The 121,187-nt window shown below is 43.9% G+C and overlaps 1 protein-coding gene across 3 annotated transcripts; it reads right to left on the bottom strand.

Annotated features, from left to right (window-relative positions):
• Positions 1 to 18,752: 18,752 nt before the first annotated feature.
• LOC142742872 (CYFIP-related Rac1 interactor A-like) lies at positions 18,753 to 79,271 on the bottom strand. Of its 3 annotated transcripts, XM_075853056.1 has the most exons (12): positions 79,155 to 79,271; positions 69,305 to 69,362; positions 68,548 to 68,628; positions 28,023 to 28,144; positions 27,353 to 27,458; positions 26,643 to 26,779; positions 25,633 to 25,710; positions 25,442 to 25,558; positions 25,137 to 25,216; positions 23,303 to 23,429; positions 20,029 to 20,099; positions 18,753 to 19,939 (listed from the first exon to the last, which is right to left on the bottom strand). In XM_075853056.1, exons 3-12 carry the CDS (start codon positions 68,615 to 68,617, stop codon positions 19,876 to 19,878), a joined length of 972 nt encoding a protein of 323 aa, XP_075709171.1. In that variant the 5' UTR covers positions 68,618 to 68,628; positions 69,305 to 69,362; positions 79,155 to 79,271; the 3' UTR covers positions 18,753 to 19,875. The 3 variants fall into 3 exon arrangements, with proteins under 3 accessions (XP_075709171.1, XP_075709172.1, XP_075709170.1); XM_075853057.1 differs by lacking the exons at positions 69,305 to 69,362; positions 79,155 to 79,271 and adding an exon at positions 68,796 to 68,847; XM_075853055.1 differs by lacking the exons at positions 69,305 to 69,362; positions 79,155 to 79,271 and adding an exon at positions 34,132 to 34,211 and having other exon boundaries at positions 68,548 to 68,629.
• Positions 79,272 to 121,187: the final 41,916 nt, after the last annotated feature.

Raw genomic sequence — 121,187 nt, 5'->3', positions numbered from 1 at the left:
CCCCCCCCTTGCAGATCTCGCCACCACCCCCCCCCTTGCAGATCTCGCCACCACCCCCCCCCTTGCAGATCTCGCCACCACCCCCCCCCCTTGCAGATCTCGCCACCACCCCCCCCCTTGCAGATCTCGCCACCACCCCCCCCCCTTGCAGATCTCGCCACCACCCCCCCCCCTTGCAGATCTCGCCACCACCCCCCCCCTTGCAGATCTCGCCACCACCCCCCCCCTTGCAGATCTCGCCACCACCCCCCCCCTTGCAGATCTCGCCACCACCCCCCCCCTTGCAGATCTCGCCACCACCCCCCCATGCAGATCTCGCCACCACCCCCCCCTTGCAGATCGCGCCATCTCCCCCCTCTTGTAGATCGCGCCATCTCCCCCCTCTTGTAGATAGCGCCACTGTATCGCCCACGATGGGGTGGTGGGGTGGGTGGGAGTGCGATCTACATGTGGGGGTGCAATCTACAAGGGAAGGGAGGGGGTGGTGCTGCAATCTACAAGGAGGGGGTGGTACTGTGATCTACAAGTGGGGGTGGTGCTGCGATCTACAAGGGGGTGGGGGTGCTATCTGCAATGGTGTGGCACTATATGGGGGTGGCCCCGTTGCACTATATGGGGGTGGCCCCGTTGCACTATCTACATGGGCACTGTGGTGTTTTCAGGGGATTGGGACAAAAAAAACCTTGACAAAGGAGATCCATTTGGAGACACTGATGCAAAATGGACATGAACATGAAAAACTGACCATTGATCAGTTTGTAATGGCCATTTTTTTTAATTTATTTTTTTACTGTTGTGTGACTGCAGCCTAAATGACTGATGCCAGGAGTCCTGTTCACATGTACCCTGTTTGGGCCGGGAAATCCGGCGGGGACACGGATCGTTTTTCACGGTCGTGTGAATCGGGCCTTAATGCCATTTATTTAACACCCCATGGTGGGGCCAGTACTGCACAGGGTCCTGCTCAGACTTCAGACACACTAATTTAATCTCGCCCTAGAGTGCCCGCTTGGCGCTATCTAGCTGGCCCTGTTGCAATTTACCCTGCTCTCGCCTGCAATATCAAAAACCGGCTGAGAAGGTGACGGGCAGAGAGGGATGTTCGTGCACGCGGCGCATCATTTATTATAGATTCTGGTAACCTGTTCCCTGCCGGGAAATACAGAAGTTATAATCAATCAGATATACATGTTTCCAATAGTATTCCTGTTAAAGTATTTGCAGAGGTTAAAAGTTGTGAAGTTACGTACAATTATTCTAGCAATATATGTTAACATTTTATTTCTATAAAGAAAATAATTTATTAAATGATCTCTTGGTATTTTTTTGCAGTTTATTTAACCGTAATAAGGAAATCGAGATTCAAATAGAAAATCGGCCATAGGGTTGAAAAAAAAAAATTCTAGTTTTAATTTTTTGGCAAAATCGCCCAGCCCTAGTCAAACTATAAAGGAAGAAGTAGGGAGTGGCTGCAGTGTTTTCTGGCGCCAGTACTGAGGGGCTTGACAGGGGGAGGCAATGTTTTAGCTCATAATCTGAGTAATTTCCCATATATAGTGACGAAAACGTATACGTTTTACACACGCAAACATAGGGTTTAAGATTACATACGTCGCCATTCACTTCAATACTAAGAAACGTATAACCGTGAAAACCATCCGTCACGCCCGTTTTTAAAACCATGATCTATGGGTGTATTCACATGGCAGTTTTTTTAACGGCCCTCGAATAATGCCCTATTTTTGGCCGTTTTCACAGATACAGCGGAAGAACACAAAACGTATGCACAAACGACAATATTAAGGCATCTGGCCTGACCATAGAAATCAATGTGCACGCTGTGGTACACGTTTTGACACTGCTTTTTCATGTCAAAATGCGCATGTCAGACGTACAGTAAAAACAAGATGTGAATTTAACCTAAATTCCACTTAGATTTATTACGACTGGTGTTTTATACACCGGTCTTCATAACCAATTCACTGGTTTAAAATGCGAGACATTTATGTGAGAAAACTGGCAGAGGTCAGGGCTGGTGGTAGACAATACATGTAGTCAGGGACGAATCCGGTGAATAACTGGGTATACATGACAAACATGCACCTTAGAAACTAACTGGAACGAACTGAACCTTTTGCACAGGCCCAAAACAAGAAGGGAATAAAACCCAAGGTACCTTGGCATTGGCTGGCAAAATCAGCAATTGGTGCTACTGGCCCTTTAAGAGTCAGAAGTTTGTGTATGAGCCGCAGCAGGGCGGCGTGATGGGGGTGGGCCAGAAATGGTAGCATTTGTGTCCAGAGGGAGTCTGCGGCAGCCAAAAGAAGAGGAGCAGCGGCCAGGAGTGGAGCAATGGTTTACCGGGAACGCAACGCCTGGGAGCTTGTGATAAGCGGCATGATGCAATCCAGCTTACGTACTAGCTCCTGATTTTTGTGTTTTTTTAATGTATTATGTGAGGTTTTTTTTTTTTAAAAGTACAATTTACCTGTTTTGTTTAACACTTTTATTACCTGGTTTGTTTTGGGCCCTGATGCACAGAGCAAAATGTCACATTTATTTTTCACTTGAATGGGGCAGTGGTTCAATTCCTTGCAAGGCTGCTACAAATGTAACCGTATGAACAGGAAGAAGAATAATGTAAACTGTGAAGAGCCCCTTCAAACAGCTGATTGATGGGGGTGCCAACAGTCAGACCGTCACCAATCTAATTTTGATGGCCTATCCTGAGGATAGGCCATAATTTTTTTTTTAAAACCTGGGTAGTCCCTTTAACAATAATCCTTCAAAATTCTGTTAGTTTGGTTAATTATTTTTGAGCATGTAAAAAATTTCTAAACAGTTAAAGAGGCTCTGTCACCAGATTATAAGTGGCCTATATTGTACATGATGTGATCGGTGCTGTAATGTAGATTACCGCAGTGTTTTTTATTTAGGAAAACGATCATTTTTGACTGAGTTATGACCTATATTAGCTTTATGCTAATGAGTTTCTCAATGGACAACTGGGCGTGTTTTACTATATGACCAAGTGGGCGTTGTACAGAGGAGTGGTATGACGCTGACCAATCAGCGTCATACACTTCTCTCCATTTATTGACACTGCAGATAGTGATATAGCTATATCACTAATTGCAGTCACATAAACCCACTATAATGCTACTCCTGTGTCATGTCAATGAATATACATTACCTCCAGCCAGGATGTCTCTGTGATTTACAGCACAGCAGGCGTAGTCTCGCAAGATTACGCTGTAAACTGTCATTCTCTCTGTGCTGTTCTGTAAATCACACAGACGCTACAGAAGTAGTCAGGAGAATGAATACACACCACGTCCTGGCTGGAGGTAATGTATATTCATTGTCATGACACATGAGTAGCGTTATAGTATGTTTATGTGACTGCAAATAGCGATATAGCTATATCGCTATGTGCTGTGTAAATGAATGGAGAGAAGTGTATGATGCTGATTGGTCAGCGTCATACACTCCTCTGTACAACGCCCACTTGGTCATATAGTAAAGCACGCCCAGTTGTCCATTGAGAATCTCATTAGCATAAAGCTAATATAGGTCATAACTCAGTCAAAAATGATAATTTTTCTAAATAAAAAAGACTGCTGTAATCTACATTACAGCGCCGATCACATCATGTACAAGATAGGCCACTAATGTGGTGACAGAGCCTCTTTAAAGGGGATGGCCAGGAAAAAATTTTTTCCCTAAAAACTGCCCCCCAGCCTTGGTTTGCCTTCCCTAAAACTCCCTACTAACCTCCTAACCAGTTTCTGTTTGAGCTTATTAGTCAGATGCTGCTCTTTCTGTTTGTTTTCATTCCTTGCTCCTGGTCCTGTCTTGTATTCCATGATCCCTTGCTGCATCTGAAAAGACAGTTTACATTCCCCCCTTCCTCCACAGCATCTCCGCTATTGCCATGCCCCTCTATGTTCACAGGTCATTCCCTGCTCTAATTACAGGCAGCCAGCTCCCTACACGCACGCACGATGGGAGTTATACACAGGCCACAGCATCTATTTATATGACCCCCATCATCCATGTTTTTATGTAACTCCGTGTGAGCAATGAGAGAAGAGGTGGTATGTACGAGGAGAGTCGCGGCGACCAGGGAACTCCAGAGATATCCTTTGTAGATACTACCACACACACACTCGTACATAATGCCACAGTGCCCGCTGTAGATAATGCCACACCCCACTAGATAATGCCAAAGTGCCCTATGTAGATACTGCCTCACACCCACCCATAGATAATGCTAGTCTCCTCTGTAGATAATGCCACACTCCACTTCTAGATAGTGCCACCCCCCCCCCCCAGTAGATGGCTCCATTGGGGCTCCTTCTAAGGGTGGAATCCCCAGCCAGAGCGTTGTCCATAGACAGTGAAGTCAGCGATGCTCCTGGACCGGAATGTGATGTACGGGGCAACCCCAGAGCCGGAGTCCCGGGCAGAGTGCTAGTATAGGCTCTGCTCTGTAACTCTGGGGAAGCCACTGACAGCACTGTCCATATATGAACAGTGATGTCAGGGGATTCCAGAGTACCGGAGCAGAGCCTACACTTGTGCTCTGCCCGGGACTCCAACTCTGGGGAAGCCCCTGACATCACTGCCCTCCTATGTATTGTCCACACCCCTCCTCTTTCGGAGTTCCCTCACTGCATGGCTGCCACGTCTCTCCTCGTACACCCCCCCCCCCTTCTTCTCTCATCGTCCACACTGCGGCCAGGCAGCGAGGGAACTCCGAGAGAGAAGAAAGTGGGGGGCGTGTCCTTTTGAGAGTCGATGCCCCGTGTCTTTGCTCAGCCAGCACTTCGGCTGAAAAGGGGCACGGCGCTTCATCAACTACAGGCAGTGGGACCAGAGGCGGAGCTCTGAAGAGCTCATGAACTATCCACCCGGCCCACTGCCTGTAAACATAATAAAGACACGGAAAGTCACAGAAAATAAAAAGTTTACTTTGGATGTGGTCACGTGACCGCTAATTAGATGTAAGTAGCCGTTCCAAAATAAAAATACATTATATTAGAAAGTTAATTGTACATGTCAACTTATGTTAAAATAGAAATACAATTTATTCCTGGCCAACCCCTTTAATGCAATATTATTGTTAAATACCTTGATTTAAAGCTACACTTTTTAATAACATATTCATTGCTTGTTTCAAATCCATTGTGGTGGTGAATGGAGGCTAAATGATGAAAATTGTGTCACTGTCCAATAACTTCTAGACCCGATTACGGTTTGTTTTTTTTACAACTGCTAACTGTATGCTTTTGATCGTGTGGATAAGAAGCTCACTAGACATGATTTAAAATGGTATATTACACAGCGCCTGCAAAAACCTATTCTTTCTCATAAATGTTATGTTTCATGGTATAAAAACATTGCAGTACAATGCTTTTGTGCCACTGAAAGACTTTGATCAAAGTAAAAATTATTGTGACAAATTTCTCTATATTGATAAATTAAATAAAAAGGAAATAGAGCACACAATTATTCACTCCTGTTACTATGACAAAGCGAAATCATTTTTGGAACAGCCAGTTGGCTGTTCATATTATTAACGCTGCGTTTTGGCAGATGCATGTACGTTACTGTGTACGTTACTGTGAATAGGAGGTTTTAAAAATCCTGTTTGTACATGTAGGTGGGAACCATGTGTTTCTCAGGACATGTGACCATCGGGACCCCTACCAATCACTGCAGATGAGCCCCAGACACTTGATATGATGCCGAGAGTGACTGAGCAAAACAGCTTTTTTTTTTTTTTTTTTTTAAAATGGGATTTGTGGTGTTCCTGTGGTCAGACCCTCATAATCAGACCTGCCATAGTCTTGCGATAATGAACCAAAATACACATCAAAGCTTTGCAAAAACGACTTGAAGAGCAAAGAGTGTCTTCACCTGATCCCGTCCCTATTAACTGCTAATGGAGGCACTTCATGAACCATAAACACAAACCATCTCTAAAGTTACAATTTACTAATAAAGGAACACTAAACCTATAAATGAATGATAAAACTACACAGGAGGTAAACTTGCTCACAGTTAATTTCAGGAACATGCAGAAGATCCTGCAGATTGACAGTCTTGTAGAAGTCCTACAAATACTGGTTAATTTCCTGATGATCTGTTGCATTTTCGGCTGGGGAACCGCAAAGGGGGTGGGTTTATCAAAGAGAGTTAGGCTTGACGTGTAAATGTGGTTAAAAAAAAAAATTCTATATATAAATTGTACAAGCGATGTTAAGAATCTTTCTAATAAATCTTATTACAGAAAAATGCCTCTCTTTACTGCTGGGACCACACAATTTACTAGAATGGGGATCCCAGTCCGTTCCCATCCGAACGACCTCAGTGAGGGTGAACTTTATTGAGCAGTGGCTAAGCGTGGACGTGGCCACACACTATTACTCTATGTATGGAATGCACAGAGGGAGCTCAGTCTACTGTTTCCTGTACCTTCCATAGTTGTATAAAGAGGTAGTGATGAGTGCTAATGGCTTGATTATTCCTTTAAATGTTTTGGAGTGGCTAATCCAGAACTCGGGCATAAATACAATTGAGACTGGCTGTGCTTTCAAATAGACGTTCAAGCACACCCATACACATTAGGGGGAAAACGAGTGCAGTGCAGCACAGATCATTGTACTCATCAGTACAAGATAAGTAACTCAACATATGAACAAAGTTCATAACCATTTTATTTATTTGTGTTTATATATCAACAACTCATTTGCTGGGATTTAATCCATGATTCAATGATCCAAAGAATGTTCCTTGAATTGATCCTATGACTTGTGGGGTAGTCATGACATAGGATACAGAAGCAGCACAGTGAACCAGAACATCTGCTGCAATGTGATAAATATTGCTGTATGTCACGGGTTTTCTACTGCTACCGGGCCACAGTTCTAGTTGTCCTTAAAGAGAACCATACATGTGCAGCATGTAATGGGCAGGGCTGTACAAACCCTGGGGCACTTTACATATTTTTCCTATCTTCCTCCGTTATTTAAATATCGGTGCCGTTATATTTGCCTCCCGATATTTAAATAACCCCCTGAGGTGTCAATGGGGCGTGTAATTGGCAAGGGGGCGTGTAACATCGCTGTGAAACTGTCCAATCAGCTACGGACCGCGTCACAGCAAGAGCTGGGGACTGGAGAGCATATGCGCGCGCACGCACGCGCAGCTTGGAGCTGTGCGAGCATGAAGGCACACGCTCTCACTCTTCAGCTCTCGGCAGATGAGGATGACAAGACTTTTCTGCCGAGAGTAGGTAAGTGAGAGCTTCGTGTGCGCGCACACGCTCTCCTCTCCGGCTCTTGCTGTGACACTATCTGTAGCTGATTGGACAGTGTCACAGTGATATTACACACCCCTTTGCCAATTACACGCCCTATTGACCACTCGGGGTTATTTAAATATTGGGCGCCAAATATAACGGCACCGATATCTAAATAACGGAGGAAGATAGGGAAAAAATGTAAAGTGCCCCAGGGTTTGTGCAGCCCTGCCCGTTACATGCTGCACTCAGCTGCACATGTATGGGGAGGTGAAACGTTCTCTTTAAGACCTGAACAAGGAATTTATGTCTGTAAGCTTAGATTCTCTTTATTCATTCCTTTCCATGCATTAACTGGTGCAGTCATGTCGGTGTTCCTCCATGCTGCGCTGCCTGTTTAACCTGTATCTGATAGCTTACCACCTGTCTGCAGGGCTTTGGCTTTTTTTTTTTTTTGCAGTACGTTTTCCTTAACTGTAATGCTCTTCAGCGTCTTCCTTCTATGTGCCTTCCCCACCCTCATTACTCATAGTAAACTCCCGCCACATTGCGCTCCACATTTCTTGGCGGCAAAGTCTTTGTTTTGTACGCGGGGAAAGTTTGACACTCCCTGTAGCCTGGCAGTTAGCCCAAGGTGAGGACAAAGAGTGTATCCTTTGTACAGAATTACACCTAAACTGAAACAGTGATGGGATATTGACATACAAGTCAGTGGTGACTATACAGGACTAAATGCTGAAATATGTATGCTTTTATCTGAACGTCTACATGTTCTGAATTGAAAATGTATAGATTAATAAGATTTAACTTTTTCATCTGCTGATAAGTCTACTAGAATTTATTGTATATTTGTATCTCTTTTCTGGTTGTTTTGTTTTGACATCACAATTTATCATTTAATGTTTTTTGATGGCTGTGTTCACATCACGGTCTGTGTTCCGCTGAGGGGTTCCGTCTGAGGTTTCCGTCGGGTTAACCCCTCAGCGGAAAGGCAAACGGAAACCTCAGCTTACGTTTCCCTCACCATTGAACTCAATGGTGACGGATAGCTCAGACGGAACCCCTTAATGGAAGGGCAATGGTAATGTGAACACGCCCTTTGTCATACATTTTAAATTATCCAGTATTGGCCAGCTATGTCCTTTTGGTTGAAGCTGTCCATTCCAGTTGGACTGCTAGAGATGAAATTTGCCATGTAGCCTTATGAGTACCAGCAATGCCAATTGTTGCCATATAAGAAATAGCGCTAGACTATACGAAGCAGCACAGCGCTCACCCGGGCACTTCTGCCGCTTCTTTTTAGCGTTCGGTGGGGGTCTCAATGCTCGGAGCACCACCGATCAAAACTTCAGACACGTCACTGATCTGTAAAAAGTTTTTTGAAGGTTTAGTTACCCTTTTAAGTGCAGTTATCCTTTAATAAGGCATGCGCTTGAGCTTAGGCTGGGATGACAATTTTTCCTCATTATATAAGACGATTATCTAATCCGAGACATCCCAATATTCACATTATAACCCACCTAATTGTCTGTGTTGTCGGCTGCCTTACACCACAGGGTCAAAATAATTTAGCACTGACCACTAATGCTGTAATGTTCCCTAATATTGGCCCACAAGCATTTCTAGGTACTTGGTGCCTGCTGTAGAGATGACGATGACTACTACTTAAGCATTATCATTTCTATATCTGCCATTATCTATAATGCTACTAAATATGACTCGTGAACTTTAGTTAGTGGCTGTCCGTGTTGTTGAGGATCCTGTTGCTGTTACTGGGGGTTCTGTTGCTTTTATTTAGTACGTTGTGGCTGTTATGGTGGTCCGTTAGGAATCGCTGTTACGGGAGCACTGTGGTTGTCGCTATTGTTAAAGAACTTTGCCGCTTCAGAAAAATGACTGCAAATTTTAGCACACTCTCTCGAAAAGGTTCACCACCCCTGGTCTCTGATGTATGATGAAATGTGTAATACAAACCAAAATAGTTTGCTTTTTTTATTATCTACTTATTTCTCCCACTTTCTTCGTACATTTTCCTTACAGCTAAGAAAACATTGGATGTGCATGTTGTTAGACTGGTATACAAGGAAAACAGTATTTGCAGGTTTCACTTTCCAGATTCTGCATTTCCAGATATATTTTGTCATAGGACCATAACATTTGGTAACTTGTCTGGGATTAGTAAAAAGTCGCTTGAATGGGCCTGAGTTGTGAAACCAGATTCACTATATGGCCAAAAGGATGTGGACACCCCTCCTAATAATTGAGTTTAGGTCTTTCAGCTACACACATTGCAAACTGGTGCATAAAATCATGCAATCTCCGTAGATAAACATTTGTACTAAACAGTTTAGTGACTTTAAATATGGCAATATCATAGGATGCCACCTTTTCCACACGTCAGTTTGTGAAAAACTAAGCGCTATATTGTGAAGTGAAAGTATCTAGGAGTAATAACTGAGCTGAGCCATGAAACGGTAGACCATGCAGACTTAGAGCGGGGCCAACGAGTGCTCAAGCGAGTGGCATGTACAAATCATATATTCTCTGTTGCATCACTCACTTCAGGATTACAAACTGCCTCTGGTAGTGACATCAGCAAAAGAACTGCGCATCGGGAGCTTAGTTTGACGGGTTTGGTGTGGAAGAACTTGAGTGGCCTACACGAGCCCTGAACTTAACTCCATCAAACACCTTTGGGATGAATTAGAATGCTTATTGTGAGCTTGATCTTCTTGTCCAGAATCCGTGTCAGACTTCACAACAAGCTCTTATAGGTGTGATGGTCAGGTATCCACATACACTATATGGACAAATGTTTTGGGACACATCTCTTAAAGAGTCTCTGTCACCACATTATGAGTGGCCTATATTGTACATTATGTGATTGGCGCTGTAATGTAGATTACTGCAGTGTTTTTTATTTAGAAAAACGATCATTTTTGACGGAGTTATGACCTATATTAGATTTATGCTAATGAGTTTCTCAATGGACAACTGGGCTTGTTTTACTTTTTGACCAAGTGGGCGTTGTACAGAGGAGTGTATGACGCTGCCCAATCAGCATCATACACTTTTCCCTATTGATTTATACAGCACGTAGCGATATAGCTATATCGCTATGTAGAGCCACATAAACACACTATAACGTTACTGCAGTGTCATGACAATGAATATACATTACCTCCAGCCAGGACGTGATGTGTATTCAGAATCCTGTCCCTCCACTCCTATCTTCCTCAGTTATTTAGATATCGGTGCCGTTATATTTGGCACCCGATATTTAAATAACCCCCTGAACTGTCAATGGGGCATGTAACGGCAATGGGGCGTGTAACATCGCTGTGACACTGTCCAATCAGCTACGGACTGTGTAACAGCAAGAGCTGGAGAGAGGAGAGCATGTGCGCGCACACTCTCACGCTTTAGCTCTCGGCAGACCAGCTGAACAAGACCGTGTGATCTCTCGCGACAGATCACAGTCTTCTCTGCCGAGAGCTGAAGAGTGAGTGAGAGCGCATGTGCACACAGCTCCGATGCTGCTGCCAAAGATACTCCCACCGCCATGGAACAGAAGAAGAAGGGTTTTCACCTTCTTCTCCTCGCCTCTTCCGTGGTGGCGGCGGAGCAGCGTGTGCGCGCATACGCTCTCCTCTCTCCAGCTCTTGCTGTGAAACTGTCCATAGCAGATTGGACAGTGTCACAGCGATAGTAACATACCCCCTTGCCAATTACACTCCCCATTGACAGTTCAGGGGTTTATTTAAATATCGGGCGCCAAATATAACGGCATCGATATCTAAATAACGGAGAAAGATAGGAAAAAAATGTAAAGTGCCCCAGGGTTTGTACAGCCCTGCCCATTACATGCTGCACATGTAGGGGCAGGCGAAAGGTTCTCTTTAAATGCATTTTAAAAGGGTTTGTTTAAGGCAGACTAGACCTCCTTCCGGAGTGTAGGGCAAAAAAAGCGGTGTGTATTACTTCTAGCATCTTCTGAGATTCAATCCGAATGAACTGGAAAGTACTGAAAATATGGCTGTTTGAATGAGTCCTAAGATTTATTGGTATAACTACTGCCACTAAATAAAAGAAACCTCATTGAATGGAATAAACAGAGACTATGATCAGTTGCTTTTAGGTTTTAGGGTGTTGGGATGACTCCTATTATCTTTGTATCATTTTTTATTTTTGCAATTTCACAATAGTTACTTTATAACTCTTGTTCTTTACTGCACCCTCTGGATTTCATAAATGTAACCAGGTACATGTTTGTCTTGTGGGAAATACATTTGAGGAGCTGTTTGTGGATTGTTGCTAAATAATTATATGTAATGGTTGCTCTGTATAATAATATATTATGGAGGGTGTGGTATTGTGTTTTCAAATGAAAAATTGGGCTCAAAGCTTTCTGGATTACTAAAGAATTAGGCTCTGTTTACACCAGCGGCACCTGACGGATCCCATTTACTAACCATAGGGTCCATCATGTCCTGCTGTGGTGTCTGTGTTGACGGGAACAATAGCGCCCTATTTTTTACGGAGGCCCCCAACGCAGATGTGAACAGAGCCTTATATACTTTTAAATTGAGGAGCAAAAATTAGCACTGCTCATGACCTGCCTAAGTAGAGTCGTGTGTTAACCTTATACCATACTATCCCCCCACCCCCACTTTAGTAAAGACACCTGACACCGAGGTTGGATGTGAAATGGCCACAGCAGCCGTTTATTAATTTCACAGTTTCATAAAAACAATTTAAATCCGAAACATTCGGATAACTAGTTAGGAATCCACCAGAGAATTCCTCTTAATAATTCACATGACCCAACATGGGTCATAACATTAACCCGAGCAGAGGAAGTCCTTGAAGCCCCCTCAGATAGTCCTTTTTAAAGAACACACCGAATTAGCCATCTGCAAACCACCAATTACCTCCAGCCGTAAACCAGCTCGGAAGCACCGTTCACCTCTGCAGATGGCTCCAACCACTAGAAGTCCACTTCAAGGGGATAACACCCGATGAAGCCCTCAAGTGATATACCGACCACTAGAAGTCCACTTCAAGGGGATAACACCCGATGAAGCCCTCAAGTGATATACCGACCACTAGAAGTCCACTTCAAAGGGATAACACCCGATGAAGCCTTCAAGTGATATACCTTCTACCAGAAGACCACTTCAAAGGGATACCACCCGATGAAGTCTTCAACCATGTACCTTTTTTGGGGGACGCATACCCCCGATGCGACCCCCCCACCATTTTGTACTGACTGGCCTCAAGGACTCCCCCCGCCAGCTGCCATGACAACAGAACCTACTCCGGAAAAAGAAAAACATGTTAAATAAGCACACAAATAAAAAACCAACGCTCATAGACGGACGTACATAAGACCTAAAGAGTAACAAACCAAGGGCGGGAGGGTGGGAGCTTACTGTTTCTGTGTTACTCCTCCCGCTGCTTCCGGCTCAATGCCGAGAAACAGCGGGAAGCTCAGCAACTGCCCCCCGTCCCCCTTAACTCCTCCCCGTCCCCCCTCCAACTCCCTCCAACTCTCCCTCACCTAATTAACCCTTTCCCTACTAGGACGGTCATGTCGGCTTCCCTTAATCCCTGCAGGCTGCGTCCAGCCTCTTCTTGACCTGCCTAAGTAGAGTCGTGTGTTAACCTTATACCATACTATCCCCCCACCCCCACTTTAGTAAAGACACCTGACACCGAGGTTGGATGTGAAATGGCCACAGCAGCCGTTTATTAATTTCACAGTTTCATAAAAACAATTTAAATCCGAAACATTCGGATAACTAGTTAGGAATCCACCAGAGAATTCCTCTTAATAATTCACATGACCCAACATGGGTCATAACATTAACCCGAGCAGAGGAAGTCCTTGAAGCCCCCTCAGATAGTCCTTTTTAAAGAACACACCGAATTAGCCATCTGCAAACCACCAATTACCTCCAGCCGTAAACCAGCTCGGAAGCACCGTTCACCTCTGCAGATGGCTCCAACCACTAGAAGTCCACTTCAAGGGGATAACACCCGATGAAGCCCTCAAGTGATATACCGACCACTAGAAGTCCACTTCAAGGGGATAACACCCGATGAAGCCCTCAAGTGATATACCGACCACTAGAAGTCCACTTCAAAGGGATAACACCCGATGAAGCCTTCAAGTGATATACCTTCTACCAGAAGACCACTTCAAAGGGATACCACCCGATGAAGTCTTCAACCATGTACCTTTTTTGGGGGACGCATACCCCCGATGCGACCCCCCCACCATTTTGTACTGACTGGCCTCAAGGACTCCCCCCGCCACAGCGAAACAGGCCTTGACCACCTTAAGCCTGTGAGTTCCTCCACACCACCACCGCCCTTTCTATGCCTTCTGCTATCGCCAAGCTCCAAAGATCAATGCCAACCTCGGTCAGATGAACCCCATCACTCCTCCAGAAATTCCCCACTCCTGACTCCAAATCCCTATGCCTCACGCAAATGCCCCCGTTTTTTGCCACAAAACGGGACACCGCCCGATTAACTTTAATGCGAGCCTTATTGACTCTCTCCACAGATCTAGCTACCCGCCAATGCTTTCTTGGGACTATGTCCGACCACACTATCACCAACTTGGGATAAGATACCCACAAACCCAACATATCACGTTTGATATCCCGCACCAACTCACGAAAGGGGCGGACTCCTAAGTCATTCCCACCCACGTGCAACACTAAGACCTCCGGAACCCTATCAAGCCGAGCATATGTCTGGAATTCCGCCAACACCCTGCTCCATGACATACCTCTAAAACCCAGCCAATGCACAACCGCATCCTGTCGCGGAATGCGCAACTGGCGACCATTCGGGCGGACGTCCGCCCTCAAAGCCCCCCAGTGCACGTAAGAATGACCCATCAACCACACCAAACACGGAGGCGAATCTGAAACGGAAAAAACAATTAAGCACCACCATATGACATTTGTAAAGCGTTAACAGCAAAATTCATAACATATGGGGGCGGACATAGGAATTAAACCTGTTGGACTCCCAACGACCAATACGCCTCACCCCCTCATCATCCAACCCCCAGCGCCCCGCTTCTGTTGCTGCGCCAATCCTGAAGGAATGAGATGAATATGAGCCTGCCGCGACACCAACCGCCGTCAAACATTTTTTAAATACAGCTCCAAACTGAAACCTGGACAAAAACTACCCGTCCACATGACGTAACAAAGGCAAATCTGGAGACCCCCTGTTTGGCGTAAAAAACCCCGCATGCACTCTACTGGGCACATAACCGACCCCGGGGCGCAACCCCTTCAAAGCCTGCGATACCAGAAATTCCTTCGATACATCCTGAAAGCCCCGCAACTTAAACCCAAACGCCACCGCAGATATGAACCGGTTCACCTTCGCTACTGAAAACCCCGCCTCCCAGGCGTCCCCTAACCAGTACAAAAGTGCCACCAACCTGTCTCTATCCGTATTGACGTCACCCAACTCTCTTACCCCCTCCTCCCACTGCCTCCAACAAGCAGCATAAGCACTCCATGTCGTGCGCGCCAAAGACCTTTGTAACAGTTGTTCTACGGGACCGATACCAGCTCCCAAAGATGCCCCGGACAAGCCAAACCGAGACGTTCCGCTCCCGGTGCCAATTGCCGAAACCGGTCCCACTGCGAGCGAGAAAGAGCATCAGCGATACAATTCCGTACACCCGGGACATGCACCGCCACCACCCACGCGTTCAACGACAAACACACCAACACTAAATGTCGCAACAATTGAACTACCGGAGGAGAGGACGCCGTGATGTTATTAATGGCAAGCACCACCCCCATGTTGTCGCAGTAAAAACGGACCTTCTTATCCCTGAGCCTGTCCCCCCAAATGGTAGCCGCCACCACGATGGGAAACAGCTCGAGCAGGGCCAGATTCCGCGTGAGTCCACTGGACACCCAGCTAGCCGGCCATTGACCTGCGCACCACGGACCTCCCCCGTAAGCTCCAAAACCACCCGCCCCAGCCGCATCCGTGAAAATATTCAAATCACTCGTATCCTGCGCTGGGGCCATCCATAGCGAGCGACCATTGTACTGGCCCAAGAAGTCATCCCAAACCTGAAGATCAGCTCGGTGCTCCTCCTTGAGCCGCACAAAATGATGCGGCGCACGCACTCCCGCCGTTGCCGCCGCCAACCTCCTACCAAACACCCTCCCCATCGGCATAATTCGGCAGGCGAAATTCAACTTCCCCAGCAGCGACTGAAGCTCCCTCAGCGCCATTTTCTTCATTCTACAAGCCCGTCGAACCTCCAGCCTCAACGCACCCAACTTATCCGCCGGGAGACGACACTACATTGCCACCGAGTCTATTTCGATGCCCAAAAAACAAATCGTCGCTACCGGGCCCTCCGTTTTTTCCGGCGCCAAAGGAATCCCAAACTCCCTCGCCACCTTCTGTAGAGCATGAAGCAAATTACCGCAAACCGGCGAACCCCCCGGGCCAACGCACAAAAAATCATCCAAGTAATGGATCAACGAATCGACCCCGGATACTCCCCTCGTTACCCACTCCACGAAGCTACTAAACGCCTCGAAGTATGCACAAGAAAGGGAACACCCCATCGGAAGGCACCGATCCACGTAAAAAGCCCCATTCCAAAAACAACCCAACAGCCGTTGGCTTTCTGGATGGACCGGCAACAACCTGAACGCCGCCTCGATGTCAGTTTTTGCCAGCAGCGCCCCCAGGACCCGCAGCCCGCACTAACCCCACCGCCTTATCGAATGAGGTATAAACTACGGAACACAACTCGTGATCAATCCCGTCATTTACCGACGAACCCTTGGGATCCGATAAATGTTGAATCAAACGAAATTTTTTCGGGCTCGCGTTTAAGGACAATACCCAAAGGGGACACAACTAAATCTTTTACCGGCGACTCAACAAACGGCCCCGACATGCGGCCCAACGAAACTTCTTTTAACAACTTTTCCGACACGACTTTTGCATGCAAGCAAGCCGATTTTAAATTCCTCCGCGTAACCGGAACCTCATAAGGAGGCGGAGGAATAACAAAACCAACACGAAACCCTTCATAAAGCAACTTAGCCGCCGCCCTATCCGGATACTCATTTAGATAAGGGGCCATCTTTTCCACCCTCACCGGCGACACCCCCTTGACCAGCCGCGTGCTGGTTACCTGACCTCTTTTTTTTTTGCAGACATTTTTCCGCCCCGTGTGATGCACCATTACACTCGGAACACACGTGCTTGAACTTGCACGTGGCCCCGAACTTGCACTGACCTTCATTAAATTGCCAGCAAAACCCCGCCTTTCCCCCGCCGCTTTGTCCAACCTGACTAGACTGGCCTCCCTGGCCGGCGCTCCCGGGAAAGGACTGCCTAACCGGGGCCGTAACCCGTAACCAGAGAGCAATATCCTTCTGGTCCCACCGAATCGCCGGCCGAACCGCCTTCCGCTGACGGAATTGCTCATCGTATCGCAGCCACGCTTGCCCCCCATACGCCCTATGAGCCTCCCCAATAGCATCAAAATAACAAAAACAACGCCGAACAATTTTCCGCCGCCTTTTCCCCTATCACACTAGCCAATATGGCGAACGCCTGCGACCAATTAACGAACGTCTGCGGGATAAGCCTATACCGCCGCCGTTCCTCCTCGTCCTTTTTACTCTCATCCCGCTTGCTCTTATCCAAATGAAATTTAGCGAGCGGCAAGAGAGAAAAAATTTCAACATACTCGTCCTTCCAGATCCGCTCGCGCACCTCCTGCTTTAAATGCGCCCCCAACGGACCTTCAAAACAAACGTACACCTCCCCCCGAGCACGATCATCAATACGCACTCGATCGCCGTCCTTCTGCGCCTCGGTCTGTACCGACACCGCGACCGCCTCTCTAACCGCCGCCACCGGACGCGCCTGTAACGATCCCACGTCCCTGGGGCCTTCCCAAACTACCGCAGGGGACACTTCCGCTACTACCGGCGCCGCGGCCCTATCCAGGCGCCCCACCAGCTCCCGTAAGCAACCCACTAAGTCTGCCAAACCCGCTCCGTCGCGTCCGCCCACGCCACTACCGGCCCCCGATGCAGTGCTAGCAGCCCCCCCCGCCGACACCCGACATAAAAATCGCTGGATAAGACAATGATGGAGTTATACACTCACCGGGCTGCACAGGCGCTGTGTTCCCGTCAGCCGGACCATCCTGACCTCGACGATACACGTCCAGTTCACCTTCCTCCAATTCTTCTCTCGCCGACGACTGTCCATCCCAACGACATCTTCGGAACGGGGATGAGGACGCGCTGACCGATGGGCCGGCAACCTGCCGCCCGACCGCCGGGACCCAGACTTCCGACCGGACCTGTTGCCTCGACGTCGCTGCAGATCTAGGCGTCCGTCTAGACGATCCTGACGAAGCCTGCCCCCTGGCCGGAACATCACCATGCGGGGCGGCCGTACCTTGTACTCCACATCTTCCATCTGATGGGGGAGGGGTGACAGGGAGCCCAGCCTGCGACTCCCTGCTTACCGCCGGACCCCGTCGCGGCCTGGGATTCCTGCCAGGACGCAGGGCCTGGGAAGGGGCGGTCCTCCCAGCTGCCTGGCCTGCAGCGTCCGGGATCGGGCTCCCTCTGCGACGCCGTGTCCGCGGGACTGCCTCCGGGCTGAGGCGCTCTGGAGGTCGGGACCGCCGAGAGGGACGGGTCGACCCGGCCTGCGTCGCCGTCACCCCTGGCAACGCTCTCTGCCCGCCCAGCGCAGGAGCGGTTGTTGCCGACTCCCCCCCGCCGCCATAGCCATGCTCGTGAGGGGGCCGGGGGAGGGGAGCCTGTCCTTTGCAACAGACCCCGAACGCCGTGCCCGACGTGGCGAAACGGCGTCCGGGATCCTCGTTATGGCAGCCACGGTCTCCTCTAGCCATCCGGGACCGTGGTGCACAGCAGCGGCACGCAGCCGCTCCAACATTAAGGCCTCTGTCACTAAAAGCACGGGCAACGGGGGAGCTTACTGTTTCTGTGTTACTCCTCCCGCTGCTTCCGGCTCAATGCCGAGAAACAGCGGGAAGCTCAGCAACTGCCCCCCGTCCCCCTTAACTCCTCCCCGTCCCCCCTCCAACTCCCTCCAACTCTCCCTCACCTAATTAACCCTTTCCCTACTAGGACGGTCATGTCGGCTTCCCTTAATCCCTGCAGGCTGCGTCCAGCCTCTTCTGTACCGGGAATCCTCTAATGCAGATTTAGTCTGAATGAATATTTTAATTTTTTTCTCTTGTAGACCGAAGTGCAGTATATTTAAGCAGACGCTGTTCATTCACAAGTATAATGCAATCTATATTTTAATATCTTTGGACCATGCTGCCCCCTACTGGTGTTTGGGTTAATGTACTCACTGTTAGCTATAAAAAAAAAAGAGCAGAGGATTTCAGCAGACACCACCAACCAGAACAGGGCATTTTATTGATTCAGATTTTTGAAAGGAATCACTGGAGACCAGAAGCTATAATGTCTTATGACACACAGAGTCCAGCTGGAGTCCTTATAGAGTGTCCCTGTGCATGTGTTCTTTGTACTCTTACAAATGTTACATCTCGGCACGTGTAACACTAAATGACATGACTGATATATACAGTATCCACACACACACAGGCACATATATATATATATGTATATCAGGCTGGGTGATGGCATAATCCACTATTCTACCTGATAATGGAGATTTGTGCATATTTGTGTTTTTGGTTGAAATTGATCCACGTTTATAGACGAGCCCGGTCACCAACTGGCATATTGTATACAACACGGTAAACTCTGGACACAGTGTGCTTGTAGGTATATATACAACTCTTCATACAGTGCTATGTATAATAAAGTGTGCCCAGCACTTGCACATTTTATATTTGTGTCTGCTCATTGTCACCATATTGTACCTTCCTGTCAGAGGGACCTGTTCTAGAATATTGTCTTGGCTTGAGTTGGATCAAGATGTTGAAAACGGGAATCATCACATCCAGAGTTGTATCATTACGTAGGAATCTAAAGGACAATAAAGAACAACCACAGAACTCTGTGCTGTATGGAGGACTATAGAGTATAATATCTGCAAAGTAGTTACAAGGCTGTGGACACCAATAATAAATGTGGGTTTCCTTCAATAGGACAGTTATTCACCAATAAAAAAAAAATATATATATATCTGTATAGCCCTTTCGCATACACAGCAAGGGGTAATGCATGGAGATTGTATACACTGTAAAGCTATAGTACAGAAATATTTGCAGATGTCTTTATAGAACAATAATGGACAATTAGACCTGTAGGGACAAGGATGGCTCTAGTATTCTGCAGTAAAGTTATGAATAGACCAGACTGAAGTGAAGCAGTGGCCGCGGCCCTTACAGGGATCATTGATGTTCACAGCCTCACTACACAGTATTTTCCAGCAGAATTAAGTTTAGATGGACGGTCAAGGCATCCACTTCATTAGGAAAAGACCCCATCTTCTCTCTCACACAGTGTTGGTGCATGGGGCACACATGCAATGGCTCATTGTAGAAGAGCTCTGATCTGCTTAGATGTGGTGTCATCATGGAGGTGACGGGTTGTATATCTAAGACACAAAATATAAGCGTTGTTATCGAACAGATCCTCTATATTTGCCCCATCCAAGCTCGTATCGTACAACACGCTGTTACGTACCTGAGAGCATTCAGTAGACCTTCTGTGCTTGTTGACGGCTGATCTTTTAGCACCTTGATACAGCCTTTCATCTACAAACAAGGCAGATGATTATGTAGATAAGAGTTTTATATTAAAGGCATAACTAAATTGTAGGAACATATTTATATGGTTGTATTTATGGTCCTTGTTCCACATGTTTAGTTTTTTTGTTTTGTTTTTACAACAATGGGATTAGATACCAATAGTGGGTAAAAGGGAAACCTCTCCCGAGGGATACAATGGACCTTAGAAATGGCTTTGTTTACAAGCCCTGTCATTTATTTCCTATATGACCTTAAAACACTTTGTCCCAGATGGGCAATTGCCACGGCCCTAAACCTGAAACGCCACTTTTTGAATGACTATAGTGCTGATGTTGTTCTTCCCCAATTTCTTTGCTGTCGGTTGCACAGTCCACCAGGAACTGATAAAAATAGTATTTGTGAAAGAAATATACTACAAAATGCCTTTTGATGCTGCACTATATGGGCAAAACATGTCTAAAAGTGAAGCTTTACATAAAAAAATTTTTTTTAAAAAAAGACACTGAAAAAAAGCACAGCTTTCACTGGAATTGTGTTCCTACCATGGAAGACCATTAAGTTATCGGTGATTATTTGTCATTGCGAAATCTGTATCTGTTTATACTGGGACATTACAAACTCCAGCAATGAATCAAATAGAAATGTGAATATATATATATGCATCAAAGCGGCACTGGCGTCAAGATCAATGACTGTATATGGGCCCTATTTGATCTAAACCCCTCTCAGGAAAATTTGGAATCTACAGTGCCATTGTTGGGGTAGTACTAAATTGATCTCGTTCAATATACAAAGCAGACTACTTGTTTCTAGGATAAGCAATCTCATTAAGGCTATGTTCACACAGAGTATTTTGCAGGAGGAATATCTGCCTCAAAATTCAGTTTGGAAGTTTGAGGCAGATTTTCCTCTCCCTGCACGCCGATTTTCGCGGCGTTTTTCGCCCGCGGCCATTGAGCGCCGCGGGCATAAAACACAGCGAAATACGCTTTCTCTGCCTCCCATTGAAGTCAATGGGAGGTCAGAGGCAGAAACGCCCGAAGATAGGGCATGTCGCTTCTTTTTCCCGCAAGGCAGTTTTACTGCTCGCGGGAAAAAGACGCCGACGCCTCCCATTGAAATCAATGGGAGGCATTTTCGGGCCGTTTTTGACGAGTTTTGCGACGCAGTTTCCGCGTCAAAAAACTCGTCAAAATACTCCGTGTGAACATAGCCTAAAGGGTATATTCACACGCCACAGATTTCTTGCAGAAATGTGTAACCTTCACAAATAGGCCGTTCTGATTTTGCATGTATTTTTTTTCCCAAAACCAGAATCTAAACAGAAGAAATATATAAAGGAAGGCTTTATAAGTATGCTCTCCTGCTTCCAATTCTTGTTTTGGCTTAAAAAGTGCATTCAAATATGCATTGTGTGAACAAGACCATATAGTGTCATAGAATAGAAAAGATAATTTATGATACCACTGTGACATAATATAAAGGTGCTATTGCAAGTCTGAAGAAAATAAGTACATTTTATAAATCTGATTCACGTGGGCATGGTAATTTAAGATTCTGGGGAAACCCCAATAAGTCCTGTGGTAGTAGGATTTGGATTGTAGCTGTTCCTCAAGCTAAAAAAACACTGTGTTGATAAGACTTCTATCTCTGAACCCATGACTGATCAGAAACCAGTAGGAGGCGACTCCTTTCCGGTCATGTGAGAGTGGTCAGTAAACACAGCAAACAGCATCTTTATCTAGTTCTCAAGTAACAGCTTAGTTAACTCCAACCTGCCACCACTGCAATGATTGAATGGTAAGAAATAGCAGTATCAGTCACATGTGCTCCAGTAAATTCATTCAATAGATCCCCTTACTTATGTATGTTTTTTTTTTTGTTAGTTACAAGGACATTTGGTATTATAAGAACTAGTGCTTTATATAGTCATAAGTCATAAACTTTTCCAACATAAATAATAATTAAACTTCTCACAAATATAATTTATATGCATTGCTGCACATGCATTTTCTTGTAAGATAGATGATTAAGTATAACAACTTGATCAGAAATGACCAAGAAAAACGTAGAACTTGACCTAATCCAGTAATGAATGATGGAAGAAATGGCAGAGCCAGATGGAGCCAATCGTTTTAGTAATATACGCATCACTGCAGTAAACGTATAGGCTCTGTGTACATTCAAGACAAATTTGAAGATAAATCAGAGGGCTGAAAAACATACCATGTCATTTCTCAAAACGTATTTTCTTTTGTGTGGAAAAGGGCTGTGTAATTTTGAAATTTGTGCAATGAGCAAGATGCCACCGCAGATCTAACGCAGCGTAAGGCCTTTACGGTGGCACACACAGCTCTGTATGGGACTGTGTGCCGCTATATGTACAGTTATTCTCCCCTAGAGCATTGATCCTAGGGGAGAAAAGCTCTTTAAATATGGCATCCATTAGAGCATACCACGAAAAAACGATACGCATCCGTGTGAAATCAGAGTCATACACCGGTCTAGGGAAGGCACCATGCACTACTTTTAGAAATCTACTGTATGATTGCTGGGTACAAAATGGAGCCACAATATGGCCGTGAACATGAGGCCTTAAAGGGAACCTGTCACCAGCATTTCACCTATTGAACTTTACTTGTCCCTCACTGGCTGCTGCTATAAAAAGTTCATTGCCGTTATCCCCGCTCCTAAACTCCTCCTCCGACTGCAAATAACGGTCTGCAAACGTTTCGCGCCTTTTATCGTAATAATCCGGTGTCCCTTTGTGCGCACACACCAGAAGAGGACATCAATGCACAAGCGTGGGATGTTGTGTGCTGGGGGAAGGCGAGGAGCTGTCAATCAAAAGTAAGAAGGTGAGGTAAACTCGGAAAGACTTGAGGAATAAACTCTTTTCAAAACGAAGATTTGACTCTTTTCAAACGAAGATTTGACTCTTTGTGCTCATTAGCATACGGTGTGGGAACACTAAAAAACTGAATACTAAAGCTACAGAGCCGACTAAGAAGACAATTATAGGTTATAGAGAAATGATTTTTCACCCACTTCCACCAGGTATAGTCGGTTTAATAGGTGAAATGCTGGTGACAGGTTCCCTTTAAGGTAAGTACTGCCTAACTTTTTCACTTAAAATTTTAAATTAAGATGGAGTGTACATTTCTACAACCCCTTCTAAGTGAACTACTTAATGGATTTCACATACTTACATCAATTTTAGAGGTTTTTGCAAATGCTCCAACAGGGTGCACATGATCATACAGAATGATAACACCAACCATCACACGCATACAGAACAGAAGTGTTTCATTACTGGTAAATCGGCTGCGGTACCCTCTGGTGAAGGAAAACAAATATATAAAAAATATTAATAGCCAGTGTCATTGTGGATCATTCCAAATGTAAATTTTGACATATTTAAATATTCAGTACATTTTTGAACATCCATAAAATGCTAAAATGAAACAGTTATTGTGTAATTGGTGATGTGTAGTCTGGCAGCTAAACATCCACTGCAGGAGAAAATTAGTATTACATAATCGAGCGTGGAAGCCAGTGGCTCAGTTGCAGTGGCTCTCCACTCTAGTTAATAGGGTGGGGGGACCCTGCTTGACAATGTCTTTGTGCCATAATAAGGAATGTGGAAAGAGATTTTCCTGATGGGGCAGCCCCTTTAATGTGTATTCACAAGATCTCTGTATTCCATCATTACTTAAAGGTCTACTAAAAGTGGAGCAGCTGGCCATAACAACCAACTTAAATTTTTGCTGTGCAGAAAAAGAAGAGAACATAGATTCTATTTCATTTCCTCACCATTCTTATCTACAAAGTTACAGAACTTTTCATTATAAAATAATTTCGATTTATTAACATAACTACTAAAGGGATTTTGACAGACTAAATTTGTATATCTTCTATTAAATGGATAGTTACTATTGTATGACTAGTATAACTATATGGTAATTCTTATGCTATGATGGACCACCAATATTATTAAATGGTCATGTTGCATCTCGTTAGAGTAATCATCATTGATCCCTCTGAGTTCTTTTCTCAATAATAGAAGATGTCCATCAAATTTACCGCTGACCGGAGAAAACTGCACGACACACAAGATGGAGTACAAGAAGTCTGTGAGGCGGCAAACTGAGCCTTTATTTATACCGTCACACATTTAATGAATAAACATCAACCAATCCGATAATGACAACTGTAGAATACATACGTCCAATGTTACTTCTACATATGGTAATGCTTTCCTTCTTATCTACAAATACATCTGGAATATCTCCTGATGTTATCTACATCCTGTCTCTATGTGATGAGGGATGTTATTCATCTCAATAAAATCTTTCATACAGAATTTTAAGATGGGGGGATGTATTCTTAAAATTGAAAACCTTTACATATCTCTCTAATGGTTAAATGCAGCTATTTTCATAACAAATATACATTTTATACATATCAGGGTATGTTCACACGAGGGCGTCCGTAACATCTGAAATTACGGGGATGTTTCAGCCTGAAAACATCCCCGTAATTTCAGCCGTAACGGCATGTGCAGGCGCTTGAACGCCGCGTCAATTACGGACGTAATTGGCGCTGCTATTCATTGGAGTCAATGAATAACGGCTCCAATTACGGCCAAAGAAGTGACAGGTCACTTCTTTGACGCGGGCGTCTATTTACGCGCCGTCATTTGACAGCGGCGCGTAAATTACGCCTCGTGTGAACAGACAAACGTCTGCCCATTGCTTTCAATGGGCAGATGTTTGTCAGCGCTATTGAGGCGCTATTTTCGGACGTAATTCGGGGCAAAAACGCCCGAATTACGTCCGTAAATAGGCCGTGTGAACATACCCTCACTCTCACAATCTTTATAGGGGATGTATATCCTGGGCAAAGACACCGTCATGTTTGTTAGTCTTCTCTAATTCAGGGCTTGGTTGACAATGACTGTAAGTATTTGGAGTGACCACGCTTTACATGTGTGTGACTATTGGCTTTTGTAGCAGTGATTACAGGTCCTATATAAGTACTTACGGAGTTTCCAGCATGACTCTGCACACACCTGCCATTGTGCTCAGGCAGTCTGTTGTGTCCTCAATTGGCAAAGATTTGTTCTACAGAGAATTGCAATAAGTATAAGTGTCATCAGTTAATGTGTCCAGGGCATCACACAGGCTCCACTACGATTACCGGCGGTATATCAGCCGGTATGTACATTATTCCTCGTAAACCTCTATATCTACCACATCGTGCTCGTCCGTTTGCAAATATGCACCATAGTCCTTAAGCTACCACAATACAAAACAAATAGTCATTGCTTTTCCACTCATCATGCTCACCTCAGAGACAAACTTAGTGGTTGCATTGCTCAAAGTTTTCAGCATAGGAGTGGCATCCGCGTAAAACAGGGACATGCGATTGGCCATCTCATTGTTTACATCACAGTCAGAGTCCACCTGAGAGACAAAAAAATACCTTAGAACTAATAATTTACTTGAGTTGAACTGATCAGAAACAACACAGACATTACCTGGAAATTGTTCAGCCGGTTGCGACTCACAGTCCTTCTATAGTAACTAAAGTCATTTTGTATTGCAGGATTTGTCATCTAAGGGGAAAGAACAGGTACATTATATGTCCAGCTACTAAATGTAATATACTGCAAGTTGTAAACAGAAAAGATTATGAAAGAGTAATAATTGAGAACCTTGGCAAAAAAAATAAAATAAGCTATCGATACTTAACTATTAAAAATGAATGACCCGTATAGGAAATCATTTAATGGAATATACTCTATATAACATATAATTGTGTGATTACACTGATTACAGTAGTAACCTAGGGGATACAATATTGGGATTAAGGTACCTACAGGGGGCTAGTGATAAATAATGTTTAGAGAGGACCTGCCCGCTCTCCTGACAGGTCATTCCTCTGTTATTCTTTTAAAAATGTATGAAAGAATTGACAAATGGGCATTACCATTCTCCTTGTCAATAAGGTGGGTGCCTACACAGTCTTACACTTTCTGCACTGATTGGACAGTGTCACCAGAGTGTGTAGGGACACACCCCATTGACAAGGGAAATGGTAAAACCCAGTTGTCAATTTACTCATACATTTCCAGGAAGAAAAACAGAGGTACAATATAACAGGGTTCTTAGAAACAGAATAATTATTTCATGGGGAATACAAATATTTACTAAAACAGGCATGTCAGGAGAGGGGACAGGTCGTCTTTAAATATATACCTTTTACATCAAACTTATAAGTACCATTTTCTACCAAGAGATGATCAAAATTTGAAACCCATTTCTTGTATGGATACCTTGAATATCACAGTACCAGGGGGGGAACAAAGTAGATCTGTGATCTTGCAATTTGTTCCAATTTAGTATTTGATATGTAACAAGTTTTTACATCATGCATCAGTTTTTACATTACAACTTCTACTACATTATGATATTAGTAAACAAACCTTACAATAAAAAATAGTCAAAAAAAAAATAAAAAATGTTTCATTGTGGTTGGTGCTCATACCTTGAGCTCATCAAAGCTGAGGGTGAAGTGCAGGATTTCCGCAAACTGCTTGGCCAGGGCTTGCTCTCTCTCCAGGTGCTGTGTTGGAGCATATGGGGGTGATGTAAGCGCTTCCAGGAGGCTGTGCAGCGCATTTTCTATGAGAAAAACGTTCTAATGTTTTAGAATGTTAGTGAGTTAAGGTGAAGATACAATACACTACTGTAATACTACACTGACTGTACTACTAATAGCGGATTGGGGAGTATATACGTTTTTCTATCCATTGCAATGATTTCAGTGATAGATTACAATTGCTATGGGTTGCATCACAAAATTTATATTGCTGTAAATAGAACACCAGTAAATTAAATATCAATAAATCTGCTGCCAAAATTTTTTAGGATGTAACATAGTACATAAAAAAGTACAATTATACTTTGTCAGAGTTTTCTAACGCATTATCTGGTTAAACTACAGTCCGCAGAAGAAGGGGGCATGAATGGAATGGAGTACGATGTGGGATCTGATTAAACACAGGATTTGTTTGTAGTCTGTAACCATGGAGACTCATAGGTTTGCATATGAGCTGTAGATACAAAATTGTCACATATTATTAATGATTGCAATAAAAAAAACTGTTGCACATACCCTTTGATGCAGTATTGTCAATAACGTGTAACAAACTTAGCCAGAATAGATAGTACTTATGTATTTAGAAAAAAAATTACCAAGCCGTAGCGAAAATTCATAGAAGCGCTTTAGTTTAGCTACAAGAGGACAGACAGCTCTCCATGCTTCCTCCTGCAGGTGAACATCTGATGGGTTCTGGATGGCCTAGCAGAGGAAGATGACAGGAGTGAGGTGTTGATACTTTATCCATATGACTGCTATATTATCTATATTAATGCGTAAATTAAGATGAAATAGTCATAATAATTTAAACACAACTTAATATATGGAGAGCACAGACCTTATTCTGAGTGCAATGGGAGCCCAATTTTATGGCTAATACATGATAACATGCCATGCAAAGGTAGACTGGACAACGTCTCCTTTTCATTTGTACCACTTTTAATAAATTAACGCTGCTATATTTTTAATAAACCAGTAAAATATATGTCAGTTCAGATATTGAATGAACCATGTACTGTTGTATTAAAGAATTTGCTCCATCTCTCAAAGCACAAGAAAGAAGGCGACAACGCTTCCCGTCCTATTTGTAATTATGCACCAAATAAACTGTAATTAGCAACAACCACCATAATTAAATGATTGCGGATGGGTCATTTGCACAGCACAAGGGTATTCTTGATTAAATGTAATAATTGCCACCTTAGCATTATTTCCAGCCACCTATACAGAAGAAAATTATAGTTTTGAGCAGAATTGAATGCTCACCTGTCGTATTTCCTGCCCAGCTCCCCGGTATGACTGCAGCTCAGCCAAGATACCCTGGGCTTCTTCCAGGACAGAGTTGACTTGATTCCACACTACAGTCTCTGCCTCCGTAGGCTGAGCATCTGCAGGCAGCAAGACAGTGAAGACTGTTGTTAATACATGTTGAGGGTTTATATCAGTCATAAGAGCTTAGGTACAGACCAGTAAAAAGTATGTTTTTGTGAATATATAAGACAGAACAATTACACTAAATCACCCTGGCAAATATCAATATATTACTCCAAACCATCGTTTAATCCTTAAACATAGGATTATTTACCAGATAGTCAAACCACTCTTCATGTGCCTCCAACAGGCCGGGTTATGATCCCTCAGCCTTCAATGAAGGTCCCCAATTCTCCTACAGTGACATTATTGTGATGTGACCTGTTAGAAGAGTACTGGGAAGCTAGTGTATATCTTCACATCACATCGGAGGGATCATTTCAAGTGGTCCGCCTAACCTATTCCCTAGACTGGTTCGCTCTACCAGTATTCCCATCGGTAGAGGGAACATTGGCTTATTCTCCTCCAATCAAACTGAATAATAGTTAGCTCCGGCATTTAACCCCTTACTGCCACATCTATAACTTTTTTAATTTTTTGCTATACTATATAATGTACTGGGAAACAAAATAAAAATGGTTGGAATCAGCTCATGACCCCGCTCTTTACTCCCCCTTCCCGGCCATGACGTACAGTTACATCAAGTGTCGGGAAGGGGGTTAAACAATGCAATGTGATATCACCTTCTCTGTTGAGATTCTCATGCTATTACACACAGTAGAATCCAGACAATATTATAGACACTATAAAGTGCAAAATCCAGGTTTAATTGTACTTACAAAACAAGTTGTATAGAATCGCATATCAATCAGTTTTTAAAATCCACATGGAGATTTGTTCTGGCTTCTTCTGGATATTAAACTTTTGATTTCTTCAATAGTTTGATATGCGATTGTATACTACTTGGTTTGTGAGTACGGTTAAATCTGGATTTTACACTTTATGGTATGTGTAATTTGCTGTACTTTGTCCTCCTTATTCTATTTAATAGCATTCAAATCTTAACGGCGAAGGTGATATCGCATTACATCATCTGAACAGCGGAGCTAACTATTATTTATACTTGGGGATACTGGTAGAGTGCACCAAATATTCATATTTATTTATTTTGGTTGCTGCAGGTTCACTAGTTGTGTGTTGGGACAGATTATTTATTTTAAGGTATACTGTATGTCTATACAGTTGCATACGTCTACAAAAACCTAAACCATGCTGTATACATTTTTTTTTCTTCATACAGTTGTATTGAAAAGCATAGTTGATACAGTTGAGAGAACTGTATACCGATGTATGCAAGCCAAATCTATGCCAAAAGCTAACTCTTTTGACATACCTTTGTCATGTTAAGTGTATACGTTGGGAGATTTTCCTGGCATACACGACGAATGTTCACCAGTTAGTGTAGTCTATGATGTAAGTCTATAATGCAGCATAGGTAATAATATTTGTTATTCTATGTTTTTAGAATTTCCTAATGATATATAAAATATCTTGTGATGCTAAGGCCGTATGGACAATGTTCATTTTTTTCATAGTAACACTTGATTATACTTTATTTTGCAACGGTAGCCCCATGACATCTCACACATATTAAAGGAGATATTTCAGTGTTGTATAAAAGGCTCTATTTTTCCTGAAAAATGTTGAAGGATATTTAACAGCACTGCATTTTTAGTGTTTGATGCATGTAACCTTCTCTGTTCCACTGTGCCCATGACAACACTTCCTGTTCAAATTCAGCCTTTTTGTAGGGACACTGTGTGTATCCAAATCATCATCACCATGATCATCATCACATAACTGTTTACATTAAAAAAAACACCTTTTCAAGGCAAATAAGGTATGGACATGGCTGTAGATGGTGATTTGAATACATCCCTATGATAATGTTGAACTGCTAAATGATAGGGAACACTAAAGCAGGGGAGCTGCAGAGAAAATATCTTGTATCACTAATAATATGGCAAAGAAGTAAAAACTTTCATAGAGAGCGGTGTTGCAGTTCCCTGCACAGCAGGTGGATGGGGGCTCTGCTGTGCAGGAAAAACAACAAATGGCTCCCGGGATCCAGTGGTCGGACCCGGACTGATCTTAAAGTTATGGCATACCCTTGCGATTTAAAGTTGAGAATACCCTTCTAATTTACCAATGCAGAATATTTTCTCTTTCCATGTTACTATGGTTAAGGGCATGGTATGAGTTTAGTGAACTATGAAAACATGAATGGATGTGATCTGGCCTAAAGCTGGCCATAGACATAACACATATCATTATCGTTAACAATATACGTTACATCTATGGTGCGAAGACTATAGGTTCCAACCAAAATCTGTTACATCAGTTGGAAAAATTATTGTTTATACTACAATGTTGTTCTCGGTTGTTAGTGGTAAGCATTACAATAGTAGTATATTATTTACTATCGTCTGAGAAAAAAAGGCATGTGGGGCAATGTTGTTTATAATAAACTTTCTGATTAAAAAAAGAAATCGCAAAGCTTGTAGCATATTTGGCAAATCTTTACGCCTATGGCCAGCTTTAGTAGCATGAAATTATTGATAAAAATGACTTCACAGGGTCAATCAACATTGGGAAAAACAAAATGGTAAAATTTGTACTTTATTGGCACCTGCAGTAACTTTCAGCTTTACATATCATCTGGTGGAATCTTAAAAATACAGTTTTGTAGATGTGTGAGAAAAGATTAGTAACACTTGCAAGTCCCACTCCTAGATGGAATCCCCGACGTCACTGTCTATATATGGACAGTGATGTCAGTGGCTATTCCTGGAGCGGAATCCCCTGCCGGAGAGTTGCCAACGCTATGGCCGGGGATTCCGCTCTTAGAGGGAATCCCTGACATCACTGTCCATATATGGACAGTGATGTCAGTGGCTCCTCTTGTAGTGGAATCCCCTGCCAGAGCGTTGCCGATGCTATGGCCGAGGATTCCACTTCTAGAGGGAATCCCTGACATCACTGTCCATATATGGACGGAGACATTAGTAACTCCTCTGTAGCGAAATTCCCGGCCAGAGCGTTGCCGACACTATGGCCCGGGGATTCCACTCCTAGAGGGAATCCCTGACGTCACTGTCCATATATGGACAGCGACGTTAATGGCTCCTCCTGTAGGGAAATCCCCGGCCAGAGCATTGCCGGCGCTATGGCCTGGGGATTCCACTCCTAGAGGGAATCCCTGACGTCACTGTCTTTATATGGACAGTGATGTCAGTGGCTATTTCTGTAGCGGAATCCCCTGCCAGAGCGTTGCCGGAGATTCCGGGGATTGGCACTATGTAGGCACTGGCACTAGGGGCAGCTAAGTGGGCATACTGTAAGAGGGTAGCTATGGTGCATTATACTGTACGGGGCCAGCTATAGGGGCATTATACTGTATGGTGAAGCTGTGGCGGCATTATAGTTTATGGTGGCAGCTTAGGGGGAATTAAAGTGTATGGTTGTAGCTATGGGGGCATTATAGTCTATGGTGGTAGCTATGGGGCCATTAAATTGTATGGGAGAATCTATAGGGGCATTATACTGTATGTGGCAACTGTGGGGCATTATACAGTATAACGCCGCATAGCTGCCCCCATACAGTATAAGAGCAACTATGGAGGAATTATGCTCTACGGGTCAGCTATGGGTACATCTATGGGACATTATACTCTATGGGGGCATCTGTGTGGGCATTATACTGTATGAGGGCATCTGTATGGCCTTTTACTGTATGGTGCATCTATGCGAGAATTATACTGTATGGGGGCAGCTATTTGGCATTATACTGTGTGAGAGGCACAATGGGAGCATGATACTGTGAGGGCTGAAGCGGTTGTGTATGGGCGGGGATTGAGCGGGATTAGAGGCGTGGCTTAAAAAGGCAAACATTTGGTTGTCCCTCTTTTCGATAGTTGAAAGTTGGGAGGTTTGACAATATACCTATCCGTATGAAAGTCTGTAACAATTTTGATGGCAAAACAAATTTCTGTGACATACTTTACTGAACTAAAGGGTGTTTATAGGGACATATAAGACCTTATAGCTGTACAATTACAGATAGCTTTGGGTTTAGGTAAATCTGTCTGAACGAGTAAGACTGAAATTGAGCTTTATGAAAGCTGACAAGCCAATGAATGTGCAAGATCAGATTTTTATTGGCAGGTCGCGAGTTTTGGTTGAGAAAAAGCATGCTTGCACAAGGTAAAGGCAACAATGCTGGCATCACAAGTTGCAACTTTAACAGGCAATATTAGGCAACTTGCCTTAACTCGCTGCTTGGGCAGCTTTAGTCTCAATGCACACGATGCTTATTACGTGCGGTTTTGCTGTCCGTTTTTGTGTGCGGCAAATCCGCAGCATAATACAATACCAGCAAAGTAAATGAGATTTCAGAAAATCTCATGTACAGGCTGCAGTTTTTTTCAACACGTAAATTGACCTGTGGTTCGTATATTAAAATCTGCAGAATGTCAATTTATCTTGCGTTTCCGCTTGCGAATCGTATGTGCCTAGTTCTAAGGAAAAACGCAGCATGAAAAAGCACCGATTTATGCATCAAAATGTAAAAAACGCATTGAATTACGCGTGATTAGGTGTGGTTTTTACCTGTGAATTTCCTGCTTTTTTATGCGGTTTTGATGTATATTTTCCACATCAAAATACGCAACATGTGCATGCAGCTTAGGGGTTTATAGAGGACTATAGGCCATCAATATTTGATTGGTGGGGGTCTGAAAGGTCAGACCTTCACCGATCAGCACAATTAATGACCTGCGGCGCCCCTGAGAGTGCCTCTTCTCATTCATTTTTTACATAGGCACAGCAGTGTTTTCTGTATGAGCGGCTGTGCGTGGTACTGTAACGCGTCCCATTTACTTGTGCCTATGTAAACAATCAAGAGAGAAGCGGTGCTCGCAGGAGCACTATGGGCTTTTCATTGGGCTCATCAGTTGGAGTCCTGGACGTCAGACCTCCACTCATTAAACATTGATGCGGATTGTGAAAACCACAACATGCCCTTTATGTTGCCGTTTTTTTCCCAGATTTGTTCTATTGCATTTTCTTAATGCAGTGGGATTTGCTGTGGACCATAAAGCCATATCTGCGGCGAAAATTTTATGCCATGTGTGAATGTGGCCAAAATTAATTAGATGACGTTTACTTGTCCTGTATATGCTAAGTATAGGTAGAGTATGCAAAGGGGCCATAATTCTACTCACAGAGTTGGAAATTCCTATATTTTCACAATACTTTTAAGGCCTTGTTCACATCTGTGTTGGGGTACCATTCAAGAATTCTGTCAGACCTTTCCTTTAGGGGAACCCATGAGCAGAAACCAAACGGAAACCATAGCTTTTCATTTGCATTACTATTGAAATCAATGGTAATGCAAACGGAAAGCTGTTTCAATGGTAATGCTTCCGTTGCTAATGGTTTTCCGCTTGTCTCCGTTCCGTAAGGCTTCCGTTTTTTCCCGGCAGAATCAATAGCGCATTTGACTATGCTATTGATTCCGTCAAAACAACAGAAACCTTACGGAACAGAGGCAAACAGAAACCATTAGCAACGGAAGCATTACCATTGAAATCAATGGTAATGCAGACGAAAAGCTATGGTTTCTGTTTGGTTTCCGTTCATGGGTTCCCCTGTCAGAAAGGTCTGACGGAACCAATGAACAGAACCCCAACACAGATGTGAACGAAGCCTAAGTTGTTTATGTACCGTTTTACTAATCTTCTGTAAAAGTATAATAAACTGAGAAAAAAAACTTACAATTGCATGTTAAAAATGAGAATGTACAGGAGTGCCATTTGTCACACCTCTCCAGTTCTTTTTAACGCATGTTATCTTGTAACATGGGCAGTATATAGAAATAATGAAACCTTGAAAAATGAATCATCACAATAGAAAATGCAGTGCTTCAGGATGACATTAAATAAAACCAACATAAAACTAAAATGATAAAATTAAAAAAAACATGGAAAAATTAAAATGATCTCACGTTCAAAGTCAAGGAAAAAAGTGGGACACTGTTCTAGGTCGTTATAAGACAAGACTTTAAGAAGGTTCCCCATCTGACACCTGGAAAAAAAGACAAAAAGGAGGGTATGATGGAGGGAAACAGTGTGATAAGCAGGGGAAAGTGTGCCCTTTAATGGCTACTCCAGGATTTGGAAATTGGGGGCATTTGTTTCAGAATGAAAAGGGCTTAACATTGTAATTTGCAATGCAATGGACTCTGACACTTTCCAAGAAACAAATGCCCCAACATTTCAAGACCCAAAGAACGCCTTTATCCATCTACAGAGATTTTACAAAATATTCTCATTATCTTTAATAACACTCCTCTTACATATGATATATCGCAACTATTGATATACATGTATTAATTTACAGAACTAAGCATAGTATAATGTTAAGTCTGGGATCAAGGGGTCCCTTCAAAATAGCTATCTGGCAGGGGTGCCGGGAGTCAGATACCCACTGCTCAGATATTGATGGGCTATCTTGAGGAAAGGCCATGAATTTTCTCCCTCCGGAAAACCCCTTTAATGCAAGTCTAAACAAGTCTTTTAAGGCTATGTTCACATCTGTGTTGCTATTTCCATTTTTCTGCTCTGTCACAGGAACAGAAAAATGTAAATAATGGAAGTGATGGACCCATCACATGATGAACAACAAATGATAGACAAAGATAAGCATCACTGGACAAACAAATGGGTTGGGTGAACGGCTCTTGGGTCGCAGTCCAATGACCCTTCAATGTACAAAGAAATAGAGAATGAGGCAGCACTACCAAATAAGTGAAATAGTGATCCTGTTTACTTCCTCATGCAACGTGTGAGCCATGCTTGAGACAGGCCCACACTGAGCTGAAACGTTGCATGTGGAATTAAACAGGATCACTATTTCACTCATTTGGTAGTGCTGCCTCATTCTCTATTTCTTTGTATGTGATGGACAACAATGGCGCCCAAAGAAACCTATTGATTTTAATGGGGTCTGTTGGGATTTCGGCATAGTTTCTGTCATTTTACCTTACAAAATAGCCCTGCGTGCTGTACTATTTTGTCTGGGACTTTTGGCGGAAACTGCGACAGAGGCTTCTAATGGAGCCTCCAATGCTGATGTGATTGAAGCCTAAGGAAGGAACACTAAACACAATAAATAGTACACTAAACATAGACAAATCCCAGCAACTTTTTCCTTAATAGGCTATTTTCATTTGATCCTATTTTGTATTATTGCAATCAAAACTGAGAAATGTATGAATAATTCTTCTATGTGTTCCAGTAGATCAGCCGTTTCATTGCTTCTTTTCATAATCCTGTGACTGTCTGTAAGACAATTGGCTGCAGCAGGACACCTACCTCGCTGCTCAGTCTGAGGGAGGGCACACAGAGCCTTAAAGGGAACCTGTCACCAGCATTTCACCTATTGAACTTTACATATCCCTCACTGGCTGCTGCTATCAAAAGTTAATTGCCGTTATCCCCTGTCCTAAACGCCTCCTCCGACTGTAAATAATGGTCTGCAAACATTTCGCGCCTTTTATCGTAATAATCCGGTGTCCCGTTGTACGTACATACTAGAATAGGACATCAATGCGCAAGCTCAGGATTTTGTGTGCTGGGGGAAGGCGAGGAGCTGTCAATCAAATGTAAGGAGGCGGGGTAAACCCGGAAAGGCTTGAGGAATGAAGATCTGACTCTTTTCAAATGAAGATTTGACTCTTTTCTGCTCAGTAGCACACGGTTTGGGAACACTAAAAAGCTGAATACTAAAGCTACAGAGCCGACTAAGAAGATAATTATAGGTTATATAGAAATGATTTTTTCACCCACTACCACCAGGTATTGCTGGTTTAATAGGTGAAATGCTGGTGACAGGTTCCCTTTAATAGGTGAAATGCTAGTGACAGGTTCCCTTTAAAGACCTTCCACTTGGCTAAGCCATGCCCATCGTCTGTCTGACAGCCAGAAATGGAAGAGGAAGTTAGCACCTTTGTTCTCTGCAGTATTTCTGCAAAACTGTTAGCTTCAGGATAACGCAGAAAATACTGCAGACTGACAAACACTGTGGGCCGTTTACTTTTCTCATTCATTTCTAGGTTTAGAGTCCCTTTAAGATTTTGAAGTCTTTACTGAAATGTTTTATGTCTCATAACCAGCATAATGTTTTTTGTCCATCAATCGTACCATAAACTGCAAGTTGTTGTCATTTGGCCAAAAAATACAACACAGCAGATAAAAAATTAGTTCATTGATCAGTCATATGCACGAAAAATTAGGGCTAATTAATGGCAGACAATTGTGGGAAACAGTCTAAATCTTCTATTTCAGCTAACATTTGTCCATATGTATGGCCAGTTTAAGCTATGTATGAGAAAGGAAAGGGGATGTAAACAGAAATATTTAAAATTGGACATGGGATTACTCTGAACCCCATGTAAAATCGTCAGTATAAACATGTATAGAAAATCAACAATTCTGCTGAGCAGGAGTGGCACAAATGTGACAATCATGCTGTCCAACATGCAGCCATCAGAAAACAGCCTATGTCTATATGTGAGTTTAGATGGAGAAGCCATATCAGGATCTCACTATAACCTCCAATACACTTATGATCTTGTTCACATTGTCAGGATTTGAAGCCAAAGCTCTAGTCTGTACTCGTTGAGCTGTCTGAAATGCTGGACATCTCCACTGCTGAATCTAGTGTCTAGGTTCTCCTGATATTCCTTCCCTTGATTACCTGATTAGTCTCACCCTTTTGGCTTCCTATATTCCTGGACCTTGCACTTCCTTCTTGCCCGAATATTGGGCTTCCTGTCTCTAGTCTAGTTCATTACTTCCTCTCTACAAACTGCTGCTTATTTGTGTACCAAACTTGTATTGGTTCCTGATCATATCTATGCCTCACATTACAAACTGTTGCTACTTATTGGGTACTGAACTTGGATTGTTTTCTGACCACGTCTCTAGCTGTTGCTGCTTATTGGGTTTCAAACTTGGATTGTTTCTTGAAAATGTCTCTGCCTCACGCTAAACCCTGTTGCCTCATATATGTGTACCGAACCTGGACTGTTACTTGACTACCCTTTCTATTATCACGATTAGCTCTGACCACTTTAGAGAAAAAAGAGAATATTGTTCTCAAATCATCCGATAAAGGTGGGAACATTGTGGTCATGAGCAGGGATGGCTATAAGAAGATGTGTGAGGACATTTTATTTAACCATGACTGCTATACCATTTTAAAGGATAACCCCACGGCATTATTCAAGAAAGAGTTGCTGAGCATTTTGAGTGATGCAAAGAGCAGATCTTTGATTAGTGCAGGGGAATTTGGGTTTTTATACCCACAATTTCCTGTTATGGCGTGTTTCTATAGCCTGCCCAAAATCCACAAAGGTTATCCTCCTTTACGTGGCAGACCTATTGTTTCAGGCATAAATAATTTAACTCAAAATGTGAGCACGTATGTTGACCAAGTGTTGCGTCCCTTTGTTTTGAGTCTCACATCATATGTGCGTGACACAATGGATGTCCTGAAACAGATTGATGGCATTTCCCTGGAGAAAGATACAATTTTGGCGAGTCTGGATGTCGAGGCGTTGTATTCATCCATACCGCACAAATGTGGCTATAAAGCGGTCGAGTACTATTTGGGATCTAGAGGTACCCAGTTTGTAGCTCATAACCAGTTTGTCATGCAGTTATTACAGTTTGTTCTTGAAAGAAATATATTTATTTTTGAAGACAAAATTTTCCATCAGAAATGTGGTACTGCAATGGGGAGTCCTGCTGCTCCCACCTATGCAAATTTATTTCTTGGCTGGTGGGAGGAGACAATTGTCTTTGGGGACAAATTTGTCAATTGGACTTCATCTGTTGGATTATGGATTAGATATATTGATGACGTGTTGATCCTCTGGAACTCTACAGCGGATGAGTTCCATAATTTTGTAGCAGCCCTCAACAAGAATGATGTAGGACTTAAATTCACATGTGAGATCAGTGAGAAAGAATTGTCTTTTTTAGATTTGAAAATCACAAAAACATCAGATGGCACAATCCACACTAAGGTACATAGGAAAGAAACAGCAACAAATAGTTTCCTGCAATGGAATAGCTGTCATCCCCATTCCCTCAAAAGTGGCATACCAAAAGGCCAATTTATGAGAGTACGTAGGAATTGTAGTTCTATGGGTGATTTTGAGTTCCAGGCCAAGGAGCTCAAAACAAGATTGAAGGACAGAGGTTTCCCCGAGAGGGTTATCAGGAAGGCCTATGAGGGAGCAAGGGATGCTGATAGGCAATGTCTTCTGGTCCCTAAAAAACGGAAAGAAGAACAGGTCACAAGACTCATAGGTACCTATGATTCCAAACAAAATGATATTATGCAGATACTGAATAGGTATTGGCGTATTCTCAGTTCTGATACAGATCTGGTAGATCAAATCACACAGGGGCCGTCTGTCACCTATCGGAGAGGGAAAAATATAAGGGACAGAGTCATGCACAGCTGTTTTGACCCCATTTCACCTAGGGGCACGTGGCTGGACAGACAAATACCAGGCACCTTTAGGTGTGGTAGTTGTAAAGCCTGTGATTTCATTTTTAAAGGTAATAGCTTCACTAGCGTCACCACACAGAAACAATACACTATTCGGGATTATGTCAATTGCAAGACTGCGGGAGTGGTCTACCTAATCACATGTCCATGCCCCCTTAACTATGTGGGAAAAACAGCACGACAATTTCGTCGCCGTATTAGGGAGCATGTTGGAGATATTGTCCATGATAGGGACACCCCAATATCTAAGCATGTGCATGCCAAACACCAAGGCCAGGCAGCATGTTTAAGGTTTCAAGCTATTGAACTTGTTAGACCCCCCAAAAGAGGAGGTGATTGGGATAACCTGATTTTACGCAAAGAAGCACAATGGATCCACAGACTGGAATGCATACATCCAGCAGGTTTAAATGAGCAGACTAATTATACATGTTTTATTTAACACTCCGTATGGACGACCTATCTCCCTTGGGTTGCCCATGGGGTGGGTGAGTTCATTTTTGCCTAACACATGTAGTTTTGAGATGGCCCTATTGGTCTGCCGTTTTTTAACGGCGATCGTCTCTCGGTCCCCCATGTCATGAGGGATCGTATTTCCTTCCACCCCACATGTGATTAATTACATTTTTTAGTTGCTTTGTGAGGTAGCCTACTTGCGGTGTTTAACTGTCCCGCGAGATTTACTTACAATCCATTATCGTGTAGCGCTTACCTTCTCCTATTTTGGCAGTCTGGGCGAATTGTCCCTGACTTCTACTGCGCCTGCGCGTGCGGCTTGATGCGGCCGATGATGACCCCTGGTTGTCAGCTGACGGCGGGGGGTCACATGGGCAGGTGTCACTAATCGTGAGGGTGTGGGGATTGGTCAGTTCATGTTTGCCGCTAGAATACGAGGGGTGGAGTTTAGCGTTTATAGTAACGTAGCGCCTGCAATGAAGTATGCCGTTGACATCAATACGTGCATCTTTGCCGTGACGCACAGCAGAATATCTGCTGTTAAAGGATTCTATCGCTGGTGTGAAGGCCAGAGTTACCATTATACGGACCCCTGAGGATGAGTACCTGAAACGCGTAGGGTCGTTGTACTGTTTATGGAATGTTTGCATTGGGGATAGTCATATCGTGTTACACCCAGCACTAGGAGACCCGATCTATTCGGACGCCTGTGCTTTATTTTGGGATTGTACTACTGATGTGCCCTGGATATATGCTGTTTCCAGACATAATATTGTTATAAACACCGAGTTAGATGTATCACAATGACTCAGTGTTTTTTGTTTAATACGTTTTTTAACAATCACGGTGGGGCTTATGTCACAGTGGTGTGTTACCCCTGTTTTTAACTAGTTACTAATTAAAAGGTATTTTTTACTTTATTGTTACTTCAGTGAACTATATAATTTACTCATATTGTGGGAGCACAATTAGATTTCTATCAAACTAGACAGTGAAATTACATTTAATCCATACAGTTAATAATTTCAGTTTATCTAGGTATGGCAGCCTTTGCACTTTCTGAATTAAATACAGATGGGTGGATGAGTGAGGCCAAAAGCGTCTTTTCAGAGTGTGAACTGACGTATACAGTTCAGGGTGCATCTCTCAAATCCACCTTTAAAAATCTTAATAGACTGCACAAAGATTATACTAGAAGTTGGTGGGAGATCCAGAGTCTGGAAAACTATCTAAAGAATAAGATAGTTCCCAGAGGTCTCAGGGTCCCCATTGTCCCAGCATTAAGATTAAAAACCGCTAATATTAAAGAAAGGTGGGAACAGGAGATTACAGGGAGCTCACTTAGGCTGATGCAGATCTTGGTAGAGGAAGAAAAAGTCCAGTTTGACTTTATTAGTGTTGAGCTTAAAAAAGAGATTGAGGCAGCCAAGTCCTTGGTAGATACCCCAGGTTTTGAAAAAAAGGACAAAATCCTCCAACAAACTTTGGAAAGGTTTACTAATCATCTTAAGGAACGAAAACACTTCCAATTCCAGAGAGACCTACAGGAATTTAGGGAGAAAAAAGCGTATGATTTTGTCACTACACAACAACAGCAATATCAACAGACCAATAGGGGGCCGAGGGAATCTGACCCTTCCACATCAGAGAGTGAAACTACAGACTCTGAAAGAGTGGGCCCATTCTTTGGCGGTAGTGGTGGGAAACACAAATTTAGGGGAGGAGCAAGAAGTAGAAATAGAGGCCGTGGGAGAGCCTCTTCTAATAGTGGCAATAATTTTTTAGCCAACAATCCTCCCATTTCCCGCTATATGCTGAGGGGTCAAAAGGATTAGTGAAGGGGAATAACATGGATAGGCTTCAAATCATTAACCTTTCTGAATATAATTTGAGTGCATCAGAGATTACACTATTAGAAAAGGGACTTTCCTTTGTCCCTACAGTTAAATTTGACTCATTTTCGTGGATAAAAGATCTCAATTTATTTGCTCGCAAACTTAAATGGATAAAATTTTTTAAACACCATAATAGAAAAAAATGCATGGAATTAGGCCTAGAGGAGTCTGATATGGAAGGTCTTTCGGCCCTTGAGGGGCTATTAGAGGAATCTGGACGCACTCCAGGTATAGGTCCCTTCACCAACCTTAAAATGAAGAGTAGGAAATTGCCACCTATAGGAGACTTTACCAATGTGGATTTATTTGTGGATATGGTGGGAGATGAGATCAAAAGTCTCAGTCAGGATAGCAGGGGAATGGATAATAATTTGTCTTGGTCTGAACGATTAGCTCTGACCACTTTAGAGAAAAAAGAGAATATTGTTCTCAAATCATCCGATAAAGGTGGGAACATTGTGGTCATGAGCAGGGATGGCTATAAGAAGATGTGTGAGGACATTTTATTTAACCATGACTGCTATACCATTTTAAAGGATAACCCCACGGCATTATTCAAGAAAGAGTTGCTGAGCATTTTGAGTGATGCAAAGAGCAGATCTTTGATTAGTGCAGGGGAATTTGGGTTTTTATACCCACAATTTCCTGTTATGGCGTGTTTCTATAGCCTGCCCAAAATCCACAAAGGTTATCCTCCTTTACGTGGCAGACCTATTGTTTCAGGCATAAATAATTTAACTCAAAATGTGAGCACGTATGTTGACCAAGTGTTGCGTCCCTTTGTTTTGAGTCTCACATCATATGTGCGTGACACAATGGATGTCCTGAAACAGATTGATGGCATTTCCCTGGAGAAAGATACAATTTTGGCGAGTCTGGATGTCGAGGCGTTGTATTCATCCATACCGCACAAATGTGGCTATAAAGCGGTCGAGTACTATTTGGGATCTAGAGGTACCCAGTTTGTAGCTCATAACCAGTTTGTCATGCAGTTATTACAGTTTGTTCTTGAAAGAAATATATTTATTTTTGAAGACAAAATTTTCCATCAGAAATGTGGTACTGCAATGGGGAGTCCTGCTGCTCCCACCTATGCAAATTTATTTCTTGGCTGGTGGGAGGAGACAATTGTCTTTGGGGACAAATTTGTCAATTGGACTTCATCTGTTGGATTATGGATTAGATATATTGATGACGTGTTGATCCTCTGGAACTCTACAGCGGATGAGTTCCATAATTTTGTAGCAGCCCTCAACAAGAATGATGTAGGACTTAAATTCACATGTGAGATCAGTGAGAAAGAATTGTCTTTTTTAGATTTGAAAATCACAAAAACATCAGATGGCACAATCCACACTAAGGTACATAGGAAAGAAACAGCAACAAATAGTTTCCTGCAATGGAATAGCTGTCATCCCCATTCCCTCAAAAGTGGCATACCAAAAGGCCAATTTATGAGAGTACGTAGGAATTGTAGTTCTATGGGTGATTTTGAGTTCCAGGCCAAGGAGCTCAAAACAAGATTGAAGGACAGAGGTTTCCCCGAGAGGGTTATCAGGAAGGCCTATGAGGGAGCAAGGGATGCTGATAGGCAATGTCTTCTGGTCCCTAAAAAACGGAAAGAAGAACAGGTCACAAGACTCATAGGTACCTATGATTCCAAACAAAATGATATTATGCAGATACTGAATAGGTATTGGCGTATTCTCAGTTCTGATACAGATCTGGTAGATCAAATCACACAGAGGCCGTCTGTCACCTATCGGAGAGGGAAAAATATAAGGGACAGAGTCATGCACAGCTGTTTTGACCCCATTTCACCTAGGGGCACGTGGCTGGACAGACAAATACCAGGCACCTTTAGGTGTGGTAGTTGTAAAGCCTGTGATTTCATTTTTAAAGGTAATAGCTTCACTAGCGTCACCACACAGAAACAATACACTATTCGGGATTATGTCAATTGCAAGACTGCGGGAGTGGTCTACCTAATCACATGTCCATGCCCCCTTAACTATGTGGGAAAAACAGCACGACAATTTCGTCGCCGTATTAGGGAGCATGTTGGAGATATTGTCCATGATAGGGACACCCCAATATCTAAGCATGTGCATGCCAAACACCAAGGCCAGGCAGCATGTTTAAGGTTTCAAGCTATTGAACTTGTTAGACCCCCCAAAAGAGGAGGTGATTGGGATAACCTGATTTTACGCAAAGAAGCACAATGGATCCACAGACTGGAATGCATACATCCAGCAGGTTTAAATGAGCAGACTAATTATACATGTTTTATTTAACACTCCGTATGGACGACCTATCTCCCTTGGGTTGCCCAGGGGGTGGGTGAGTTCATTTTTGCCTAACACATGTAGTTTTGAGATGGCCCTATTGGTCTGCCGTTTTTTAACGGCGATCGTCTCTCGGTCCCCCATGTCATGAGGGATCGTATTTCCTTCCACCCCACATGTGATTAATTACATTTTTTAGTTGCTTTGTGAGGTAGCCTACTTGCGGTGTTTAACTGTCCCGCGAGATTTACTTACAATCCATTATCGTGTAGCGCTTACCTTCTCCTATTTTGGCAGTCTGGGCGAATTGTCCCTGACTTCTACTGCGCCTGCGCGTGCGGCTTGATGCGGCCGATGATGACCCCTGGTTGTCAGCTGACGGCGGGGGGTCACATGGGCAGGTGTCACTAATCGTGAGGGTGTGGGGATTGGTCAGTTCATGTTTGCCGCTAGAATACGAGGGGTGGAGTTTAGCGTTTATAGTAACGTAGCGCCTGCAATGAAGTATGCCGTTGACATCAATACGTGCATCTTTGCCGTGACGCACAGCAGAATATCTGCTGTTAAAGGATTCTATCGCTGGTGTGAAGGCCAGAGTTACCATTATACGGACCCCTGAGGATGAGTACCTGAAACGCGTAGGGTCGTTGTACTGTTTATGGAATGTTTGCATTGGGGATAGTCATATCGTGTTACACCCAGCACTAGGAGACCCGATCTATTCGGACGCCTGTGCTTTATTTTGGGATTGTACTACTGATGTGCCCTGGATATATGCTGTTTCCAGACATAATATTGTTATAAACACCGAGTTAGATGTATCACAATGACTCAGTGTTTTTTGTTTAATACGTTTTTTAACAATCACGGTGGGGCTTATGTCACAGTGGTGTGTTACCCCTGTTTTTAACTAGTTACTAATTAAAAGGTATTTTTTACTTTATTGTTACTTCAGTGAACTATATAATTTACTCATATTGTGGGAGCACAATTAGATTTCTATCAAACTAGACAGTGAAATTACATTTAATCCATACAGTTAATAATTTCAGTTTATCTAGGTATGGCAGCCTTTGCACTTTCTGAATTAAATACAGATGGGTGGATGAGTGAGGCCAAAAGCGTCTTTTCAGAGTGTGAACTGACGTATACAGTTCAGGGTGCATCTCTCAAATCCACCTTTAAAAATCTTAATAGACTGCACAAAGATTATACTAGAAGTTGGTGGGAGATCCAGAGTCTGGAAAACTATCTAAAGAATAAGATAGTTCCCAGAGGTCTCAGGGTCCCCATTGTCCCAGCATTAAGATTAAAAACCGCTAATATTAAAGAAAGGTGGGAACAGGAGATTACAGGGAGCTCACTTAGGCTGATGCAGATCTTGGTAGAGGAAGAAAAAGTCCAGTTTGACTTTATTAGTGTTGAGCTTAAAAAAGAGATTGAGGCAGCCAAGTCCTTGGTAGATACCCCAGGTTTTGAAAAAAAGGACAAAATCCTCCAACAAACTTTGGAAAGGTTTACTAATCATCTTAAGGAACGAAAACACTTCCAATTCCAGAGAGACCTACAGGAATTTAGGGAGAAAAAAGCGTATGATTTTGTCACTACACAACAACAGCAATATCAACAGACCAATAGGGGGCCGAGGGAATCTGACCCTTCCACATCAGAGAGTGAAACTACAGACTCTGAAAGAGTGGGCCCATTCTTTGGCGGTAGTGGTGGGAAACACAAATTTAGGGGAGGAGCAAGAAGTAGAAATAGAGGCCGTGGGAGAGCCTCTTCTAATAGTGGCAATAATTTTTTAGCCAACAATCCTCCCATTTCCCGCTATATGCTGAGGGGTCAAAAGGATTAGTGAAGGGGAATAACATGGATAGGCTTCAAATCATTAACCTTTCTGAATATAATTTGAGTGCATCAGAGATTACACTATTAGAAAAGGGACTTTCCTTTGTCCCTACAGTTAAATTTGACTCATTTTCGTGGATAAAAGATCTCAATTTATTTGCTCGCAAACTTAAATGGATAAAATTTTTTAAACACCATAATAGAAAAAAATGCATGGAATTAGGCCTAGAGGAGTCTGATATGGAAGGTCTTTCGGCCCTTGAGGGGCTATTAGAGGAATCTGGACGCACTCCAGGTATAGGTCCCTTCACCAACCTTAAAATGAAGAGTAGGAAATTGCCACCTATAGGAGACTTTACCAATGTGGATTTATTTGTGGATATGGTGGGAGATGAGATCAAAAGTCTCAGTCAGGATAGCAGGGGAATGGATAATAATTTGTCTTGGTCTGAACGATTAGCTCTGACCACTTTAGAGAAAAAAGAGAATATTGTTCTCAAATCATCCGATAAAGGTGGGAACATTGTGGTCATGAGCAGGGATGGCTATAAGAAGATGTGTGAGGACATTTTATTTAACCATGACTGCTATACCATTTTAAAGGATAACCCCACGGCATTATTCAAGAAAGAGTTGCTGAGCATTTTGAGTGATGCAAAGAGCAGATCTTTGATTAGTGCAGGGGAATTTGGGTTTTTATACCCACAATTTCCTGTTATGGCGTGTTTCTATAGCCTGCCCAAAATCCACAAAGGTTATCCTCCTTTACGTGGCAGACCTATTGTTTCAGGCATAAATAATTTAACTCAAAATGTGAGCACGTATGTTGACCAAGTGTTGCGTCCCTTTGTTTTGAGTCTCACATCATATGTGCGTGACACAATGGATGTCCTGAAACAGATTGATGGCATTTCCCTGGAGAAAGATACAATTTTGGCGAGTCTGGATGTCGAGGCGTTGTATTCATCCATACCGCACAAATGTGGCTATAAAGCGGTCGAGTACTATTTGGGATCTAGAGGTACCCAGTTTGTAGCTCATAACCAGTTTGTCATGCAGTTATTACAGTTTGTTCTTGAAAGAAATATATTTATTTTTGAAGACAAAATTTTCCATCAGAAATGTGGTACTGCAATGGGGAGTCCTGCTGCTCCCACCTATGCAAATTTATTTCTTGGCTGGTGGGAGGAGACAATTGTCTTTGGGGACAAATTTGTCAATTGGACTTCATCTGTTGGATTATGGATTAGATATATTGATGACGTGTTGATCCTCTGGAACTCTACAGCGGATGAGTTCCATAATTTTGTAGCAGCCCTCAACAAGAATGATGTAGGACTTAAATTCACATGTGAGATCAGTGAGAAAGAATTGTCTTTTTTAGATTTGAAAATCACAAAAACATCAGATGGCACAATCCACACTAAGGTACATAGGAAAGAAACAGCAACAAATAGTTTCCTGCAATGGAATAGCTGTCATCCCCATTCCCTCAAAAGTGGCATACCAAAAGGCCAATTTATGAGAGTACGTAGGAATTGTAGTTCTATGGGTGATTTTGAGTTCCAGGCCAAGGAGCTCAAAACAAGATTGAAGGACAGAGGTTTCCCCGAGAGGGTTATCAGGAAGGCCTATGAGGGAGCAAGGGATGCTGATAGGCAATGTCTTCTGGTCCCTAAAAAACGGAAAGAAGAACAGGTCACAAGACTCATAGGTACCTATGATTCCAAACAAAATGATATTATGCAGATACTGAATAGGTATTGGCGTATTCTCAGTTCTGATACAGATCTGGTAGATCAAATCACACAGAGGCCGTCTGTCACCTATCGGAGAGGGAAAAATATAAGGGACAGAGTCATGCACAGCTGTTTTGACCCCATTTCACCTAGGGGCACGTGGCTGGACAGACAAATACCAGGCACCTTTAGGTGTGGTAGTTGTAAAGCCTGTGATTTCATTTTTAAAGGTAATAGCTTCACTAGCGTCACCACACAGAAACAATACACTATTCGGGATTATGTCAATTGCAAGACTGCGGGAGTGGTCTACCTAATCACATGTCCATGCCCCCTTAACTATGTGGGAAAAACAGCACGACAATTTCGTCGCCGTATTAGGGAGCATGTTGGAGATATTGTCCATGATAGGGACACCCCAATATCTAAGCATGTGCATGCCAAACACCAAGGCCAGGCAGCATGTTTAAGGTTTCAAGCTATTGAACTTGTTAGACCCCCCAAAAGAGGAGGTGATTGGGATAACCTGATTTTACGCAAAGAAGCACAATGGATCCACAGACTGGAATGCATACATCCAGCAGGTTTAAATGAGCAGACTAATTATACATGTTTTATTTAACACTCCGTATGGACGACCTATCTCCCTTGGGTTGCCCAGGGGGTGGGTGAGTTCATTTTTGCCTAACACATGTAGTTTTGAGATGGCCCTATTGGTCTGCCGTTTTTTAACGGCGATCGTCTCTCGGTCCCCCATGTCATGAGGGATCGTATTTCCTTCCACCCCACATGTGATTAATTACATTTTTTAGTTGCTTTGTGAGGTAGCCTACTTGCGGTGTTTAACTGTCCCGCGAGATTTACTTACAATCCATTATCGTGTAGCGCTTACCTTCTCCTATTTTGGCAGTCTGGGCGAATTGTCCCTGACTTCTACTGCGCCTGCGCGTGCGGCTTGATGCGGCCGATGATGACCCCTGGTTGTCAGCTGACGGCGGGGGATCACATGGGCAGGTGTCACTAATCGTGAGGGTGTGGGGATTGGTCAGTTCATGTTTGCCGCTAGAATACGAGGGGTGGAGTTTAGCGTTTATAGTAACGTAGCGCCTGCAATGAAGTATGCCGTTGACATCAATACGTGCATCTTTGCCGAGACGCACAGCAGAATATCTGCTGTTAAAGGATTCTATCGCTGGTGTGAAGGCCAGAGTTACCATTATACGGACCCCTGAGGATGAGTACCTGAAACGCGTAGGGTCGTTGTACTGTTTATGGAATGTTTGCATTGGGGATAGTCATATCGTGTTACACCCAGCACTAGGAGACCCGATCTATTCGGACGCCTGTGCTTTATTTTGGGATTGTACTACTGATGTGCCCTGGATATATGCTGTTTCCAGACATAATATTGTTATAAACACCGAGTTAGATGTATCACAATGACTCAGTGTTTTTTGTTTAATACGTTTTTTAACAATCACGGTGGGGCTTATGTCACAGTGGTGTGTTACCCCTGTTTTTAACTAGTTACTAATTAAAAGGTATTTTTTACTTTATTGTTACTTCAGTGAACTATATAATTTACTCATATTGTGGGAGCACAATTAGATTTCTATCAAACTAGACAGTGAAATTACATTTAATCCATACAGTTAATAATTTCAGTTTATCTAGGTATGGCAGCCTTTGCACTTTCTGAATTAAATACAGATGGGTGGATGAGTGAGGCCAAAAGCGTCTTTTCAGAGTGTGAACTGACGTATACAGTTCAGGGTGCATCTCTCAAATCCACCTTTAAAAATCTTAATAGACTGCACAAAGATTATACTAGAAGTTGGTGGGAGATCCAGAGTCTGGAAAACTATCTAAAGAATAAGATAGTTCCCAGAGGTCTCAGGGTCCCCATTGTCCCAGCATTAAGATTAAAAACCGCTAATATTAAAGAAAGGTGGGAACAGGAGATTACAGGGAGCTCACTTAGGCTGATGCAGATCTTGGTAGAGGAAGAAAAAGTCCAGTTTGACTTTATTAGTGTTGAGCTTAAAAAAGAGATTGAGGCAGCCAAGTCCTTGGTAGATACCCCAGGTTTTGAAAAAAAGGACAAAATCCTCCAACAAACTTTGGAAAGGTTTACTAATCATCTTAAGGAACGAAAACACTTCCAATTCCAGAGAGACCTACAGGAATTTAGGGAGAAAAAAGCGTATGATTTTGTCACTACACAACAACAGCAATATCAACAGACCAATAGGGGGCCGAGGGAATCTGACCCTTCCACATCAGAGAGTGAAACTACAGACTCTGAAAGAGTGGGCCCATTCTTTGGCGGTAGTGGTGGGAAACACAAATTTAGGGGAGGAGCAAGAAGTAGAAATAGAGGCCGTGGGAGAGCCTCTTCTAATAGTGGCAATAATTTTTTAGCCAACAATCCTCCCATTTCCCGCTATATGCTGAGGGGTCAAAAGGATTAGTGAAGGGGAATAACATGGATAGGCTTCAAATCATTAACCTTTCTGAATATAATTTGAGTGCATCAGAGATTACACTATTAGAAAAGGGACTTTCCTTTGTCCCTACAGTTAAATTTGACTCATTTTCGTGGATAAAAGATCTCAATTTATTTGCTCGCAAACTTAAATGGATAAAATTTTTTAAACACCATAATAGAAAAAAATGCATGGAATTAGGCCTAGAGGAGTCTGATATGGAAGGTCTTTCGGCCCTTGAGGGGCTATTAGAGGAATCTGGACGCACTCCAGGTATAGGTCCCTTCACCAACCTTAAAATGAAGAGTAGGAAATTGCCACCTATAGGAGACTTTACCAATGTGGATTTATTTGTGGATATGGTGGGAGATGAGATCAAAAGTCTCAGTCAGGATAGCAGGGGAATGGATAATAATTTGTCTTGGTCTGAACGATTAGCTCTGACCACTTTAGAGAAAAAAGAGAATATTGTTCTCAAATCATCCGATAAAGGTGGGAACATTGTGGTCATGAGCAGGGATGGCTATAAGAAGATGTGTGAGGACATTTTATTTAACCATGACTGCTATACCATTTTAAAGGATAACCCCACGACATTATTCAAGAAAGAGTTGCTGAGCATTTTGAGTGATGCAAAGAGCAGATCTTTGATTAGTGCAGGGGAATTTGGGTTTTTATACCCACAATTTCCTGTTATGGCGTGTTTCTATAGCCTGCCCAAAATCCACAAAGGTTATCCTCCTTTACGTGGCAGACCTATTGTTTCAGGCATAAATAATTTAACTCAAAATGTGAGCACGTATGTTGACCAAGTGTTGCGTCCCTTTGTTTTGAGTCTCACATCATATGTGCGTGACACAATGGATGTCCTGAAACAGATTGATGGCATTTCCCTGGAGAAAGATACAATTTTGGCGAGTCTGGATGTCGAGGCGTTGTATTCATCCATACCGCACAAATGTGGCTATAAAGCGGTCGAGTACTATTTGGGATCTAGAGGTACCCAGTTTGTAGCTCATAACCAGTTTGTCATGCAGTTATTACAGTTTGTTCTTGAAAGAAATATATTTATTTTTGAAGACAAAATTTTCCATCAGAAATGTGGTACTGCAATGGGGAGTCCTGCTGCTCCCACCTATGCAAATTTATTTCTTGGCTGGTGGGAGGAGACAATTGTCTTTGGGGACAAATTTGTCAATTGGACTTCATCTGTTGGATTATGGATTAGATATATTGATGACGTGTTGATCCTCTGGAACTCTACAGCGGATGAGTTCCATAATTTTGTAGCAGCCCTCAACAAGAATGATGTAGGACTTAAATTCACATGTGAGATCAGTGAGAAAGAATTGTCTTTTTTAGATTTGAAAATCACAAAAACATCAGATGGCACAATCCACACTAAGGTACATAGGAAAGAAACAGCAACAAATAGTTTCCTGCAATGGAATAGCTGTCATCCCCATTCCCTCAAAAGTGGCATACCAAAAGGCCAATTTATGAGAGTACGTAGGAATTGTAGTTCTATGGGTGATTTTGAGTTCCAGGCCAAGGAGCTCAAAACAAGATTGAAGGACAGAGGTTTCCCCGAGAGGGTTATCAGGAAGGCCTATGAGGGAGCAAGGGATGCTGATAGGCAATGTCTTCTGGTCCCTAAAAAACGGAAAGAAGAACAGGTCACAAGACTCATAGGTACCTATGATTCCAAACAAAATGATATTATGCAGATACTGAATAGGTATTGGCGTATTCTCAGTTCTGATACAGATCTGGTAGATCAAATCACACAGAGGCCGTCTGTCACCTATCGGAGAGGGAAAAATATAAGGGACAGAGTCATGCACAGCTGTTTTGACCCCATTTCACCTAGGGGCACGTGGCTGGACAGACAAATACCAGGCACCTTTAGGTGTGGTAGTTGTAAAGCCTGTGATTTCATTTTTAAAGGTAATAGCTTCACTAGCGTCACCACACAGAAACAATACACTATTCGGGATTATGTCAATTGCAAGACTGCGGGAGTGGTCTACCTAATCACATGTCCATGCCCCCTTAACTATGTGGGAAAAACAGCACGACAATTTCGTCGCCGTATTAGGGAGCATGTTGGAGATATTGTCCATGATAGGGACACCCCAATATCTAAGCATGTGCATGCCAAACACCAAGGCCAGGCAGCATGTTTAAGGTTTCAAGCTATTGAACTTGTTAGACCCCCCAAAAGAGGAGGTGATTGGGATAACCTGATTTTACGCAAAGAAGCACAATGGATCCACAGACTGGAATGCATACATCCAGCAGGTTTAAATGAGCAGACTAATTATACATGTTTTATTTAACACTCCGTATGGACGACCTATCTCCCTTGGGTTGCCCAGGGGGTGGGTGAGTTCATTTTTGCCTAACACATGTAGTTTTGAGATGGCCCTATTGGTCTGCCGTTTTTTAACGGCGATCGTCTCTCGGTCCCCCATGTCATGAGGGATCGTATTTCCTTCCACCCCACATGTGATTAATTACATTTTTTAGTTGCTTTGTGAGGTAGCCTACTTGCGGTGTTTAACTGTCCCGCGAGATTTACTTACAATCCATTATCGTGTAGCGCTTACCTTCTCCTATTTTGGCAGTCTGGGCGAATTGTCCCTGACTTCTACTGCGCCTGCGCGTGCGGCTTGATGCGGCCGATGATGACCCCTGGTTGTCAGCTGACGGCGGGGGATCACATGGGCAGGTGTCACTAATCGTGAGGGTGTGGGGATTGGTCAGTTCATGTTTGCCGCTAGAATACGAGGGGTGGAGTTTAGCGTTTATAGTAACGTAGCGCCTGCAATGAAGTATGCCGTTGACATCAATACGTGCATCTTTGCCGAGACGCACAGCAGAATATCTGCTGTTAAAGGATTCTATCGCTGGTGTGAAGGCCAGAGTTACCATTATACGGACCCCTGAGGATGAGTACCTGAAACGCGTAGGGTCGTTGTACTGTTTATGGAATGTTTGCATTGGGGATAGTCATATCGTGTTACACCCAGCACTAGGAGACCCGATCTATTCGGACGCCTGTGCTTTATTTTGGGATTGTACTACTGATGTGCCCTGGATATATGCTGTTTCCAGACATAATATTGTTATAAACACCGAGTTAGATGTATCACAATGACTCAGTGTTTTTTGTTTAATACGTTTTTTAACAATCACGGTGGGGCTTATGTCACAGTGGTGTGTTACCCCTGTTTTTAACTAGTTACTAATTAAAAGGTATTTTTTACTTTATTGTTACTTCAGTGAACTATATAATTTACTCATATTGTGGGAGCACAATTAGATTTCTATCAAACTAGACAGTGAAATTACATTTAATCCATACAGTTAATAATTTCAGTTTATCTAGGTATGGCAGCCTTTGCACTTTCTGAATTAAATACAGATGGGTGGATGAGTGAGGCCAAAAGCGTCTTTTCAGAGTGTGAACTGACGTATACAGTTCAGGGTGCATCTCTCAAATCCACCTTTAAAAATCTTAATAGACTGCACAAAGATTATACTAGAAGTTGGTGGGAGATCCAGAGTCTGGAAAACTATCTAAAGAATAAGATAGTTCCCAGAGGTCTCAGGGTCCCCATTGTCCCAGCATTAAGATTAAAAACCGCTAATATTAAAGAAAGGTGGGAACAGGAGATTACAGGGAGCTCACTTAGGCTGATGCAGATCTTGGTAGAGGAAGAAAAAGTCCAGTTTGACTTTATTAGTGTTGAGCTTAAAAAAGAGATTGAGGCAGCCAAGTCCTTGGTAGATACCCCAGGTTTTGAAAAAAAGGACAAAATCCTCCAACAAACTTTGGAAAGGTTTACTAATCATCTTAAGGAACGAAAACACTTCCAATTCCAGAGAGACCTACAGGAATTTAGGGAGAAAAAAGCGTATGATTTTGTCACTACACAACAACAGCAATATCAACAGACCAATAGGGGGCCGAGGGAATCTGACCCTTCCACATCAGAGAGTGAAACTACAGACTCTGAAAGAGTGGGCCCATTCTTTGGCGGTAGTGGTGGGAAACACAAATTTAGGGGAGGAGCAAGAAGTAGAAATAGAGGCCGTGGGAGAGCCTCTTCTAATAGTGGCAATAATTTTTTAGCCAACAATCCTCCCATTTCCCGCTATATGCTGAGGGGTCAAAAGGATTAGTGAAGGGGAATAACATGGATAGGCTTCAAATCATTAACCTTTCTGAATATAATTTGAGTGCATCAGAGATTACACTATTAGAAAAGGGACTTTCCTTTGTCCCTACAGTTAAATTTGACTCATTTTCGTGGATAAAAGATCTCAATTTATTTGCTCGCAAACTTAAATGGATAAAATTTTTTAAACACCATAATAGAAAAAAATGCATGGAATTAGGCCTAGAGGAGTCTGATATGGAAGGTCTTTCGGCCCTTGAGGGGCTATTAGAGGAATCTGGACGCACTCCAGGTATAGGTCCCTTCACCAACCTTAAAATGAAGAGTAGGAAATTGCCACCTATAGGAGACTTTACCAATGTGGATTTATTTGTGGATATGGTGGGAGATGAGATCAAAAGTCTCAGTCAGGATAGCAGGGGAATGGATAATAATTTGTCTTGGTCTGAACGATTAGCTCTGACCACTTTAGAGAAAAAAGAGAATATTGTTCTCAAATCATCCGATAAAGGTGGGAACATTGTGGTCATGAGCAGGGATGGCTATAAGAAGATGTGTGAGGACATTTTATTTAACCATGACTGCTATACCATTTTAAAGGATAACCCCACGACATTATTCAAGAAAGAGTTGCTGAGCATTTTGAGTGATGCAAAGAGCAGATCTTTGATTAGTGCAGGGGAATTTGGGTTTTTATACCCACAATTTCCTGTTATGGCGTGTTTCTATAGCCTGCCCAAAATCCACAAAGGTTATCCTCCTTTACGTGGCAGACCTATTGTTTCAGGCATAAATAATTTAACTCAAAATGTGAGCACGTATGTTGACCAAGTGTTGCGTCCCTTTGTTTTGAGTCTCACATCATATGTGCGTGACACAATGGATGTCCTGAAACAGATTGATGGCATTTCCCTGGAGAAAGATACAATTTTGGCGAGTCTGGATGTCGAGGCGTTGTATTCATCCATACCGCACAAATGTGGCTATAAAGCGGTCGAGTACTATTTGGGATCTAGAGGTACCCAGTTTGTAGCTCATAACCAGTTTGTCATGCAGTTATTACAGTTTGTTCTTGAAAGAAATATATTTATTTTTGAAGACAAAATTTTCCATCAGAAATGTGGTACTGCAATGGGGAGTCCTGCTGCTCCCACCTATGCAAATTTATTTCTTGGCTGGTGGGAGGAGACAATTGTCTTTGGGGACAAATTTGTCAATTGGACTTCATCTGTTGGATTATGGATTAGATATATTGATGACGTGTTGATCCTCTGGAACTCTACAGCGGATGAGTTCCATAATTTTGTAGCAGCCCTCAACAAGAATGATGTAGGACTTAAATTCACATGTGAGATCAGTGAGAAAGAATTGTCTTTTTTAGATTTGAAAATCACAAAAACATCAGATGGCACAATCCACACTAAGGTACATAGGAAAGAAACAGCAACAAATAGTTTCCTGCAATGGAATAGCTGTCATCCCCATTCCCTCAAAAGTGGCATACCAAAAGGCCAATTTATGAGAGTACGTAGGAATTGTAGTTCTATGGGTGATTTTGAGTTCCAGGCCAAGGAGCTCAAAACAAGATTGAAGGACAGAGGTTTCCCCGAGAGGGTTATCAGGAAGGCCTATGAGGGAGCAAGGGATGCTGATAGGCAATGTCTTCTGGTCCCTAAAAAACGGAAAGAAGAACAGGTCACAAGACTCATAGGTACCTATGATTCCAAACAAAATGATATTATGCAGATACTGAATAGGTATTGGCGTATTCTCAGTTCTGATACAGATCTGGTAGATCAAATCACACAGAGGCCGTCTGTCACCTATCGGAGAGGGAAAAATATAAGGGACAGAGTCATGCACAGCTGTTTTGACCCCATTTCACCTAGGGGCACGTGGCTGGACAGACAAATACCAGGCACCTTTAGGTGTGGTAGTTGTAAAGCCTGTGATTTCATTTTTAAAGGTAATAGCTTCACTAGCGTCACCACACAGAAACAATACACTATTCGGGATTATGTCAATTGCAAGACTGCGGGAGTGGTCTACCTAATCACATGTCCATGCCCCCTTAACTATGTGGGAAAAACAGCACGACAATTTCGTCGCCGTATTAGGGAGCATGTTGGAGATATTGTCCATGATAGGGACACCCCAATATCTAAGCATGTGCATGCCAAACACCAAGGCCAGGCAGCATGTTTAAGGTTTCAAGCTATTGAACTTGTTAGACCCCCCAAAAGAGGAGGTGATTGGGATAACCTGATTTTACGCAAAGAAGCACAATGGATCCACAGACTGGAATGCATACATCCAGCAGGTTTAAATGAGCAGACTAATTATACATGTTTTATTTAACACTCCGTATGGACGACCTATCTCCCTTGGGTTGCCCAGGGGGTGGGTGAGTTCATTTTTGCCTAACACATGTAGTTTTGAGATGGCCCTATTGGTCTGCCGTTTTTTAACGGCGATCGTCTCTCGGTCCCCCATGTCATGAGGGATCGTATTTCCTTCCACCCCACATGTGATTAATTACATTTTTTAGTTGCTTTGTGAGGTAGCCTACTTGCGGTGTTTAACTGTCCCGCGAGATTTACTTACAATCCATTATCGTGTAGCGCTTACCTTCTCCTATTTTGGCAGTCTGGGCGAATTGTCCCTGACTTCTACTGCGCCTGCGCGTGCGGCTTGATGCGGCCGATGATGACCCCTGGTTGTCAGCTGACGGCGGGGGGTCACATGGGCAGGTGTCACTAATCGTGAGGGTGTGGGGATTGGTCAGTTCATGTTTGCCGCTAGAATACGAGGGGTGGAGTTTAGCGTTTATAGTAACGTAGCGCCTGCAATGAAGTATGCCGTTGACATCAATACGTGCATCTTTGCCGTGACGCACAGCAGAATATCTGCTGTTAAAGGATTCTATCGCTGGTGTGAAGGCCAGAGTTACCATTATACGGACCCCTGAGGATGAGTACCTGAAACGCGTAGGGTCGTTGTACTGTTTATGGAATGTTTGCATTGGGGATAGTCATATCGTGTTACACCCAGCACTAGGAGACCCGATCTATTCGGACGCCTGTGCTTTATTTTGGGATTGTACTACTGATGTGCCCTGGATATATGCTGTTTCCAGACATAATATTGTTATAAACACCGAGTTAGATGTATCACAATGACTCAGTGTTTTTTGTTTAATACGTTTTTTAACAATCACGGTGGGGCTTATGTCACAGTGGTGTGTTACCCCTGTTTTTAACTAGTTACTAATTAAAAGGTATTTTTTACTTTATTGTTACTTCAGTGAACTATATAATTTACTCATATTGTGGGAGCACAATTAGATTTCTATCAAACTAGACAGTGAAATTACCTTTCTATTATCACCCTCCTGCCTGATTGTTTAAGACACTGGACTCCAAATCGACTACAGATCTTGACACACACAGTGCACTTTAATAATTTTTTTTTTTTAACCAAAGCCAATAGTCGGTTTTAAGCAGAAGAAAACTGCAGCCTTCTGCTTCTCTTTTTTTGGTCATCATCTAATTTTGGTTGGAAAAAAACATACAAAACTATAGACAATGGTACCCTGTGAAGAAGATGTTAAGAAGAAAATAAGCACCGACAAGTACTGTACTGCTTAGGGCAGCTGCATTTTGATTGAAGAAGCAAGGTAGGGACTTCCAGTTTTCTATTAAAAATAGGGTATTTACAGTTCCTGGGATTGAAGGATTGTCATATGGATGAGATGCCCTCTACATGGCCGTCTTCTGTAATTAGCACTAGAATCTAGCTCATTTAAGTCAAGTGGCTTTATAGGGTATACTTCACCCCTGTGAGGTTGAACTCTAATGAAGTTTGCACCAGGTGTAATAGAGAACGAGGAACTTTTCTACACCTGGTCTGAAATTGCCCAATGATTAATCTATATTGGACTGAGATCTGCCAATTTCTAAATACTGAATTGGGCTTTCTGGGGATGTGTTCTGTAGAGGTAAGCCTCTTGGAGTTGGTGTGCAATCTTATCCCTACTGTTTATGGTAAAATGCTATATCATTTACTAAGAAAATCCATTCTCCTCAATTTGAAACTACTTAAAGCACCGCCCCCATCTAATTGGGCAAAATTAGTTAATGTAGACCTTCCCCTTTATAAACTAACCTACGTCTAAAGGGGCAATGTTGACCGTTTCTCAACATTTGGGACCTGTGGCTCTGTGCGCAATCTGCCATAGCGGATATAGAAGCTTAATTACTCACATATGACTGATGGATGGAAGTATGAATGTGCACTGGAAGGGCAACGGTTTGACAACTACTTTTGATTGAAGTTTTGTACTGTCCATTGATATTGCAATTGTTATTTGATACCCTGATTTCATATTTATCTATTATCCTGATCCTACAATGAATTATGAATGGTGATGGATGTACAGTATGTCACTGTTTTTGTTGTTAACTCTTAAAAAATGAAAAAATAAAACCTTTTAAAAGACCAGGAAGGCCATAAAGATCTTTCTTGACTGCCAACAGCTTACTGCATCCTAACATAACACTTCTTTACTACTCACTACCCCTTTAAGCTGATGACAAGACTAGCTTCTGCTTCCTTTTATCTAGCAAGAAAGGTTCTTAATGATATGATGATCCCACCAATTTAGGAAAGGTTTATGGCTTTGAGAGAGGTCTACTAATATGTGTTATGAATTTATTTTTATTGACATATCAAAATCTAGGAGATTGCAAAACTGCAAACCGTGAGCTTAGGCCAGAGCAGTAGCTATAAATATTGCATGCTATAAGCTCAAAAAAATAGAAGCAGGGCTTAGAGAATTGAAATAATATGAAGAAGAGCTCATTTATTAAAAGAGAATCAGTATATTTCAAAATTGATGGCAAATTGTTAGGATCGATGGGAGATTGGTGGGGGTTCCACAAATCATGAGAACTAAGGGGTTGTGGTGCTCCGAGTGTGCCATGGTCCCTTTGGAGTTTTACCAGACAAAGCACAATTCTTTTCTGTGTGCCGTGTCTGGTGTTGCAGCTCAGCCCCTTTCGTTTTCATAATTGGTGGGGATCCCAGTGGCCAGACCCTAAACAATCACACGTTAATGGCATATCCTAGGGGAAATGACATCAATGTCTAAAGGTACATAAGCCAGGTAACTAGGTTGTTTCAACTGTGAACCTGCCGGCAGGATGAACGCTAATGCAAATGAATCAACCGTACAGCCTCACATGGCTCCAGGTTATCCCTCTACTAAATTCAGCCCTCTAAATCCAGACTGAAGTGAAAAAACTGTGCTAGACTACACATACTTCAACTAGATAGTTAAGAAATAAATAATTGTTTATTGGTTGCCGAGTTTCAATTCATGTTTTGTTTCTGAATAAATAATTTCCAGAATTAATATAGCTCCAATATATTCCTTTGTTCTGTAAATAAAATTTAAAATAAATCACATCAGTCCCTGTCTCTAGTGGGCAGAGGCATAGAGGCTGGCTAGGCGGCTGCAATAGGGTCTAAGGAGCAGGCCGTGGCTCAGGTTGGCGACCTCCTAGTTGCCAATGTTTGCAAACAAAGGGGAAAAATTAGTCAAAAGTTCATGCTGCCCATTTTTCCTAGAAGCGATTGGGTGGGGGCAAGCAAGCTTCAGATGAAATGCTTGCTATGATGCCCTCTCTATTCTATGCACGACATTGCAAGTGGGGCTCACAATCTAATTTCCCTACCTCTGACTCACGCATACGTTAAGACCTATTTTAAAGGAAGCCAATCAAACTACTAGTATATTTTTTGAGCGTGGGAGGAAATCAGAGTACTTAGAGGAAACCCACAAAAGCACGCGACTACGTGTCTATGTTGCACTGATTTAAACTCAGGACTTTTTTAAAGTCCTTTTGCTGCAGGACTGTCTTGTGTTAGCTGAAGATGGGTACTGCCAAGAGTGTGTTTTCTGTTTTGCTACCATCTGAGCTTGCTACAGCTGTTAATAGTTCTACAGTAGAGGTTCTATATTCTATAACTCTATACCTGAAAATGTATGGCTGAATTATACTGCCTGCCACTAGAATGCAACCCCGAGAACTAAGCATATTACTGGGCAAGTCAAAGAAGAAACAAGATTAGTATATAAGTATGCTTGATCCTAGTCACTGCTTCCAAGGGGCGTGTACAGAATTCAGAGAGCCTCACAGCAAAACTCCCTCAAGAAAAAAACATGTTATAGCAACTAAAACTGACTATACTCTCTATTGTTGTGTCTCTCTCCCTTTTTCTTAGACAGGGCTAGCCTCAGGCGCATCACCTGCCCTTGCTGAGGAAGGGGCACCTTATAGCAGTTTTATTTAGACATTGTTATTAGATTACGTTATGTATGTTATTTGCTCATTGTATGTTGGTATTATTTGAGCACTGTATGGTGTAATTTACATTGCATTGTGTGGCATTGCTACTAAGGCATTATACCGTATATTATTGTTGCGTGTATGGTGGTGGTAGTACTGTATTAGCATTGTTATCTAGTATATTGAGTATTAAAGTGTAATTTCACTAATATATGGCACTGTTATTTGGGCACCATTAGGGTTGCACAATGCATCGAAATATCGATACTATTTCGATGCCCCGCACCCTCAAACGGTTCAATACCGTTAATTCATGTATTTTGATACTAAGCAGGGCGGTCGCACAGCTTAGTATTGTAACACATGAATGTAGTGAGAGTGGGGCTGCGGCTATGTAATGCAGCCATTGCCCCCCTCCTGACAATTGTGCGCGCACGGTCAGCATGATGTGATGTGGTCGGCGATGCACTAATGAGCGCCGGCCCTGAAGACAGAGAATATGGCGGACGCACTGCAAAACACCCCCATGTTCTGTCTTCAGGGCCGGCGCCGCCGCTCATTAGTACAGCGCCAGCTACATCACCTCATGATGCCCGCGCGCACACCTGTTGACAGGAGCTGGGCAATGTCTGTATTACACAGCTGCAGCCCCACTCTAACGGTCGCAGCCCCGCTTTAATATATCCGCCACCATACCTTTGAATGCTGCAATCAAAGCTGATGGCAGCATTCAAGGAGAAAATGAGAAGGGGGGTGCCCATGGAATCCCTGTGACACGATCGAGGGAAATACCATATATGGGCAGACAGCCCAGGGTCCATTGAAGACCCCCAGGGCTGTCTGACCATATTTCCTGTTGTTAGGGCATACTTGGGTATGTCCTAACAACTGCCTGTGTACTATCAGTACACAGGCTACTCTACTGGTATATAGATATATGCCAGTACAGTCAAGTTTAAAAATAGAAAAGTAGAAAAAATAAATAAAAAACACATTCAGTATCGTCGCCACCGTTATAACCTGCACAACAAATTTAAGTGTCATTTATGATGTGTACGCTGTAAAAAATGTAAATAAAAACGACTTTCTTTCACTTATAAATATGAGTCACGAGGTATTATGAATTTTAAACTTCCACGTGCCTAACATTAATAGTAATTAACCCCATCATGTACCTCACACATTAACCCACTGTTGTCCATTATGACTGAGAGAAACTGTCCTATCTATCTATCTATCTATCTATCTATCTATCTATCTATCTATCTATCTATCTATCTATCTATCTATCTATCTATCTATCTATCTATCTATCTATCTATCTATCTATCCATCTATCTATCCATCTATCTAAAGGTGTCTGTGGTCAATAGAAGTGAATTGGTCCGTAATTGCGGACCGTAGTTACAGTCCAGAGGGCCTTAGGCTGGGGTTACACAGCGACTTTGGCCACGACACTGGTCGCATGCACAAAGATCACTATGGAATCAGCTTTGGAAAATTTGCTCTCCAAAAGCCAGATTGCGAACATTGCATTCATCGTAAGCTCTGCCTTGCGCCCAGCGCGTAAGAAATGCGCACACATATTTGGTATCGTTGAAGTCAGCTGAAGTTGCCAAATATGTATTCAAGTGTGTTTACCCAAAAAACATTACCTAAAATTACATATTCACATTTATTTATTTTTTATTTCCATTTTTCCTTTTACATTTATTAAAAAGTAAAATATATCTATTATTTTTTTACACATTATAGAAGCCCAACATGTTCTGAGAAAAAAAACAACAAATACATATAGTTTGGAAGAGTAATAGAAGAACAATTTTCTTTTAAATTGGCACATGGCAAAAACTCTCCTATTTTCGGTGCGTATGGTGCACTGAAAATTTGCTACAAATTACAACATAACTCATGTGAATACGGTTTACCTTTTTTTGAAAGATGGAATAGCGTAGTGGACTATACTATTCCATCCTGAGGGATCCCGCAAAAAAACGTACACCGCTACTGACAATACTATATGGACAGTATTCCCAATTCCGATGTCCCCAGGCAGAGCATCACAATCGCTCTGCCCTTGGACTTTGGCCCTGGGGAAGCTCCTGACACTATTGTCCAAATATGGTCATCAGGAATAGCACGGGAGTACCCGGGCATAGCTCTACTAGAAGCTCTGCCTGGGGACTCTAGCCCTGGGAAAGCTACTAACGTCACTGTCCATTTATGGACAGTGACTTCAAGAGTATCCCCAGTGCCATTCCACGGGCGACGTATCCCACTGAATGCCATACAGTGGGATACGTTTTGGCTGAATTGAACAAAATCCAGGGCGTTAACCGGTCATGTGCCTGACCCATGGTTTTGTTCACTGTTAACGCGCATAACGTACAAACGTGAGCGCACAACTTTTCGTTGCCCAACCCTCAGTAATGGAGGGGGGCCCAGAAATTGGTGATCAGTTAGGGTCCAACAACCAGCACCCCCGCCGATGGGGGGGTCATAAAAGCGCTGCTTCTTCTTCATTTCTGCTTGCCCACTGTGAATCGCTGTCACACATATATCGGCGGTTCACAGTATTACAGTCTGGCACAATAGAGGAAAGTTGGCACCACTGTTTGTTTCCACAGTATGGACCAGGTATGTAAATGCAAATGGAGTCAGGGTTTCTTGGTCAAACAAACTTCGGGTGGTGCTCAGCATGAAAAGAGACAGTCTTGCAATATCATGTAGGTGAGAAAAATGAAAATGCGGCACTCACCCGTTTGTATTTCTTCTGAACTTTAATATAACATCTTGGCAAAGATAAAAAGCATTACAGGGAGGACAGCAAGTTGTTTGGTTACAGCCTGTTTTGCGCTAGAGACAGCGCTTCTTCTTCAAGAAGCGCTGTCTCTGGCGCGAAACAGGCTGTAACGTACAACTTGCTGTCCTCCCTGTAATGCTGTCTCTAGCGCGAAACAGGCTGTAACCTACAACTTGCTGTCCTCCTTGTAATGCTTTTTATCTTTGCCAAGATGTTATATTAAAGTTCAGAAGAAATACAAACGGGTGAGTGCCGCATTTTCATTTTTCTCACCTACATGATATTACAGTCTGTTCACTTGAAGGCTGTAGTACTGTGAACTCCCACTACAAGTGTGTCAACGATTCACAGTGTGGGCAGTAAAGGAAATGAAGGGGAGGCAGTGCTCGTAAGAGTTCTGCAGCCCCTTTAAAACAGCTGATCGACAGGGTGCCGGGCGTCGGACCCCGATCGATCACATATTAGTGGCCTATCCAGAGGATAGGCCATCGCATTTTTTAGGATAGGAAAACCCCTTTAATGACTGTGTGAAGGGGAAGCAGCAAAAGCAATACAGTGCTGAGCCGTCTCTCACCATGGGCTCCCTAGCGCTAGCCTGGTCAGCCTCCATAGTAGGTACACAGCTGCTGCTTCCTGCAATCTAAACAGTTGGTTAATACATAGTTACAATTTTTTCCGGAAAATCTCAAAGAAGACTGTGGACTCTTTAGCATGTCCAGTAATAAACCTCTTAAAGTCAAGAAGAACTCTTATGAGGCATACAAGAACATAAGGCTGCAAAATCAAGCCAATAGCATCTATTAGCCTGTGTATGGTCGTCTTCTGTCTACATGAACATGCTGGAATGGAACCCTAAGTAACCTGGCTGTTAAACAGGACGTGTCAGCTCTCCTGACATGTCTGTTTCAGTTTTTAACTTGTATTCCCAGTTAAAAAATAATGCTGCAGCATCTTTTCTAAGAACGCTTTACTGTGCCGTTCCTGTTATTCTCTTTTTCAAAGGGGTGTGTCCTCACACAGTCTCACTCTGCCAGTACTGATTGGACAATGTCAAACTGTGTAGAGACACCTCCTAACAGGTAACACCCAGTTGTCAATTTATTTATACATTTCTAGGAGCAGTAAAAGAGGAACAGCACAACAAAGAAGTTCTAAGAAAAGATGCTCCAGAATTGTTATATTTTGGGGAATGCAAGTATTTACTAAGGTCGTATTCACACAAACAGATGTCAAATGGGCTGATTGCACCCATGCGGGACCCGATTTCACAGATCCATCATAGACTTGAGTCTATGGAAGGATCCGGGAAAACGGTCAAAAATAGGACATACCCTATTTTTTCACTGGCCATTCACATGGTGTGTTAAAAAAACATCTGTATGAATAGCCCCATAGACATGCATTGATTTTAATGCAGACATGTGACGGCGTTAAAAAAAGTCGACTACGCTATCGCTTCCGGCAAAATGACGGAACCCTTGCACAACAGACACAATTGGAAACCATGGGCACTGGATCCGTCACCATTGAAATCAATGGTTATGGAAACAGAAACCTCTGGTTTCCGTTTGTGTCAGTTTGTGTCTGTTCAGAGTCCCGTTCTGACGGAAAGCTCAGACGGAACGTCAGAACAGGACTCCAACGCAGATGTGAACGAAGCCTTACCCTGAAGGTCATTATAGAAATGAGTGACCGTCAAATAAATGATTGTTCTACCACAAGTTCTGCCATGACACTCATGCATATTCAGCTCTGCCAAACATGTATGTAATTTCTGTAGAGATTTGGGGAGATAAGTAGGTACCGTATTCAGCACCACTTATCTGTTAATAGCACCTCAATATGCCTGCTCAGCGTTGATGTCTCCTGGATGCATAGAGCTCACGTTGTATAAAGTATAGCGTATCTGTGGGAGGGTTGGACGGTCTAAGATAATGGAGTAGACGGGACATTCATTAAATTAGAGCTAGGCCTCCACGTGGACACCAGCATTTTCTTACTGCTAATCCCTGATCCAAGAGGATGAAAAAATTAAGACACATGCAGTTGTTTTTACTCCTCCATTTTGGAAAATATTTAAACAAAAGTGGGAAAATCGTAGTAAACCTGTCAACCTGTACGATTCTTTGCATCTCCAGCACCAGCCTTGTCTGGACGCTACTTATCTCATCCACTATTGAAATAACATGTATGTTTTGTGAGAATCAGGGAAGATCGCTGTCAAATGATTGTGTGGCCGACATCCTATAGCTCTTATCACCTGCTGATTTGTCTCGTGATAAAACTTGCTTTAATTCAGTATCAGTAGCAGGTAAAATGCTTCTGTTCAGGAATTCAGGGACGATTGATAACCCGGGTTAAAGTCCAGGTAGTTTGGGATGACGCAGGGGTTAATGAAAAGTAAACCTATAATTTAATTCTATTGATTTAATTCTGTCCAAAATTCTTTAAAGGGATCAGAGCTTTCAGGGTTTTACTTCTTCAGATTTACAAATCCTCTGCTTCCCTTCACATAGCCATAGAGTTACTGTACATGATAAAATTTTCACTGTATAGGGAATTATACAGCTCCTACTGAACGCAATAATAAAATAGTACGGAGTGAGCCCCGCTCTAGTGGTGGCAGAAATGTATTATTTAACTTCGCATTTGTATATTTAATAGTGCCTAGTGTTTGTTTGCTGACTTGAGCTGCCTCATAATCTTAAATTCCCAGGTTTTAGAACAAAGAACCTTTATCCAATTATATACCATACCAAAATATATATTCCCATGGGGAAAATGTACCTGCCGGTACGCACACCATATTGGTCTGACACAAGCGACATCTCTCTGTTTGTGCTGGTAAAATGGAAGCGGACTTCTAGTTGCACTCAGTGATTTGATTTCTCCAATTAGCCCACCAATAGAAATGTACAGAAAAGTAATGGCGAATAATGGCAGATACAACCTGGCATTGTTTAATAGTGTGAGCCATTTACGCCAACAATGCAGCACACACTACACTGTTTTATGAGACTCGAGTACAGCTCTGATGTATTCCAATCTTAAAACACCTCCCTCTAATATTTACAACCATGTAAACAACTTAGATTACATTTGAATACAAACTGCTTTCACACAAAGCACAATGACCTCATATAACATACCTGTGTAGAGTAAAAAAAAGCATCCATATAAGCGATAAAGCATTAACATACAGTACCATCCCATTGGCAACCGGTGAGCTTGATAATTTGTTTACCAGATAACAAAAAATTGGACGCAGATTCAAATAGTCTACAATTTTTTAGGATCTGTTGCAGAAAAAAGTGCAACCCTTTTTATTATAGTCTTTAGTGCTGTAAGTACAACCAATAGGGAATACATAAAATATAGTAGGTATAGTATATAATATAAAAACAGAAACAGTCAGTATGAAGAAACTCACATATTCACAATATATATTTGTAAAGGTTAGTCAGGTGCTCCCTAATTTTTAGCAATATGTGAACAGATTCTTCTTAACAAAGTTATTCATTAGTCAATTATAGTATACCCCAAGATGGACACTCAGGTCTAGGTTTAGGAATTGATTTATCTTCATCACACATGTCGTACACCAAAAAAAAATACATTGCATTGAACTTTAACTTCCAGGACTTTAATATTGATGGCCTATCCTTGGGATAGGCCATCAGTGTTTGATTGGTGGAGTCTGACTCCCGCCAATCAACTGAATGAAGGGGTTGTGGCACATCAGTGATCACTGCATTTCCATTGTTGTTTACCCAGGCCATCAATTTAAAAGGAGTTATCCAAATTAAGTTAATGAAAAAAAAAAAACCCTGCTAAAAATGTCCTGGTTTACAGTGTTTTTTTTACTTTTGGGCAGCATGTGACCACTGCAGTAAATCAGACGGCTCAGGGGTGACATCTCATATTCCTGTCATCATGGCGCCCATCGCTGAGCGTTCATGCCAGGATTGCAACACATAACCGCATCTGATTGGCCACAGTGATCACTTGCTCATCGCATGTAAATAAACACCTGGAGGATCACCTGAGCGTCAGTGCTGGATCGCTGGTGGAAAGAATAGGTGAGTTCTGATTGTTTTTTCTTTTAGGACATTTACAGCCGTTTGTAAAAAATTTGAACCACCCGGTTAACCCCTTAGAAATATACTTACAAATGATATTACATGCAAGAATAACTATGATTGAAGTGAATACAATGCAGTCCCTGTACAACTGCTTCTTTAGGTGGGGTATGGTCCGAGAATAAATCATTTATTTAAAACTCAAAAACCTCAAAACATTAACTCCTCAGTGTGTGATCCGACTTATACCCCCCCCCCCCTCTTATTGCTCTTCTGCCATGACACCTCTTGAGATCCCTGCTATTTCATTACAGTGCTTCTTATTACAGTCTGGCCCAATTTGCTGTTCATTCCCTTTCCTACTGATTCTCTGCAATTTATGGTTCCCCATTTTCAGTAGCTGTTCACACTTCCTGCTCATACTTCACTTATTACTGTAGTTACTGTCTTTAAACACGACTGTTTTCATAAAGGTCTCCCCCCTACTCTACTGTATAAATAAATCCAAACTCTTGTGTATTACTTTGGCACTCGCACTCTCTATTGGTAATGGAGTGCTCTGTTAATTACGTTGTCTGCCTTAAAAGCGTTAACTGTCTTTGTTATGAGGCTTTTGTTATAATATTACTTTGTTAGATTCTAGGCTTCAAGGAAAACTCCATCTGTAAGCAACAGTTTACGCCACTCCACCACATGTAAAATCCTCACAACACACGTAGTAAGTTTGTAAATACTATGTATTGCTTGTCTTTTTCTCCATTCATGTCAAAAGCTAAATTTAAAATTCTGTTGGTTTCCTGTCACCAGAGAGCAATGCAATGTGGGAACTCAGGTGACAGAAAAGGCAATTTTACATGGGCCAATGATCGGGCAAACAAGCGTTCATATAAACGCTAATTTACGATCATTGCCCTGTGTAATCAGGGCATCGATCAGCCGATGAATGCTCGTTCATCGACTGATCGTTTTGGTTATGCAGCACAAAATATATATAATAATAATGTGCTGCCGACATGATGGAAATGCATTGATAGTAATGATCGCTCGTCCCCATTTATTACTGTTCATAGCTCCTTGTGAAAGAAGTAAAAGAGCGCCGATCCAACGAGCTGTCTCGTTGATCAGCGCACGTTTTTACAGCCAAAACTGGCCGGTGTAGAAGGAACCTAACACAGTTAGAGCTAAGCTGTTAGGTCACATGTCTGACAGCAGGGGGAGATAAACCGCTGTCTGTTTCCATGGGAAACCAGTAGAATTGAGCTGTTCTGGATATGAAAAAGCAGGATTAAAACCAGGTACAGGGACTACATTGTAGAGTTGTTCTTGTTGATTAAAATGACGTGTCTCTGATTTTTGGAGAACACTTTATTACAAGGTCATTTAGTATTAAAGAGAAATGTAAATCGAGTAAAACCTTGTCTTTTTTAAAGCTGGAAGCACTGCCATATTAATGTCCCTATAAATAACTGCAGTGGTGACAATTGGTACTACAAGTAATTGGCATTTGTAATAAGATTTAAAGGAGATAACTCCCAGACACAGCGTACCCCTGTTTTTGTCAACAAGAATTATATAGTCAGAAATATTACAGAAAGTTACAGTTTTACAGAAGATCAACACTCATCCTCCTTCTTTCAATATTACGCCATATATCTCACGAATGTACCAGCAAAATCTCTCACACATGTAGCTAGATGAACAGTCAACTTACTTTCAAAATCCAAGAAAAAATGTGGACAATTTTCTAAGTCTTTGCCCAGAACCTTAATGAGATTTCCCATGACCTGTTGACCTAAGAAAGATGAGAAATAATTCAGAACGACTCACATGTATAGAATATCTTCATTCCTTTAGACACTGTACTGTATCAGCCTTAAAGGTGTATGAGGCCCTCCAATATCTGTCTCGTAGTCCCCCTCGTAGAAAACTAATGTAACGGTGAAAATCCTTAATTCTTACATGATCATTAAGGTGTAAGTTTCTCTCATACTTTCTTCACGGAAATGCAGCTTTTGGTGTTACCACTTCTGTTTTTGTCTATTTCTGAGCAGCGGGAGGAAGCTGGGAGTCAGTTTGTATTTTTCACACTTCCTGTGTGAGATACACTATGATCAGCACTCTAAATGTCTATATGCTGATAGATATCTTGCTAAGTCTTCTATTAGAATGGCTGCTAATTTCAATAATTCAGAATTAATAACAAGAGAAACACTACTTAAAGGGGAACACCGATGTATGACATAAATATGTTAGATAAAAGGAAAAAGACTTTAATGGGCAGCACATTTCCGCCTATTAGTTACATGTATACTGTACTGTAGCATTAACATAATAAAGCATTGATCTTGTGCTCTTAACCCAATTTGTAGGAAGTCATTGTCTACCAAACTCCTGCTAGTGTTCATGTGTCCTTTACGTCTTCTTTTCTAATAAACACGGTTATTTTCTATCTAATGTTATTTTCTTACCAGTTTTGACCAGCAGCTGGAGAGCAGACACCCGGAGTCACTTCATTAGCACAAAGATCTGAAAGTTAGAAATATGTGAGGACAGATAACGTGTACATAGGATAAAATATTTTATGAAATTTGCACTAGTTTCAATCTAAAAATAATATTGGTACATGATCATCAGAACCACTTCAAATAATCTTCAGTATACACTTATATTAACAGTCAAACATGTAGACAAGAAATAAATAGCACCCATACACAGTAAAGACATGTAAGAAGACATCTCTCTTTCAATACACCATACCCTCCAACTTTAAAGATTCTGGCGGTACAGTACAGCCGTACACATAAGAGTGTGATCATGCAGAATGCGGCTGATCAATCATCTATCAGATCGATCATACCAACAATCCCACCAGCAACATGCCCAACTAAACTGGCAGATTAAACACATAATTAAAAAAGTCGCATGCGCAAAGTGGCTTAGGATATACACATCTAGTTCCAGGGAACGACGGCCGAACATTTCCAACCTGACAGATCATATTTTTGCCAGACAGATATCTGCCGTCGGCAATCGTGAAAAATGTTAAAACAACGTTTGACCGAAGTCGTGAAAATCTGCCTTGTTGGGTGACTTTATTTTATGTGTATGACCAAACTTCTCAAACGGTGAGGCGGGCCGCACTGGTGAGGTGCCACCCCCGCTGTTGGTGAGGTGCCTTCTTTAGCGTGATTATATGCTAATCTATATTGCTGCAAAGACCTTCATTTGATCTGATTTAGTCAATTTAGTTAATTTTGTGCTTATTGTATTTCTATACTGGGTTAAGTAAAAGATTGAATATAAATTGAACCAAATTTATTTTGGTTTGGACTTCGCCCACTGGTGAGGCTCATTCATCACCATGTTTTTGCTGGTGAGGCAGCAGTCAAAAAAGATTGAGAAGCCCTGATTTAGTCTATACTGCCAAGAATCCTGCAAGCATTGCACATCAGAGGCAAAGAAGTTTAGCCCAAAGCAGGAGGAGGTGAGGGACATTTGTGACTGGAATGGAGGAATCTGTGGCACTGTATGGAGGCATCTCTATGGCAGACACTCTGGGGGGAATCTGTGCACTGCATGGGATCATCTCAGTAGAAGGCACTCTGAGGGCATCTATGGCATTGTATAGGGGTATCTTTATGGCAGGCACCCCTGAACACCGTATGGGGGCCTCCTCGTGGGGATATCTGAGGCATCTTATGTGGGCATATAAGGCTGGCACACTATTAAGCGAACCCCAATGGCTTACTCATAGGGACATTTGGGGCTTACAAAAGACAAAGGGCATTGCTTTCTGTCCATCAGTCTGGCATGCTGTACTTCTTTTCCAAATGTTGGAGGCTGTACTATACTGGTATACATTGTACAATGAATTTATTACTCCTGACTTGTATATTGTATACGTGAAAACATGACCTGCTAGACTGTGAAATCACTGCATTATTTATTGTTAATGCCTTCCATGCATGAATAGTGAATTGCAGAGGACACTAAAGCTTTTTACAAGATTCCCTCTCTGTGCTCCATAGACAGCTGTTCCTATTTGTAGGTCCACTTCCATGCATGTCATAGGACTGTAACAGCACTGTGGAAGTGGACTAAGCAGGACCAATGTCTTCTTTATCCACAACTTTCACTTTTCCTTTTTACACAAGCAGTCCACAGTATCTTCTCTCTTTCTTATTTGAAAACATGAATAGCATTTCTCTAATGTATACCCATTGTAAATTCTGCTACATCAAAGGAAATTTACTAAAAAGGAAATAAGAGCATTTCATGTAAAACTGTTCTTTAGCATTTGCATAATTTAATAAGATAGATAAGAATATATAATACCAGTGGTGTAACTACCGCCGTAGCAGCCGTAGCGACTGCTACGGGGCCCGTGGCATGAGGGGGCCCGTGTCGCCCGCCGGCACGGGCCCCCACCATGGCCGCAGGTATCTCCCCGCTCTGCCATTAAACAAAAGACATGTATCCCCTATCCACAGGATAGGGGATACATGTGTGATCGCTGGCAGCGATAGGGAGAACGGGGGACTGAAAGTCACCTGAAGTTCTCCATCACAAACCTCGGACTTCCGGGGTCTGTGTCGGCAGCTCCGTAGAAATGAATGGAGCGCCGGTCGCGCTTGTGCGCATGCGTGACCAGCGCTCCTTTCATTTTTATTGAGCTACCGACACAGACGCCGGAAGTCAGAGGTTAGTCATGGAGAACTTCAGGGGACTTTCAGGCCCCCGTTCTCCCTATCAATGCCAGCGATCACACATGTATCCCCTACCCTGTGGATAGGGGATGCATGTTATTTGTAGGACACACTATAGGTCGCATTTTTTTTGGGGGGGGGGGGGGCTTTATGGCGTTCCCTACAGGGGGGGGCGCTGTATGGCGTTCCCTGCAGGGGGGGGCGCTATTTGGAGTTCCATGCAGGGGGGGGGGCGCTGTATGGCGTTCCCTGCAGGGGGGCGCTGTATGGCGTTCCCTGCAGGGTGGGGCGCTGTATGGCGTTCCCTGCAGGGGGGGGCGCTATTTGGAGTTCCATGCAGGGGGGGGCGCTGTATGGCGTTCCCTGCAGGGGGGCGCTGTATGGCGTTCCCTGCAGGGGGGGGCGCTGTATGGCGTTCCCTGCAGGGGGGGGCGCTGTATGGCGTTCCCTGCAGGGGGGGCTGTATGGCGTTCTCTACAGTGGGGGCTGTATGGCGTTAGCGCCATACAGCCCCCTCTGTAGAGAACGCCATACAGTCCCCCTGTAGATAACGCCACACAGTCCCCCTCTGTAGATAACGCTACACAGTCCCCCTCTGTAGATAACGCCATACAGTCCCCCCTGTAGATAACGCCATACAGTCCCCCTCTGTAGATAACGCCATACAGTCCCCCCTGTAGATAACGCCATACAGTCCCCCTCTGTAGATAACGCCATACAGTCCCCCCTGTAGATAACGCCATACAGTCCCCCTGTAGATAACGCCACACAGTCCCCACTGTAGATAACGCCACACAGTCCCCCCTGTAGATAACGCCACACAGTCCCCCTGTAGATAACGCCATACAGTCCCCCCTGTAGATAACGCCCCACAGTCCCCCTCTGTAGATAACGCCACACAGTCCCCCTCTGTAGATAACGCCATACAGTCCCCCCTGTAGATAACGCCATACAGTCCCCCCCTGTAGATAACGCCACACAGTCCCCCTCTGTAGATAACGCCACACAGTCCCTCTCTGTAGATAACGCCATACAGTCCCCCCTGTAGATAACGGCATACAGTCTACAGGGGGGGCTGTATGGCGTTATCTACAGGGGGGGGCTGTATGGCGTTATCTACAGTGGGGCGCTGTATGGCTTTAGCTACAGGGGGGACTGTGTGGCGTTATCTACAGAGGGGGACTGTGTGGCGTTATCTACAGGGGGGACTGTAAAAAAGGCACTATCTAAAAGGGGGGGGGGGTTGTGTGACACCCACGGGAGGGGGGGCCCCAGTCAAAAGTTTGCTATGGGGCCCAGTCTTTCCTAGTTACGCCCCCCTGTATAATACGTTGTTATATGTTTGCCTCTCTATAATAGGAGCTCTTGTGGGAGTCCAAGTGTCTTAAGAAAATATGTTCAACAAACAAAAATAACAATTTACAAAAAAATACATCTGAAAACATAACCCTATAGTCACAGACCATTAACATAAACTCGAAAAGTCGTAACCTACCAACAGACAATACCAATGCTGAACAAGCACATAATATAAGTATAATCTAAATGGCCTTAGGGCTGGTTTCACATCATAGGGTTCTATGGAGATCTTAGTTTAGATTCAGTGGTGAACGAGTATTGCAGTGTGAAACTGTCCTAAGGCCCAGGTTCACACTCTGCATTTAAAAGCAGTTTTCTCTATATGGAGCTATATATTTGCAACTCTATGATAGGAGATTGTTCTAGGAGTTCAAGAATCTAAGGGTCCTATTGCACCAGCCAATTTTGGTGGTAACATCGAGACAGCTCGTTGATCGGCACTCGTTTGCTCCTTTAACAAGGGGCTAGTATGGGGACGAGCGTTCGTTACTACGATCGTTCATCCCCATAGATTTCTATAATGTCAGCAGCGCGTCTCCCTGTGACTGAAAGGCTCATAAAAATGTATTTCATTCTAGTACCCCACTTCTTAAAGAGAACCTTTCACCTCCCCAATCATGTGCAGCTGAGTGCAGCATGTTATAGGAAAGGCTTCACAAACCCTGTCTCATGTAAAATTATTTTTCTAACTCCCTCCGTTATTTACATAATGGTGCCGTTATATTTGGCGCCTGATTTGTAAATAAGCCCCTGAACTGTCAATGGGGCGTTTCTAACTAACTAAGGCCGGATTCACACGAGCGTGTGCCTTTTGCGCGCGCAAAAGGTCCATAAAAGCTCCGTGTGTCAGCAGCATATGATGCGTGGCTGCGTGATTTTCGAGCAGCCGCCATCATTATGACACTCTGTTTGTATGTTTGTAAACAGAAAAGCACGTGGTGCTTTTCTGTTTTCCTTCATAGTTTTTACTGCTGTTGCGCGAATCACGCGTGTCACACGGAAGTGCTTCCTTGTTCTGCGCGTGATTTTCACACACCCATTGATTTCAATGGGTGTGTGATGCGCGAAAAACGCACAAATATAGGACATGTCGTGAGTTTTACGCAGCGGACATACGCTGCGTGAAAATCACGGACAGTCTGAACGGCCCCATTGACTAACATAGGTCCGAGCGTGCATGCGTGAAGGCGCTTGCACGCTATCTGCAGCACAAACACCAAGTCTGTGTATGTTCTCGCGGGAGGGAACACAGCGCAAGCCACCCTAACACTGTCCGCAGCTGATTGGACAGTGTCAGAGCGGAGACATCACGTTCCCTTGCGTTTTAGTTAGTTAGAATTGACTAGGCAGGGGCTTATTTACATATCGGGCGCCAAATATAACGGCACCGATATGTAAATAATGGAGGGAGTTAGAAAAATAATTTTACGTGAGACAGGGTTTGTGAAGCCCTTCATATAACATGCTGCACATGTTTGGGGAGGTGAAAGGTTCTCTTTAAGAAGTGGGGTACTAAAATGAAATACATTATTATGAGCCTTTCTCCAAAAGCTACCAAGCACACTAAATGCACATGCAAACAGCTAGTAAAGCAGAGAATATGATTTCACAGCTATTTTTCACATCAGGAGATAGCATAAGACTAGGAGAATTAGAAACAGCTTCCCATAAACAGAGGCATGTTCAAATATATTGACGCACTGCACTGCATGTTAAACATACTGAGGTCTAATGACGGGATCTGTTTTGTAAAGGGACTAAGGAGCCCTGCTGCATATCTACACCATACATCATGTTAGTGTTATGGCTATACTGTCCTTACACTAACATAAGAACACAACGCTTTCAGATGTTTATAATTCTTCATTACCAGGTTTGTTATTGCTGACCTATTTCAAGGTTCTATAAGCCATATTCCTGGCTTTACATCCACTGTGGGGTTACATTTAGTCAATCTTGTAAGAGCATATGTACACAATTAAACATTATTTTACATACAAATGTAGTCTACATAAATTACATTACTTATCTTGTATTGATTCTGAGTTGCAGCTTGGATTATAACCCAGAGCGGTAATCACAATTCTGCAGGCAAAAGTCTACACAGAGCTTATTCTGAAAAGTGGGCACTGTATAGTAATCTCATATAGAAACTAATTTTCCCAGCCAGTGCTCTGGTAAGCTTTTAGAGATGTTAAATGGGGTTTCAGATAATAGGAAAACCTGCTGCTCTAGCAAAGTGAAAAGTAATAAATGTTGTAATACATTTCTATTTTAAATTCTCCTAAATGTTCTCCTCTGCCCAGGTGTTTAGATCCTGGGATGATGATTTGTCATGTCACAAGACAAATTATTATGAATGAAAGACCACTGTGTCCAGCAATCTTTGCCTGTTACGATGACACGACGCCATGATAAGTGACATGTCATCGTGCCAGGATCTAAACACAAGAGCGGTAGGCACTGGATGAATCTACTACGGAGGACAGGAGCAGAATTTTAAAGGTAAGTATATTAAAAAGTTTGTTATCTTTCAATTTTAGGAAGCTTCTGCGGCTTTCCTTATTGTTGTAAAACCATTTCAATGAAAGCAACGGGATCCTGTTTATGACCTACAACTTTATACACATAATTAAAGGACGCACTGAGCCATAATACTTTTCTATTTCTTGTTTAAACTTCTATTCGTGTGACTCAAAACACAGTCATTGTATAAAGTAAAATTTGAATTCTCTCTTTTTAATCTTAAACATACGTAAAAAAAAAAAAAATGCTATTAATCGTATTGCTGTTGTGTAGCTCTAGCCTAAATGGTGCTTGACCTTCCCCTGTGAGGACTTCTTGTCAAGCCACATAGTTGAGTACCTATTACAATATGCTAGATCCAAGGCTTCTACTCCCCTGCATGTCTCTCCTGCAGTGCAAGAAGCAGCCTCAGGAGGCAGCAAGCAATATGTTCATCAAATACTTTCTTACAAAGCTATTCAAATATAACAAGCGACCTGTTTTAGGATCCTCTTCAATCCTACGGCAGGACCATATAAGGTCCCTTTCACACCACGTTTATGGACTACGTCAGCAGTATACGTTTAAGTGTCTTCTGTGACGTATAAACTGGTTGCTATGGGCTACTTATATTCCATAACTGGGTCCTTTTCGTATACATTTGGATACTGTTTCTTGTCAGTATTAAAAGGAGTAGCCTAATGCTCTACTTACAGCAAACAAAAGTATATGCTACAGGATATGTTATCTTTCAATGAAAGTCAGTTGCATATGTATTTTTTTCATAAAAAAATAAATAAAATAATGAATTCTTTGCCCCAAACCTGATGTGATTTGGACCTAAGATGGTAAAAGTGGGCTGGCCACCACACAGGAGACAAGTGCATTTTGATAGAAGAAGCTCTATGTATAATATAAATTACCCTAGGACTAGTTTAACACCATAGGGTTCTATAAAGATCTACGCTCGGTTCAGTAGAAAAATAAGGGTGTCCGGGTGTTCCAGCCGTAATATAGAAGTATGAAACAGTCCTAAGGCCTAGGTTCACACTTTGCATTCAAATGCATTTTTTCTAGCCAAAACTGGGACTTGATCCAGAACTATAAAGCTTTCATTTATATGTCTTCTCCCTTTAGGAAAAAACGACATTAAAATGCAAAGTGTGAAGCAGACCTTCTATTTTCTTCTACATAGATGCTGATTCTTATCATGGGTAAATACGTTTAGGGTATGAATACTTTTTAGTGATTTGTCTGCATACTACCACTCACCGCTGCAATCTGTTCTTTAGGATAAAGAGTTACTGCTCTGGACACAATTATTGGATGCCATTCAGTTATTATCAGGCCAGGCATAGGAGTGAACTGGCATTTTCCAGATACCCGCTGCACTCTTTATAAAGGCAGAAGACTGTAGCTGTGTTACATAAGCATGATTTTCTCATATTTGTATTAAGGGATATACATCCATAAATATATGACATATATAAAAAGATAACAGGGGTACCAGTATGAATCCAAGGGTTTTCCATCATGGTGGCTATGTTTTATTTCTATTTTTCTGTTGTTTTATGCTGCCTATACCAGTGACTATGTGTAGTTTTATGCTGCCTATGCCAGTGACTATCTATAGCTTTATGCTGCCTATGCCAGTGACTATCTATAGCTTTATGCTGCCTATGCCAGTGACTATCTATAGCTTTATGCTGCCTATGCCAGTGACTATCTATAGCTTTATGCTGCCTATGCCAGTGACTATCTATAGCTTTATGCTGCCTATGCCAGTGACTATCTATAGCTTTATGCTGCCTATACCAGTGACTATGTGTAGTTTTATGCTGCCTATGCCAGTGACTATCTATAGCTTTATGCTGCCTATGCCAGTGACTATCTATAGCTTTATGCTGCCTATGCCAGTGACTATCTATAGCTTTATGCTGCCTATGCCAGTGACTATCTATAGCTTTATGCTGCCTATGCCAGTGACTATCTATAGCTTTATGCTGCCTATACCAGTGACTATGTGTAGTTTTATGCTGCCTATGCCAGTGACTATCTATAGCTTTATGCTGCCTATGCCAGTGACTATCTATAGCTTTATGCTGCCTATGCCAGTGACTATCTATAGCTTTATGCTGCCTATGCCAGTGACTATCTATAGCTTTATGCTGCCTATGCCAGTGACTATCTATAGCTTTATGCTGCCTATGCCAGTGACTATCTATAGCTTTATGCTGCCTATGCCAGTAGCTATCTGTAGCTTTATCCTGCCTTTACCATGACAATGCCAGTAAGCGCAGTTTGAGTGGTCCTTTAAGCAGGCCATACAGTTGGGGAAAATAAATCTTTAACTGGACTGTCTATTGCTCACCCTGATAAAGTCACAAAATTAAACAATCAAATATATTAGTAGAACATGACCCTATCTTCTCAATCTTTTTGTTACTATTAGTTATTTAATAATATTCATGTTAAGTTAAAAAAAAAAACAGCAATAAACATGATAAAGATTTAAGGACATTTATATTAAATACGTTAATGGTTTATAAGAGGAATACATTATAACGCCGTGTTAGAATATTGACATTGAAAATGTAGGCGACAGACTCCATGGCACATAAAATGAAATATTCTATTAAAACATGCAATTTAAATGCAACAAGGTAATGACTCTACAAAGTATAATTTTCATGAAACTTATTTCACACTTTGAATTTCCTTTTACATCTTTTAAACACTACCCAGAAAGAACCCTTCACTTCCTTTGTTCCAGCATTAGATGCTGCAGTGCCTGTCCATGCTTAAACATCCCCTTATCTGACCATTACTGGGTTATTCCACTTTGTGGGTGCTATGTACCACTGTACCGAGCTGCAGACAACTCCCAACCTTCTGCTCTAATGCCTCTCCCATTGAATCAGCTGTGCCTAACATAGTGCTAATCCATTCTCCAGCATCACTAGAGGGAGCGAAGACTAAGGAGGGGTGGAAGCACAGTGCGGCAGGAGAAGTGAAGGAGAGAAAAATGGAGGGAAAAGGCAGAGGAAAAGAAACAGAAAATAGGCTAAGGGATAAAGATGGAGAGCAGGATCTTGGTGATAGCCTTGACTTTCATGAAATGTATTGGCATAAAAAATATGAATCAATACAGTCATATTTCCTATGATTGTCTACGTCTATAGATATTTTCAAGACAAAACATCAACCCAAAAGTAAAATTATTGTAAAATGCACCGTCTACAATCTGAATCTTGACTCCCACTAGGCAACCATGTTCAATTCACACCTCTCATAATAGACAGATGTGGATAGATCTTTGTATGGAAGCCCTCTCTGTCTTATACATATCTTTATAATAGAAGGAATGAATGACCTTACTGACAGAGAATCATCTGTAGTACGCACTACATGTTCCATAAACATTATATAAAACGTGCATTATATTCTTCATCACAGCACACAGCTAAATCCCATACATATGTAAGTACTAAAACACATTGTAATATCCACCTTACAAGTGTATATGGATATAATGCAAGTGTGAACGTGTATGTGTGTGTATATATATATATATATATATATATATATATATATATATATATATATATATATACCATATATATCTCCCATCACATTTCTATTTTACATAATAATACATATTAATGAATACATAAATCTATACACCACACACAAATATACACAGAAATGACCAATGTCCCCTTCTGCCCTTTCCACACACAGCACTCACCGTGCAGCCATCTGCAGGAGCGTGTGAGGATAGGAGTCAGCAGCACAGTGTAGCTGTGTGTGTATGTGTATGTCTCTGTACCAAGGAGTCCTGCAGCTGCTAACTGTGCAAAATACATTACAAAAGCAGACACCCTCCCCCCAGACCAACTGTGACGTGAGCATGGGCAGATTAACCTGCTGTATGCTGACAATCGGTGGATTACCCCCATGTGGAGCATCAGTACCTTGAAGTTCTTTCTTAAAATAGCACTTCAACCCTTTAACCCGCTAAATCGAACCTGTTATTGCAAGTTAAAAATCTGCACGTTATCCTGATGAATGTCAGATACTTATACCCTACAATTGCCGGCGCCATTCTTTTCTTGGTTATTGACTAGTGTAATAAAGGACTGTAAACTGAAAATGTATAAAAAAAAAAACAAAAAAAAAAACCTTACTGCTTGATAAACAAGGAAATATTTTGTCTTTTAGTCTATCCACCATCAGGATCATGAATGAAGCATGCATACAGGATGGGGATTTGCTGAAAGACATGTCAGTCACAGATAAGGACGAGCTCTCTTCTGTACCAAAGGAGGTTTCTGTGGAGATAACCAATAGGAATGTGCTAAGAGCTCCCCCTGCCTAGTAACTGAATCCTACAAGCCCAAGAAATCTTTGGTGTAAGACGTGGTTATAAAACATGTCTTTTACTAAGGGCCATTTACAAATATTCAAAACTTGTATTTACTGAAGAATAGTCACGTAACTAAGTTCCATACACAAATCAGACTCTGTTCGTATTTGCCTTGTGGTGGTCATCGTTTTGACGGGAAGAATAGTGCTCCATGAACCGATATTCCTTCTGTCATATATGAAAGAATTTGCCACAAAGGCTCCACCGGGAACCCTTGATGCAAATGTGAACACAGCCTCAAAGTTTGTAGAGACCGAGCTGTGAGAGACCATGTCTTTATGGACCTTGCGTTGTGCACTGGGGCACAGTCATGCTGGCAAAGGAAAGGGCCTTCTACAAACTGTTACCAGAAAGTTAGAATCATACAATTGTCCAAAATGTATTTTTATACTGTAAAATTAAGATTACTCGTCACTGGAAATAAGGAACCTATCCTACACCCTGAAAAACAACCCCAGACCTTTATTCCTCCTCTACATTTTTTTACAGTAGGCACTATGCATTCCATTAGGTAGCCTTCCCCTGGCTACTAAACCAAGATTCCTCCAAATGTCAGTTAGTGAAACGTGAATCATCACTCCACAGAACACATATCCACTGCTCCAGAGTCCAGTGGCGGCGTACTTTACAACACTCCAGCCGATGCTTGGGATTGCACATGGAGATCTTGGGCTTGTGTGCAGCTGCTTGACCATGAATACCTATTTCATGAAACTTCCAAAACACAGTACTTGTGTTGATGTCACTTCCAGAGGCAGATTAGAACTCTGTAGTGAGGCAATTTTTATGCACCATGCTCTATAGCACTTTGCGGCCCCGCTCTGTGAGTTTGCGTGGTCTATCGATTCATGGCTGAGCTATTGTTACACCTAGATGCTTAAACAGGACAATAATACCACTTATGGTTGACCGGGGTAGCATATCAGAAATTTCTCTAACTGACTTGTGGCAAAGGTGACATCCTTTTACAGTGCCATGTTTAAAGTCACTGAGCCCTTCAGTACGACCATACCACTATAAACGTTTGTTAATGGAGATTACATGGCTGTGTGCTGGATTTTATGCACCTGTTTGCAATGGGTGTGGCTGAAAACTGTACATAATAATTAGTAGGGTGTCCACATAATTTCGGCCATATAGTCTACCTTTCGCAACTCTGTTAGTTGTCAGATGCTCAAAGTGATGTGCAAACTAAATAACTGCTCAAGGTAGGAGACATTTTTAAAATATCATCTGAAACTGATCCATAATGTGGGCTAACATAAAAACATATATGTACATTTCTATTCTACACTGTTCAGGTCCAATCAGGGACACAGGCAGCGGCTTGCTGCCTCTCTGAGGGGGCGGCGGCGCCACTTATACTAGCCGCCACCACCCCCTCTTGCAATATACTTGCATAAGTGATGAATGGCTGAGCGCCGTTCCCGGCCATTCAACGCTTTTCAACGATGCAAGCAGCGCTATGACTTCATCGCGCCGCTTGTGTCGTTGAACGGTGCCGATTGGCAGAATGACTTGCCCTGTCAATCAGCACCTTTCAACGGTGCAAGCGGTGCAATGACGTCATCACGCTGCTTGCGTATTTAACCCCTTCCCGACATTTGTCGTAAATATACGTCATGGAAAGCCAGTGCTACCTGCAAAATGTCGTATACTTACGACAAATGCATGGCACCGGCTCAGACGGTGCCATCATCCCCGGATGTCAGTTGTGCCTTACATCCCCGGAGGCGGGGCCTGAAAGGCTTCCGTAGCTGCCAGCAAGATAGCGCCGGCTCAGGAGATGAGCCGGCGTCAGCCGACATCCACCTGTAACAGCAGGAACCGGAGCTTGCTCCGATCCCTGCCATTAACCCCTCAGATGCAGCGATAGGATGCGATAGCTGCATCTTTGTGGTTGCTAGCAGATCGCCAGCTGTGCCCTGCAATCGCACGACTGCCGACTGCTATTATGACAACAGGAGGCCTAACAATGGCCTCCTGTCTGCCATTACGGAAGCCGATAGGCCCCGCCCGGAGGCGAAGCCTAATCGGCTTGCTGTCAGTGAATGACTGACAGATGTAATACATTGACCTACGTAGGTAGTGCAATGTATTAGAAAAAAAAAAATCTGACAGTTGGACCTTCAAGTCCCCCAAGTGGCACTAAAGTAAAGTGTAAAAAAAAAAGTGTAAAAAAAAAAAAAAGTTTAAAAAATTTGTAAAATATAAAATAAAAGTATCAAGTAATAACACAACTGCCCATTTTACCTTACCAAGTCCTTTATTATTGAAAAAAATAAATAAACCATACATATTTGGTATCGCCGCGACCGTAACTTACTAAACTATAAAAATATTATGTTATTTATTCCACGTGGTGAACGGCGTAAAAAAACCCATAAAAAACAATGCCAGAATTTCTGGTTTTGGGTCATTTTGCCCTACAAAAATGTAAAATAAAAAGTGATCAAAAAGTCGCATGTATCCAAAAATGGTGCCTATGAAAACTATAGCTCGTCTCACAAACAACAAGCCCTCATACAGCTCCGTCGACGAAAACATTTAAAAGTTATGGTTCTCAAAACATGGCGACTGAAAAAATACATTCTTTTTACAAAAGTAATTTTATTGTGCAAAAAGTTGTAAAACATAAAAAAGTTCTATAAATTAGGTATCGCCAGAATTGTACTGACCCGCAGAATAAAGTTAACATGTAATTTATAACGCATGGTGAACGCTGTATAAAACCCCCCTAAAAAACGATGCCAGAATTGCTGTTTTTTGGTCACCTTGCGTCTCAAAAAATAAGATAAAAAGTGATCAAAAAGTTGCATGTACCCCAAAATGGTACCAATAATAACTACAGCTCATCCCACAAAAAAACAGCCCTCATACCACTATGTCTATGAAAAAATAAAATTAGTTAAGGCTCCAATAAGTCATGAAATATAAATATGCGGTTGTGCAGATCAGGGGGGAACATTTTGTCCGTTTCAAAAGGCGATTTATCGGGGCCCTAAAATTAGAGAACCAGGAAGGGGAGGGCCCAAACATATCTGCTAGAAGCGAGGGCGCCGGTATTATACCAGGACAACACTTCACAGCAAAATTCCCCAAACTGCAAAGGTGCGGAGTGTGTACCAAAAGGGGGATAAGTAAAGACACCATTTATAATTGCGACACCAGCCTGTGCAGAAAGAATTGCTTCACAGCGTAACACATCTATGGATTATTTTATTGTTTACCCCATTATTATACCACCTGACTATGCCCCTGATATACTCTGCCCAGCTTACATATGCCCCCACATTATAAACGGAAACCCAGCAAAATTCAAACAAAACTACTACCAAGCAAAATCTACGCTTCAAAAGCCAAATGGCGCTCCCATCCATCTGAGTCCTACAGTCTGCCCAAACAGCAGTTTACTTCCACATATATTGCACCGCCATACCCGGGAGAACCCTTTTAACAATTTTTGGGGTGTGTGTCTACAGTGGCATAAGCTGGGCATGACATATTTGCCACTGAAATGGCATATCTGGGGAAAAATTTACATTTTTACTTCGCACCATCCGCAGCGCATTCATTTATGGAAAGGACCTGTGGGGTGAAAATGCTCACTACACCTCTTAATAAATGCCTTGAGGGGTGTAGTTTCTAAAATGGGGTCACTTCTGGGGGGTTTCTTTTATTATTTCCCATCTGAGCCTCTGCAATTGTGAATCATTTCTGTGTAAATTGCCAAATTAGGCCTCAATTTCGCATGGTACTCTTTCAGTCCTGAGCCCTGTCAAATGTCCAGGCAAAAGATTAGGGCCCCATGTAGGGTGATTCTAAAACCGGGAAACACAGCATAATAATTAGAGAGATGTCTTGTTATGGTGGCACAAGCTGGACACCACATATTGGCATATCTATTGAAAAATCCCATTTTCACTCTGCAATATCGAGTGCACACTAATTTATGAAAAACACCTGCGGGGTTAACATGCACACTACACCCCTAGGTGAATACCTTGAGGGGTGTAGTTTCCAAAATGGGGTAACTTTTGAGGGGTTTCCACTGTTTTGGTCCCACAGGGGTTTTGCAAATGCTACATAGCGACCAGAAACCAATCCAGCAAAATCTGTACTCCGAAAGCCAAATGGCGCTCCTTCCATTCTGAGCCCTGCCATGTGCCCAAAAATGAGTTTATTACCACATATGGGGTATTGCCGTACTCGGGAGAAATTGCTTAACAAATATTGTGGTTCTTTTTCTGCTTTATTTTTTGAGAAAATAAAAAATGTTGCGCTAAATCTACGTCTCATTGTAAAAAATTACATTTTTATTTACACTGCCCGATTCAATCAAATTAAATCTATGAAACACCTGTGGTGTCAAAATGCTCACTACACCCCTATATTAATTCCTCAAGGGGTGTGGTATCACAAACGGAGTCTCTTTTGGGTAGTTTCCACTGTACTGGTACCTTAGGGGCTTTGCAAAAGCAACATGGTGTCAAGAAACCAATCCAGCAAAATCTGTGCTCCAAAAGCCAAATGGCGCTCCTTCTCTTCTGATCCTTGCCATGTGGCCAAAAAGCAGTTTATGGCCACATATGGGGTATTGCCGTACTCCGGAGAAGTTGCTTTACAAGTGATGGGGTTCTTTTTTTCCTTTATTTGTTGAGAAAACGAATTTTTTTTAGCTAAAGCTACGTCTTATTGAAGAAAAAGGGTTTTTATTTTCACTGCCCAATTCTAATAAATTCTATGAAACCCCTGAGGGGTCAAAATGATCACTACACCCATAGATTAATTCCTCAAGGGGTGTAGTTTCCTAAATGGAGTCACTTTTTGTCATTTTCCCTGTTTTGGTCCCTCAGGTGCTTTGCAAATGCGACATGGCCGCCACAAACCATTCCTGCTAAATTTGAGTGTCAAAAGCCAAATGGCGCTCTTTCCTTTCTAAGCCCTTCCGTGTGTCCACACATCCGTTTATTTCCACATATGGGGTACTGTTTTACTCGGGAGAAATTGCTTTACAAATTTTGCAGTGCTTTTTCTCCTTCAGTCCTTGTGGAAATGAGAAAAAATTAGCTAAACCTACATTTTTTTGGAAAGAATGTAGATTTTCATTTTCACAGCCTACTTCCCAGAATTTCTGCAAAAAAACTGTGGTGTCAAAATGCTAACAGTACCCCTAGATAATTTCCTCAAGAGGTGTAGTTTCCAAAATGGGGCCACTTGTGGGGGGTTTCCACTGTTTTGGTCCCTCAGGGGCTTTGCAAATGTGACATGGCCTCCGCAAACCATTCCTGCTAAATTTGAGCTGCAAAAGCCAAAGGGCGCTCTGTCACTTCTAAGCCCTGCCGTGTGTCCAAACAGCCGATTATTACCGCATATGGGGTATTATTTTACTCGGGAGAAATTGCTTTACAAATTTTGTTGTGCTTTTTCTCCTTTAGTCCTTGTGGAAATGAGAAAAAATTAGCTAAACCTACATTTTCTTTGAAAGAACGTAAATTTCCATTTTCACGGCCTACTTCGAATAATTTCTGCAATAAACCTGTAGGGTCAAAATGCTCACTATAACCCTAGATAACTTCCTTAAGGGGTGTCGTTTCCCAAATATGTTCACTTTTGGGGGATTTCCACTGTTTTGGCACCACAAGAGCCCTTCAAACCAGTCATGGTGCCGAAAATATATTCTAATAAAAAGGAGGCCCAAAATCCACTAGGTGCTCCTTTGTTTCTGAGGCCGGTTCTTCACTCCATTAGCACACTAGGGCCACATGTGGGATATTTCCTAAAACTGCAGAACCTGGGAAATAAATATTGAGTTGCGTTTCTCTGGTAAAACTACAAATACAAATAAAATGGATTAAAAATTAATTTCTGCAACAACAAAAAATTGTATCTGTAAATTTCACCTTTACTTTGGTTTAATTCCTGTGAAACGTCTAAAGGGTTTAAATATCTTTCTAAATGCTGTTTTGAATACTTTGAGGGGAGACGTTTTTAAAATGGGGTGACTTTTTGGAGGTTTCTAATATATAAGGCCCTAAAAGCCACTTCACAACTGAACTGGCCCCTGTAAAAAAAAGCCTTTTGAAATTTTCTTGAAAATGTGAGAAATTGCTGCTAAAGTTCTAAGCCTTGTAATGTCCTAGAAAAAGAAAAGGATGTTCTAACTGCAATATAATTCGCTGAGTGTAACGCTTTATTTTTTTATTTTTTATTTGTGTTTTCGAAATATGCCTTTTACCTTGTTGTAAAACCTTTCAATAAAATTTGTTGAAAATAAAAATAAAAGGATGTTCAAAAAACGATGTCAATCTAATGTAGACATTTGGGGGATGCTAATTTTTGCAATTTTTCACAAAATGTTGGTGTTTTTCACATTTAAATACTGAATGTATCGAGCAAATTTTGCCAGTAACATAAAGTCCAATGTGTCACGAGAAAACAATCTCAGAATCGCTTGGATAGGTTAAAGTATTCCGAAGTTATTTCCACATAAAGTGAAACATGTCAGATTTGAAAAATGAGGCTCTGTCAGGAAGGTCAAAAGTGGCTAAAGAGGGAAGGGGTTAAAAGGCGCTGATTGGCAGGGCAGACTGACGTGCCCTGTCAATCAACACCTTTCGTCGTTCAGCCCCAGCAAAACTGCTTAGAACAGAGCAGGTCTGCATTGCCACTGGATGGCGTGAGAACGGGTTCAAGGTGAGTATGTAAAGTTTTTGGCTTTATTTTCAATAAAAATGTGAGTGGCATTATCTACAGAGGGAGCTATATTTGGGGCACTATATACAGGGTTGGGCTATATGAGGGATACTATATACAGGGGTTGGCTATATGAGGGACACTATATACAGGGGTGGGCTATATTTGGGGCATTATATTCAAGGGTTGGCTATATGTGGGGCACTATATACAGTGGTGGGCTATATGTGGAGCACTACATACAGGGTAGCTATATGTGGGCACTATCTACAGGGGTGGGCTATATGTGGGGCACTATATACAGGGGTGGGCTATATGTGGAGCACTACTTATAGCGGGAGCTATAGGTAGGGCACTATCTACAGGGGTGGGCTATATGTGGGGCACTAGCTACAGGGGGCTGTATGTGGGGCACTATCTACAGGTGGCTGTATGTGGGGCACTATCTACAGGGGCATCTATGTGGGGCACTATCTATAGGGGGATCTATGTGGGGCACTATCTGCAGGGGGCTCTATGGGGGGCACTATATACAGGGAGCACGGTATGTATGTGTGTGGGACACAGTGTATGGTGCTATTATAATCAAGGACACAGTTTATGGCGCTATTATAATTAGAGGTGCAGTGTATGGTGCTATTATATTTCGTGGCTTAGTGTGTGGCACCATGAAAATTTTATCTTTGTTTATAGGTACATAAATGTTTGAAAAGTGAGAAGCTGAAGACATCTAAGTTGCAAACTGCAGAAATGGGCTGTGGCCAGAAGAAGTCATCATAGACGTCTGGACCGGATGGAGAAGAAAAGAGAAAAAGAACTAGAATATGAGACGTCACCAGTGACTCACTTAATGTAAATGTTTATTCCGCCTCTAATCAGCATTGTAGTCACTGTATGATCTGCAGCGAGAAGATGGGTGGTATGTTGTTGTCTTTTTTTTTAAAAGCACACTGTAATATCCGTGGCTGCGGGCTGTCAGCTCCAACCTCCCCCTGACAGCCACAGCCACGAGTGGGCAAGCGCTGGCCCCAGCCTCTTCCTCAGGAGATGCCAGCGCTCACGTCCACTCACCTCAGCCGGATCCCGTAGGGTGCACACGCACGCTCGTGCCCGCTCTTAAAGGGGCAGCGCGCGCACCGGACCTCGTTGATGAACTTTGACCCGTGAGTACCCTGGACTATAAGAGGGGTCCAGCCCCCTAGTTCTATGCCTGAGCGTTGTTGTATTCCCTAGTTTGTCTATGTGATGGCCTCCTAGTGTGTTTCCTGTTCCAGTCCCTGTCCCTGTACCTATACCTGTTTCCAGTTCCTGTTCCTAGCAATCCATACGTTCCTGGTCTAGCACTGAGCTGTGCCAAAGTTGTGCCGTGCTTCATCCACGTCTACCTGCTTCACCTTGCCTGACGTCCGCCTACTTCCTACCCCTGCTTCTGTCTGAGCTGCCACAGGTACCTATAGAACCTTAGACTCTCACGTGCTCCCTGTTGGCCAGCTGCCTTACCGCCAAGGTGGTACGGCCCAGTGGGTCCACAGACCCTTCATGACAGTACGCTCAGGCCATGGACCCCGCTGGTCGATTCAAGACTATGACGACGTCACAGGAGATGCGAGCGGATATGCTGGACCTCCGGTCTCGACAGGACCAACTCCTCCAGGCGTTGAACATTCTTGCACGTCGGCAGGAGGCACAAGCTGCAGTTCCTCCTTCTACACCCCCTGGTAATGTTGATTCTCAGACTTCACTTCTTGGCAGTATTGACCCACGTGTTTCTTTGCCATTTCCTGACCACTATGATGAAGAAGCAAGTACCTGTCGTGGTTTTCTTAATAAATGCCAGATCCACTTCAGCCTGTATGCTATGACATGTTCATCTGATGGTGCCAGGGTCGCTTTTATCATCTCTCTCCTCACTGGCAAGGCTCTTGCATGGGCGAACCCTATCTGGGAGAGACAAGGAACAGAGACCCGTGACTTCCCTGCCTTCCTCCGGACTTTTCGCATGGTGTTTGAGGAGCCTGGATTTCCGCAGCCTGGCGGGAGAGCTGTTATGGAACAATGAGGCTCTGGTGGTTGCATTCTGGCATGGACTATCTTCCAGAATTAAAGACGAACTTGCCGCCTGGGATCTGCCGTCTACCCTGGATGAACTCATCCTTCTGTCTGCCCGGATTGATATACGGATTCGTGAACGCCTCCAAGAGGTTCAACGGGAGGGAGCCCTTCCTAGTCTGGTCCCTACTTTGCAGCAACCCCTGCTGTCATCAGATGTCCATCCTCCCAAGAAGTCGGTAATAACGGACCAGTATAAGTTATCTACCCAAGAGAGAAAACGCAGACGCACATCTGGACTGTGTCTTTATTGCGGACTCGATGGCGCCTGTGCCCCCAAAAATCCCAAAACCTAGAGTTGCTTGGAGTGACGACCTTGGGTAAAGAAGGACTTACACCTAAATTGTCCATACCTGTGACCATAGTGTCCGGCGAAAAAAAAGCATCAGGTCTCCACGTATCTGGACTCTGGATCCGCTGCTAATTTCATCCACAGAGATCTGGTGGACCTTCTGCAATTACTCACCACCCCTCTGGGGAGCCCGTTGACAGTTGCCTCAGTGAATGGACTACCTCTGCCAGACCCAGTTATAGCTGTGACCAAGCCGCTGAGGCTCCAAGTAGGAGCCCTTCACTCCGAACTTCTGTCGTTCTATGTCCTGCCCAAAGCTGTTAACCCTGTGTTGCTGGGCCTGCCTTGGCTCCGACTGCATGCCCCAGTTATGGACTGGACTTCTGGAGAGGTTCTCCAGTGGGGCCCTGAGTGTCAAAGCCGATGCCTGGTGCGGATTAGTTCGGCTCAGCCTTCGCTGCCTCGGTCATTGGCAGGATTGCCGGGTCATTATGCTGCCTTTTCGGACGTCTTCAGCAAGAGGGAGGCGGAGACATAGCCCCCACATTGGGCGTATAACTGCCTTATTGAACTGATTCCTGGTGCATCCCTTCCCCGTGGTAGGGTATACCCTCTCTCCTTGCCAGAGACTCTGTCCATGTCCTCCTAGGTGAAAGAGAACTTAGAAATGAGCTTGATACGAAAGTCTTCCTCCCCGGCAGAACCCGGGTTCTTCTTCGTCTACTACCTTGGTCTCAACCAGATCACTGTGAAGAATAAATATCTGTTGCCACTGATCTCTGAACTGTTTGATCGTATACGTGGTGCACATTTTTTTTCGAAGCTAAACCTTCGTGGGGCTTACAACCTAGTCCGGATTCGCCAGGGTGATGAATGGAAGACTGCATTTAACACCCGCGATGGACACTATGAGTATCTAGTAATGCCTTTCGGCCTGTGCAATGCTCCCGCAGTGTTTCAGGAGTTTGTGAATGACATTTTCCGTGACCTCCTCTATGTTTGTGTTGTAGTCTACCTTGATGACATCTTGATTTTCTCCCCAGATCCTATGAAGCACCAGAGACATGTCCGTCAGGTTCTGCTACGGTTAAGGGAGAATTGTCTGTACGCCAAGTTGGAGAAGTGCGTATTTGACAAGGATGCTCTACCCTTCCTGGGCTACATCGTCTCGAATCGTGGTCTCGAGATGGATCCTGAAATGGTAAAGTCTGTCCTGGAGTGGCCACGCCCTCAAGGCTTGAGGGCCACACAGAGCTTTTTGGGATTTGCTAGTTTTTACAGGCAGTTTATTCCGGACTTCTCCTCACTGACTTCTCCTATCTCTAACCTTACTAAGAAGGTTACGAACGCCAAGGTGTGGACTCCCGAGGCAGAGTCCTCATTCAATAGGCCGAAGAGTGCCTTCACGTCTGCCTCTATCCTCCATCATCCGAATGTCTCTCTGCAGTTCTTGTTGGAGGTGGACGCATCCTCTGTCGGTGCTGGTGCACTCCTGTTCCAGAGAGGTCCCAAGGGCAAGTCAAGTGTATGTGGATACTTTTCCAAGCTCTTCTCTTCCGCAGAACGCAACTACTCGATTGGGGATCGGGAGTTACTGGCCATTAAATTGGCTCTGGAGGAGTGGACACATCTACTAGAGGGCGCAGCTCATCCGATCTTGATTTTTATGGACCACAAGAATCTGACCTACCTCCAGACGGCCCAAAGGCTGAACCCTCGTCAGGCCAGGTGGTCACTGTTCTTTGCAAGGTTTCAGTTTGAGCTTCATTATCGCCCGGCCGACAAGAATGTGAGGGCCGATGCCTTGTCCAGGTCTTTTGAGACAGAAGACACCATAGAGAGTCCACAGAACATTGTTTATCCATCTTGCATTGTCTCGGTCAATCCCCTGCAAATTGGGGACATTCCTCCAGGGAGGACTTTTGTGCGCCTGGCTGATCGTGGAAGAATCTTCCGCTGGGGACACTCCTCTAGACTGGCAGGTCACACGGGGTTACGTAAGACCCGGGATTTGATTGCTCATCATTTTTGGTGGCCCGCACTGCCCAAGGATATTGTGGACTTCGTTTATTCCTGTGCTGTATGTGCAGCCAGCAAGGCCACCCACTCTATTCCTGCTGGTCTACTCCAGCCATTGCCTGTGCCCAATGCTCCCTGGCAGCATATAGCTATGGACTTTATCACGGACCTGCTTCCCTCTGCTGGATGCAGTGCTGTCTGGGTGGTGGTGGACCGATTTCCAAAGATGGCTCACTTCGTTCCTCTGACCGGTCTTCCTTCTGCTCCTCAGTTGGCCAAGTTATTTATCCAACACATCTGCCGCCTGCACGGCTTGCCGCAGCATATTGTGTCTGGTCGGGGGGTTCAGTTTATCTCGAGGTTCTGGAGAGCCCTCTGTGGACTTCTTGGCGTGAAATTGGACTTTTCCTCTGCCTACCATCCTCAGTCTAATGGTCAGGTTGAGAGGATCAACCAGACTTTGGAGAACTACCTACGCCACTTCATCTCCAAGCAGCATGATGACTGGGTGCAGCTGCACCCATGAGCGGAGTTCTCCTACAATAATCACACCAGCGAGTCTACTAGGAATACACCGTTCTGCATTGTCTACGGCCAGCACCCACAAATTCCTCTAGATACCTGCAGCTGACTCCACATTTGGAGACTTTTTGCAGATCTGGCAGCAGACTCGATCCTCCATCATAATGGCAGTGGACCGCATGAAAGGGAATGGCTGCTACAAGGAGAAGAGAGCCTCCTCGGTTTCTTCCTGGCACTAAGGTCTGACTGTCGTCCAGGAATATCCGACTGAGGGTGCCGTCATGTAAATTTGCCCCCATGTTCCTCGGACCATTCGAGGTCCTGCAGCAGATCAAACCTGTCATCTACAAGCTTCGGCTGCCTCCTACCCTCAGGATTCCCAACTCCTTCCATGTCCCTCCTGAAACCTGTGATCCTGAACCGCTATTCCAAGACTCCCAGCCCTGCGGTTGCCTCCAGCGGCCCTTCGGACATCTTTGAGGTCAAGGAGATCTTGGACACCAAGAGAGTGAGAGGAAAGACTTTTTATTTGGTGTATTAGAGGGGGTTTGGCCCTGAAGAGAGGTCCTGGGAGCCAGAGGAGAATCTTAATGCCCCTACTCTTCTGAAGAAGTTTCTCTCTCGCTCTGGTCCCAAGAAGAGGGGGCATAAGAGGGGGGATACTGTAATGTCAGTGGCTGCGGGCTGTCAGCTCCAACCTCCCCCTGACAGCTGCAGCCACGAGTCGGCAAGCGCTGGCCCCAGCAATCTCCTCAGGAGACGCCAGCGCTCGCCTCCACTCACCTGAGTCGGATCCCGTAGGGTGCGCGCGCACGCTCGTGCCCCGCTCTTAAAGGGGCAGCGCGTGCACCACACCTCGTAGATGAACTTTGACCCGTGAGTACCCTGGATTATAAGAGGGGTCCAGCCCTCTAGTTCTATGCCTGAGCGTTGTTGTGTTCCGTAGTTTGTCTATGTGATGGCCACCTAGTGTGTTTCCAGTTCCAGTCCCTGTCCCTGTACCTATACCGGTTTCCAGTTCCTGTTCCTAGCAATCCATACATTCCTGGTCTAGCTTCATCCACGTCTACCTGCTTCCCCTCGCCTGACGTCCGCCTGCTTCCTAGTCCCAGCCAAGCCTGCCCGGCTGCTGTCTGATCTGCCACAGGTACCTATAGAACTATAGACTCTCACCTGCTCCCTGTTGGCCAGCTGCCTTACCAAGGCGGTACGGCCCAGTGGGTCCACAGACCCTTCGTGACACACATGTTCAACCAGCTCAAACAGAAAGCAGCATTTGATCATTTTAATCTTGTATTGTTAGATGGTTTAAAAATTTAAAATAGCAATAAAATTAATAAAATTGAGAAGGTAAGTTATGTATTTATGGTCACAGGGATTAAGGCAATCTGTGATCACCAGTCCTAGTGCTACCTTTTTATTAACTTCCAGACCAAAAAGCGAACAAAGATGCAATGACGTATAAGTATTGTATCAAAATATCAAATATAATTTTATTAAACATATTAAAATAGAACATATAAAAAGGTCCACAGACACACTCAGGCCCCATGCACACGAACGTAAAAACACCCGTAATCACGGGCCCATAGACTTTTGGCCACGGGTATCTCCCCGTATGCTTACGGGAAGGTGCCCGTGCCGTTGAAAAATATAGAACATTTCCTATTTCAGGCCGTAATAACGGCACGGGCAGGCCCATAGAAGTCTATGGGGCTCCCGTAATTACGGGTGACTACGTGTGTGCACCCGTAATTACGGGAGCGTTGATAGGCGACGTCAGGGGATAGTCACTGTCCAGGGTGCTGAAAGAGTTAAACGATCGGCAGTAACTCTTTCAGCACCCTGGACAGTGACTTCCGATCACAATATAGATCAACGTGTAATAAAAATAGAAGTTCATACTTACCCAGAACTCCCTGCTTCTTCCTCCAGTCCAGCCTCCCTGGATGACGTTTCAGCCCATGTGACCGCTGCAGCCAATCACAGGCCAATCACAGACTGCCGCGGTCACATGGACTGTCGCGTCATCCAGGGAGGTCGGGCTAGATGTCGAAAGAGGGACACGTCACCAAAACAACGGCCGGGTAAGTATGAATTTCTTTTACTTTTACTACGGAAAGGGCTGCCCCTTCTCTCTATCCTGCACTGATAGAGAGAAAGGGCTGCCGATTAGTGCAGTGCAATTTTGCAGCGAAAACGTGCCCGTAAATGCGGGTGGAATACTGGTGACACCAGACCCGTATTTATGGGCATGTGTCCGTAAATACTGGTGCAATACGGGTCGAATACGTGTGACCAAGAACCAGTATTTACGGGATGAAAAAAATACATTCGTGTGCATGAGGCCTAACAGAGAGATGACCATCATATGAACTCCTGCTAAGAAGTAATACATATATATGTGTGGGTCAGAGAGCGAAGTATGGCATATATACCTCCCAACTTTTGAATTCGGAAAAGAGGGACATTTTAAGCCACGCCCCTAACCATGCCCAATATCCGGCATAAACACATCAAATCACGGCCAGATCCTTCTGCAAATAACACGTGCACATTCTCACTGCGGATCTCTAGACTGTCTGGATATCACAGATATTATAGATCCGGTTATATCGTCTTTATGTTACTTTTCCTATCTTGGGTATAACATTTGCTCATCACAGCGGCATCTGCAGGACAAACCAAAAGGCTGAGAACAATGAAAGTCAAGAGGGAGACCCTGTGGTGGATGACATTTCAATTGACAGGTAGCAGAGTTACATGATGGGGGTTTTTTTTTTCCAGTTGTGTAACTCTGCTACCAGTCAATGGAAAAATCATCCACCAGAGCCCCTTGTAGATCGCTCCACACACAGCCCCCTGTAGATAGTGCCACCCACAGCCCCCCTGTAGATAGCTCCAGATACAGCCCCCCTGTACATAGCGCCAGATACAGCCCCCCTGTAGATTGCTCCACACACAGCCCCCCTGTAGATAGCTACACACACAGCCCACCTGTAGATAGTTCCAGATACAGCCCCCCTGTAGATAGCTCCAGATACAGTCCCCCTGTAGATAGCTCCAGATACAGCCCCCCTGTAGATAGCTCCAGATACAGGCCCCTTGTACATAGTGCCAGATACAGCTCCCCTGTAGATAGCTCCACACAGAGCCCCCCTTTAGATAGCTCCAGACACAGCCACCCTGTAGATAGCGCCAGATACAGCCCCCCTGTAGATAGCTCCACACACAGCCCCCCTGTATATAGCTCCAGACACAGCCCCCCTGTACATAGCGCCAGATACAGCCCCCCTGTAGATAGCGCCAGACACAGCCCCCCTGTAGGTAGCGCAACACACAGCCCCTTAGGCCTTATTCACACGACAGGGTCCGAGTGTCGGCCGATAAAAACGGCCATTTTGGGCCATTTTTCCCGGCCGCTTTGCATCCGTTCCGGGCCGTGTTGCAGTTTTTAACGGCCGATTTTGACCCGTTTTGCATCTGTTTTTTTCCCTGTCCATTTTAAAATCGGATTAATTTTATTTAAATTTGTTGCCACACACTTCCCTCTGTAGATAATGCCACAGCCCCCTGGTAGGTACTGCCACCAAGCCCCCTGAAGGTAATGCCACCCAGCCCCCTGTAGGTAATGCCACCCAGCCCCTGCAGGTAATGCCACCCAGCCCCCTGCAGGTAATGCCACCCAGGCCTCGGCAGGTAATGCCACCCAGCCCCCGGCAGGTAATGCCACCCAGCCTCCTGTATGTAATGCCACCCAGCCCTCTGTATGTAATGCCACCCTGCCCCCTGAAGGTAATGCCACCCAGCCCCCTGCAGGTAATGCCACCCAGCTCCCTGCAGGTAATGCCACCCAGCCCCCGGCAGGTAATGCAATCCAGCCCCCTGTATGTACTGCCACCCAGCCCCCTGCAGGTAATGCCACCCAGCCCCATGTAGGTAATGCCACCCAGCTCCATGTATGGAATGCTACCAAGTCCCTGTAGGTAATGCCACACAGCCCCCTGTAGGTTGCACCCATCCCCCTCTTCCAGGAGAAGTCACTGACTTCAATGTCCATATATGGACAGTGTAGTCACTGACTTCTCCTGGAGAGGAATTCCCGGCCACAGGGTCGGGGATTCCGCTGCAGAAGTGAGTGACGTCACTGTGTCCATATATGGACAGTGTAGTCACTCACTTCTCCTGTAGCAAAAAATGACCCTCCTCCTCCTCCTCACATGCACTCTGCTTTCACTCACCGTCAGAAGAAGGCAGGAGTCTTGCAGCGGCGTTCTCACTGGTGTCGAAGCCAGCCCGGGAGTGGACCAGTCCAGTCACCTGACCGATGAGGTCAGATGACAGGTCAGGTGACAGGTCAGGTGACTGGACTGGTCCACTCCCGGACCGGCATCGATCCCAGTGAGAACACCGCCGCAAGACTCCTGCCTTCTTTTGATCGCTGCTGCAATCAGCAGCGATCAGCTGTTTTGATGCAGCGCCCAGCGGGACATTTTGAAGTCCGGCCGGGACGGCGGAACAGCGGTGAGAAACTGGGACTGTCCAGCCGGAATCAGGATGGTTGGGAGGTATGATGGCATATACAAACAAACCAAAGTACGGACAAGGCCCAATGCAAAATATTATGTAAATACATGTACAACATTAGTCTGTATACAAGGAAAAGTGATGAAGGAAATATCACCGTACTGACCCATTAGCTGCTGGAGTGATGTAATGGACATCCGCCCCGACTCGTGTTTCTGCGCACTTGCCTTCGTCTGGGGGTGGCGTTATACAGATACAAAATGCTTTTTAAGCCCTTAACGCTCAGCAACGTAATATTCCATCACGCTGACCATCCCGTTCGCGCTCAACGACGGAATATTACGTCGCGGGAGTAACGGCCATTTCGGCCGTTTTCCCGACACATGCAGGAGCTGTGACAGCTGCTGTCTCGTACAGCAGTTGCCGCAGCTCCTATAGCGGGGACCGATCGTTGTGTCCCCGCTGATTAACCCCTTAAAAGCCGCGTTCAATACCGAACGCGGGTTTTTAGGGCTTAAGCTACAATCGCCAGCCTGCTACACGATAGCGGCCTGCGATGGTGACTATGGCAACCGGACACCTAACAATGGCATCCGGCTATGCCATCGACGGAAGCCTAGTGGGTCCTGACAATGTCAAGACCCACTAAGCTTGCTGTCAGTGAGTAGCTGACAGCTCTAATACACTGCACTACGCATGCAGTGCAGTGTATTAGAATAGCGATCAGGGCCTCCTGTCCTCAAGTCCCCTAGTGGGACAAAGTAATAAAGTTAAAAAAAAGATGTGTAAAAATAAAAGTTTTAAAAGTAATAAAAGTAAAAATCCCCCTTTTTCCCTTATCAGTCCTTTATTATTAATAAAAATATATAAACAAACAAATAAACTATACATAATTGGTATCGCCGCTTCTGTAACGGCCTGAACTACAAAATTATTTTGTTATTTATCCCGCACGGTGAACGCCGTAAAAGAAAATAATAATAAACCGTACCAGAATCACAATTGTTTGGTCACTTCACCTCCCAAAAAATGGAATAAAAAGAGATCAAAAAGTCGCATGTATCTAAAAATGTTATTGATCGAAACTACAGTTCGTTACGCAAAAAATAAGTAATCGCACGGCTTTATTGATGGAAAAATAAAAAAGTTATGGCTCTTAGAATAAGGTAACACAAAAAGTAAATGATTTTTTACAAAAAGTATTTTATTGTGCAAACGCCATAAGACATAAAAAAAACTATAAACATATGGTATCGCCATAATCGTATTGCCCCGCAGAATAAAGTGAATATGTCATTTATAGTGCACGGAGAACGCTGTAAAAAAATAGAATAAAAAAACAATAGTAGAATTGCTGTTTTTTAGTCACCACGCCAATTAAAAATAGAATAAAAACTGATCAAAAAGTCGCATGCACCCCATGAAATCTACAATGAATTCCTCAAGGGGTCTAGTTTCCAAAATGGGGTCACTTTTGGGGGGTTTCCACTGTTTTGGCACCACAAGACCTCTTCAAACCGGACATGGTGCCTAATAAAAAGGAGGCCTCAAAATCCTCTAGGTGCTCCTTTGCTTCGGAGGCCGCCGCTTCAGTCCATTATCGCACTAGGGCCACATGTGGAATATTTCTCAAAACTGCAAAATGTGGGCAATAAATATTGAGTTGCGTTTCTCTGGTAAAACCTTTTGTGTTATAAGAAAAAATTTCACCTCTACTTTGCTCTAAATTCCTGTGAAGCACCTAAAGGGTTCATAAACTTTCTAAATGCTGTTGTGAATATTTTGAGCGGTCTAGTTTCTAAAATGGGGTGTTTGATAGGGGTTTCTAATATATAGGCCCCTCAAAGCAACTTCAGAACTGAACTGGAACCTAAAAAAAAATTAAAATGAGGCAATACTTCGCTTCTTACATTACACTGATAATGAGCCGTGCCCACCCTGAGATGACCCAAGTTTTGACCGTTTGTATAAACGGAGACCCCTATTAGACCGTTTCAGTGCCCGGTTTTCCGAAGCATTCACCCGATTATACCTGGGGGCAAAACGCAAGCAGGATCTTCCTCCGAAGGAGGGCTGGCCATGAAGCTACGCGACAGTGCATCAGCTTTAATATTTTTAGACCCAGCCCTATAGGTAACCAAAAAGTTGAATCTAGTAAAAAATAATGCCCATCGAGCTTGTCTCGGGTTTAGCCTCCGGGCAGATTCTAGGAAAACCAGATTCTTGTGGTCGGTAAGGACCGTTACCTGGTGCCTAGCCCCCTACAGGAAGTGGCGCCACTCTTCAAATGCCCATTTAATGGCTAAGAGTTTGCGGTTGCCAATGTCATAGTTACTCTCAGTGGGTGAGAACTTCCTGGAGAAGTAGGCACAGGGACGGAGATTGGTGAGGGACCTGGTACCCTGGGACAAGACAGCACCCACTCCCACCTCAGAGGCGTCAACCTCCACGATGAACGGCTCCATTTGGTTAGGCTGAATCAGCACTGGGGCCGAGATAAAGCACTTCTTAAGGACCTCAAAAGCCTGGACCGCCTCAGGAGGCCAGTGGAGGAGATCAGCACCTTTGTGAGTGAGATCCGTAAGAGGCTTAGCGATGACCGAGAAGTTAGCAATAAATCTCCTATAATAATTAGCAAACCCCAGGAAGCACTGTAACGCCTTCAGGGAGGCAGGTTGGACCCATTCCGCCACAGCCTGAACCTTGGCAGGGTCCAGGCGGAGTTCATGAGGAGTGAGGATTTGACCCAAAAATGGTATCTCTTGCACCCCAAACACACATTTTTCGTATTTAGCAAACAGTTTGTTTTACCGAAGGACCTGGAGCACCTTCCTGACATGCTCAATGTGGGAGGACCAGTCCTTGGAAAACACAAGTATGTCATTAAGGTACACTACAAGAAATACCCCCAGGTAATCTCTTAAAATCTCATTTATGAAATTCTGGAAGACCGCGGGAGCATTACACAACCCAAAGGGCATGACGAGGTATTCGAAATGACCTTCGGGCGTGTTAAACGCAGTCTTCCACTCATCTCCCTCTTTGATGCGGATAAGGTTATACGCCCCCCGTAGATCAAACTTAGAGAACCATTGGGCCCCCTGAACCTGATTAAAGAGATCAGGAATCAAAGGAAGGGGATACTGGTTCCTTACAGTGACCTTATTCAAGTTACGGTAGTCAATGCATGGCCTAAGACCACCATCCTTCTTCTCTACGAAGAAGAAGCCAGCACCTAGTGGAGAAGTAGAGGGGCGAATGTAACCCTTGGCCAGGCATTTCTGGATATACTCTCTCATGGCTTCACGTTCGGGACAAGAGAGATTAAATATCTTACCCTTAGGGAGCTTAGCTCCTGGTACCAAATCGATAGCGCAATCGTATTCTCTATGAGGAGGTAACACTTCGGAGGCCTCCTTAGAGAAAACATCAGCGAAGTCCTGAACAAACTCAGGTAGCGTGTTCACCTCCTCAGGGGGAGAAATAGAATTAACAGAAAAACATGACGTCAAGCATTCATTACCCCATTTGGTAAAATCCCCAGTATTCCAGTCAAACGTGGGATTATGCAACTGCAACCAGGGAAGGCCTAAAACCAAATCGGACGATAATCCCTGCATCAACAGTACAGAGCACTGCTCCAAATGCATGGAGCCAACAAGGAGTTCAAAAACAGGGGTATGCTGTGTAAAATAACCATTAGCAAGAGGAGTGGAGTCGATACCCACTACCGGGACAGGTTTAGGCAATTCAATCAATGGCATAGCTAGAGACATAGCAAATTCCACAGACATGATATTAGCAGAAGACCCTGAATCCACGAAGGCACTGCCGGTAGCAGACCTACCACCAAAAGAGACCTGAAATGGAAGCAAGATTTTATTACGTTTCATATTTACGGGAAATACCTGTACGCCCAAGTGACCTCCCCGATGATCACTTAGGCGCGGAAGTTTTCCGGCTGCTTATTCTTACGCCTAGGACAGGTGTTCACTTGATGCTTGTCATCCCCACAATAGAAGCAGAGACCATTCTTCCTGCGGAACTCTTTACGTTGTCGGGGGGACACGGAGGCCCCGAGTTGCATAGGTACCTCCGAGTCTTCCGTGGAAGAGCGAAGCAACGGGACCTCGGGAGGCATCATGGGGGAGTCAGAGGGGAAAACACAAAAAAGTTCAAGTTCAAGTTGAGACGTCGGTCAAGTCGTACCGCTAAAGCCATAACCTGGTCTAGGGAGTCAGAAGAGGGATAGCTAACTAGCAGGTCTTTCTGGGCGTTCGACAGACCCAACCTAAACTGGCACCTTAAGGCATGGTCATTCCACCGAGAAGCTACGCACCACTTCCTAAAGTCAGAACAATACTCCTCAACAGGTCTCTTACCCTGACGTAAGGTCACCAGCTGACTCTCGGCAAAGGCAGTCCTGACAGTCTCGTCATAAATGAGTCCGAGAGCAGAAAAGAAAATATCAACGGAGGAAAGTTCAGGGGCGTCAGGAGCCAAGGAGAAGGCCCATTCTTGGGGCCCCTCCTGGAGCCGGGACATAATTATACCCACCCGCTTGCTCTCAGAACCTGAGGGTATCCTCTACTTCCATGGAAGACTTAGCTTCTGCCAATATCTACCTTCCAAAAGGGCAAGATATGGCGTTAAGCTCTATAAATTGTTTGAAAGCGGGTCAGGATATACCACTGTCTTCAGAATTTATGAAGGGCGGGACCACACAATAAATGTTCCTGGATGCCCCCCTGATCTTTCCACCAGCAGTAAGATAGTGTGGGAGATAATGCAGCCTCTCCTTCACAAGGGGTACCACCTGTACTGTGATCATTTTAATTCGAGTGTGCCCCTGTTTAGGCATTTGCATGCTGCAAGGACTGGGGCATATGGTACAATGCGCAAAAACCGAATTGGCTTTCCGCAGCAATTAGTGGGGAAGCGCATGGTAAAGGGGGACTCCTGTGCTTATGCATCTGAGGAATTGCTGGCGGTCAAGTTCAGGGATCCCAAAGACGTGTATGTGCTAAGCACGATTCATACCGCAGGAACAGTGGCAGTGAGGGAAAGAGGGGCAACATCGGACAAGCACAAACCAGTGAGCGTGTCCGAATATAACAAGTACATGGGGGGGGGGGGATTTAAGTGACCGGGTTTTAGTGCCCTATTTAGTAAAACGCAAAACAAAAACCTGGTACAAAAAAGTGTCCATTTATCTTTTACAGGTGGCAATCCACAACTTATTTGTGCTCTACAAAAAAACAGAGGCAGAGACACATACCTGGATTTCCAGGAGAAAATTATTGAAGGCCTCATTTTTGATGTTCAGGACACCAGAGAATGCCCCCAGTCTGAGGTTGTCACGCGACTGACTGAAAGAAATTTCATCACTCGCATTCCCCTAACACCAACTAGAAGCAACCCGCAGAAAAAGTGCCGCATCTGCAGAAAAGACGGGCACCGCAAAGATTCCCGATATTTCTGTCCCTCATGTCCCTCGCAATCAAGCCTGTGCATTGAGCTATGTTTTAAAAAATACCACACTGTTCTGCATGATTAGATTTTAGTTAATTAGTTGAAAATATATTTGCCCTACATGAAATTTTTATTTTTCCCCTGATTTTACTCCAAGGGTGAGGGAGGGAATGGGTGGGGGGTGGGGGCGGATGTCATGTTTGCATATTTTCTAAAGTTCAACTGCTGCAAAGCTCCATTTGCATAAAACTGCAATTTCTTATTTTAGGAAACCTCAAAAAATAAATTCCCATTATACCCCTAGATGAATATTTTGGGATTTCTACTTCAAGAGCAGATATTTTGGAAGTGTTAGGGCGGGTTCACACATGGCGGAATTGCACTTAAATTCCGCTGCGGACACTCCGCAGCGTTAATCCGCAGCGGAGCCGTTTCTACATTGACTTTCACTTTAATTTAGCAGTGTTCGTTTACACGATGCGTACAATTCCGCTGCGGAGCATAGGCTGCGGAGCGGAATTTGGTGTCCGCAGCATGCTCTGTCTGTTGCGGAGCAGTGGCGGACTCATGGCGGAATTTCTCCTTTGACTTCAATGGAGATTCAAAGTTCCGCAATGAAGTCCGCAGCTGTCATGCACATGTCATGTGTGCTGCGGATGCGTCTTGCTTTTTTTACTTGACATTTCTTCATTCTGGCTGGACCTATGTATTTCTAGGTCTACAGCCAGACTGAGGAAGTCAATGGGGCTCCCGTAATGACGGGAGCGTTGCTAGGAGACGTCTGTAAATAGTCACTGTCCAGGGTGCTGAAAGAGTTAAGCGATCGGCAGTAACTGTTTCTGCACCCGGGACAGTGACTACCGATCCCAATATACATGTATCTGTAAAAAAAAATGAAGTTCGTACTTACCGAGAACTCCCTGTTTCTGTCTCCAGTCCGGCCTCCCAGGATGACGTTTCAGTGTAAGTGACGGCTGCAGCCAATCACAGGCCAAGCACAGGCTGCAGCGGTCACATGGACTGCCGCGTCATCCAGGGAGGTCGGGCTGGATGCCGAAGGAGGGACGCGTCATAAAGACAACGGGCGGTAAGTATGAATTTCTTTTACTTTCACTAGGGAAAGTGCTGTCCCTTCTCTCTATCCTGCACTGATAGGGAGAAGGGAAGCACTTTTCCCGCAGTCCGCAGCAGCTAGTCCGCATCAATTTTCTGCACATTTTGTGCAGATCCGCAGCCGTAATCCGCAACCCGGATTAGGTGCGGCATTGATGCGGACAGTTGCGGAGGAATTCCGCCATGTGTGGTCATGCCCTTAGGCTATGTTCACACGGAGTATTTTGGGGGAGGAATATCTGCCTCAAAATTCCGTTTGGAACTTTGAGGCAGATATTCCTCTCCCTGCACGCCGATTTTCGCGGCAATTATCGCGCCGTTTTTCGCCCGCGGCCATTGAGCGCCGCGGGCATAAAACAGCGAGAAATACGCTTTCTCCTTCCTCCCATTGAAGTCAATGGGAGGTCAGAGGCGGAAGCGCCCGAAGATAGGGCATGTCGCTTCTTTTTCCCGCGAGGCAGTTTTACTGCTCGCGGGAAAAAGACGCCGACGCCTCCCATTGAAATCAATGGGAGGCGTTCTCGGGCCGTTTTTGTCGAGTTTTGCGACGCGATTTCCGCATCAAAAAACTCGACAAAATACCCCGTGTGAACATAGCCTTATAGAAACTCTGTTGAGTTTTGTAAAACCAGCTTTGAAAAAAGGTGATTTGTGAAATAAGCTTCTTCTATCGTCCGCCCTCCTACATCTCTATGTGATAATAAGGCACACATATTTTCTATCCCCATGCACAGGAGAAGTGGCAGAACGCGAAAGGAGATGAATTTTGTCCGTGGTCTATACTGTGTGTGAAAAATGCTGGCATAAACTGACGCATTTGCTAAAAAATTGCTAATTTTATTTTGTTCCATCTTATTCAAGAAACTTTCAGAAGAAAACTGGACTGTCTAAAAATAATTTAGAAACATGACCATGCGGTGCTGCAGCCGATAGAGTAGGGACCCACTTAAAAGAGGTCGCTGTGAAGTGGCAAGTGGGGTTATACAGTTTGATCAAAATGTTTACAAAGAACCTCATGTTCATGTTTCTAAATTATGCCTAGCGGCTCAGATCAACGTATATATTGTGGATTGTGCGGTCCATGTCTAGTTTCTCACAATGCTGATGGCACAAGATTACCTGCAGGCAGTGCAGTTCGGGTGGGCGGAGTAGGTCCCTCTCTGGCAAGGTCATCATGCAGCGTGGGTCCGGCGGCGCCATCTTTGATACCTTCGTCCGAGAAGAAAAAGCGTTCCAAGGGCTTACTGCCAGTAGATTTCTGCGGTTTTCTCCTGCTCATAGCTGCTAGTAGCATTCCCCTTATCAGGGAGTCAAGTGAAATCGCTGGCAGGTGCTTCAAATTCGGTGGGTTAGCTCCAATACGCCAGAGCTCAGACTCTATGAGGCCATCAGGTTTGCCGGCCAAGCCACGCCCCCCCGTTGGCATTATTTTTTGAACATTCTTTTATTTTTCCAGGTCGTTACACGGCTTAGAACTTTACTAGACATTTCTCCCATTTTAACCCGTTAGTGACCGGCCCATCGTGTTTCTACGTCGGTCACTAACGGGCCTTATTCCGATGCCATAGACTTTTTACGTCGCGGCATCGGAATAACTAAACAGAGCAGGGAGCTGTCAAATCTCCCTGCTCTCAGCTGCCAGAGGCAGCTGAGGGCTGGGAGCGTCCCTGCTCTGCCGGGTGAGATCGATATTAGTATCGATCTCACCCGTTTAACCCTTCAGATGCGGTGCGCAATAGCGTGCACCGCATCTGAGTGGTTTTGGAGAGAGGGAGCCTCCCTCTCCCCCCCACCGACACCCGGCGATACGATCGCCGAGTGTCTGTGTCTCCAACGGCAGCCGGGGGTCTAATAAAGGCCCCCAGGTCTGTCTGGAGTGAATGCCTGCTAGATCATGCCGCAGGCATGACCTAGCAGATGCCTGTCCGTGTTAAACGGACAGGCAGTAATACACTGCAATACAAAAGTAGTGCAGTGTATTATAAATGCGATCGCAGAATCGCATATTATAGTCCCCTAGTGGGACTAGTAAAAAAGTGAAAAAAAAGTTTAATAAAGTTAATTTAAAAAAAAATGTGAAAAAAAATGAAAAACCCAGCTTTTCCCCTTACAAAATGCTTTACTATTAAAAAAACAAAATAAAGTTAAAAAGTTACACATATTTGGTATCGCCGCGTCCGTAACGACCCCGACTATAAATCTATTACATTATTTAACCCGCACGGTGAACGCCGTAAAAAATGTAATAAAAAACTATGGAAAAATTGCTGTTTTCTGTGAATACTGACTTTAAAAAAATGTGATAAAAAGTGATCAAAAAGTCGCATTTACTCCAAAATGGTACCAATAAAAACTACAAGTCTTCCCGCAAAAAAAAAGCCCTCATACAACCGCATCGGTGAAAAAATAAAAACGTTACGGCTCTTCAAATATGGAGACACAAAAACAAATAATTTTGAAAAAAAAAGGGATTTTACTGTGTAAAAGTAGTAAAACATACAAAAACTATACAAATTTGGTATCGTTGCAATCTTAACAACCCGCTGAATAAAGTTATTGTGTTATTTATATCACACGGTAAACGGCGTAGATTTAAGACGCGAAAAAGAGTAGCAAAATTTCAGGTTTTTTTCTATTTCCCCCCAAATAAAAGTTAAGAAAAGTTAATCAATAAATAATATGTCCCCCAAAATGGTGCTATTAAAAAATACAACTTGTCCCGCAAAAAACAAGACCTTATACAGCTATGTCGACGCAAAAATAAAAAGGTTATAGCTCTTGGAATGCGACGATGGAAAAACTTAAAAAATGGCTTGGTCATTAAGGTTTAAAATAGGCTGGTCATTAAGGGTATGTGCACACGTAGTGACCAAAAACGTCTGAAAATACAGAGCTGTTTTCAAGGGAAAACAGCCCCTGATTTTCAGACGTTTTTTGAGCAACTCGCGTTTTTAGCGGCGTTTTTCGCGCCGTTTTCGCGGCGTTTTTCACGTCCGTTTTTGGAGCTGTTTTCATTGGAGTCTATGAGAAAACAGCTCCAAAAACGTCCCAAAGAAGTGTCCTGCACTTCTTTTGACGAGGCTGTAATTTTACGCGTCGTCTTTTGACAGCTGTCAAACGACGACGCGTAAATTACAGGTCGTCTGCACAGTACGTCGGCAAACCCATTCAAATGAATGGGCAGATGTTTGCCGATGTATTGTAGCCCTATTTTCAGACGTAAAACGAGGCATAATACGCTTCGTTTACGTCTGAAAATAGGTCGTGTGAACCCAGCCTTAGGGGATAAAGAAAATTTCAAAAGCATTTTTTTTTTATGGATTAGTTCAGTTCTGATGTGCCATTTACTGCCTTATATATTAGAAACCCCCTATGAATCACCCCATTTTAAAATCTGCACCCCTCAAAGTATTAAAAATAGCATTTAGGAAGTTTCTTAACCCTTTTGGAGTTTCACAGGAATTAAAGCAAGTGGAGGTGAAATTTACAAATGTAATTTTTTTTGCAGAAAATCAGTTTTAATTAAAAAAAATCTGTAACACAGAAGGTTTTACGCAACTCAACATTTATTGCCCAGATTCTGCAGTTTTTAGAAATATTCAACATGTGGCCCTAGTGTCCTAATGTACTGAAGCACCGGCCTCCAAAGCAAAGGAGCACCTAGTGGATTTTGGGGCCGCCTTTTTATTAAAATATAATTTAGGCACCATGTCAGGTTTGAAAAGGTCTTGTGGGACAAAAACATTGGAAACACTCCAAAAAATACACCATTTGGGAAACTACACCCCTCAAGGAATTTATCAAATGGTATAGTGAGCATTTTAACCCCACAGGTGTTTTGCTGAATTTAGTAGAATTAGGATGTAAAAATGAAACTCTTTTATGTTTTTTACAAGGCATAAAGAAGAAAAAACACCCCAACATTTAAAAAGCAATTACTCCTGATTACGGCAATACCCCATTTGTGGTCATAAACTTCTGTTTGGATACACGGCAGGGCTCAGAAGGGAAAGAGCACAATTTGGCATGCAGATTTTTCTGGATTGGTTTTTGGGCGCCATGTTGCATTTACAAAACCCTGAGGTACCAGAGTACAGTGGAAGCCCCCAAGAAGTGACCCCATTTTAGAAACTACACCCCTCAAGGCATTTATAATTTGCCTGGATAAGACTGGGCTCAGAAGTGAAGAGCACCATGCACATTTGAGACCTATTTTGGTGATTTTCACACCATTGGCCCACAATTTCAGAGCTCTGAGGTCAAATAGTAAAACAAACCCCCAAATAGTGACCCCCCTTCTTTGGAAACAACACCCCGTAGGGCATATTAAGGGGTGTAATGAGCATTTTGACCCCGCGTTTTTTTCCATTCAAAATGAATGCGCAGCATATGGTACAAAGTGAAAATTGAAATTTTCTGCTGATATGCCAATTTAGTGCACAATATGTTGTGACAAATACCTCATAAACCAATATCAATAATAGCAATACTACGTAAACTGCTGATTTGGCATGCTGTAGGGTTCAGAAGAGAGGGAGCGGCATTTGGATTTTGGAGCGCAGATTTAGCTTGGTAGTTGTTCTGTTTAGGGTTTTACTGGTATTTCAGTTTATAATGTGGGGGCATATGTAAGCTGTGCGGGGTACATCAGGGCATAATAAGAGGGTATAATAATGCGGTAAATAAATAATAATTCATAGTTATGTGGCCGGTGTCGCACTGATAAATGGCGCCCGATCTTATCAACTTTTGGAACACTGCACATTTTGTGTCGACATATTCTGAGAGCCAGAACTTTTTTATTATGTCTCCACTGGAGCTGTGTGAGGGCTTATTTGTCGCGGGACAATCTGTAGTTTTCATTGGTACCATTTTGGGGTACATGCAATTTTTTTATCACTTTTTATACAACCATTTTTTGGAAAGCAAAGTGACCAAAAACCATCAATTCTGACAATGTTTTTTATTCTTTTGTTCACCCTTGGCCAGAGGCGTAGCTAGGTTCTCCAGCACCCGGGGCAAAGATTCAGTATGGTGCCCCCCCCAACCTCTTTCCCGCCGACATCTCCTTCCCCCTCGCCGTGTTTGTTTTCTCTACCAATCGCCGTGTCATTTCTTTTTATGTAACGCGAGCATAAAAACATTTGTACATTTTACAAGCAATATGGTTCTATACACAACACAAGAACCAAGCTCGGTACATATATACAGCACCAGCACAAATACAGCTCAATTTAGTGCAACCCCTGCCGTATAGGTATGTACGGCGTAAAACTACAGCTCCCAGCATGGCCCGAACAATGGTAAGGATATACTGGGAGATGTATTTTCACAAAAAATAAATCATATTATAATCACACCACCCATCATCTCACTGCAGATCGTACAGTGACTACAGTACTGATTACAGGCAGAATAAACATTTACATTAAGTGACTCACCGGTGACGTCTCAGATTCTAGTTATTTTTCTCCAGACCTCTATGATTCTCCCGGTCACAGCCCATTTCTGCAGTTTGCCGCTCACATGTCTTCAGCTTCTCACTTTACCAACATTTCTGCACCAATAAATAAAGATAAAGTTATTATACCACACACTACACCCCTAAATATAATAGCGCCATACACTGCACCTCTAATTATAATAGCACCATACACCGTGTCCCACACACACACACACACACACACACACACACACACACACACACACACACACACACACACACACTGTGCCCCCTGTAGATAGTGCCTGCCATAGAGCCCCCTGTAGATAGTGCCCCCATATAGCCCACCCCTGTATATAGTGTCCCACAAATAACTCCCCCTATAGTGCTCTACAGATAGCCCACCTCTGTATATAGTGCTCTACAGATAGCACACCCCTGTATATAGCCCCCCTGTAGATATAGCCTACCCCTGTATATAGTGCTCCACATATAGTCCACCCCTGTATATAGTGTTTCACAGATAGCCCACCCCTGTATATAGCCCCCTTGTACATATAGTCCACCCTTGTATATAGCCCCCCTGTAGATATAGCCTACCCCTGTATATAGTGCTCTACAGATAGCCCACCCCTGTATATAGCCCCCCTGTAGATATAGCCTACCCCTGTATATAGTGTCCCACAAATAACTCCCCCTATAGTGCTCCACATATAGTCCACCCCTGTATATAGTGCTCCACAGATAGCCCAACCATGTATGTAGCCCCCCTGTAGATATAGCCCACCCCTGTATATAGTGCTCCACAAATAGTCCACCCCTGTATATAGTGCTCCACAGATAGCCTACTCCTGTATATAGCCCCCTTGTACATATAGTCCACCCCTGTATATAGTGCTCCACTAGATTATACAGGGGTGGGCTATCTGTGGAGCACTATATACAGGGGTGGACTATATGTACAAGGGGGCTATATACAGGGGTGGGCTTTCTGTGGAGCACTATAGGGGAGCTATTTGTGGGATACTATATACAGGGGTGGGCTATATCTACAGGGGGACTATATACAGGGGTGGGCTATATCTACAGGGGGACCATATCTACAGGGGGACCATATCTACAGGGGGACCATATCTACAGGGGTGGGCTATATACAGGGCTGGGCTATATACAGGGCTGGACTATATACAGGGCTGGGCTATATACAGGGCTGGGCTATATACAGGGCTGGGCTATATACAGGGCTGGGCTATATCTACAGGGGGCTATATCTACAGGGGTGGGCTATATTCAGGGCTGGGCTATATACAGGGGGACTATATCTACAGGGGGGCTATATCTACAGGGGGGGCTATCTATGGAGCACCATATACAGGGGTGGGCTATATCTACAGGGGGCTATATACTATATAGCCCCCCCTGTAGCTATAGCCCACCCCTGTATATGGTGCTCCATAGATAGCCCACCCCAGTATATAGCCTCCCCTGTAGATATAGCCCCCTGTAGATATAGCCCCCCTGTAGATATAGCCCCCTGTAGATATAGTCCCCCTGTATATAGCCCACCCCCTGTAGATATAGTCCCCCTGTATATAGCCCATCCCCTGTAGATATAGTCCCCCTGTAGATAGACACCCCCCCCCGTAGATAAAGCCCCCCGCTTGTAGACAAAGTCACCCCCGCAGACAAAGTCGTCCCCCCTGTAGATACAGCCACACTTTTATTACAATAAAAAAAATAAAAAAATAAAATGATTCAAACTTATTCCCACTCCCACGCCGTCCGGCAGCCATGGAGACCTGCTCTCTTCTGCACAGGTCTCCAGGGGGTTGAACGCGGCGTCTATGAAAGGCGCTGATTGGCTGGGCAGGATGACTTTCCCTGTCAGTCAGTTAGCGCCTTTCATCGACGGAAGCGTCACTGGTACAAAAGGTACCAGTCGCTTCATTCATGGAGAGGCGCTGAATGGCCGGGCACGGAACGTGCCCGGTCATTCATTGCTTCTAATTGTACCTGTGTCCTTGCAACACAGGTACAATTATAGTGAAAGAGGAGGTGGCGCTGGCGCCCCCCTCTAAGCTGCGCCTGGGGCACATGCCCCGCCTGCCCCCCCCCTAGCTACGCCCCTGCGTTGGCTATAAATGACTATTTTAATTTATTCTGCAGATTGATACGATTACGGCAATACCATATGTATATAGTTTTTTTTTATGTTTTGCAGCGTTTTCACAATAAAATAAAAGCCAAACGGAAACTACAGCTTCCTTTTGTATTACCATTGATTTCAATGGTAATGTCTCCCTTGCAGTTGGTTTCCGTTTGTTTCCGTTCCGTAAATTTTCCATTTTTTTTTGCGGAAACTATAGTGTAGTCGACGGAAAGGTCGAACGGAAGCCCGACGCTGACGTGTACAGGCCCTAACTATGAAAAATAATGGGTATCTTTTTGAGCTGCCATTTCATTGAGTTATAAGAATTAATATACAGTTGTTTTTCCGTTTTAATGAAGTAAACAGATAAAACAAACATATTTTAATGGATCTGGTTATTCTGAGCGCACAGCAATGTATTTTGTAGGAAGCACCCTGCAAGCTGAATATTTTACGTGAGGGAAATGATAACTGTAATGCACAAGGGACATGGCTCACAGAGCTGTGTTTGGTAATCCAACATAAATAAATCTAAACAAATTTAGGTATTGTGTCCACTTCCAGGTAAAAAAGAGAAATAATTTTATTAACGTAACAGTCATAACATTATAAGATAAGCTCTATTCACACACATGTATACAGTCAGCTCTACATATTAATGAATGATGCGAAATTCATCACTGGTGGCCTGATTCACTATATGATAAATTATTCCTGAACAGTACTCTGTGATGAAAACAAGGATTATCGTTGTGCGCCATCTCCTGGTGCTTTGTATTACTACATCTGCATAGCAAGACAATGTACAATCGGGTGCACATCTGAAGTCAACCCAATTAAGGCTGGGGCTAGATCTAGACTTTTTTTTGTTTTTTGTAGTGAGTGATTATTCCTCTAATGCAATCCATGGAAGAAAATCAGAACTTTAATTAATTTATTTTCTGATCTAAACACCAATATGGTGCTAATAATTTCTGATGATGTTGCCCTCTATATGTGGGAGCACTTGGATCTAGCAATGGGCTCATGAAAGGGGTCTGCAGTATAGATGTAGTGGATAAATATCTGTCCAGGTCATGTGATGGCACACAGGCAGGGCCGCCATCAGGGGGGTATTAGGGGTAGTACTGTAGGGGGCCCGGTCAAACTTAATTGAAAGGGGGGCCCGGCAACTGCCGCGACTTGCTTTTGGTAGAAAAAAACAAGCCCCTGCAATGGGGCCTGTTCTTTTCACCAAAACAATGTCGTGAGCTGCGGGCCCCCCTCTCGTCAAACACCGCCGTTAGCTGCGGGCCCCCCTCTCATCACCGCCGCCGCGCCGCGAAACACCGCCCGCTTGCGCGCGTACGAGCGCCCGCGACCGCGCACGAACGACCGCAAGCGCGCATGACCGCAAGCGCGCGCCCACGCGCGAACGACTAGGCGCGCCGCCGAGAGGGAGCAACACAAGTACATCGACGTGGAAGGACAGCCACACAGGGACAGCGGCACACGGTCTACTTACCTGCTGGCCCGCCTCCGACTCCGCCTCCTCCTCCGACTCCGCCTCCTCGTCCGACTCGGCGTCCGCCTCCTCGTCCTTCTCCAGAGCATAGCTGCGTAAGGAGAGGGGGAGGAGTCTAGTTCTTGCGCGGTGGCAGTTCTACGATCCCCGCCATTTTCTGGAGCCTGGAGGTGAAGGACGACGTCTGGACCGAAGACATCGCCTGAAGAGGACTGGAGTGGGAGCAGCTCTTCTGACACGGTGAGTAAAGTGTCTCAAAGTGCTGTTTAAGTATGGCCCTGTTCACACAGTATTTTGTAGGCCGAAAAAAATCTGCCTCAAAATTCCTTAAAGAATTTTGAGGCAGATATTGACCTGCCCACACTATCTTGCTGCGTTTTTATGCTGCGTTTTTTGCCTGCTGCGATTGAGGACAGCAGACAAAAAACGCAGCGAAAAATGCATTTTCTGCCTCCCATTGATTTCGATGGGAGGTCAGAGGCGGAACCGCGGCAAGAAAGGACGTGCTGCTTTTTCTTTTTTCCGCGACTGGCTCCCATTGATTTCAGATTAAATCAATGGGAGGCGGTTTTTTGGTGCTGATTCTGACGCAGTGTCCGAGTCAATATCAAGGCCCAAAAACTCTGTGAACTGGGCCTTATTGTTAGGGCTTATTCAGACGAAAGTGTAATACATCCGTGCAACGCGCCTGATTTTCACGCGCCTCGCACGGACCTGTGTTACTCTACGGGGCCGTGCAGACTGTCAGTGATTTTCACGCAGCGTAAAACTCACGACATGTCCGATATTTGTGCATTGTTCGCACATCACGCACCCATTGAAGTCAATGGGTGCGTGAAAATCCCGCCCAGCACTTCCGCAGCCGTATAAACTATGAACGAAAACAGAAAAGCACCACGTGCTACAAACATACAAACAGAGTGTCACAATGATGGCGGCTGCGCGAAAATCACGCAGCCGCGCATCATACGCTGCTGACACACGGAGCTGTTATGGACCTTTTGCATGCACAAAACGCCACGTTTTTTGCGCGTGCAAAAAGCACACGCTTGTGTAAATCCGACCTTAGGGTAGGAACACACTAGGCATGAACACTGCGGATTTTATGCAACACATTTTATTGTGGAAAATCCGCAGCGTATCACAGTTGCAGCCGAGTGGATGAGATTTGAACTAATCTCATTCACACGCTGCAAAAAAAATGGACCTGCAGTGTGGCTTTTGGCTTTTTAAGCCGCAGCACGTCAATTTATGCTGTGGAATCGCCGCTCGTCTGTTGCGGAAATGCTGCGGTTCTGCCGCAAAAATCACAAATGAGAAAAGAAAAGGTACTTTTTTAAATTGATAAAAGTTTAGACTTGCCCCGGCCGTAGTCCTGGTGACGCGATCCTCTATTCTTAGCGCAGCCCGGCCTCCTGTCATGACGTTTCATCTCATGTGACTGCTGCAGCGGTCACATGGTCTACAGCGTCATCCCAGGAGGCGGGGCTACGTTCAGAAGGGAGAGATGCGTCACCAGGACTACGGCCAGGGCAAGTCTAAACTTTTTTTCCCTGCAGGATTCCCGCAGCGGACACGCCTCACGAAACCTGCGCCACTATTTGGTGCGGTTTTGCTGGCGGAATTCCCTGCGGCTACCGGGGCGGATAAGCTGTGTAGTTTTACTCAGCATATCCGCCTAGTGTGTCCCTTATGATGTCGCTCCTGGAGCTGCTGCCGGTCTCTAAATAGGCAGTTGGTCCAGTAGAATTTGGAATTATTTTTTTTGTGAACCAGCTTAAAAAAATACAAAACTTTTGTGTTAGGGCCTGTTCACATCACCGTTCGCTTCCGTTCCGGGGTTCCGTCTGAGGTTTCTGTCGGGTGAACCCCGCAACGGAAAGTGAAAGTGACAGCACAGCTTCCGTTTCAAGTCACCATTGATCTCAATGGTGACGGAAACATTGCTAATGGTTTCCGTTCGTCACCATTCCGGCTGGTTTTCGGACGGAATCAATAGCGCAGTCGACTGCGCTAATGGTGACGGAAACGGAAGCTGTGCTGTCACTTTCACTTTCCGTTGCGGGGTTCACCCGACGGAAACCTCAGACGGAACCCCGGAGCGGAAGCGAACGGTGATGTGAACAGGCCCTAACACAAAAGTTTTGTATTTTTTTAAGCTGGTTCACAAAAAAAAATAATTCCAAATTCTACTGGACCAACTGCCTATTTAGAGACCGGCAGCAGCTCCAGGAGCGACATCATAAGGGACACACTAGGCGGATATGCTGAGTAAAACTACACAGCTTATCCGTCCCGGTAGCCGCAGGGAATTCTGCAAGCAAAACCGCACCAAATAGTGGCGCAGGTTTCGTGAGGCTTGTCCGCTGCGGAATCCTGCAGGGAAAAAAAAGTTTAGACTTGCCCCGGCCGTAGTTTAGGCGACGCATCTCTCTCTTCTGAACGTAGCCCCGCCTCCTGGGATGACGCTGTAGACCATGTGACTGCTGCAGCGGTCACATGGGATGAAACGTCCTGACAGGAGGCGGGGCTGCGCTAAGAATAGAGGATCGCGTCACCAGGACTACGGCCGGGGTAAGTAAACTTTTTTATAAATTTAAAAAAGTGCCTTCTTTTTTTTTTTCTCATGTGTGATTTTTGCGGCAGAACCGCAGCATTTCTGCAACAGAGGAGCGGCGATTCCACAGAATAAATTGACACGCTGCGGCTTAAAAACCCACACTGCAGGTCCATTTTTTTTGCAGCGTGTGGATGAGATTTGTTCAAATCTCATCCACTCGGCTGCGACTGTAATACGCTGCGGATTTTCCACAATAAAATGTGTTGCATAAAATCCGCAGTGTTCATGCCTAGTGTGTTCCTACCCTAAGGCCGGATTTACACGAGCGTGTGCTTTTTGCGCGCGCAAAAACTGCGTTTTGCGCATGCAAAAGGTCCATAACAGCTCCGTGTGTCAGCATGATGCGCGGCCGCGTGATTTTCGCGCAGCCGCCATCATTATGACACTCTGTTTGTATGTTTGGAGCACGTGGTGCTTTAGTTTATACGGCTGCGGAAGTGCTGGGCGTGATTTTCACGCACCCATTGACTTCAATGGGTGTGTGATGTGCGAACAATGCACAAATATCGGAAATGTCGTGAGTTTTACGCAGCGGACACACGCTGCGTGAAAATCACTGACAGTCTGCACGGCCCCATAGAGTAACATAGGTCCGTGCGAGGCGCGTGAAAATCACGCTCGTTGCACGGATGTATTACACGTTCGTCTGAATAAGCCCTAACAATAAGGCCCAGTTCACAGAGTTTTTGGGCCTTGATATTGACTCGGACACTGCGTCAGAATCAGCACCAAACAACTTCCAAAACCGCCTCCCATTGATTTAATCTGAAATCAATGGGAGCCAGTTGCGGAAAAAAGAAAAAGCAGCACGTCCTTTCTTGCCGCGGTTCTGCCTCTGACCTCCCATCGAAATCAATGGGAGGCAGAAAATGCATTTTTCGCTGCGTTTTTTGTCTGCTGTCCTCAATCGCCGCGGGCAACAAACGCGGCAAGATAGTGTGGGCAGGTCAAAATCTGCCTCAAAATTCGGTGCGCGGTTCCAGGCGGTCGCCGGTGCGCATGCGCGGGAGTTTGCGGGTGCGCGCGATCGGTCGCACGGGCGGCGGTGTTTGACGGCCCCCATGCCACCCAGGGCCGCTATCAGGGGGGGTATTAGGGGTACTGATGTGAGAGGCCCGGCCAAACCTAATTGAAAGGGGGGCCCGCAGCTCATGACATTCTTTTGGTGAAAAAAACGGGCCCCATTGCAGGGGCCTGTTTTTTTTTTCTACCAAAGGCAAGTCGCGGCAGTTTGCCGGGCCCCCCTTTCAATTAGGTTTGGCCGGGCCTCTCACATCAGTACCCCTAATACCCCCCCTGATGGCGGCCCTGGGTACCATGATATAGTGCTGGACGGAGTACCGTTAACAGGCGGTGCCACGGCAGGGGGGCCCAGAAAATTTAGCTGTAGGGGGCCCTGAAATTCCAGATGGCGGCCCTGCACACAGGACTGATCACACTAGAGCTGTGCCTTGTAAGGAGTCATACGCCTGTGTGTTCATCACATGACCAGGCCAGATTTTTATCCCCTGGAAGTAAACAATGAAGTTCCTATTCAATGACTTAAAGGGTAACTAAACGTTCAACATACTTCTGACATGTCATAGTAACATGTCAGAAGTTTTGATTGCACGGAGACCCCCACCAATCGCTAAAACGAAACGGCAGAAGCACTCGTGTGAGCCCTGATCCGCTTAGTTTCTGTTTGGCTTTTTCTGGAAAGCTGACGTAGTGGTGTACGGGCTCATAGAGCTTCTATTGAGCCCGTACACCGCTACATCGATTTCCGGAAAAAGCCGAACAGAAACGAAGCGGCTTCATTTTAGCGATTGGTCGGGGGGTCTCATTGCTTGGACCCCCACTAATCAAAACTTCTGACTTGTCACCATGCCATGTCAGAAGTTTGTTGAACGTTTAGCTACACTTTAAAGCAAATCTTAAAAACTACGAGGAATTAATACAGAAAGGAAATTGAAATATTTCACTATATAATGAATAACATTTATTTTCTTTACATATATATATATATATATATATATATATATATATATATATATATATATATATCACATAACTAGTGTATCAGTGCTGTCCTCTACTAATGTACAACATATGCAATGCAAGTTCTAAGAAATTTTCCTAGAATTTATATTTTTTAACTGTGCCCTGATCACAGTTTTTACCTGGTTTTCTCATGTCGTGTTCTTCTCCATTGAAGACAAAGGGTAGGAGACAAAATAAAAGCCAGGTAAGATAGGGAATCTGATGATATATAAAAGAAGAAGCAGCAAATCTTATACTACTAAATAGTTGTATGTAATTAGGATTTTTATTAGTTTTTTATAACTTCCATGCAGAATATGGATTGAAAAACACACAGTAACCTCCTCACATGAACATATAGTTTAACCAAGTTCATTTTTTGCTTTTTCCTGCATTTCTTTACGTTGCATTTTTTCATAGCAGTCAAATAAAGAACACAAATTATTAGTACATGCATTGCCCATACAGTGACATAAAGTGCCCACATTCATAGTGCCATGTACTACCAAAACACATGCAGTTTTCAGTGCCTACTGATCTCAGATAGAGTCCTACAGTACCCTGACAATGCCACACATTGCCCAGATATTGAATACAGTGCCAACATAAATAGTTTTTACATTGCTCAGATATTGCTTTTCCATGCCTGAATAAGCAATGCCAAGACAAATAGGGTAATACCCTTTTCCTATATACTTCAGTTATGAATATCGGTATTCTGCTGGCCCCAGGTCTTAAGCTAGAAAGAAACAACTTGCACACTACTCACTGAAAAATGTTGGACCAAAAAGGAAAGTTACTAACTGGAGTGTTATCGTTTAGCAAAAACGTAAAGTGTGAATAGTGATCAGGACAAGTTGTCAACGTTGAGGACAAACGTGGTGCAAAATCAGGGTCTGTATCAGAGTCAGGGACAAGCAAGGTCAGAAAATAACAAGTTGTTAGGCAAAGAGTGACAAGAGTTCAGTCGAGAAGCCTGCAGTGTTCTGTCCTAGCACTATGTCTAAGGCCACATGCACACGGCCGTGCCCGTAATCACAGCGAGCGATTGCGTACACGGCCGGCCGCTGACAGCCGCCCGCATTTTCGGGTTGTTCTACCATACGAAGTATAGGAGTACTGCCCGTAAAATACGAAAAATAGGACATGCTCCATAATTCCCGGCACGGTTCTACGGCACGGACACCTATCCGTAACGCTACGGAAAGGTGTCCACGGCAAATAGAACCAAATGGGTCAGTAAAACCGCGGACCATAGTACGGTCCGCGGTTTTACGGTCGTGTGCATGGGGCCTTAGGATGTAATCAAACAACAAACCAGGAAACAATTTGAAAATTGAGAGATCAAAAAGGTAAATATTATCCTCTGGCGGCATCTTGGTGTCAGTCTTCCCTTCTGAACGCCAGTATCTATTACTGGGTGGCAAGTACACACTGTGCATGCCAGCCTTTTGTATCCTAGAAGCATGCAGCTCTATGTAGTAGGTGCCACGGAGTCTATGGAGTAGTGCTGGACTGGTAAAATACACTACATAGACAAAAGTATTGGGACATACCTCTTAATCATTGAATTCAGGTGTTTTATTTAGTCTCATTGCCACAGGTGTAAAAAAAAATCCAGCACCTAGCCATGCAGTTGCCTTAACAAACATTTGTGGAAGAATGGGTCGTTCTAAAGAGATCACTGAATTCCAGCGTGGTAAAGTAATAGCATGCCACCGTTATAAGGAGTCAGTACGTGAAGTTTCTTCCCTGCTAGATATTACACAAACAAGTGGTATTACTGCAAAGTGGAAGGGCTTAGGATCCACAAAGTGGTAGACCACGTAAAGATAAAGAGAGGAGTCACCTGGGTGCTGAGACGCATAGTGCATAAAAGTCGCAAACGCTCTGCTGACTCAATAACTGCAGCGTTCTAAACCTCCTTTGGCATTAACTTCATGACATGGGTTTCCATGACCGAGCAGCTGCTTGCATGTCTTACATCACAAAGCACAATTCCAAGCGTCGATTGGAGTGGTGGAAAGTACGACGCCACTGGATTCTGGAGCAGTGGAAACACGTTCTGTAGAGTAATGAATCACCCTTCTCTATCTGGCAGTCTGATGGACGAGTCTGGGTTTGGTGAATGCCAGGAAAACATTACCTGCCTGACTGCTGTAACGTCTATGGCCGCGGACCGTCGACCTGACTTACCCTCTGACGTACCCATGGACGTGTGAGTTCTCGGCGGCATCTCCCTCCTGAGAGATGCCGCCACTTACTTCCTGGTCCAGACACTGTCTCCCGCATGCCCACGCGTGCACGGCATTATAGGGCCAGTGCGCGCACAGTTGCAGAAAATCTGCAATTAACCCAGAATGCTGCTGGGCTATAAAAGGGACTCTGCCCTCTTGATCATTCCCTGAGCGTTGTTGTGTTACCTAAAGTTTGTCATTGCAAATGGTCTCCTAGTGTTTTCCAGTTCCCAGTGTTACCCGTTCCTGCTGCCTGTACCCTGTATCCCGTGCTCTCGTGGCTCTGTGCTGTCAAGAGTTAGAGTCGTGTTGTGTCTTCCGCTGCATCTATTGTGTCACACCCCGCCGGGTGTCTGTCTACTATTGGAGCCTCATCTTAGCCTGAAACTCTTTGTTTTATTAGAAAAATAGAAAAACATAACAACATAACTAATACATAACATAAATCACAACAATATATACAATATATACACAAAATACATTACTGCATTTTTTCCCATTCCTGGTCTTGGCCAATTTCCTCATCCATTTGCACTCATCCACATTCAACCTTTATCATATTCCCCCCTCCTCCCACCAGAATCCTCTCACCCCCACTCACTCCCTTCCGTACTCATTCGAAACAATCAGCCAGAAATGTGTCAAACCCCCGGCATACATACCTATATACATGGTGAAACACCATACACTGCACACATTATATACACCCTAGCATATATATATATATATTTTTATATATTTTTTTTATTTTTTTTATATTAATTTTTTTAGTTTTTATTTTTATTTTATATTAATATACTGACCCTAACTCTATCTAAACTAACCCATCACAACACCAGGCCAACACCCCGCCCCATGTCCTCTCATGTCCGCTTAGTCCTGGCGTTGGCCTCCACCACCTCACCCTAAACCTCCCACTCAGACCCTCGCCCCATGTCCTCTCATGTTCTGCATAGTCCGGGCCTGAGCGGGAAAATAAACTTTAACCACACCCCTCCCCACTCCCCCCAATTCCCCCACCCAACCTATCTAAACCCCTTTCACTATCCCTCACATATTCATAGCAACGAAACAACAAAACCACAACCCGAAAGCACCAAATTCGGTTCCTGTAAGCCTTTATACTGCCTTTACGTATCAAAAAATAAAAACCTGAAGTGCACTAATCCAGCCTACCACCAGAAGGAAGGGGAAAAGAGACCCACCCGACCCCCCCAAGGCCAGGTTCCACCCACGCCGACACTTTCCCTATCGCTTCCCCTATCTCTTTCCCCTATTGCTGTCCCTTCTCTTACCCTATGTATAATCTAGCCCTAAACTTACCCTCCTTTCCCTATTATTCTCCCTATCGCTTAATTTTATGTGCCGAAACGAGGGCGAACCCCCCCAGACGAGCCGGATGAGCCCCCCCTGAAGGCTGATACCCTAAGGCACCCTAAATGAAAAGCCCCTCCATAAGCGAGAGGCTTTGGGTGCTCCCAGTCTATCGACCTCCAAAGAACGCACCTTCACCAGGTCACCGATGATATTCCCTACGACCTCATCAACACGGAGGATTCTGCTCTGCGTAGATACTAAACACCGTGCATTCCAAGTAAAGTGCCTAACCACTATGCTAACTAAAAAGGAAGTGCTACGGTCCCTACCACCTAGGTCTCTGAACATCCCATAAGCCCACCCAGCATAGGAGAGGTTGGCTGAGCCGGGCCAGCCGATGGAGGTACCCACCCTTTTATATACCTCTGCATTAAAGGGGCAATGAAGCAGGAAATGCTCCATACTCTCCAGTGTATTGCTACACTCCTCCCGAGGACATCCTCTGTCATCAGTGTTTCTGTACTTCAGATTGCCCCTTACATACAGTCTCCCGTGGAAGCAGCGCCAAGCCAGATCCCAAAACTTCTGGGGAATCCTCACTGAATTTAAAAGTTTTAATCCCTCCCCGAGGTCACTACTTGGGCAGTCTTTGAGTGCCAGGGGCTTCTGGAAGTGGGTCATCAGAACCCTTGTGTCGAGAAATTTTCTCGGCATGGTCCCGATCTCCCACACCCCCAGACCCCACCGGCGCACCATCTTCAAAACCAGGGCAGCATAAGCCGGGAGATGCCCGTGGGGTGTACGCAGATCTTTCACTTGGCCTCCTCTCTCCCATTCCTGGAAGAAGGGCTGAAACCACTCCCTGCAGTAGAGAATCCACCAAGGAGCCCTCTCTTGTCCTAGGTTTGCTAGATTAATCTTAATAAAAGTGTTCACTAGGAACACCACTGGGTTAACCATACCTAACCCTCCTAGTCTCCTTGGTAGATACGTGACTTCTCTCTTAATTAGGTTAAGCCTGCTCCCCCACAACAGTTGGAAGAACAGGCTATAGACCCGAGCCCAGAGAGGTTCTGGCAAGATGCACACACTGCCAAGGTAGAGCAACATGGGCATCAGGTAAGTTTTGGCCAAATGAACCCTTTCTCTAAGTGTTAAGGACCAACCCTTCCATTGGCCGACCTTCTGGGCAACTAAGTTTAGCCTGCTATCCCAGTTTTTCTTGGGATAATCACCCGGGCCAAATTCCACTCCTAAGATCTTTGCAGACCCCTGAGGCTCAGGAAGGGTGTCCAGGAGACCAAAACTAGGAT

Source organism: Rhinoderma darwinii, chromosome 2 (genome assembly GCF_050947455.1).
Source record: "Rhinoderma darwinii isolate aRhiDar2 chromosome 2, aRhiDar2.hap1, whole genome shotgun sequence".
Lineage (NCBI taxonomy): Eukaryota > Metazoa > Chordata > Amphibia > Anura > Rhinodermatidae > Rhinoderma > Rhinoderma darwinii.
This window is presented reverse-complemented; position numbering and strand designations above follow the sequence as displayed.

Excerpts from the sequence above, each read along its gene's own strand:
- LOC142742872 (XM_075853055.1), bottom strand. The coding sequence starts at position 34,204 with ATGGGGAACCTTCTTAAAGTCTTGTCTTATAACGACCTAGAACAGTGT. Across the intron at positions 28,145-34,131 it reads TTTTTTCCTTGACTTTGAAC|ATGCTCAGCCTACGGAGGCA; the intron begins GTGAGATCATTT and ends TGCTGCCTGCAG. Across the intron at positions 27,459-28,022 it reads CTGGGCAGGAAATACGACAG|GCCATCCAGAACCCATCAGA; the intron begins GTGAGCATTCAA and ends TTCCTCTGCTAG.